The sequence below is a fragment of the Macaca thibetana genome, chromosome 17 (genome assembly GCF_024542745.1).
Source record: "Macaca thibetana thibetana isolate TM-01 chromosome 17, ASM2454274v1, whole genome shotgun sequence".
Classification (NCBI taxonomy): domain Eukaryota; kingdom Metazoa; phylum Chordata; class Mammalia; order Primates; family Cercopithecidae; genus Macaca; species Macaca thibetana.
Genome location: NC_065594.1, coordinates 56556464 through 56700642, shown reverse-complemented (window position 1 = coordinate 56700642; position 144179 = coordinate 56556464).

Here is a 144179-nt window from a genome sequence, read left to right as displayed (position 1 = left end):
TCTGGCCTGGAAGGATTTGCCAAATCTGAAGAGGTGCAGGAGAGAGAAGAATTTCCAGATAAGGAAAAGGCCATAAGAAAATAGGCCAGAGGGGCTAATGAATTCCCATTGGTGGCAAGGGGAAATAGGCTTAATTGTATCTAGCTATGCCTAAGGAAGACATACAAGATGACTTTGGGTAATTATGGTGGTGCCAGATTGCAGAGGACTTTGCAGGTGGGTAGAGGATTAAGGTTTGGCAAGCAAGAGTGAAACAGTAAAGATTTTCAAATAAAGAGTAATATGATAAAAATGAAATTTTAGAGGGTGAGTGCACAATGTATGAGATGTACTATATCAAGGCATTGAAGGCAGGATGGCTTCCTAGGAGACAGTTTTGGAGTTCAGCATAAAATAAAGATTCCCAGACCTCATCCCTGCTGTCAAGTCAGAATCTCTGAGATTAGGACTGGGAGTTTCTAGGCTTGGAAAATTCCTCAGGTAAAACGTACTCAGGATATGCCTAACTGATTACTGATCTGCTATTTGTTGGCTTGAGCAGTTACAAACTAAAAATGTTTATAGAAAAACTTATCCTTTGAGAAACACAGTGAATTCTTTAGTAATTGGAGGAAAAGGAGAGAAGAAAGTAATACATAATCCCAATTCTTAGCTAATTAAAGACTAACAACAACTCTTAGCAATCCAGTTTCCCCCCGTTTTTATGTATTTAATCATTATTTTATTTTGTTATTTCAAATAATACAGTGATTATCTTTGAACCCACCATCTAAAAACTAAAGCTGGCATCCTGACAGTTACCAGGCCTCACCTGTTACAGGGCTTTGTCTCCACCTCACTGTCTGGATGTTTACCCACCAAAGGCAGACATCACTCTGAATCCCATATTCATCATTCTCTTGCTTTTTAAAAAATATAGTTTATTGTATTTATGCGGTTTTTCAACAAAGTCTATGTAGTTTTGGTTTAATTGTGTTTGACTTTATGAAAAGGGTAGCACGCTGTATGTATTGTTTTGGTGCTTACTTCTGAAACTTACTATTACATTGCAAAAACTGTTCCATATTGTTGGATGCTGCTGTACTTCAGGCGACTGAGCTTTTGGAGTGACTGTGGGAATGAGGCACCAGGACCTGCGGTGAGATCACCAATCACCCCAACAAGCAGCTAAGAGGCACTGAATGTTTCCAGCAATGTCACCTTCCCAGTGCAAGAGAAGAGAAGCCACACCATGGGGTGTCTTTTCAGAAAAAGAAGGAGGCCTAGCCAATGGATTTCCTGTCAACCCAAGTAGCTTAGAGGGGGCAATAGCTTTTTCCCTTTCCATACATGCAATCAGCTGTACTTTTTGCCTGCCTATTATTCAGAAAAATGGCCAGGGAAATGGGTGTTAATCATGGTTAATGTGCAAATTGGTGAATTCACCCTGATGCCAAGAACCAACTGTACATTCAGGCTACTTTCCTCAGATGATATATAATACGTATCTATAATATCCTGCCTTTATGCGAACATACTGTTCTATATAGTATAATGGTATATATCATATTGCTACACACCGAGTAGTGTCCTCCAAAAATTCATGTTGAAGCCCTAACCTCAGAAGGAGACTGTATTTAGAGATAGAGTCTTTAAAGAAGTAATTAAGTTAATGTGAGGTTATTGGTGTGGGCTCTAATCTGATGTGACTAGCCTTGAAATAAGAGAAAATTTGGACACAGACACATATGGAGAGAAGCCTATGAGAACATAGCAAGACGGTAGCCATCTACAAGCCAAGGAGAGAGGCCCCAGAAATAAACAACCCTGCTGATACCTTGATCTCATACTTCTAGCCTCCAGAACTGTGAGAAAAGAAATTTCTGTTGTTTACACTACCTGCTCTGTGGTATTTTATTATGGCAGCCCTAACAAGCTAATATATAATTGTTTTTATTATTACTAGTTTTAGCATAACAATCAAACTAACAGTTCCTGTGACTAGACATCCTGGGTTCAAATTCTGGCCTCACTATTTATGAGTTTATAAGATCTTAAATAGTTCTGATTCCTCCAAGATGGGGTAGATGCATTCCTTATAGGTCCTTTACAACTAAAAATTTTGGGCTTAATACAACACACCAGCATTGGAAGTCTTTGAAGAGTGAAAGAAGGCCGAGCTACCCAGGACCTCTGGACCTGAGGAATGGCATGGTGATGAGCTCCTGGGCTCCCTTATTTCCTCCTGTGTATCTTGCACAGGTGCAGCAGAAGCCTTTAAACCAGAGCCACAAACAGGCGCAGACATAAAAAGCTCTGACAAACGCCTGTTTCTAGGGAAAGGACCAGGAAGCATTTTGGCAATACCTACCCTACTCTAGCCAATGCCAACCACCAACGGAAAAATGCCCTTCTACCCACTACCCCCTGCTGGGCAGAAGATTCCATTCTCCTATCCGGTGGTGCTAGCAGGACCAAATGAAACTGGGCTGCACAATTCTCCTGCCAGGTTGGTGTCAGTGGGGTCCAGTGGTGATTTGGGTCTCCATCTTGACCCAGCAGCAATGAGACTTAAGTGCATGCTGGGGCTCATCACTGCTTCTATTTTCTTCTGGTGTCAGTAGGACCCAGTGGGGAGCTGAGCATCCACCCCCCATCCAGTAGCAACAAGGCAGAATTATGTGATGGGAGGCAGGCTAGTTGGTGCCCTGCTTCCCTCCCTTTTCTTACTTGGTGTCAGTGGAGCCCAGTGGGATGGGAGTTGGTGTCCTGCCTCACCAGGAAGGTGTCAGTAGAGCAGAGGAGGGAGCAGAATAGGAACACCCTATCTGCAATGGAACAGTGTGAGTCAGTGTCCCACTCTTGCCAAGGGAGGGTTTTCACGGCCCAGTGGAAACTTGGAAATACACACCCACCCAACCCTTGCACTACACTTCCCAAGGGAACTTCCTGCTAAAAACAGAAGATTCAATAGGGTGTAGGGTTTCATAATAGAATATCTAAAATTCCCAGAATACAATAGAAAGTCATTTGTCATTCTAAAAACCAGGAAGATCGCAACATGCATGAGAAAAGCAAGCAGATGTTGAAGTGATCAGACAAAAATCTTATAGCAGTCATTTTAAAAGTTCCCCAGAAACAAATAAAAAATTCTTTTGAAACAAATAAAAAATTAGGAAATCTCAGCAAAGAAGTAGCAGTCATTAAAAAACCCTATGAAAATTGTAGAATTGAAAAAATTCAGTAACCAAAGTAAAACCTGCCTGGATGGGCTCAGTAGCACGATGAAGATGATAGAGGACTGAACCAGTGAATTTGAGGACAGATCAATAGAATAGACTCACTATGGATAAGAGAGAAAATAGGCTGAAAAACAAAGGCCTTGGAGAAGTTACTTAAATTGTCTGGATTTTATTTCACTCATCTTCAAAATGAGGAACATAATTGTAGCTATGTCAAAAACAAATTTTGTGACAATTAATTGAGATGTATAATAAAGGCTTATCTGATGTAATGACAGGCGCATAGTTCTCAATAAAAGTTAATCTGTGTAATTATTATAATTACCCTGGGTAGATAGCCATGTGATTTCATCTCTGTACAGTTAATTCAATTCAATAAGCATTTATTAATCACCAGCTGTACACCAATGAGAAGTAATATTTAGACTACATAGTCTGGTGGAAATGACATAAGGAGTTAAATTTGTATCCAGAATCTGCTACTTCTCAGCTGCATGATCTTGGACATGATTTTGAGATGCCAGTTTCTCACCCATAAAATGATCAAAGGACCTGTGTAAAAGGGCTGCTTTTTGCAAGGATTAAGGAGCATCTGGTTCATAGCAGAGGGAGAAAATATTCATCATATTCCTTGAATTTTCGTCACAGATTATTTTATTAGTTGTATTCAGGTATAATGCTGTACAAAGAACTGCATATATTTAATGTATACATGTTAATGAGTTTGGACATATGTAAACACTTGTGATCCTATCACTGCAATCAAGGTAATAGACATATCTAACACCTCCCCAATTTTTCTCATCAAAGATTATTTTCCCCAACCTTTCAGATTTTTGGAACACACAGAAAAGTTGCAAGAATAGTATGAGAAACACTCATAAAACTTCCACTTAATCCAAGATGATTTGAACAAATAATTTGAGCATGACATTATAGTAATTTGTGGGAAGTATAAAAGAGGAGATTGGCTTCCTTCCTTTGACAAACTTTTACTCTAAATGAGAAGGTGACAACACCGAATCATAGAACTGTAAAGCTGGAAGGGGCTTTGGAGATGTACAGAGAGCAAATAGCTAGATTATGTGAATCCAAACGATAATTGCTGTTCTTAGGAGTTGAGGGAGAGAGCTATGTGGGGGAAAGGCCGGGTACAGAAAATTTCTTGAAAAAAGTACTTTTAATCAAGGCTTGGAAGAAGTCATCAACCTGGATGAATAGGTTCATCCATTCCTTGGAGAGGTAGAGCCTAGAACTGAGACAGACATGGTCAGAAGCTAATAGGGGATGTTACTGGAGTTCTTTCTGTTTTCTTTGGCAAGCAAGGATAGAGAGAACAGTGAAAGGAAGACAGGAAGACAAGCCCCAGCCTCTAAGGGACCATTTAGGAAATGACTTTGGTGTTGAGCACAGTCTGGCTAGGGGAACGCATAAGAAGCAAGTTGCTGAGCTAATTAACCCATAAATACCTCTGCTCTTTGTCCTCTTCCAGGCCATAGAAATGCCTTACCCCTTTGGTTTATTAGATGTGTTATGCTGTCAGCAACAACTCCTCACCCACACTCACATATACACTCATATTTACTTCCATACATTTTCATACACACATATTCACACATTCACTCATACGCTCTCCTACATGTACACTCACATGCACAATCATACACTTACACATACACTCACATGACATACAAATGTACATAAACACACCCTATACACACAAGCAGTCACACACATACTCATATCCCCCACCATATATACATAAAATCATGTGAACAAGTCTCCTTTGAAATGTCCCAACATATTTATTTTCAAGTGACATACTTACTAATATGTGGACAATTTTCATAAATTAAGCTTAAAATGGTAATATAATTTACTACTTAGTTAAGGATGAATCTCTACCAATAGTAAGGTTATATATCAAATCACCTTCCTCCACATCCCCCAAAACACTTAGGAAATGTTACTAAAAGTGTTAAAACACAGAAACAACAGATTCTCATTTTAAAGTAAAATTGACAGCATCTTCCCAAACTTTCCTGGCACTGTACCATTCCTGTTACTATTACACAACAAAACCAATTTCCAGATCCAAAATAACAAATTAACCTGTTGCTAAACCATCTTCTCATGGCTCTAGCCCCTACCCTACTTATTTTTGTAAATTTCACATTTTTATCTTTTCCAGAATAAATAGCAGTTTTTTTGAGAGTCTCTTTCTTTTTTTTATTATGCTTTTATGTTCTAGGGTGCACAACATGCAGGTTTGTTACATATGTATACATGTGCCATGTTGGTGTGCTGCACCCGTTAACTCGTCCTTTACATTAGGTGTATCTCCTAATGAATAGCAGTTTTTTTTTTTTTTTTTTCAAACTGTCACCTTTTTGTGATTTCTCAAGCTTTAGTTCTGGAGAAAATCTCCTGAGATTTTATAACTTCTCTTAATAGACAACAACAGCAACGTGTTTCTGTTTTCTTTTTAATTCGCTTTGGGTCACCATATACCTTTTAATAATGACATACATTTCAGCTATAAACCTTCTTAAAATAACTAAGTGCAGTTTTGTTTACTGTATCCTTTCTATCATTTTAGCATTTTAGATTTTATTTGATTTTATGAAACAGCCATTTATTTTCAGTAGGTCTTATAGGTTGTTTTTCTTAGAATCTTCTTTTTGTAGTGGTTACATTAATGTCCCAAGCCTTTGGACTTCTAGCGTTGATCTCTGGAACCTCTGTTACTTTTTTTCTTACAATCAATTACTCTAATTTCTTTCCCTTTCACCTCTACTTGTTTTTATAGAAACATCCTTTTTTAAAATTTTGATATTGCCATTAACTTCACTACACATTGCCGCTTTGCTCTGGCTGTGAATAGCCTGCACAGGCAGATAGAGAACTAAAACACATGATAAAGAGTTCAATATAATTTGCACAAGATCCCAAATATACATTTGTCATGCTGGGCACCTAATGGTCATATCTATCACTAAAGCAATAAAGGAGCATATTAAGAAGATATATTGGTGCTGAGTATGATTGCTTAAGAGAACATAAATAAATAAAATTTCTCAAATAGATAAACACCACCTGAGTTTCCATCTTACCGAAGACAATTGGGAGCCATCATGATAACCAGAAATTGCTTCTTCATTGGCTTCTTGGGTTTTAGTTAGGTAAAGGAGGGTCTGTAATTTAGATCAGGGCCATTGGCTCCATAATGGGAAAACAGGGACAATTATGCCAGTTAAACCAGCAATATTCCTCATTTCTGACCTAGGATAATGTTCTACAGAATGAGAAAGTGCTTATGTAACTGGGTACATTTAGCCTTATTTCTTTAAACTGGGTCTGTTAACCCAATTAGACAATTTTAGACTAGGCCAGTAGGAAAACTGGGTAAATGTGTAGTGACCCAGAAGTCAACTTGAGCATACCAGGAGATTAGGGGAGGGCTAGGGTCTGTATTGGTTTGCTTTGGTGCTGCTACTGCCTTCTGTATTCTGCCACCAAGTGACTTGGTGAGGATGCTGCCAATTAGGTGTCCACCTAGACTGGCTCTCTTTTTCCATTGACAGAAACTAGTCCAGCCCAGTTGTGCTTCTAAACTCACTTTTTATTCTTTCTCTTAGTGTTGCTGGTGTTATTGGTGGTTGTGGTAGAAATAACAGTAATAGCCTTTTCTGTGGCTCCTTGAAGTGTTAAAAGATCCTCACATGAATCCCCTTTCTGTTGTGAAATTGCTTGAATTGCCCTTCCCACTTGAACTATGAGAAAATCATCTCTGAAGAGTCAGGTGACTGGTTCAAGAGCCATACTCTTCTTATGCCTGGCAGAAATGTTTCCTGAATATCCATGTTCCCCTGCACATTTAGTAGTGCCCTCGTGGTGAGACGCAGCATTTAAGAGCCAGTGCATGACTGTCTGATTTACTTGCTTTTGATTTTTGCTGCCGCAGTGACCTGGAAGCCACGTCTTGAGATACTGAAGCCACAAGATGCAAGTGGCCTGGATTCCTGATTCACTGCTTGAAGGGAGCTACCCTGGAGAGCTGCTAGGCTTGCAGACAATTTTGCCCAAGAGAGAAATAAACATTTGGCATATTTAGTAACTGAGATATTATTTATTACTTATTACTGCAGCATAGGCTAGCCTATCCACCAGAGTAAAATGATCCTTCCTTTTATCTAGGTATTATAGTGTAAAATATATTTTTGTATATATCAAATTTCATCTCCACAAGAACTCTGAAAGTAAAATACTCTATTTCTACTTTTTCAGTATAATGATAATCAATGCTGCAGTGTTCAGATTGTTTTATGCACTTTTAGGCCTCTATTTTTCATTTATCACGACTAGGATTTTATATGTATTTATATAATTATTTGATCGATGTCTAGAGTCAAAGCTCCATGAGGATACTATAATCCCGAGCTTGAATGAAGCAGATAATGTCCGTTTGTTGAATTCAGGAATAAATGAGTGCTAGTACCAGCGGATGAGTGCATTTTATCCTTACGGACAAGCTACAGAAATTCTACTTTGAATCAGGGGAATTAATTGTGTGGTTTGAATAATCCATGGCATTTGGCAAAAGGAGCTTGATTAATTCATCTTAGTTGTAGGACTATATCTACCACTGGGACAAGATGGGACATGTCCTTGGGCCAGGATATCCACCCTTCTGGCTGTTTTGATATGGGAAATACTGACTTCAGAGTCTTTGTGTTTTCATGTTAAAAATGTTGTATATCGATGAATGGACTTTATGCCCAGTTTATTAATATAAGTTGTAATGGCATGCCAAACTTTGTCACAATTCCTCTGGAGGCAGAGTCAATTTCAATGTATTTTATGCTTCAAGACCATGCAGAAAAATACACGAAAGCTTTGGTGGTTGTGGTGTCATTGCTTGCATGAACATTAGAATCTGAACTTTTGACACCGTAGACATTAATTACAGATATTAGGTGTTAGTACAGGTACTGGTTTAGAGCTGTTTACATGAATACTGGGTGGATGGCACTCTTAATGAAACTCTTCAACATTCATTGCTGTTGTTTACACAAGAAAAATGATTCATCTTTTGTAGGGTGGATGGTAGATTTATGCTGACTTAGTCACATTTTCTTAGGCTGTTCTTCCTAGTAACTTATAGTCATTTCCGAGACAATTGCCTGGGACTAGCCTGGTCTGTGATCATGGAATTGCATGACATTAACTGACAAATGGATAGATTGAAGCCATGGCTCTGACCTTATTAAAATAATGTGCTCATCATTCTAGGTTAAGAACATTGACTTCAGAGAACTCTTGGAACTAAGGAAAGCTAAAGGGATAAAACACAAAATTTAAATTTAGTGTGTGTTTTCTCTGGATTCAACCAGCAACACAAATCTTGCTCAATGGTATAATGGTATAAATCTGGCCACCATGGACTTAAGGATGACCATAATTAGATAACTTAATCATTTGATCTAATGAAGAAAATGCACTAGCACTATGCTTATTTGGACACATCTCTTCTTATCTGTGCCTGGGAACAGGATGTGTGATAACAAGATGTCAAAACAATTGCTGCACTGTGAGCTGAAGGAGGGCAGTCTACTCAAAGCAGACAGAAGGAATGATCAAGGGCACGTGCGAGAGCCATGGGCAGTGAGGAGGCTGTGGCTCCAGACAGACCCTGCGGGCCTGTCGTCTGAGATGAGGCCATTAACTATAGCATGTCTTACCTGTAGGGCGGAATCACAGGGCCCCCAACAGTAAGTGGCCCAATGTCTTTTATGTCAAATACAGGGTAGACGCTGGAAAGGAAAGGCATGTAGGAACAAAAACTGCTTTTTAATCAAACCGTTAAAGTGAACGCAGAACCTGTAGAATAGGATAAAATATTTGCAAACTATGCATCCAACTGGGGACTAACATCCAGAATTTATACGAAACTCAAACAACTCAACAATAACAACAAACAACTCCATTAAAAAATGGGCAAAGAATATGAATAGACATTTCTCAAAAGAAGATGTACAAATGGCCAAGAAGCATCTGAGAAAAATACTCAACATCACTAATCATCAGAGAAATGCAAATAAAAACCACAATGAAATATTATCTTACACCAGTCAGAATGGCTATTATTAAAGAGACGAAAAACAACAGATGTTGGTGAGGATATAGAGAAAAGGGAATGCTTATACACTGTTGGTGGGAATGTAAATTAGTACAAGCCTCTATGGAAAACAATGTGGAGATTTTTCAAAGAACTAAAAACAGAACTACCATTCAATCCAGCAATCCCATTACTGGGCATCTACCCAGATGAAAAGAAATCATTATATCAAAAAGATATCTGCACTTATTTGTTTATCGCAGCACTATTCACAATAGCAAAGATATGGAATCAACCTAAGTTTAGCAACAGATGATTGGATAAAGAAAAATGGTATATAAGTATGTATATATGCATATACACAGTGGAATACTACTCAGCCATAAAAAATAATAAAATTACATCTTCTGCATCATTGTAGATGGATCTGGAGCCCATAATCTTCATTGAAACAACTCAGAAACACAAGGTCGAATACCATATATTCTCACTTATAAGTGGCAGTTAAATAATGTGAGCACATGGACATAGAGTGTGGAATGATAGATACTGGAAACTTGGAATGGTGGGAGGGGGGTAAGGGATAAAAAATACTTAATGAGTATATTGTATCTTGTTTGGGTGAAGGATGCATTAAAAGCCAGTATTTCATCACTGTGCAATATATGCATGTACCAAAATTGCACTTGTACCCCTTAAATTTATTTTTTTTAAACCCTGTTAAGTTGAGGAGAATCACTGTTGGTCAGATACCGATCTGTCAGTTCAGAGGACCAGAGGACATATGGTCCTCATGCTCACAGGAAGCGGCATGTCTTATGCTATCCCATCTAGGAAAACCTCTGTACCTCAGACTATGCAGATACTTCATTATTTATATAGTTTCCTCCATAATTCCTTGACCAATTATCCATTCATTTGAAGTTACAGCATGTGCTACAGCATTGTGAGTTACTGCTATGAATTATTACAGAAACATACATTCAAGTATTTCTGAAATCATAGGTAACAGCACAGGGCTCCTGCCTATATGTTCCAAAGATTTTCTCAGCATACAAAGCAAAGAGTGAGTTAAACATGAATAATTGGAAATTCACATGGCTTGGGAAATAGATTGTGAATGAGAAAGATTAACAGTCCCCTGAAAAAGGGGGAAAGGGTGATGTTTCTATCAAGGGAGGTGAAAATTGTCAGTGGGTTGTACAATGGAATGGGATAACACTGCTTAGGCCATCTATTTTCCTTAAATTGCCATGGCAGGAGTTACATAAGCAAAGGGTGCTTTTTAAAAAAAATTTAATTGCACCATTCTCTTTTGGTCTCCTTCTCTTAAATTTATTTTAAAAGAAGCTTAAGAAGCAGCATGCAAAGCATCCAGAATAATACAAAGTTACCCTCCAATGCTGGTAAATGTAAAAAAAAAAAAAGCTCTTTTTTTTTTTTTTTGTATTTGAACAAAGTACATTTTTATGTATTGTGCACAGTCTTGTTTTGTGGTAGTTTGTGAACATTTCTCATGGTAAGCAGACTTTTACCAGTTTGGCCATTCCTGAAAACAAGGCCCATGACAATTCTTTCAAAAATTTCTCTTAGAAGAGCCTTCCTGTGTTTAGTCTCATGGAAAGAAATGCTGGTTGGAAGAAAAGTCCTTTGAGGAAGAAAAACACGATACAAATAGCAAGTTTTATTAAAGCAACCCAATACTTCATTCCATGAAGTAGAAAACAAGCTTTCTTGGAAACTGGTGGCAGAAAGTGTTTCTAGATTGAGAGGAGAATGGGGATGTAGGAGAGGAGAAAGGTGTTTCCTTATTCCATGCCAGGGCAGTGACCAGGGGATATGCAATAATAGCAAACATTCACATTGCACTTGCTGGTACCTTTCTTAGCACTGCTTTCTGCAGTTTAGCTCAATGAATCCTCCCACTCCCCGTGAGGCAGGTATATTTTTATCCCCTTTTGCAGATGGGAAACTGAGGTACAGAGAGCTCACAGGACTTGTCAGAGATTACACCAGTAGTATGTGGCCTACTGTAAGCCAGCTTTGCTTATAACGGACAAAGCGAAGAACTCAGGTGGTATGATGTATAGACTATTTATAGTCTAAAGAGACCTGTTAATAAAAATTATTCCCTTAATGCTCTCTGAGATTCTTGTCTTAGGGTCCAAAGACTGACCAATGAAAACTTCATTTGAGTAGCATACTGTATTCAAAGACAAGCTACAGTAATGTAATAATCCCATTTTCTTCCCTACAGAAATGAAGAAAAGGCATTTGGAAGGAGGAGTGAAGCAGTAAGTCAATATGCAGGGAGCCTTCTGGGCTGGGGAGGAACAGTGAGGGTGGATGGCCAATGGGAGCAGCCTACCTTCCCACCAGGGTCATGGCAGAGGGAGAAGGGGGCAGAAGCAAACAGAAGAGGCCTGGAGAATGGGTTTTAGAGCCAGACAAACCTCACTTTGAAACCCCCTTATCACTTCTCAGGCTAGTTCCTTCATCTATCGAAGCTTCACTTTTCTCCTCTATTATCTCCTGGGGTGGCTTAAACATTTAATAACATCCTGAGGGTAACATACAGTATGTTACCTCCAGACACGAGGGTACAGACATTAGCACACATTGAGGGACAAAAGAGCCCAAACTCCAGAGCCAGGTTGCCTGGGTACAAGTCCTGGGGACCTCACTCATTAGCTGTGTGTGAGTTAACAGGTGTAAAGTGGTTAGACTAGTCCATGGTACATAATACATGCTATGTAATTGCTAGCTATTTTCATAGTAAGCACTCAAAAAATAGCAACTGGCATTAGTAAAATATATATTAACCTACTTAGGCTTTGTTTTTCTAGCACATCCATGTAATGATACCTGTCAGCCTATAAATAAGCTCTTCTTGTTGGCATAGAACTTTCTTATACTCCGGAGGCTGAGGCAGGATAATCGCTTGAATCCAGGAGGTGGAGGCTGCAGTGAGCTGAGATCGTGCCACTGCATTCCAGCCTAGGTGACAGAGTGAGAACCCATCTCAAAAAAAAACAAAAAGAAACAAAACAAAACAAAACAAAAAACCAACGTGTAATGCAGTGGGTAATAAGGTAAAGTTTTATTCTATTCTTTTAGGCTTTAAGATACAGTTATTGTAGGAGTGAAGAATTCCATCTTTTGGTTTGGATTGACAATCAAAGCAGGAATGTAAATTGTACCTGACCTTGTTCTCCAGATTATCAAGGAATGAGCTCCTGGCTTCCTGTTTAGCTTCCTGAACTCTGTGCTCTGACATGACACTGAAGAACTGGAGCTGCTCCAACATTTTGTTCTGGAGCAAGACGAAATGTAAGAACTCTTGCTGGGTGGCCCAGTGCACTTTCAAATACAGGTCGGTGCAAAAGTATTGTGGTTTCGGATCATGAATTTTAAATCATTATAACTAGGCTCAAACGTATCTTTATTAATCAAAGTAGGAACCACCACAATCAAAACATTTTCTTGCCAACAAGAAATATGTTTGTTTACTCCTGTAGAACAAAAATCCATGCTTTGGGATTCAACAACTCATGGAAAGCATTTTCTGCATCTTGCTGGTTGTGGAAGTGTTTTCCCTGCAAAACGCTGTTGAGATGCTTGAAGTGTTAATAGGTTGGCGAGAGGTCAGGTGAATATGGCGGATGAGGCAAAACTTTGTAGCCCAGTTCACTCAACTTTTGAAGTGTTGGTCGTGTGACATGCAGTTGGGTTGTGTCGTGGAGAATAATTGGGCCCTTTCTGTTGACCAATGTTGGCTGCAGGCATTGCAGTTTTTGGCGCATCTAGTCAGTTTGCTGAGCATACTTCTTGGGTGTAATCGTTTTGCCGGGATTCAGAAAGCTGTAGTGGATCAGACTGGCAGCAGACCACCAAACAGTGACCATGACCTTTTTTTGGTGGAAGTTTGACTTTGGGAAGTGCTTTGGAGCTTCTTCTTGGTCCAACCACTGAGCTGATTGTCACCAATTCTCATATACAATCACTTTTGTCACATGTCACAATCCAATTGAGAAATGGTTCATTGTTGTTGCATAGTGTAAGGTAAGATGATACTCCAAATGTTTTTTTTTTTTTTTTTTTTATTTTTGGTCAGCTCATGAGGCACCGGCTTACTGAGCTGAGATTTTCACCTTTCCAATTTGCTTCAAATGCTGAACAACCATAGAATAGTCGATGTTTAGTTCTTCGGCAGTTTGTGTAGTTGTAAGAGGATCAACTTTGATGATTGCCCTCAATTGGTTGTGAACTTCGATGGCCGGCCACTACACTCCTCATCTTCAAAGCTCTCGTCTCATTTGCAAAATTTCTTGAGCCACCATTGCGTGGTACATTCAGTAGCAGTTCCCGGGCCAAATGCATTGTTGATGTTGTGAGTTGCCTTTGCTACTTTACAACCCATTTTGAACACGAATAAGAAAATTGCTCAAATTTGCTTTTTGTCTAACATCATTTTCATAGTCTAATATAAACATAAAATAAAAAGCAAGTAATAAGTCATTAGCAAAAAAAAAATTAAAGTGAGAAATGCCCATTAAAATGATGTATAACACAACCACATTTCTTTAAGAATGTATTCCAATATCAAATGACAAATTCCCAATAATGCAAAAACGGCAAAAATCTTTATTATTTTCCAGGGACCTGTTTAAATGCTTTTAGTACTTTGGCCTCTGTTTCAATGTTGTGAATGTCATTATACGCAAGGACATTTTGAACAAATATGAAATGCTGGCAGTTATTTTTCCAGTTAGTAGTTGTTTATTTATTGATTCATTCATTCTCCTAAAACATATTTAATGAGCATCTATTATATGCCAGGAATTGTTCCAATCATTGGGGATTCAGCAGTGAATAAAACAGACACAAATCCTTGGTTTCAAGGTGCCTGCATTCTGATGATAGGTGTGAGACAATAATAACCAAGGTAACTAAGGTATGTGACATGTTGGTGACAATGTACTAGGGAAAAAAACAAAAAGGTTGGTAGGGTGAGAGGATGACTAGGAAATCCTCACTAAGAGGGAAATGATGTTCGATTAAGACCTGAAGGAGTGTGGAAATGAACTATGTGGGAAGAGCATCCCAGGCAGAGGGAACAGCAATTATAAAGACTCAGAGGCAAGAGATTGCCTAGCATATGTAGGGCAGAGTGAGGAGGCCACCAATGTAGCTGGAGAGGAGTGAGTTTTGGGGAGAATAATTGGAAATAGAGTCAGAGAATAGGGAAGAGTCAAATGATAGAGGTCCTTGCAGGCCATGAGTAGAAATTTGGCCTTACTCCTGGTGGGATAGGAAGCTATTACACGGTCTCGGGCAGAGGAATAGCACAACCTGATTTTCATTTTGCCAGAATCAGTCTGGGGCTAGATTGAAAACAGAAGTTGTAGGGGGTGAAAAAAGATCAAAGAAGAGTCCCCAGTTAAGGGGCTATCACAGTGGTCTTGGGGAGGGAGGACAGTGACTTGGACCAGGGGGCTGGCAAACATCTTGGATGGAAAATGGTACAGCCACTCTGGAAAGTAGTTTGGCGCCTTCTAAAATCAAGCCAACAAACAAATGAAAACTAAACTAGCCGTACGTTGACCATACAACTCAGCAATTGAACTCCTGGGAACCTATCTTGAAGAAATGAAAACAGGTACACATGAAAATGTGTACAAATTTATGCACAGCAGTTTTATTTATAGTTGACAAAAATGGAAATAACAAAAATGTCCTTCTGATAACATCTGTGGATCTCAATGGTATTATGCAGAGTGAAAAAAAAAGCCAACCTCAAAAGGTCACATACTATACATTTCCATTTATATGACACTATTGTAATGACAAAATTATAGAGATGGAAAACAGATTGGCAGGGGTTTTGGATACAGAAGTAGGTAGGCATGATCATAAAGAGGTAGCATGAGGAAGTCCTTTGTGGCAATGTTTTAGTTTCTGTGTCTTGATTGCAGTTGTGATTACATGAATCCACACATAGGATTAAGTGACACACACACAGTGTCAATTTTCTGGGTTTGATATTGGGTTATAAATATGTGAGATGTAACCGTGGAAGGAATCTGGGTGAAATGTACGCAGGACCTCTCTGTGCTATCTTTGCAGCTTCCTGTGAAAAATATGATTAGCTGACATGGTGGTAGGGCAGAGGTGTCAGGGGAAGCAGGGAAGGAGGGAGGGCCTTGGGTCAGCAGAGTTGTGCCTCATTCTTGGAGTCTTTGTGTTCTTTGGGATTCTTGATAGTATTCTGGCTCCTTTTAAACTCCTGTAGTTGCATGAGGCTTAGTGCCCTTTAATAATAATAGAAGACGCTGATGAAGGCAAAAAATAAATGGAGCCAACAGAATTTGCTGACAGAGCTGATGTGGGGTATAGGAGAAAATGGAGCTAAAGTTGACTCCAAGAGTTTTGGCCTGAGCAACCGAAAGATTTGAATCGCAATTAATCATCAAAAGTGCTAGGTTGGGGGGTATATATTGAGAACTCAGTTTTAGGTATGATACATTTAAGATGCCCAGTTGACATCTTTGGAAGTCATCAGCATGAAAATGGCATTTTTAGCTATAAACCTAGATGACATTACCAAGAAAGTGAGTATAGAGAGAGAAGTGAATTTGGGGCTAAGTTTAGAATGCACCAACATTTAAAGATGTCAGAGATAAAGAGGAACCAGAAAAAACCAGGACACAGTGCCCAGACAAATAGGAGAAAATGTAGATGAGAGAGGTTATAAGAAGATAGTCATGATCTGTCTCAAATACTGCTGAAATGTCAACAAGATGAAGACAGAGATTTGACCGTAGCTTTAGCAGTTTGGCAGGTATGAGAGACGTCCATCGGGTATTGAAGGTCAGAAGGTCAAAGTATAACTGGAGTGGACTCAAGAGACAACGGGAACTTGAAAACACTGCTTATAGTAGCTCCTGGGGAATCTTGCTAGAAAAGGGAAGGTGAAAATATAGAGAAACCTGGAGAAATTTTCTGTTTTTTTTTTCCCCTTTTTTTATGATGAGAAGGAACGAACATCTTTTGTTCTGGTGGAAATGATTAAGTATAGAGGGCAACTTTTATGGTATGGGAGAGAGGAGAGAACAACTGAAGCAATGTCCTTGAGGAGGCAAGAAGGTTTAGGATCTAGTGCACAGGTGAGGTAGAAGCAATAGCTTTTTCCGGGAGAGAAGTAGAGTTTGAAGGTGCAGATGGATGAGGCCATGTGTGCAGAGGGGCTATCTTGTGGGAGTTCTATTTGGGTGGATTCTATCTTTCCAGTGAAATGGTAAGCAAGGTCGTTGCAGCTATGGGTGAGAATGGGTGGGTGAGGCTGGAGGTTTGAAGGGGAAAAATAAACTGTGAAAGCATAGAAGAAGGAATGCACCAGGGGAACAAGTGCACCTTCTTTCAGCTGTAGCACATGTGTTTTATGCAATGAGATGTCTCTACCCTTAGTTTGGTGTATTTATCATTGCAATAAGTGCACTTCCTATTTGGTCAATGACTTGGCAATTCATACAACCCTGTGACCTCAAGTCTCTTTTAACCCCTTGAGAGGTTAATTTTGAAATTTTGGATTTTGGAAGAAAGAAAAATACGAAAGGGGAAGGAATGTCTTATTAGAGGAGGTATGGAAACCAGAACCAGGAGAACAAAAAGTAGAATAGTTGTTTATTTCATCATTTATGGAACCCATGAAAGAGTTTTGGGTCACTGACATGCAAACAATGACAGTTTCAGCTAAATGGAATACTTTGTGTATTTTTACTTGTGTTATATTCATCCAAACAAATATTTGTTGATAAGCTAGCATTATCCAAACAAATATTTGTTGATAATCTAGTATTGAGCCAGGAACTATGGTATATACCAGGAACTGGGGAGCAGATGGCCATTGTTCTCAAAAGCCCTAGGTACTGTGGAAGTAGAAATATAAAAGTGTGGTAAGTGGCAGGATGCAAAGGAAGGGAGATGCCCGAATGTGGCTGGGCAGTCAGTGGGCATGATTCAGAAAGAGACTCAAATAGGGATATTGGAATTGAGATTGACAGAAGGAGTGAGGGATAGCCTGGTGATGTGGGTTGTGAGTAGGAAAAAAGCATTTCATGAGAGGGTGAGGGCAAAGGTGAGAGGATAGAAGGGAAGAGAAGCAAGGAAATAAGGACTCTGAGGGAAAGGCTACAGGGTCGGTGATCAAAAGTCTTGAGATAGGTCCGTGTGGTGGCTCACGTCTGTAATCCCAGCACCTTGGGAGGCCAGAGTGGGTGGATCACTTGAGGTTAGGAGTTTGAGACCAGCCTGACCAACATGGTGAAACACCATCTCTACTAAAAATACAAAAACATAAAGGCATGGTGGCGGATGCCTATAGTTCCAGCTTCTTGGGAGGTTGAGGTGGGAAAATTGCTTGAACCCAGTAGGTGGGGGTTGCAGTGAGCTGAGATTGCACTGCTGCACTCCAGGCTGGGTAACAGAGTGAGATTCCACCTCAAAAAAAAAAAAAGTCCTGATATGGACAGGACCAGAACAGAGGGGAGCCATGGTGAGGAGAAGGGTGAGGAAAGAGAGCGGCTTTGACCCTGGGTACCTGCATTTTATTACTAAAGCTATCTTAGTGCAGCATCTTCTTACAAGGCTGGCTGTGACCTGGGAGAGAAAGAAGCATTGAACAGAAGGAAATAAAGAGGAGAAGGGAAGGGAAGAATATCAGCTTCTTGGTGGATGCAACTGGGATAGCCCCCAATGCACAAGGCCCAGCATTGACCCTACCTTTCCTTGGCTTCTAAATCTGCATAAGAGTTTTACAACTTGTCAGGAAGCCAGGGATGGCTGAAGAGCACTGGACTTGGAGACTTGGGTTCTTGTCTCCAATATAAAGTCATTAGGCAAGTTGTTTATCTCTGGGTCCTGATTTCCTCATCTGTAAAACCAGGTGTTTGATCTGAAGCTCAGATGCATCATTTCTAAAAAATATTCTCTTGTGCTATATGTTAATTGTTAGTGAGCATGAGGATATTATATTTAATTCCCCACTCAACACTCATGTAAGGCCTCTCTTTTCATGCTGCAGACTCTTCTAATTCAGGCCTCTTGTGTAGGGCATTTGTGATCCATCCACATCTGTGCTCTTATTCTGTTGCTTAGTGTTACTGGTTTCCATGAAAGGTGATTTGGAAGTTTCACAGAGAAGATGAACTGTCAATCTTAGAGGAGTGAGGAATATGTGTAATAACAATGATAAGATGATGATGAAGATGCTGATGATGGTGATTCTGATCTCCTATTCATTTTCCATATATCACATTGAATCCACACAACAAGCTTTGGATATAAGCATTTCCATTATCTGTATTTTACAGATAAAGACATTAGGCACAGAGAGGTGAGGTAGCCTTTTCAAAGTCATACAGCATTTGAATATATGTCATCTTAACCAGAACTCTATTTGAGTGTGTGAATAGAGAGAAAGGAGATAGAAAGGTGGAGGTTAGGGAGCACATTGTTTTTGAAATTTAATAGGAAGTTTCCAAATATCTAATGCAGAGCAATCCTATAAACTGACTCTCAGAAAGCATTTTAAGGGTTAATATACATTGCAAGATGACAATTGTGACTGTACCAGAAGCAGAAAGGACATTCCAGGGAATAAGGTTCTTCAGTTTAGTTTACATGGAGAGAGTTTGAAATGTGTACCTGTTTTAAAAATTATTTTTTAAATTTCAACTTTCATTTTAGATACAGGGGTAAGTATGCTGGTTTGTTACATGAGAATATTGCTTGATTCTGAGGTTTGGGGTATGGGTCTTGTTACCTGGCTAGTGAGCATAGTATCTGATACGTAGTTTTTCAACCTGCATCCCCCTCCCTCCCTCTCCCCTTTAATAGTCTGCAGTGTCTATTGTTCCCATGTTTATGTCCACGTGCCCTCAATGTTTAGCTCCCACTTATAAGTGAGAACATGTGATATTTGGTTTTCTGTTTCTGTGTTAATTCATTTAGGACTATTGCCTCAGGCTGCATCCATGTTGCTGCAGAGGACACTATTTCATTCTTTTTTTATGGCTGCATAGTATTCCATGGTGTCTATATACCATTTCCATAGTCTGCATTTTGTAGATGAGGAAATTAGGCACAGGGAGGTGAGGTAACCTTTTCAAAGTCAGACAGCATTTGAATCCATGTAGTCTTAACCGTAGTTCCATTTGAGTGTGTAAGTAGAGGAGGAAAAGGGGATAAAAGGTAAGTAAAAGTTCTCCATCAGTTAAGTTGTAGAGTTTCTTATTAAAAATAAGCATCCTCCATTAATGGGCACCTGGATTGATTCCATGTCTTTGAGACCTGCACCTCTCCCCTCATCTTCCTCCCAGTTCTGAAGAACATCTTCTCTTCGCTTCAGCTTCCTCTAGTCAAGAGGCAACTCACCTTGACCTGCCTTGTTTTGTCATGTGAGTCTACTTACATAAAAATGTTATTTGGGCCAGGTGCAGTGGCTCACGCCTGTAGTCCAAGCATTTTGGGAGGCCAAGGTGGGTGGATTGTCTGAGCTCAGGAGTTTGAGACCAGTTTGGGCAACATGGTGAAACTGTGTCTCTACTAAAATACAAAAAATTAGCTGGGCATGGTGGTGCGTGCCTGTAATCCCAGCTACTGGGGAGGCTGGGACTGGGGAATCTCTTGAACCCGGGAGGCAGAGGTTACAGTGAGCTGAGATTGCACCACTGCACCACTGCACTCCAGCCTAGGTGACAGAGTGAGACCCTATCTCAAAAAAAAAAAAAAAAAAAAAAAAAAAAAAAAAAAAAACCAACGGTATTTGGAAGTAGTTACGATTTTCTGATTCTTTAAATGATTCATGTTGTACAAGGGCAATGTAATAACCTGCATTTGTGTCATACCTGACATTTGGCAAAGAGCTCACATAATATTATGATTAACATTTATTGAATACCTATTGTGTGCTAAGCTATGTCAAGCAGTTTTATATGGGTTATTTCACTTAATCCTCACAACAACCTTTTGAGGTTGATTTCATTGCTATCCCTATTTTACAGATGAGAAGACTGAGACACACACATTAAGTTTTTAAGTTTAAGGTCACCTGACTAGTATAACAGGAATTTGACTCAGACCAAAATGACCAACTATAAAGCAGGAATCAGGTTTCCCATTTGTTACAAGGAAATTTTCTTCACATTTCAAATTTAATATGTGGCAACAATTAAACTTGAAATGTGATAGAAATATGGGGCTATTGCTGTTTTTGGTTTTATCAGGGACTCTGCACTCTACAACTTGAATGATGAAGAATATTTACTTTTTTTTTCTTTGAGACAGCGCCTCGCTCTGTCACCTAGGCTGGAGTGTAGTGATGGGATCTCAGTTCACTGCAACCTCCACCTTCTGGGTACAAGTGATTCTCCTGCCTCAGCCTCCTGAGTATCTGGGACTACAGGTCTGTGCCACCATGCCTGGCTAATTTTTGTATATTTTTTTTAAGTGTAGAGAGGGGTTTCACCATATCGGCCAGGTTGGTCTCGAACTCCTGGCTTGAAGCAATCCCACCTGCCTTGGCCTCCCAAAGTGCTGGGATTACAGGCATGAACCACTGTGCCTGGCCAGAACTTTTACTTTCATCAGAAATCAAAACCTCCTCTATTCAACAAGTAATCTTTAATAATTTTTGGATCTTTTCTCTACCATGCTGTGAACCGTTTCTGTAAATAATGATCCCCTCCTTTGCAAAAGTCCTGCAAAAGAGGTCAATGGGTGAAGGAAAGAAATGACACATTTCAAAAGATCTGCTTTCCTCTTTCAAGTTCTTTTCTGGCCACTTCTTTTTCCTGTTGTGTAATCAAGCAACTCTGGGTCTGATAAGGCAAGTGTGAACCCTCTTGCTATGCATTTTTGGTGGCTGGTCTTTGTGGAGGTGCTGGGGCTGAAATTAGACCGACAACCCACTGGGCAGCATTAAGTTCTGCTTGGCACTTAGTGGACCCTTGATGCTCAGTAAGTGCTAATTACCAATGATGATAACAAGGCATAGAAATTCAGCCTGTTCTTACTGCTCAGCTTCCCTCTCAGGGGAGGGAACAGACCAGCATGAAAGAGAAATGGTGGCCACTTCCCTGTTTAATGCAAAGTTCCTTGAGCACTGTCTGCAGCTCTCGATCACAATTTGAATAATCTATTGTACTAAGAATAGAGGAACTAGTTTCATTTCTACAATGCTACTGGGATCTGCAATAACTCATTTTATGATGTTGTAGTTGCATGCAATTGTCTTGCTAGAAAATGAATAAGGATTTGGAAAATGTAATCCCTTGTGGTGATGCTGTTGTTTGTATTTTCTTTTTAACCTGGCTGAATGACATTCATCTCCCTTAGCCTCCAGAGCTCTTCAGGGAGTCTCTGTGTATAAGGGATGCACTTTAGGGAAGTGAGTGCTTTCTGTGCTTTTCCTCTGGCTGTATTTTTGGTATTTTCTGCCTCCTGACTTAACTTGTGGTTTCAGGGACCCATTTCACATTGCTTCTGAGCCTGGGATGTATCTTCTGATATCTGTATTTTCTTACTGCTATAATTTCTGTTATCAAAAAACAGTAAAGGAAGGCTTTATTTCTGAAGCTAAGAGTAAGCTTAGAGATTAAATAAACACATTTCCCAGTGAGTATAAATGTTGAAGTACTAAAATTGCTAAATCTTTTTTTTTTTTCTTGAGACAGAGTTTCACTCTTTTTGCCCAGGCTGGAGTGCAATGGCACGATCTCTGCTCACCACAACATCCACCTCCCAGGTTCAAACAATTCTCCTGCCTCAGCCTCCTGGGTAGCTGGGATTACAAGCATGCAGCACCACGCTTGGCTAATTTCGTATTTTTAGTAGAGACGGGGTTTCTCCATGTTGGTCAGGTTGGTCTAGAACTCCTGACCTCAGGTGACCCGCCCTCCTTGGCCTCCAAAGTGCTGGGATTACAGGCACAGGCCACCGTGCCTGGCCAAAATTGCCCAACTTTTGAGTAAAATGATACCAATCTAGAGATCTCTGGGTGATCTATGAATGTGTGAGTGTGTCTTGTTTGAATGTTCAAAGCACACAGCCCAAATGTGTGTGATGAGGTAAATTTTGTGACCATATGGTTAGTTTAGTACAACGCTCTCTCTAGGGGCAGTGGTGAGGTGAGGGGCTTCTGTTATGATCTATGCAAGGGTGTAGATGGGCACCCCACTTTTCATGTGTAGATGGAGTGTTGTGCTCTAGAGAGGAGAGACCTGCCCCTGGGATCTGGGGTGACTCAGAAGATCTGGAGCTTTGTGATTTGCCACTGATGTTTGCGTTGGAGCCATGGGAGGTGATTTTTGTACTTATGGAGGATGAATCAGCTCCCAGGCCAGGTTACCTGGAGAACAGGGGATAGTATTTGGAGCATCATAGGGGGTAGTTTAGGCTTCTTAGGACCTATAATGGGGAATTTTATGAGTCAACTTGGCTAGGCTATGGTGCCTAGTTGTTTGCTTAAACATGAATCTAGATGTTCCTATAAAGGTAGTTTTATTTATTTATTTATTTATTTATTTATTTATTTTTAAAAGTTCCATAGTTTTTTGGGGAAACAGATGGTATTTGGTTACATGAGTAAGTTCTTTAGTGGTGAATTTGTGAGATTTGGATGCACCCATTGCCCAAGCAGTATACACTGAACCTGATTTGTAGTCTTTTATTCCTCATCCTCTTCCCACCGTTTTCTCTTGAGTCCCCAAAGTCCATTGTGTTATTTTTATGCCTTTGCATCCTCATAGCTTAGCTCCCACTTATGAGTGACAACATATGATGTTTGGTTTTCCATTCCTGAGTTACTTCACTTAGAATAATAGTCTCCAATTCCATCCAGGTTGCTGTGTATGCCATATTCATTCTATAAAGGTATTTTATAGATGTCATTATCATTTAAATCAGTAGACTTTGAGTAAAGCAGATTACCCTTCACAATATGGATGGGTCTCATTCGACCCACTGAAGGCCTTCAGAGAAAAGACTAAGGTCTCTCCAAAAGAAGGGAATTCTGCCTCTTGACTGTCTTTAGACTCAAGACTGAAACACTGACTCCTGCTAAAATTTCCAGTCTGCCAGCTTACTCTACAAAATTTGGACTTGCCAAACCACATCAGCCAATTCCTTCAAATAAATCTCTAGCTATGTCATACATCCAGTTGGTTTTGTCTTTCTGGAGAGCCATGACTAATACAGAACCCTACTGAATCCTGTGTGGAAACTTCAGCATGGGTTCTTGGGGCCGCTGGAGGAAGCTTCACCTGGAACTGTGGGCAGCTATGGGGATTTGTAGTGCAGCTGCCACTTCCAGGGCAGCCTTAAGTCCCCAGTTCACTCAGGCTATGCCCTGTGGGTTGTGTGTAGGCATCAGTGGATTGTGGTAGCTCATGTCCCTTTGGCTTTTAAGTCTTATAGGTGACAGGTGAGTGGTTTGTACAGATTGAGTATCCATTATCCAAAATACTTGAGACCAGAAGTGTTTTGGATTCTAGATTTGGGAATATTTGCATATAAATAATGAGGTATCTTGAGGATAGGACCCAAGTATAAACATGAAATGTATTTATGTCTCATATACATCTTATATACATAGGCTGAAGGTGTATTTTATATCATATTTTAAATAATATTTTGCATGACACAAAATTTGATTACGTTAAACCATCAGAAAGCAAAGGTGTCACCGTCTCAGCCACCCATGTGGACAGTCTGTTGTTGTCTGGCATCACCATCATTCCTGACTTTAAATTTATATGCTACCAATAAGCAATAATTTTCTTAGCACACATAAGTATTTACCAGTAAAACATATAAGCTACCATTAATATAGGTATATTAATGTGTTTAGGGTAACTAAGCAGCACAGTGCCATCACCAGAATAAGCAACAGCAACAACAAACAATGCAGGCTTTCAGTTTCCACCTGTGGTGCTATGTTTTGATTAAAAGGTTATTGTCCACTGCGTTTTTTTTCAGGTGAGAAGAAATATCAAAAGCAGTTGAGGGACCAAGAAGTGGGTTCTGTAGGGAAAAGGAGACATTCTGTTGGATGGCTTTTAAAAATGTTCCTTCCAGAATTGCCTACTTCATTAATAATGGTTTTTGTCTTAGAATTCTCTGATTTTATAAATTGACATGATTTCTTGTTCTGTTATGGATTCATCATGCCCTTCAATAAGCCCATCACACATTTTCACCATGTTTTCTATAGGCGCTTTTTCTGCAGTGTTAACCATGTCATCTTCTTATCACTGTTTTCACAGTCACGTTGATTGAGAACCATTTTGGCTATCTCAAGTCAAGATAGAACAAGTGGAGTCTCGTTGATATTAAACAAACTTCTTTGATATCTACTTTTATCTTACTGGCAGACTGAAGGTATATTTTTTGCATATGTAAGGAGGTCAGACTTTTTTTTTCTCAATTGACATTCAGCATCCTTCAAAGTTACCACCTTGTTCATCATCACTAAACATAGTTGCAGGCCAGAGGTTTTGCTAGGCATGCACAAACATGTCTTTAATCATTGTGTTTCAGGCATTGGCAACAGCATATACAGCATCTTTCATGATAACTCCTTTTGAAAACCTTCCACATCCATGCCTCTGTGCACTGTGGCTAGCATGCTGTTCTATAAAGTGTTTTTATATTTACTCTTCACTCATCTAAGGATACCCTGATCACATGGCTGAATTAATGAAGTCACACTGGGGAAAAGTACACGGCATAAAAATTATTTTTGATGAAAAGTTCAGGTAGAGGATGAGTAGAACAGTCATCGAGGAATAACAAAAGGTTGTAGCTCTTATCCAGTCCAGCTCTCCTGCAGAGACGATGAGCCACTGGTATAAAATGTCTGTGAAACCAATAAGAAAAGATGTCCCTGGTGATCCATGCTTTTTTGTTAGCAAAACTGTAACAAGAAATTCACTCCTTGCAAACAACAAGGACTCAAGCTTTTGCCAATCACAGCAAGTTTACATTTATGAATGCCTCCTGCATTAGCACATCCCAGCACAGTTATTCTGTCCTTGACATCCTTAATTCCTGTAGGGGTTATGTTATTAGCTGTAGTGAATATATGTCTGGGGCAAGAACACCAAAACACTGAAGTTTTGTTGGCATTATAAACTTGTTCTGGTGTCAGATTTCCATCAGGAATGACCTTGACAGACTCATCAGTGAATTTCTTCTCTGCTTCATGACCAGCAGATGATTTATCATCACAAGTCTTCAAAAATTTAATGCTGTATATTTTCTTAAACTTTTACAACCAGGCTGTTGAATAGTCACAATTTCCTTCAATTTCTAGTTCACCGTCATAGATCTTTGCTTATTTCATGATCAGCATACCATTAAGTGGCATGTATTCATTGCAACATTGACTGATCCACTCTTCCATACACAATCAAGATCTTCATTTTGAGCCTTATGCAATGTTTTTCTATTTTCATTAACTTCTGTACATCACTTTCAGAATAGAACTTCATTGGTTTGTCTTTCTGTTCCTTCAGGTCATATATGGTGGTCATTCTAACACCATGCTCTTACGTAAGATGTTTCACATGTAACAGCATTGTCCAGTTTCTCCAAAAGCTTGGCTTTCTATGCTATAGATAAGCATAAATTTGTCCTCTTTTTCTTTTTACTGTTAACCATAGGGATATTTGTAGGCATTGTTGACATTTCCAATAATATCTTTACACCATAGAGAAAGAAAAACAATAAAACACAGTGAGTAATATATGTAGGTCTTGGCACAATATAGGGCATTGTGGGGAAACTGCCGTTGGTGTGTCCAGCCTGTACAGATACCATTTTATTATCCTTTGTGGGCATGCTTGAGTGGGGGAATCTGGGCACACACAGAAAATATATTGCAGCTAAAAGAGACTAGGAGGATCTTTCTTCCTTGGGGGATACTGAATAAACTATGTTGTGTGCCTGCATTTTGGCTGTGACATCATGTCAACACTTTAAAAGTTTTGAATTTTGGAACATGTTGAATGTTTGATTTTCAGCATAGGCATGTCCAGCCTGTATTTGCATTCAGCCACTAGGCAGTTTTACAGTCCTTCAGTGGACTGAGATTTATTTCACCTACTTTGAGTATATGGCAATGTCTCAGCATCTCCACTTCTTGTATTTTAAAAAAGTAGTGGCTATCTCAGCCAAGGTGGAATGGGAGGCTGTCTGGTAGGTAGCAGGGAAGATGTGGCAGAAACAACAGCATGTGTCAAGATCCAAAGATGGGGGACAGGAAAGGATGGGATGTTGTTGATGGAAACTGTGGGTTATAAGAGGTTATCAATTAAAGGAGCCTGTAAGAAGAGAGATAGAGACTGGAAGTCTCAAAAATGAAGCCAGGAAAGAGACAGACGAGAGTTTCAAATAATGGGGCAGGAATGTGATAGCAGGTGTGGAAGTCTGCAACTTCTTTTTAAACTGCCACATGCATTAGAGGTATCCCGGGTGCAAGGCCACAACAGGTGATTTAAATTTCTATGAACGAGATTGAATCCTTTTCTTTTTCCCCTCAGGGATTGTTTTCCTTTTTGCTTTTTACAGGTTTTGCTTTGGTCAGCTTCATTGTCTTTAAGTTTTGGCAGAAATTTCATCTGGCAATAATCTCCATAAATGTGAATTTAGCCAGATAATTTGGAGGTGCTGGGGTACTGTGTGCATTGTATGCTTTTAAAGCCTTGTCACCGGGGCTGGAAAGTGAACTTCCCATGAACATGTCAGATATACACTGTGGCACTGCAAGATATTTATATCTTGGCTTCAACTCAGTTGAATGCAATTACTACCTTGCTCCAAATAGACATTGCAATATCATTTTAAAGATTAATTAGAATGACTCTTATTTGTCCCTCAGACATTTTTATGACATGTAAATGAGAGACACTCCAGGTCATTCTCATTATAGTTATACTCGAATTTTCAGTTTAGCTTTCTATACAAGAACAAAGTTACATGGATTATATCAAAGCTATCATCAGTGGCATGTAAACCAAGAGATGGGGCATCTGGGGAGTTTGTTTTTTTTTGTGGGGCCAGGAAATATTCTGGAATCGCTGAATTCATCTGTGCAAGTCCATTTGTAAAGATGGTGCCAGGGAGCTGCAAATGCTGAGAGATGTAGAATCTTTACCCCTGTGGGAGTTACCAGGAAGCATCAAGTAACTGGTGATGGAAAGGAGTATAATTAATGTAGTCTCCATTGCTTCAAAAAGGGAGATGCAAACCAGTTATGCACAGGTGACGAGTCTGATCCATCAGTTATGTCACCTGGTTATTTTGTCCCCTTTGCCTGTGATGCATGGTGTGTATTACACTTTCTGGCATCCATATTATAAATTTGACTACACACTGGTCATCCTTGTGCCACTTAACAAGCTAGTGTAACAAGCTACTGGGGCTATCCTGGCAGCTTGGCCAATGGAAATGGACACCTGGTGTTAGCCTGAAGGGGCAGGGACAGAGGCGAGCCCCATTGTAGCTCATAAATCCAGTTTCAGGCTTGATCTAGAGATCAGATTAGGTCACAAGTTAAAGATTGACTCCAGGACTCAGGAGGACCTCTACAAGTTACATTCTCCCAGGTTACTTAGAACCAATTAGAAATTCCATAGGATGTTCCAGACAACCCTGCTCTTCAGGTCATTTCTCTAAAAGTCCTCCATCCCATGATGATTTTGACGCAAAGTTTATAGTGCATCTGAAAATATTGGCTTTAAAGCTGTATCTCCTATGATTGAAATAATGTATTAGGGCAGTGGCTAAGCTGCCTTAACAAAGAGGTCTGAAAATTTAGTGAATTAAAGCTAAGTCACGTAACAGCCTATGGGTAGGCAGATGTATTGTCAGGGTTATCTACAGACCAAGGCCCCATCTCTCTTGTGCTGCCGTCTCCATGTCCCTATTCACATGGTCAAAACTGACTCAATACTCATGGGAAGTGAGGAAGGAGTAGGGAGTATATGGGCAATGGTTAAAGGCATGCCTCAGAGGTTGGCGTATCACTTCTGCTTACATTTCATCATTGCCCAGATATATTAATATGGACACAATTAGCTGAAGGGGTCATTCTCTAGCTGAGCTAAACTTGTAAAGCTTCTATTACTAAGAGGGAGAAGAGGAGAATGGGTGCTGGATGATAATTACTGTCTCTGCCACGATTTAGTTCTGAGTGACAGAAAATCCTAAGTAATTATGGCTTAAATAGGATACAATGGCTTTTTTTTTTTTTCCATGTTGAAGAAGTTAAAAGAAAAGCACTTGAAAATAGTAGTGGGCTTCTTGTAGTTGTTAGGGACCCTGAGTCCTTCTATTATGTTGCTCTATCATACTTAGCACGTGGTTTTCCCCTCGTGGTCCAAGATGGGGGCTGCTTATGCTCCTCCTGTTCCATGTGTCTTCCAGCCAGCAGTTAAAACAAAACTGAAAATGAAGGATGTATCTTGCCATTCTCTTTAGAAACACTCACGTAAGTTGTAAATAAGACTTCCACTTCCATCTTATCAGCAAGAATGTGGTCCATGGCTATACCTAGTTGCAAAGGAATCTAGTCAACTAGCTCAAAATCAGTAATTGCACTGCTAAGAAAGTGGAGGTGAACACTAGGAGCCACAGTCTGCTCTTTTGGTTACTCAGTGATTTCTTCTTTATACCTTTACCTTCTCCTCAGAGCAGTTCATGCCCAAATCCCATCTGTATTAATTCGCCTGGGCTGCCATAACGAAGTACCACAAACTGAGTGGCTTAAACAACAGAAATTTGCCTTACAGTTCTGGAGGCTACACAGTCCAAGATCAAGATGTTGGCAGTGTTGGTGCCTTCTTCCGGCTGTGAGGAAGAATCTGTCCCATGCTGTCCCCTGACTTCTGGTGGTTTGTGGCAGTCTTTCGCCTTCCTTGGCTTGTAGAAACATCCTCTGATCTCTGCCTTCACTTCACATGGTGTTCTCCTTGCATGCTATCTTGTCCAAATTTCCCCTTTTTGGAAGGATGTCTGTCATACTGGATTAGGGGCCCACCCTGTTCCAGTATGACCCCATCTTAACTAATTCCGTCTGCAATGGCCCTATTTCCAAATAAGGTGACATTCTGCGGTCCTTGGGATTAGGACTTAAACATAGCAATTGGGGGGCAGACACGTTTCAACCCATAAGACCATCCAATAACTGCACTGAGCTGCATAACTGGAAAACCTTGTCATCAGTTCCAGATGTGGCTCTGTGTGCCACAGCAGCACAGAAACTGAACTGCATAGGCCTCTTCTCCATACTCATCCAATATACCAAGGCACAGTAAGAAGAGAACAATTATGACAAAAGCTCCATTTTGTAAAAGAGAGTGAAGCCCGGTGGCTCATGCCTGTAATCCGAGCACTTTGGGAGTCTGAGGCGGGTGGATCACAAGGTCAGGAGATCGAAACCATCCTGGCCAACATGATGAAACCCTGTCTCTATTAAAAATACAAAAATTAGCTTGGTGTGGTAGCACATGCTTGTAATCCCAGCTACTTGGGAGGTTGAGGCAGGACAATCACTTGAACCCATGGGGTAGAGGTTGCAGTGAGCCAAGATTGTGCCACTGCACTCCAGCCTGATGGCAGAGCAAGACTCTGTCTAAGAAAAAAAAAAAAAAAAAAAAAAAAAAAAGACAGAGAGAGTGGAGAACAAATGCAGTAATTATTTCACAGCAATTGTCTTATCGTGCTGGGCAAGACTCTCTGCCTTGGCATTAGAGGAAGCGCCATGGTTTTCCCCTTGGAAGTCCTGAATCTAGTCCATGGAGGATATGTTCTCTTGCTCATTGTTTCTTGTGGCCACTGGCTTTGCTCTCTCATTTTTTCTTCCTTGTTCATTTATCCCCACATTGATTCTGAGGTGAGCATCAGAGAATGCCCCACTGAAGGTTGCACAAGCCTCATGGCTGTCATAGGTACCCCCCGATGTAGTTCCAGGACCTGAGCATTGCTTTGAGGACTCATCTGGCACTGTCTTTTGCAGGCTAGGTTTGAGGTTGCTTTAGCAGTACAAAAAGGCTTACAATTGCTTTGCTTCTGATCAGTTCCATGGGTAAGAAACATACAGTGAAATATCTTTTGATAGAGGCCTGACTAGGTGGAAGCAAAGAAGGTACCCAAAGCACAAAGTTGAAGGAGGCATGCACTTTCAGGTGCTGCTCTGCCCTTGCCCAAGCCTGTGAATGAGGGCTTTAGTTTTGTGTGCTGGGCACTTCTTTTTTTGTTGGTGTTTTATTTCTTTTGAGACAGGGTCTCACTTTGTTACTCAGGCTGGTGTCGAAGTCATCCACCCACTTCAGCCTTTCAAAATGCTGGGATTACAGGTGTGAGCCACCACACTGGGGCCCCTGGACCCTTCTTTTGTCTCACCCTTGCCTGGGCCCTGAGAGATTATATTTAACTCTAAAGTCTCTGGCCTTTAATTTACTAATCTCTTGGCTTTGCTTGTGTTATTCCCCTTCTACCAACTTAATAATGGCTTTAACAGTGGATTGATTTAGCAAAATACCACTTTTATTTTTATTTTTGGCTTGCAGGCTCGTAAAATTTGTAGGACAGGACACCATTCTTATCTCCTGCTAAGGCAACTGTGTTGCTGCTGCCACAAAATCCCTCTTCACTTTGGCGTACATATGTTGACTTTTTCAAGCCTGCCAGGATTCAGATTATGAGTCTTTCTGTCAAGTTGTAGGGGAGGCCACAAGCAGAGAGCGCTTCCCTTAGCCAAGTGATGTTTCCTTCGTCTCTGTTTGGAGACTCGTTAGCTCCGACCTTGAGTAATTTTGGAAAAGGTGGCAAGAAGGAGCTAGTAAACATTACATTTTCCTTACACTGCAGCCTCAGTCAGCAGGTCATCTGCCTTTTAAGGTCAGAGGATTTCATTTTGACCAAGGGTTTTACCACTGCAAAATAAATGCTGTCAGCTTTCCCATCCTCAGTGCTTGAATTCTCAATGCCCACTATTTGATTGCATCTACTAAGTCGTTGCAATATTTTTAAATGTTGTCATGAATCTCTCCAATTTCAGGTTCTAAGTCCTGTATCAGATAAGATTACACCAGTCTACATGTCACAGAGAACTTAAATATGTTTAAACACACATGATATTTCTCTCATGTAAAAAGTTCAGAGGGAGGTGGTTTGTGGCTGGTATGAGGTATTTGGGCCCCTTCCTGCTCTCACCTCCACAGTTCCTAAGGTGCAGGCTTTATTTACATGGTCCAAAAGAGTCAGTCCTGCTTTAGCCACCACTGTGATGTTCTAGGCAGTGGGATGAAGGAAGGGTGAAGAAGGATGTGCTCCTTCTCTTAGAAGACTTCTCAGAAGTCTCATACATCAGCTCTGCTTACCTTGATTAGTCATAACCTAATTACCTGAGTGCACTGAGCTGCAAGGAACACTGGGAACATAGTCTTTATTCCCAGAGGCCATGGACCCAGCTAGCCATCTGTTCTCAATGACTAAGGAAGTAGATGCATATTTTAGACAGCTACCACCTTCCACCATGTGTTACTTGATATTATTTAAATTATAAATATACATATTTTACTGTAAGAATTATTTAATGTCTACTGTGTGTCAGGATGGAGTCAGATCCTATAGGGGAGTGGAATATGAGCAGGGCAAGAGGCTATATAAGGTCACAGAAATGAATATGCCATAGGTTGTCAAATACAATGTTAGTTTTCATACCATTAAAAAAGAACACCACTGCCATTTCATTGTAATAAATTTTTTGTTTTAGATATGCTAACAATTTCAGAGCTGTTTAACTGTGAAAAATATGCCTCTTAGAAATAATGTAATTAATGACTTCAAAGTACAGATTCTGGGATCAGATCTTTTTGGTGGCTTTATTTAGAAACCTCAGTGACCCTATACGTAAAATGAGGGTAAGAATAGTTCCTACTTCAGGCTGGGCACAGTGGCTCACACCTGTAATTCCAGTACTTTGGGAGGATGAGGCAGGTGGATCACCTGAGGTCAGGAATTCGAGACCAGCCTGGCCAACATGGGGAAACCCCATCTCTACTAAAAATACAAAAATTAGCTGGATCTGGTGGCACACGCCTGTAATCCCAGCTACTCAGGAGGCTGAGGCAGGAGAATCACTTGAACCCAGGAGGCGGAGGTTGCAGTGAGCCGAGATCATGCCACTGCATTCCAGCCTGGATGACAAGAATGAAACTTTGTCTCCAAAAAAAAAAAAAAAAAAAAAAGGTTCCTGCCTCCAAGGGCTGTGAAAGGATTAAATGAGATGATTCACATGAAGCTTATAGCCCAACGTCAGACATACAGTAAGTGCTCATTAAATGCCGGCTTTTAGTAGCTTTAAGTAAAGAGTCCTGCCTTTAAAATAGTTTACCCTCTAATGGGAAACACCACTAACATAATAGAGGCAACAAAATGGGGAAAGGAGAGGGAAAATTCCCCAGCCTAAGTTCTAAGTGAGAAACTGATGTTTCGGTGTGGGCTGTTTATCAATTACACCAAGATGCATGGTTTGAATTCCAGGATAGCTAACACGTGTAATAAATACTATGCCAATTTAAATGATCTGAGGAAAGTCACCCTGAATAGTAGAAGAAAAATATTAGCCATTCAGACAATTCCAATGCGTGGTGTCTATTTCACACACAGCCACCGCCCCCCACCCCCTGTCTACGGTGGACCCAAGCAAGAAGACTGCGTCCCATGTGGAACTTCAGAGTAAATGGCAAGCCCTGAGCATCGCTGAAGGTTGTTAGAAGTTCCTCTTGACAGGAGACTTATGGAATGTGTTCTGCAAAGTTCTCACATTTTCACCAATGACTAGACAGATAAATTTCCCAGTGGCATTGCTCCTTGGAGGCAAAGATCCCACTCAGACAGATGAACTGTCATCTGTTTTCAAGGAATGTTGACTATTGCAAAAGAGTGGAATCATCTCCCCAGGAGAAACTAATTATAATAGGCTTCTTGATTCTTTGGGAAATCACCCTTTCCCATTGCATTTTCTTCTTTGGTATGTTTGATTTAGAACAGACCACATCTATCTTAAGTATGTTTATTCCCTTTGGTTAAGTGGTGCCTACAATATTTACAGCCTAGAAGAGTAAAATGTAACTATCAGTCTTGAAGAAACTAACCACCTGAAGTTTACCAAGTTGTCTCTTGAAACTTTTTGGCTTAAATTAGCTCATATGTTATATTGTATAGTTTAAATTTGGGAGAAAAAATTGAAAACCTGAGATTTTTAGCCCTCTCTCAAAATAGAATTTTATTGTATTCAAATAGATTTTTAAAGATGAATTTGTCTTGCATAATAATTTATTTCTTATGTTACTTAAGGAGCAACTTTGGGATATGGCAATTTATTAATTATATTTATACAAAATATTTTCATTGGCATCTATAGGACCTGAATATTCCCTACATTCCACTCACTTGTGGAAGTTACCTGGTGATATGGTTTGGCTGTGTCCCCACCCGAATCTCATCTTGAATTGTAGCTCCCATAATTCCCACATGTTGTGGGAGGGAGCTGGTGGGAGATGATTGAATCATGGGGGTGGTTCCCCTTACTGTTCTCATGGTAGTGAATAAGTCTCACGAGATCTGATGGTTTCATAAGGTCTTAATTGTCATTCTCTCTCTTGCCTACTGCCATGTAAGACATGCCTTTCGCCTTCCACCACGATTATGAGGCCTCCCCAGCCATGTGGAACTGTGAGTCCATTAAACCTCTTTTTCATTATAAATTACTCAGTTTCTGGTATGTCTTTATTAGCAGCATGGAGAACAGACTAATACACTTGGGTAAGGTGACTTGCACAGTTGTAGTTCTTGTGACTAATGGATCTGCAGCCCCTTCCTGTGAGGGGCAGGATCTGATTTGTCATGGTGGCTGTGTCACTCAGGGAATCCTCCAGAAGACAGAAGAGGGGAGGGACCCATGTACGCAGTAATAGTCACTGCCTGGGAGGCCACAGTTCCTGTGCTCTGGTTGCTACTGGTGCTCTCATAGATGTCAGCGCTCTTGGTCTCTTTCGACCTGGAGAGCGGCTATTGGTGCTTTGTTTGGCATGCACAACTTGCCCTTGACTTCAAATGACTGGAGTGTTTATCTCTGAGTTGCCATGGGTGGCCTTCTGCCTCCTGATCTATGTGCTCACTTCATTCTTCAGTCAGTGAGAAAACACCTTCTCCTTTTAGAGCCCAGCTCCCTTCCTTGGGCATGCGGCTGTGGGAAGATATCTTATAACATAGACACCAACATATACAGCTGTTTCAGTTATAGTGCCAAGCTTTCCGGTGACAAAGTGGCAAAATTCACATGGCACAGCGGCTTAGGGTCTTAGAGATACAGCTTTGCACATTAAAGAATTTTTTGTACATATTTCTCTCTTCTTTTAGGGTACATGGACAGTGCTGCCTGCAACATATTTGGACCCCAGAATAAGAATATTCACATACAAACGGTTTAAATACTTGAGTATAAATCAAGCGAACATACTGTTATATAAAGTATATCTTATCTTCCTACTTGACAAATTTTCCTTTACTACAACAAAATTTCTATTTTTAAAATTTTAACATTTTTACTTTTCTGAACTGCATTTTGTGTTTTCTATTATAATTGTAGCTTGTTCTCAATGTCAGTGATCTAAGTAATGACAAAATAAGTTTAATTTTATTTGGAGTTTTAAAAAATTGAATACATTTGAATTCTATTTAAAAATATAAATTAAAATAAATGTAAACATTAAAATACAAAATCCTTTCATGTTTTCAAAAGCTTATTTTTCTGATGAAATATTTTTAAAAGAGCTATTGAAATTAAATAAGAAAATTCAAGTTATAATGAATGAATATCAAAGAGTTCAATCAATTATTTAAATGGAGCTGGAATTTTAATTTTAATTTTATGAGTATAAGTTAAATTATTTAAATATATCTATAAAAAATAAAACTGCTACTAAGCCTAGTCATGCATGCTATGTCTGTATCTTCAGGTACAGTTTAAGAGGATAAACTTACATATGTATAACTTAAGACATGAACTAGTGTACTTAGTAATAAAGAATATTCCTCAGCTTCCACATGCAACAGTTGTGAATATTGTGCTAATTTATGAGTGTTTCCAGAGCCCTAATGTGGAACATAAAGAGAAGAAGACAATAGATGCCCAGTAGTTATGGGAAATTATACTTCATTATGCAAGAATTCATTATACTCATAGTACTTGAGAGGATTATGACATGTTATTTGTTTTTCCCTTGCTTGAGCTCTTTTGCTGCTTGTACTCTGAAGCATTATTGATTTCTGAAGTTGGTAATGGCATAGCCCAAAAACCTTCGTGGCATTTGGATACAGTGATATTTTTTTTCAAAATCGCAGTGTATTAGTCTGTTTTCACGCTGCTGAGAAAGACATACCTGAGACTGGGTAATTTGTAAAGGAAAGCAGGTTTAATGGACTCAGAGTTCCATGCGGCTGGGGAGGGCTCACAATCACAGCAGAAGGTGAAAGGCACTTCTCACACGACAGCGGCAAGAGAGAAAATGAGAGCCAAGCAAAACAGGAACCCCCAAAAGCGTCAGATCTTGTGAGACTTATTCACTACCATGAGAACAGTATGGGGAAACTGCCCCCATGATTCAATTATCTCCAGTTATTTCCCTCTCACAACATGTGGGAATTATAGGAGCTATAATTCAAGATGAGATTTGGGTGGGAACACATCCAAACCATATCACAGGGTAATAGATGTGAAGAGTTTTCCTGGGGCCTGAACAGTATTGGTAACAAGAGCAAATATTTAGGATTACGGATTGTGCTAAAATCCCATGAGACAGAGATGCCCAAGTGTTCTTTAAACAACGTCTTTTGCCTTGGTCTAGGGCATGGGGACCGCCAAGAGACCGAGTTATAAGGGGTAAGGTGTCTGTGCATAGCTTTGCACCGTACCTGCTAACATTTTGTCTTTGGATACTCAGATCCTGTGCTACTTCTCTCTCACCATGCCAGATTATCTCCTCATTCACCAAGCTTTTCCCTTAGGGACTTAGCTGTCTCTTCCTGATATCTGGCTTCCTTTGGACTTTTCCAGCAGACATATCTTTAATGTGTCTGAATATCATTGCCGTCATGATTCAAGTTCTTTCCTATTGACCTTTGGCTAGAATCTGTCTGCATGTCTATGAACATCCTGTGAGAGTGATAGACACATTTTGCACTAGGACCCTAAGGACTTCTAGGACTATTGCCTAAATCCACATTCAGATCCAACAAAATTTCCGTTCCAGCCTACAAAAGCACCCTATTACACATAAAGTATTGTCTTTCCAAATGATTTCTTCTCATGAATGGTTTTTTTTTTTTTTTTTTTTTTTTTTTTTTTTTTTTGAGACGGAGTCTCGCTCTGTCACCCAGGCTGGAGTGCAGTGGCACGATCTTGGCTCACTACAAGCTCCGCCTCCCGGGTTCACGCCATTCTCCTGCCTCAGCCTCCCAAGTAGCTGGGACTACAGGCACCCGCCACCACGCCCGGCTAATTTTTTGTATTTTTAGTAGAGACAGGGTTTCACCGTGTTAGCCAGGATGGTCTCCATCTCCTGACCTCGTCATCCACCCGCCTTGGCTTCCCAAAGTGCTGGGATTACAGGCGTGAGCCACCGCGCCCAGCCTCATGAATGGTTTTTAAAATGACAAAATGTTCCAGATATTTAATGCGCTTTAAAGATAAGCATGGTATTGTTAAGAGAGATTAATCACTCTGCTCCTTGGTTCTTCTGTTGATCTTACTTCTTCATAGGAGGTTGTCACCACTCAGGTGACAAATCCAGGTGTAAAAACAGAGACCATTTTCTCTTTGTGGGCAATATTCTGAAGCTTCTAGTCTTTGGCTCCTCTAAGATCACTTTTCCCAGTTTATCTGTAACTATGCAAAGCAGAGCCCACACAGCTAAATTATAATTAAAGTAGAGAATTTAGGGGCGCAGATTACTTATCGCTGAGACCAAGCTTTTAACTTTCTTTTTAGGTGTCTCTCATTAGTTCTGAGCTCTTTAATCCTACTGTTTTTTTCAGTGACTCTCTTGCTTCAGAACGGTAGATCAGCAGTTTTGATGCCAGTGCCACCTTTTCAGTTCTTCCCTTATTGACTTAATTTCATATCCTTCTGTAACCTCCTTCTCTTTCACGTTCTTCATCCTCCATATGGATTGATGTATGATAATTAAGGATAAGTCTTAAATCCTAGTTTCATCACTCACTAGAATGTGACTCTGGGAAAATTACCCAATCTCTCTAAGCTGCAGTTTTTCCACTTATAAAATGGGACTGATAATGCCTATCTTGTGAGATGGTGGGAAGGATTAAACGAGATAATTCAGGTAAATAATTTGGTAGAAATGATATACGCAAGATGATCACTAAATAGTGCCTCTCTGTTTTAACTTCCTCCCTTTTGTCTTTAGGTTGTGTCACACCTTTTCCTGAACTTTGGCTCAACTGAAGAAGGAAACTTTCAGGGGAATTCCAATGGTAAACAACAGAACCAGCAGTTTTACAATAAACTGCAGTGCTCCATTTCAAAACACAAAAATAGAGCATCTCTGCAGTGATGTACTGCCTTAAGGAAGAGCAAGATTTTTTTCACGGATGTTACCAAACTTTAATGAAGTACTTGTTGTCCTCTCCATGTATGGATTTTTGCATGATTTCCATTTTCCAATGAAGTTCAGGTTAAATAATTAGAACATCACTTTATATAAAATGCTGACAAATCTCTACAAAACTCACAAAACAGAAAAATTCAAGGCCAGTCCATCTTTGGCCTATAATCTGGCTCTCATGCTCTTCTGGTTTCTCCTGACCCTCTGTATTAGTCTGTCTTTACTGATAAAGACATACCTGAGACTGGGAAGAAAAGGAGGTTTAATTTGACTCACAGTTCCACATGGCTTGGGAGACCTCAAAATCATGGTGGAGGGTGAAAGGCACTTCTTACATGGTGGCAGCAAGAGAGAATGAAGAAGAAGCAAAAGCAGAAACCCCTGATAAACCCATCAGATTTCACGAGACTTATTCACTATCATGAGACTAGCACAGGAAACAGCAGCCCCCATGATTCAATTACCTTCCCCTGGGTCCCTCCCACAACGTGGGAATTCTGGGAGATACAATTCAATTTGAGATTTGGGTGGGGACACAGCCAAACCATATCATTCTATCCCTGGCCCCTCCAAATCTCATGTCCTCACGTTTCAAAACCAATAACGCCTTCCCAACAGTCCCCAAAAGTCTTAATTCATTTCAGCATTAACCCAAAAGTCCACAGTCCAAAGTCTCATCTGAGACAAGGCAAGTCCCTTCCACCTATGAGCCTGTAAAATCAAAAGCAAGCTAGTTACTCCCTGATACAATGGGGATACAGGTATTGGGTAAATACAGCCATTCCAAATGAGAGAAATTGGCTAAAACAAAGCCCCATGCAAGTCCTAAATCCAGCGAGGCAGTCAAAATTTAAAGCTCCAAAATGATCTCCTTTGACTCCAGGTCTCACATCCAGGTCACGATGATGCAATAGGTGGGCTCCCTTGATCTTGGGCAGCTCCACCCCTGTGGCATTGCAGGGTACAGCCTCCCTCCTGGCTGCTTTCTTGGGCTGTCATTGCGTGTCTGTGGCTTTTCCAGGCACAAGGTGCAAGCTGAAGGTGGATCTACCATTCTGGGATCTGGAGGATGGTGGGCCCCTTCTCACAGCTTCACTAGGTGGTGCCCCAGTAGGGAGTCTGTGTGTGGGCTCTGACCCCACATTTCCCTTCTGTACTGCCCTAGCAGAGGTTCTCCATGAGGGCCCCACCCCTGCAGCAAACTTTTGCCTGGGCATCCAGGTGTTTCCATACATCTTCTGAAATCTAGGCGGAGGTTTCCAAACCTCAATTCTTGACTTCTGTATACCTGCAGACTCAATACCACATGGAAGGTGCAAAGGCTTGGGGCTTCCCTGCTCTGAAGCCACAGCACAAGCTACATGTCGTCTCCTTTCAGTCATGGCTGTAGCGGCTGGCACACAGGGCACCAAGTCCCTAAGCTGCACACAGCATGGGGACGCTGGGCCTGGCCCACAGAACCACATTTTCCTCCTGGGTCTCTGAGCCTGTGATGGGAGGGGCTGCTATGAAGGTCTCTGACATGTCCTGGAGACATTTTCCTCAGGGTCTTGGGGATTAGCATTAGGTTCCTTGCTACTTATGCAAATCTGCAGCTGACTTGAATTTCTCCCTGGAAAATGGGTTTTACTTCATTTAGATTTCATCATCAGGCTGCAAATTTTCTAAACTTTAATGCTCTGTTTCCCTTTTAAAATGGAATGCTTTTAACAGCACCCAAGTCACATTTTGAATGCTTTGCTGCTTAGAAATTTCTTCCACCAGATACCCTAAATCATCTCTCTCAAGTTCAAAGTTCCACAAATCTCTACGTCAGGGGAAAAATGCCACCAGACTGTTTGCTAAAACATAACAGGAGTCATCTTTACTCCATTTCCCAAGAAGTTCATCTCCATCTGAGACCACCTCAGCCTGGACCTTATTGTCCATATCTCTATTAGTCTTTTGGTCAAAGCCATTCAACAAATCTCTAGGAAGTTCCAAACTTTTCCATATTTTCTTGTTTTCTTCTGAACCTTCCAAACTGTTCCAACCTCTGTCTATTCTCCAGTTCTAAAGTTGCTTCCACATTTTCAGGTATCTTTTCAGAAACACCCCACTCTACTGGTACCAATTTACTGTATTAGTTTGTTTTCACACTGCTGATAAAGACATACCGAAAACTGGGAACGAAAAGAGGTTTAATCGGACTTAACATTTCTACATAGCTGGGGAGGCCTCAGAATCACAGCAGGAGGCAAAAGGTACTTCTTACCTGGAGGCAGCAGGAGTAAGATGAGGAAGAAGCAAAAGCAGAAACCCCGGATAAACCCATCAGATCTTGTGAGACTTATTCACTATCAAGAGACTAGCACAGGAAAGACTGGCTCCCATGATTCAATTACCTCCCCCTGGGTCCCTCCCACAACATGTGGGAATTCTGGGAGATACAATTCAATTTGAGATTTGGGTGGGGACACAGCCACACCATATCACCACCCATGCCACTATTTTGAGGCTGAGCAGTAAGAATGGGCTATGTGAGAAAGATATGCTGCTGTCATGAGGTTTCAGGAGTAAAGAGGTCATGCTTTGGTTATTAGGAAACACTACTTCAAGTCCTCCATGTAGTTTGCTACAAAAAAAAAAAAAAAAAGCAATTTGTGCATTAAAGAAAATAGGTCTATCACAGAGAATTTTCAGGGTAGCGAACTGCCCTTAATGATAGATATTATAATGGTGGATACATGTCATTGTACATTTGTTCAAACTCACAGAATGTATATCACCAAGAGAGAACCCTAATGTAAACTAGGGACTTTAGGGGACTATGTTGTGTCAATGTAGGGTCATCAGTTGTACAAATGTACCAATCTGGTGGGGAATGTTGATAATGGAGTCTGTGTATGTCAGGGGACAGGGGATATATATGGGAAATCTCTGTACCTTTCTCTTAATTTTGCTGTGAGCCTAAAATTGCTCTGAAAAAATTAAGTATTAGTATTTAAAAAAAAAGCCTGAGATAAGTGAGAAAAAAATTTAATGTCTATTCATAATATTTCATGTCCTAAAGAGAAGAAAAATGACCTTCTCATAGAATTGAAATAATTGAAACTCTCTTTTAACATGTTAATTGGCTTTCTCTGCTTGCTTCGTTTTAGGTCTACTCTGTAGTCCTGAAAATTCCCAGAGTGTTCCCTCCCTGGTGCTTTTAATCTTGCTGTTCGAGGTTGAATTCCTCTCTTTTTGCCTCTCCAGGAATCCTAATTGTTCAAGGTCTTGCTTCTGGTCCTCCTGAGGCCTCCCTACCTCCTGTGGGTCCCTTCAATGATCTCTAAATTGTTTCAGTTAAATTTAAACTCTGTAGGAACAAGGACCATGTGCTGTACTTAAAAATGCCACATCCCTTACAGAGCCTGGTTATAGTTCTGGGCGTGTAGTAGGTGTAAACTGAATACGTGTTGACTATTTAAAAACTTCCGTTAACTTAATCGGAGAACAAGAAAAATTTGCGAAGTCTTTTACTGCTTTCAAAACATGTCTAGTATGTATGTTTCTTATGTTTTAAAATGCCTCTGCTCATTTTATTCTTGTGCTAATGCAGAGCAACAGCAGAGGGTGAACATCAGGTGTGCTTTTTTACATACGGTAGAGAAGGTGGAGAGATGCCATTGAAATCCATCCGGAAGAGTGAAGAGAGTAGAAACACCAAAGTAGTAAATAAATTCGTAAACATAGGAGAGAGTTTGTTGATAGCCTGAAGGAGCATCCCAAATGCATTAAAAACAACCGCAAATTCTCATGATGTTAAGCTAGGGGAACTCGGGCAAGTAATTGCATTTGATTTGCTTGTTTTTCTCGACTAAATCAAGAAAACAACATGTAAATGGAATGCAATGTAGTGGCCAAAGGAAAAAGGAAAACCCCAAACTCAGAATGCTGTGAGTGTGAAATGACCTTTTAGTTACTTTCTCCTGTTTTTTTCTGCTGCTGTTTGCAATTCAGGAAAGACAGCTTTTTATGTGTCTCTGCTAAACCTGCAGTAGCTATTCTTTCCATTTTTAAAAGTCTCTCAACAGATGCTACCTCCTGAAACACAAAACAGAGCAGAACAAAACAAAACAAAAACAAAGCAGAACAGTACAAACCCGTAGATACTTCTTCCTCCTCATACCAAACTAGGCATACTCTGAAATTGGGGAAGAATAATTCTTTTTTATATTTATCTGTGTTCGATGGCAGGTTTGGGTGTGCATAGGTTATGATTCTTACAGCATTCTCATTTTAGAATATTTATGTTATGTTCCTTTTGCAAATCCACATCAGATAACATAGATGGGGAGGGTTTCTGCTAATTCTCCTGTAAATCATTCCAGTGGCTAAATAACAGAGATTGTTGTTAGATGAGTTATTGAAAATAAAGCACTCATCATTTTCTATTCTTTTGGCAGAAACAGTAGTTGCATGAGGCACTTAGGCATGGTTTGCTCTGTTGCTGATTTAATTCTTCCTCTTTTCCTTCCTTCTCTCCTTGCCTTCCTTCTATTTCTCCTTCTCTTTTCTCAGCTTGCTGTGCAGTGATTCTAAAACACATTGACCTCCCAAGGTCTAGCACTTGCCCACTTCGTATGGGAAGTACCCTAATCTGAGTTTCCTGCTTTCTTAATATCTACTTCCACGGTTGCATGTTGTCTATGGACACATAATCAAAATTTAAAAACAGTTTGGCTCCCATGTTTAGCTACACTCAGTGTGATCTTCCTTAATGTTTGGCCCCTTGTGTCACGTAAATTTTCCTTGCATTTTAATACGCATTTTCCTCCAGTCCTTGTTGAATTCATTTGCATTGCTCTTTAGTTCTTGCTGATAATTCTTTTCAGTAATGGTGTCATATCAAACTGAAAAATCTGGAAAATAGTTTGACATTTATAAGGTATGTTTTGATTTTTCAGGAAAATAGATGTGCTGTTTTGTTTGTTTGTTTTTTGGTCTCATTCTCCTTCTCAATTCTTTGAAAAAAAATAACAGGAAGAAGCAGCTAAATAGTAGCCAATAGGTATTCTAGTATGTAATGAGGAATATTAAATAGTCACTCCTAAAGCCCCTGGCGTTTGCCTATCATGGTGGAGACCAGTGACAAATAATAATATATCTGTAACATTGAATCAATAATGGTAGCCGGAGTGGTGAGCACCCTTGATTTTGAAAGCAGCTTTGAAACTCAAGTGTGCTAACAGTAGAGAAACTAGGAGAGAAGAATCTACAAGATGTGTTAAACTGAGAGTGAGGGAAGGACCCAGGGCAGTTTAGCTTGCAGCAGACGAGACAAAATGAGATGTGAAAGAGGGAGCAGACTCTGTTCACATTGACCCTGAAGGCCTGCTGGGTTTGCTGCCTTCTGGAAATAGTCTAGTAGAGGTTGGATGACTAAATTTCAGGAATGTTACCAACAATGCTTTCCTGCGGTGAGTGTGGGGCAGATGGTGTCCTTGCTCTGTGTGTGAGAAACAGGATTCTGAGCTGCACAGTTAAGAAAGTGCAGGGCATCATCAGGGGCAGAGAATGGAAATCTTGCATTGAGCTTTTCGGGGGGCTTGAAGCTCTGACCCTGTTACATGTGACAGCACCTCCTGCTTCCTGTTTGCTGTGAGTTTGAGGTTGCGGCCTGCAGCAATTGTTAGGGAAGTCTGTAAGCCTGCACCTACGGAGTGGGGCTTTGGGGAGCCTGGGAGGAGCACCACCCAGACTGGGCTCAGCAACTTGGTGTTGAATATTTCTTTTTCTTTTTTTTTTTTTTTTTTTTGAGATGAAGTCTTGCTCCTTCACCCAGGCTCAAGTGCAATGGCACAATCTTGGCTCAATGCAACCTCCGCCTTCCTGGTTCAAGTGATTCTCCTGCCTCAGCCTCCCAAGTAGCTGGGATTACAGATGCCCATCGCAATGCTGGGCTATTTTTGTATTTTTAGTAGAGACAGGATTTCACCATGTTGGCCAGGCTGGTCTCGAACTCCCAACCTCAGGTGATCCACCGGCCTCAGCCTCACAAAGTGTAGGGATTACAAGCGTGAGCCACCAGGCCCAGTTGGGGCTGAATATTTCATTTGGTGAAGCGATGAGGAAATTGATTTATTATTATCCAGGCCTGTATTATTCTTCTACTAGCATTACAAGAGGTTTCCTCTTGTTAATTTTAGAGAAGTGGGAAGAGTGAAGAGTAAAAACATTTGTGTCGGCCATTAAAGAACACACTTATGAAAGCTTACAAATCCTCTTAGTGAGGCCCTGAGCACAATGTGGACTGAATATGAAAACATCAGTTGGGACCTTGTGTCTCATCCAGGGACGCAGCTGCTGTGGAGGTTTTCACTGCATTTTCAGTAAGGCATTATAGAGATAGCCTGTTCCTGTAATGACTTTGGTGTAGCAAGCTAATAGGAAGAAAAGAGATGGCACCATGGTCTTGGGAGAGAGAGAAACCATGTGAGAAATACATGAATGTACAGAGAGGGGAGAAATCATTGTAGGATGGGAATTTGAAACATGTAAATAGGAAAGGAAAAATAAATGTTCTTTGGATGCTAACAAAGCCAAGAACTAGATCTAGCAAATGAGATTGACTTATAGAAACACAAGTTTGTCTTCACTAAATAAGAGGAGAAGCAATGGAAATAATTATATGTCATGTAAAATAGAAATCAGCACCTCTTCTTGCTATGCCTAGTCTTCTCTGTGAAGTGGAGCTTTCCTTTGGTGAAAGATGCATTATCTGGCTTACCCCTGCTCTCCAAGCTCTAGAAGTAGGCTCTTCTGATGTTCCTTCTTTTGACTGAGGAACCAGGTGGATCAATCACTGTAGACTTGATTTTAAAAAACCAGTTAAAGATAGCTTTTTACCTAGAATTTCATGTTGCTAGAAATCAGAAAGCTTAAGAAGTCTGTAAAAAACGACAGGGCTTAATTTGGTTTTCATTTCAACAATATTTTATTTGAAACATAAGAACCTAGAGGTGGTCCTTAAAAACTGGTAGTGACAATAATAAAATATCTGTGAATAATATATTCAGGCTGAGCTAGAGACCAACATAAATCCCAGTTTCTTGGGGAGGTGGGGAGGTGGAAGGATACTCACGTTTATGGAAGTGGAAAGAGAAGTTACACTTGTTGAATGCTAACATTGTGTCAGGCACTGGGCTAAGACTGCAATCTCATTTATTTGTCACAACCCTGAAATTAAGCATTATTATTGTTATGCCAAGTAGGAAACTGTGGTCCCATTATTTAGAAAAAAAAAATATGGACTATAAGTTTCTGAACTTATGTACTGACTATCTGGGCTTGGATTAAACATAAAGTTTCTACAACTTGCCTTTCAAGTCTATAAGATTTCTTTTGAGAATTTGTTACTTCTCTTTTTCATGAGAGTATATTGAAACACTAGACTTCCTAACATTGCCACTACCTGGATACTACTCCTGTTACTAAGATGGTGGAAGGCTGGAGACCTTCAAGCCATAATGCCACCTCATCCTCAAGCTTCACCTGTGGTGCCTGGAGACAACACCTGTTGAAACTTAGTTAAGCCCTGCAGCCAGACAGTGTAACGACTTGCTTGACCTTCCATTGACTCAGGTTAAGCAGCTCTCTCACTTGTAATGAAGAGGGCTTGGAGTAGCAGCGTGGAAGTGATATCTCCCTCCTGGAAGGTCCTTTCTTAGGGTGACCTCCACCCAAAACTGAACTTGTGTCAAGGGTTTGCATATAAGCAGTTTCTTTGGGATGTGATCCCAGGAGGCACTGCAAGACAGTGGCAGAAGAGATAAAAGAAGGGAAAAAACCGCTACAAAGTGTGGTAATGAGCGGGCTATTGCTGGGAGCAATTGGAGCTTCATCCTTCTAGGGACCTTCTGAAAGACTGTGGAACACATTTCAGAACCCTCCTATGGCTCTGCATTTATCCACCATTTCCTACCCTTCATTAATTGAGGGTTCCTTCTGGGGCAATTTCCAGCCTGCCAAGCCTTTCCCACTGTCAGAGATTGCCTACACAGGTGGAGAGAGGTAGAAAGGCATTTAAACAAGAATAGTACCATAGTTACCTTCTGCATGGGTAGAGGGGATATGGCGGGCCGCCAACAGGGTCTTCCCATCCCCCATCTCAGGGAGCTCTGAACCTGCCGACTCACGTGCTTTCTTCCCAGTGCAGGAGAGAACCTTTCTCCTGCCAGCCACATGCTCCTGCTTTAGCTTGTAGAAAAAGGAACAAACGTGTGCCCACACTTCTGCCTTCCAACACTTGTTCCCTATGGGGGCAGGCTTATGAAGGGAACTTCTGGCCTCTTTCTCCTCCTTACTAAGGATGCTCTAAGTGAAAGAAAGTAGGCAATGTGATTGTTGGGAAGCCCACTGGTCCTGGGCAGGCTTGTCTGTGGGATCAGGGTCCTTGTGTTTTGTGGAATGGCCCCTTTCCCCCATCTGTGACATATGTTGGTAAGAGGGCCAGGGCTTTCTTTGCTTCTGTTTTCCTGTGAGGTAAGCATGGACCTGGAAATGGGTCTGCGGAAGATTTCTAGAAGGAAACAGAGCCATTTTTTCTCTTGCTCTTGCCATCGCATCAGTGTCTGATTGTGTGAGGCTGACCCGTGATCCTGTGCCCAGCAGCTAGTCATGGTTCTGAGTTGTTTGTCTAATCTCTTTCTAGGGTAGAACCCAAAGTCTTGATTCAGAGGAGAGGAGACCTCATTAGCCTTCAGACTTCAGTTTAGTTCTCCCACGTGTTTGCAAAAGATTCTACTTTGACTCCACTTGCCAGCCTCTAAGGAGGGTGATGCTAATCTCCATTTAGATTTTCATTCTTTGGGTGTTTGTGCCATTTTTTAGGACATTGTAGGTTTCTTACTTTCCAAAAGAGAGACAGGATATGGGCTCCAAACCCCACCCTGAATCCCTAATCTTTTAGTTATTAAAAATTTGTGACCTGAATTCAAATTTCAGTGCTGCCATTTTTAGTTGTATGAAATTGTCCAATTAAATGTATGGCAGAGGCACCTGACAGCTGTAACTGAAGCATACCATAAGGATGACCTGTGGTTTAAGCAGAGCATTGATTCAGAATTCTGAGCTAAGGAATCTGGGAGTGGGCAATCCAGAGACTGATCTTATCCATGAAGGACAATTGAACCCCTTGCCCATTCTTTGGAATGTAGGTCATACAGGGGATTGGGAGGCCCTTGTTTTAGGTTAAATGGAGGTTGCTATGAGAAAATGCTATATAAATTGTATGGATTTTACAAATGGTAGTGGTTCCCTCATCCAGTCTGCCGCCTCTGTACTATCCCTGTGTGTAAGCGCCCCCAATAAACTCTGTGTGTCATTCCCTGTCTGCAAGTCTCTTCTTTGGCTTCTCAGACACAGTACTATCCCTACTGGAGTCAATAGGTGACTGGCACGACATTAAATAACCACCTAGGGCCTCAATTTTCTCTTTTTAAAAGAAAAAATGATGCCTGTCTTATAGGGTTTTAATGAGGATTACCTGAGACGGTACAAGTATCACATATTACCTTGCACACAGTAGCTGCTCAGTAAAAGGTAGTTGCTATTAGCTAAGGCAACTTCAACTTCAGATTTTAATTTCAGTTACTATCCTCCTTAAACTCAAAAAATATGAAATGTGTTTTTTATTTGCCCTATGGCAGTCAATACCTGGAGAAGTACTTCTTTCATAATACTAACAGTTAACTAAAGTTATGAAAACCAAGGTTGTCATTTGTTTTCCTAGTATCTCTTTAGGGAACTTCCTTCTCCCCCTGCAAGTTTTAGTCTGAAAAGTTTGAGTGGGGATAATCCCAACTCCTTGGCCTCAGAGGTTGGTCCAAGCCCAGGATTTGGTAATCTAATTTTGCCTGTTTTTCCTATGAGACCAGGGAGAGCTATTTGTCTCTTACTTTATCTTTTCCCTTTCCTATATGAATTCGTCATTTTTGAATGGGACCCGTTGTTTATTGACAAATAGGAGTGTTTGTGTATGTCAGGACACAGAGAGATTAAAGTGAAGCAAAAACAAGGCTCCTGGGGTGTAAAATTGAAGGAGGAAGCTCACTTTTAGGGTTTCCCTAGGCTTGCTTGCCTGACCTTACTTCTGTCCCTGGTGTGTCTGTACATGTGTGTGTGTATGTGTGTGTGTGCAGAGGTAGTGCTGGGGTGATGCCAACATGGAGGTGGTAGTAGTGGTGGATGAGCCATAGATATCCATTGGCTCCCTTAGAGTTTCTTGTCTTGAGAACTTTCTCCCTTCATCAAATCTATTCTCCTTTTGCCTGGGGGAACAATATCCCTTTGCTTTTCAGGAAGCAGAGGATAGCATAGGTACCAGCAAAGCCATTGGGATCACAGGCTTGTTGTTCTCTGCTCACCACTGTTTCATTTCCTCCCTCCACTCAGCTCTTCCCCTGGCTTTTTCCCTTAGATAACAGGGAAATCATCCCAAGAAAAGATAAGATGTCCTGCTTTCTCCTACAGCTCCCTCTGCTCTCTTTGGTTTTGTGATGTTGCATTGTGACTGTTCAAGAACATTTTCTGCCTTTCCCATGATCTGTCCTCACACTGAGAATTCAAGGCTTCAGTTCAGAGATTACTGGTTCCCTTGTTGTAGGGGATGTCTTCATTCTGCCTAGGGTCTGAGGAGCTGGCCCCTAGGTAGGCTTCCTGAATCAATCCTCACACAATACCTCCTAGGTTGGCCTTATAGTGTGTGACTTGTGGTTATGACAGTTTCTGTATTTCACTGAAGTGGGAGACATTCTATCTGTATAGTTTTAGATTTTTTTGGTGAGTTTTTATGTGGCAAGCTGAGCAAAAATGCTTTTATACTATATTAAGTGACAGCATATTCCCAGGCACATAGTAGATACACAGTAATTACGTATTAATTGAGGGTAGGGAGATCTGGGGTAGGACTTTAAAGGAGGCAGAGTGCAAAAGCAGATGTGAAGGATTCAGAAGTGGGGCACTGCTGTTACTGGCTGTGACTTCTACTAGGTACAAACTCTTGTCATTTCCCTGACCTCCAAGCTGCAGTCTTTAGGGGCATTGATTAAGAAGGGAGGGAGACTTCTCTTAGTCTTTCATCTTCTCTCTTACAAAAAAGCTCAGTTGTTGTCTAGTTTGCATATTTTTCCCTGCCCAGATCTCATGTTGAATTGTAATCCCCATTGGTGGAGGTGGAACCTGGTGGGAGGTGCTTTGATTGTGGTGATGCAGGTCTCTTGAATGGTTTAGCATCAGCCTCTTGCTGCTGCTGTTGTGATAGAGAGCTCTCTTGAGATGTGGGTCATTTAATGTGTGCAGCACTTTCTTGCCATGTTCTCTCTTTCTTGCTCCTGCTTTTGCCATGTGATTGCTCTGCTCTGCTTTCTCCTTCCGCCATGATTGGAAGCTTCCGGAGGCCTTCCCAGAAGCAGATGCCAGTATGCTTCTTATACAGCCTGCATAACCATGAGCCAATTAAACCTCTTTTTTTAAATAAATAAATAAATAAATTACCTAATCTCAGGTACTTCTTTATAGCAGTGCAAGAATGCATTAATACAGTAGTGGAAAGCCTTTTCCAAGTCTAGGTCTGAAGATCCAGCTATCAATAATGCAAGTAAGTGTAAGTTACTCTTGCATTGCCATTTCCAGACAGAGATGAGCTGTGGTGATTCGCCACACAGGAGAGTCACCTCATTGCTGCCATCTGATTTGATGTCTCCTTGGAGCCAGGGTGATGCTTGTCTGGGTCTTTCCCAGGCTCCTCTTTGGACTAGCTGGCCTCTTTACTTGATCTAAACAATTTCTGATTTTAGCAAAATAGGCTACAGTGTAATTTAATATGTATTTTTTAATCAGAAGAATGCAGCAAGTTAATATAATTTCTAAAGACAATAATATTTAGAAAAAAATGTCTTTTTCTAAAAGTGGATTATTTTATTTCTGTTGGTCTCATGTTAGAGTCTAAAAGATAATCTTTCAAGGTTGTTTAGAATTGACTGATGGGCGTTTTCAAGACTGACCATAGCATCTCCTTTTCTAAGCCTGGTGAAAAAAAGTTAAACAGGAGTAAGTTTTTCTTGCTTTGAAATCACTATTGGGAGAAATGTGGATTTTTACACAACTGTTTGAGGTAAGTCCTTCCAAGTTTTCTAGTGTAAAACTACTATTTCTAGAAAAATCAGGAAAGGAGAGTTATTATAAATGATTTCTAGTAATATTGTTGGTTATCCTAGAGCCAGGCCTTTTTTATTTTCTTCAACAACTTGTTTGACTTACTGAGTCTAAAAATTCATTTTTCTGTTAAAGACCTTTGTCTCACTTATAAAATATATGATAATGTTCATATGATCTCAGTAAATCTGTCACGTCAATAAATAATTTTGTTTCAGGTTTGGATATTCTAGAATCAGCTGCCCTCAAGTCTTCACGTAGACTTACAACATTTTAAGAGTCAGCGCATTATTGAAATTATTATGTTGCTTTATTTGACATTTTCCATTTCTTCTCTTATTAAATACATTTACTGGCCGGGCGCGGTGGCTCACACCTGTAATCCCAGCACTTTGGGAGGCCGAGACGGGTGGATCACGAGGTCAGGAGATCGAGACCATCCTGGCTAACACAGTGAAACCCCGTCTCTACTAAAAGTACAAAAAATTAGCCGGGCGTGGTGGCGGGCACCTGTGGTCCCAGCTACTCAGGAGACTGAAGCAGGAGAATGGTGTGAACCCGGGAGGCGGAGCTTGCAGTGAGCCGAGATCACGCCACTGCACTCCAGCCTGGGCGACAGAGTGAGACTCTGTCTCAAAAATAAAAATAAAAATAAAATAAATAAATACATACATATATACATTTACTTTCATGGTATATTATACTATGTAACTTCTTAGTTCTAAATAGCTACAGCAACAACATCTTTTAGATTCACTACTTCTTCCTTCTTAAACTATTTGTTTTTTTTTTCCTGCTTTTAGCAACTTAGACATAAAATTTAAACATATACCTTGGTGACTAAGAAACCATTTCTTGTGTGTATGAGTGGTTCCTTTCCACTGTTCCACATCCTTTTCTTTCATTCTCATCCTTTACTTCAGCCTACACTCTTCCTCTGAATGAACACTAATTTATTTTGGAGTTGTCATTAATTACTTTGCAACCAATTGCATCACCAAATGGCTACATAATTTGATATAACAATAGTCCAACACTCTGATATAATCTAGATAATACTGTGAAATTGAGAATATAGGTCAATATGTTGGAAAAAATTGAAGAATGAGTACTAGAAAAAAATTAAATTTCACATGCTCTAATCACCTCATTTTTTATTTTCTTTTGTCAAATTGCCTCTTTCTCATCCCCTTCTCCACATATTGCTTCAATCATGGTATTTTTTTTTTAATGGTTCCTCTTCCTTTCATCAGGTTCCATCTTCATTCTTCTCAAGATGGATTACAAAAGGAGCTGATTTAAAATTCACTGTCTGGTCATGAATAAACACGATAAAGAGAGATGTTAATGTAAAATTATATTATAAAATGTTTGTTTAAAAAACTCATCATCTTGCTCCCTTGGGGCTTTCTCTACTAAATTCACTTTAGCGAATAATGACATTCATAAAAAATCTACCCAAGGGCCTTCACGAAACAAAAAGAGCCAAAATGCAGCATTTCATGGCATGAAAATAGCTCAGAAGTTAAGAGGTAAGATCACTGCCTTTTGTTGAATTTGGTTGTTTGGTTTTCCAGTACTTCCCTCGCATTCTTTGTGAGTACATACATACACATAAGCACGCAAATGCACACAACACACATACAGATTAGAATTGGGTTTATTTTAATTTCCTGATTGTTTTTGTTCATCTAAGTGCTGTTTAAAATAAGGGAGGTTAATGGCAGTTCCCTCCCCTCTCATTCTGTCCTCTTCTCCAGTCTTCATTTCCCATGTGATAGGAACTTGTTGTTCTTCCCAGATAGTTCAGTTGCAATTGGGAGTTGCGATTTGAGTTGGTAGGTTCTCTCTGGGGCGCTGAGTAAAAGACAACTGTTTGCTATAATGGCCTACACAGCTGCAAGAAAATCACTGTTTATTGCATTTATAAAAAATAAAACTTGCTGCTTTCCTCTTAGGTTCCTTTGAACCTTCTCGAGAAAATGATTCTGAAGGGCAGAATAGCAGACCACTTAAGGGCTGGGGTCTGGAGTTGGATTTGGGTTTAAATCCTGACTCTACTATTTACTAGGTGGTATTGAGTAAGTTACTTAACCTTTCTAAGACTCAGTTTCCTCATACATCAAATAGGTATTTATGAAGACAAAATAAACTCATGTATGAAACAACCCTTATCACAGAAAATGTGAAATATAATTCTTAGTATTGTTGTCTTAATAATGCTAATTTGTATTTGTAAACCAATTTATTATTTTTAAGTAATTTTAAAATTTATTTTTACTTTATTCCTAGTAGATTTCCACCTTTGAAGGAGTCTTACAAAACCATTGCCTTTATCTACATTTAGCAGGTATTTTTTAAACATTATGATTGGAACAACATAGAATTGGGCTGTTTGGGCATTAATAAAAAAATACTAGAAGCATCCATTCATTCTCTTTGTGTGCTAAATGTCTGGCCCAAGATAAGCATGAAGGCTGTGGAATTCAGTAAGGAAGGAAGACTTATTGGAGAGAGGAGTACATATTTAGAATTCTATGAAATAGGCAATATTCTTCCTCATTGCACAAAATAGGTCAGGAGTCTGAAGACTTCCATTTTAGTCTCATCTCTGCATTAACTAGGTGTCTTAGCAATTAACCTTTTGGAATCTAGGCCTCTTCATTGATCAGATTAATTTTCCAAAAGAACAGCTTCAATCATGTTGTTCTATGACTTGATTGTTCTAAGCCTCTCCATTGCTCACTGAATTAAAGTCTAACCTCTGTGCGTGGCATTCAAAGTGCTGTAATAGTCAGGGTTTTCCAGAGAGACAGAACCTATATATATATATGAGAAGGGATTTACTAGGGGAATTGGCTCACATGGTTATGAAGGCTGAGAAGTACCACCAGAGGCCCTCTGCAAGCTGGAGAACTAGGGAGGTGGATAGTGTGGCTCAGCCCAAATTCAAAACCTCATAACCAGGGATGCTGATGGTAAAATTCTCAGTTTGAAGCTGAAGGCTTGAGTACCCAGGGTCACCTGTGTGAATCCTGGAGTCCGAAAGCCAGAGAACCTGGAGTTCTGATGCCCAAGGGTAGGAGAAGAACATCCTGGATCTGGAGGGCAGAGAAGAAATTTGCCCCTCCTCCACTTTTTTTGTTCTACCTGGACCCCTAACTAATCAGATGGTGCCCACCTACATTGAGGGGGGATCTTCCTCGCTCAGTTCACAGACTCACATGCCAATCTCCTTCAGAAACACCCTCACAGACACACTCAGAAGCAATGCTTTGCCAGCTAACTAGGTATCCCTTAATTGGGTTAAGTTGATTCCTAAACTTGACCATTGCAGGTGCTCAGCCTCCTTTTCCAACCTCCTCTGCCATTCTCCTACTATGTGTACCCCGCTCTCCATCAGAGTGCTGTCCTTGTTCCCTGAGCACTTCTGATGCTCCTCTTTCTCAGCCTCGCCCAGATGCCTTTCTCCATCTCTGCCATGCTCTCCTGCAGTGAACCCACTCTGCTGCCAAAGGTAGAGGTCTTCGCTCTATCTCATATTCCCTCAGCATCCCTTATCAATCACTTGCCACCCATCAATCAATCATTTGCCACACATCAGTCAATCATTTGCCACCCAGACCTATTCATTTTCTCTCACTGAAATATTTTAATACATTTCCTTCATTCCCTCTGTATTGTTTACCTTAGGTTAGACCTCTTTCATATCTTGCCTCTATTATTACAGTAGCTTCCTATGATGGTTAATTTTATGTGTCAGCTTGATTAGGCCATGGGATGCCCAGGTATGTGGTTAAACATTATTTTTGGGTGTGTATGTGAGGGTATTTCCAGAAGACGTTAGCATTTGAATTGGTGGGTTGAATAAAACAGATGTCCCTCTGCAGTGTAGGTGGGCATCATTTAATCCATTGAGATCTAAATAGGACACAAAAGGGAGAAGGTTGAATACTCCCTCTCTGCCTGACTGCTTGAGGTAGGACATAGCTCTTCTGTGCTTGGACTGGAGTTTACCTACTGGCTTTCCTGGGCCTCCAACTTGAAGATCATGGGACTTCAAACTTCCTAATGCTGTTTGCCTTGCTTGCCCCCTTTCAATCTGTCCCTTCATCCTTCTGGCAAGGTGATTTTTCTTCTTTTTTGTTTTTTTGAGACGGAGTCTAGCTCTGTCACCCAGACTGGAGTGCAGTGGCACAATCTCAGCTCGCTGCAACCTCTGCCTCCCAGGTTCTAGTGATTCTCTTGCCTCAGCCTCTCCAGCAGCTGGGACTACAGGCACACACCACCAAAACTGGCTAATTTTTGTATTTTTGGTAGAGATGGAGTTTCGCCATGTTAGACAGGCTGGTCTTGAACTCCTGAACTCAAGTGATCTGCCCACCTTGGCTTCCCAAAGTACTGAAATCACAGGTGTCAGCCACCGTGTCTGGCCAGGGTAATTTTTCTAAAATGCAGTTACAATCATGTCACTCTCTTGCATACAACAATCCTTTGATGCTTTCCCATCAGTTTATACATAACAATCAAAATCTTTTCATAGTCCACCTTGTATTGTAGTTATATGTGCTTTTGTTTTGTCTTTCCTCTGCTATTAAAAGCCACTGGACAGCAGGGACTAAGTGTTACTCAGCTTTGTATTCCCAAAGTACCTAGTAGAGTAGCTTGCATATAGTAGGTGTTCCTTAAATGCCTATTACATGATTGTATCAAATGGAATTAATATTATCTCCTTTACCTTTCTAAAGGTAAATGCAATGATTAAATATGAAGAAGAGCATTGACAAGATGAAATGGACTCATCCTCAGCAATGTTATTTCACAAAGAAAACCTGAGTGATTCACATATTCATATGTCCATCTGAAAATATCATTCTCTCAACAAGCTACTCAATGAAAACTCATCTTCATATAGCTAATGCCGGAGAGCTAATAAACTGTTGTAAATTTCAAAAAATAGGGTCATAGGTTCCTATACAGAGTCTAAAGAAGGTGGAGATGTGATGTAGTCTAGAGTTACCAATAGGGCAGCATGACTTGATGGGGCTTAAGACTTCTACACACAGCCAGCAAGCATTTAATGAGCATCCTTGAGGGGCTTAATGTTGCATACTATTACTCAAGGACTTTTTCTTATTTGCCAAGATTACTTGGTAAATCTATAAAGCCAAGTGGCCTATGGCCAGAGTTCAAATACTTTCTAGTCAATTCTTCCCCTCCTCTCACAGTTGCAAGGCATGAAAAAGAGGAAATGAGATGAGATGGGATGGCTTTCGTCCTGGCCTACTTCAAGCACTGTTTCACCATAAAAATGGAACTCTCCACTGCTCCTCTTAAACAGATAAAATATTTTCTTCTTGGAATTCAATGACTCATCCCACTTGGACATAACTACATTCTTTCTAGGGCGGAAATCTTGAATTCAAGTGCAGCTGGCCAAGTTGAAGAAAGAACTTCAAGGCAGTTCTGGGAAAGAACTTAAAGCCTTAGCCTTGATTATGAGAAAAGTTTTGCTCTTTGCAAAGGATTAGGAGCATAACTGTGCTAGTGAATAACACTCTCGGACTTAGCCAAAGAGTGCTTGGGTGGGATTTTGATTGCCATTATGTTTTTTGTTTTTTAAAAGCTAAGCATCTAAGTCTTCAAATTCTTGGATAAATTTAATTTTAATATTTAATTTTGGGCAATCAAAGCACAAAGAAGTAGAAACTGGAGTGAAAATGGGGTGGGTTAATAGATACTTAAAATAATAAAAGTGTCATTTTGCTAACTTCTTTTGTAGCTAAAATTACAATTTTCAATGCTATATGTAATTGAAGATAGCCATCATCTGTGAGTGCTTATTATATGCCAGGAACTAAGCTAAGCACTTAACCTGCAAAATTTCATTCAATCCTTGCATAGACCCTATGTGATAGATGGACTACAATTGCCACACTGAATCAACATTTGCCTGATAGACCAATGGGCATTTATTTAACACTATTTAGGGATTAACGTGAAGCGGTGGCAAAAAAGGAAAGGTATAGCATTTAGAGGAATACATTATTTCACAGAATCTTAGTGAGGGAAGGGATGTTGAAGGACTAAGGCTGAGGCCAACTCTGTTGGGCAAGTAATCATCTCTTCTAGCTTTTATAAATTATGAAAATATATTTTGATTTCAGCTTTTCTGATCTGTTTCTATTGTCTCTTAAGTCCTTTAGAATCACTTCATACTATGCTGTCATCCAGGTGAAAGGGAACTCAGAAAGAATGTAATTAGCCTCATTTTCTAGCCAAAAACCTTGTGCAGTGGACCTAGAGGCTCTCAAACACCTGCTAAGGTTTTAGGGCCCATAAGCTGCATTTCAGTAGGTAACCAAGGCATTCTTTTGTGTATACGTTGCCAAAATCCCTTAAGAGCACCTATAGATCTTGACAATTTTCAGTACAAATCCTTTTCAAGTGAAAAATAAACAAGTATTTAATACTTAAAAATCTTTCTTTCTGTTTCAGATAGAATTCCAGGTGTCTGCTTCTTCCCTCCCTCCAACAAAAACAAAACAAGGGACTTGCATCCATTTACAGTCTATGAAGTTTAATCTTCATGCTATCTTACAGGAGGAGTTCTTCTTGCTGTGTTTCTGATATTGGCAAGCTGTTCCATTTTCTGCATACTCTCTGGTGTCCCTTAATGCTATACCATAGTCATTGCAACTCTGAATTCAAGCCTATATTAGTTATTTTTAAATTGCTGTTGCTTACTAATTTTAGGTTCATTTTCAGTCCTACCCTTTTCCTACCAATCTACCATGCTGCCGCCATTGCCTTTACAAAACACACCGCAAGTCTTATCTGTATTAAACCTCCTTAAAACTGGTGATAAGCCCTCACTCTTCCTCAAGGCCTACAGGATAAAATACCAACTCCTCAGGGCTGGGGTTTCGAGCAGAACTTAATTACTCACTTTTCTTCTTTTGCACATTGTGGATCAATTGTGAATTGGACACACAAGTCAGATGGGAATGAAAATGCAGTGCCCGATTCACTGCTGAGAATGCAGCACTGGGGCTAGGGCCAGAGGCAGGCTAAAACGAGGCCATGGTAATCTTTCCCCTGAGTTTACCTAAGTTCAGGAAGAGCTGCCGGGGAGCAGTATCACATTTTCTTTTGGTGCAGGTTTGGGGGTCTGGAGATTGCTTTAGAGGTTGAACAATCTCTAACAAGCCTGTCTGCAGGGTTTGACGAGTCTCTAGAAATAACCTTTAGAATCTCAGAGGGAGGCCAGACTATTCGATATTCGGGAATTCAACAGGCTAGTCAATTAGACTGGGGATCTACCATGGCATGTTCTTTAAATCCAAGCTGGTTTTGGAGTTTCTGTCTCTGAATAATGTCTTTACCTTATTGCCTCTTGGTCGCTGCACTTAGAACCATGGGCTGGCATAATGAGAGGGGCTGTCTCTTTAAAATGAGCCTGTCTTTTAAGGTGAGGAGTACATAGCCAGAAGTTTTTGGTAAGGGCCTAGGAAATTAGGATTCCCCCAGTGCTCCTGCTGTTCCTGCAGGAAAATGATCTCCTTTCAAAACAGAAAACCCATACTTTGTGTCTTCTCAAGGATTGCTGGAGGGAGAAATGATCTCTTTGGTGAGGCTACGTAGGCCCTTCCCTTTCTGCTGTAGAGGGACAGCTTGGTCTGAAGCTTCTAGCATAATAAAGGCTGCAAAATACGGTCAGCCCATTTTCACTTTGTCAAAAGATATCTGCAGACACACGGAAATGAATTAGTTGAGTCCCAGGAACAACAAGGAAAAACCTTCCCTGCTGCTTTGCTACCACTTAACAGGCACCACTAACATCCCAGTGTTGACTGCCCAGGGTCTCACCTGTTGTCAGGCTTTCTTTTCATTTTAATGCCTGTTAATTCCAGCACCCCACTTCCAGATACCCATCTCTGCATTTGGCAGGATTGTTTTGGGTGCAAATGAGAGAAACTCAGCTCAAGCTAGATTATGGCTGGAAATACGAAAGTCTAAGGGGTATCTCTGGCATCAGGCTTGGCTGCATCTAGGGGTTTAAACTACATTATGAAGACTTTCTCTATCCATATCTTGGCTCTTCCCTCTGGTGGTCTGTAGCTTCAGAAAGTCTCTATTTTTATAACTCTTTCTGGTACCAGAGAAAGAAAGACCCTTCTTTTCCCAGAAATCTTATGTCAAAAATGATGAAGAAGGTCTGATTGGCACTCAATTTGGGGCTAATCTCCCTGATCACTTGCAGTAGCCAGAGGGATGAGTTACTCTGAACAGCCAGGTCTGAGACATATGTCATATGCTTATCTACCTCTGGAGCCTAGAGGCAAAGGTGGAAGGAGGTTGGGCTTTTCTGAAGGAAGAGAGTGGAGCAGACAAGAAACATATGTTCGCTATACAGACTCTGTCACACCGTACTGTAATTGTGTGTTTATGTGTCTGATTTAGTTTCCACATCAGACTCAGAGCTGCTACATGGTGAAGATCACAATTTGTCACACTCAGAAAGTCAGATGGACATGGCTAAGTCTGGATTTCGTTCCCTTCATAAAGGAAAAAAAGAGAATTTCCCAAGCACTGCAGCCATGTGGCCATGTGGCATCTCCCGTAACCACCAGAGCCAGCTGGGTCAACACCCTTTTGGTCACACTGAGAAAGGATGCTGGCACAGCCCCTAGCCTTCAGCATTGCTGTTGTCTTGGAGGTCTGCAGAGAGGTGGCCCTGGCCAAGCCATCTGCTGAGCTTTTCAGTGCCCCACATGCTGCCAAATTTTCCCAGGCCGCAGGGGTTTCTGAATAGAGGATGGAGGATTCTCCATGACTCAGTGGTGCACACACTCAAGGGCACTGCTACCCAAATGGCCTATACTGCAAGTTCCTTTTTATCATGTTCTTTAAAAAATAAATGTCTTATGCTGAATTAATTTTAGCTTCACAGAAAAGTTACAAAGAGAGTACAGATTTTCCGTACACCCTTCACCCAGCTCCTCCTTATGTTAACATCTTATATAACCCCGGTGAATTTGTCAAAACAAATGAATTAATATTACTATTAACTAAACTGTAGGCTTCATTCAGATTTCTGTGGTTTTCTCACGAATCATTCTTTTTAATCTTCCAGAATACCACATTGTCTTTAACCAAGTTCATTTGGTTTACTCACAGAACTAATTCTCTGACCATCAAGATGCTGGTGTGGAAGGCTGATTGCCCTAAAGGTCTGCATCGATCATCCCTCTTTGTAAACATGCTGCTTGTAATGCAAAATATTAGCGCTTCCTATAAAAAGGTGGAGTCTATTTCCCCTCTGTGGAATGTGGGCTGGCCTGTAATTTGCTTTGGCCAATAAAATACAGCAGATAAGATATGGCCATTTTGAGCCTGGGCCCCAAGAGCCCTCATTCATTCTCTCAGATTCCAGCCTCCTTCACAAGAAAAGGCGGAGCTAGCCTGCTGGATTGAGTACCTGAATCAGACAGGAAATATCCCAACTGAATATTGAGGTTGTACTAGACCCACCAGACCCCAGCTGAACTTCTAGCTAACTGCTGATTCATGAATGAATCCAGCCAAGATCAGTTAAGTCCTGGAGCATCGGGATCAACCAGGTGTACTGTCAACTTGTGAGCAAAATAAATGTTTATTAATATAAGCCACTGATATTTTGTGGTTGTATTTATGTAGCAGTATCGTGGCAATAGATAACTGATATGGCTGGGTCAGGATGGATTCTGGTATCAGCCATCCGGTAGCTCAGGTTGCACCATCACCAACAAGTTCAGTTATATTTGTCGAATTTTTCAGATTGGGGGACTTCTTGGGACTGGTCTCAGAGTTTTGTAACCAGCTTTAGTGAAAATTTCTTATAGGAGCCACATTTTTTTTTCACCTTAGTAGATTCGAATAGAAAACTCATGCATGGAAAACAATTTCTCCCATAACACTAGGGGGTTTCGGATGTTTTTCGAACCCTTGGTATGGTTGGTTGACTTGTGTACATTGAGTGCCATGATGGGTCATCACACTATGTCTCAAGTTTCTTTCTCTCTAATTTCAAAGACAAGAAATCTACACATATTTGCTCTAGGACTTTGCTGCTGTGGATATTTCCCAAATAAGCTGTCTGTATTGGCAGAGCTTTCTGCTGACTACAGTGGGTACAAGTCTGGAATTTAAATTTCATGTCTTTAGCCATCTTAGAGAAAAAAATGTTATTTTTTTGTTTTCTTTTTTCCACCAGAGAAGCCAAAGTCATTTGAACAAGTATTCTCAAAACGGTGGGATGCTGCTTTGCGGGGCAAAATCAGTTTCAAGGGGGTATTCTGTAGTACAATGCTCATTAATCAACTTTGTTTTCTCAGTCTTGGAGCTAAATTCTAGTTTCCCTGGAGAAGGCTCTGGTTCTGTCATTAGAAGATCTCCAGCTTTTCCTCTGCCTTTTTAATCTCTTGGATATCTCCTGATTCCTACTGGGATAGTGGCAAGTTTCCCCAGGATTACAAAGATGCAGGCACTAGTCTCAAGTTTTTGCTATTCTCCCTTCAGGGAATACTTTACTCCTATTATAATTCCCTTGCAGGGGGAGTTTCCATACTTGTGGATGGGAAAGTAAGAGAGAGGGCAGCAATGTACTTCTGAGCTCAGATCAGTAGGAATTGCAAAGATCGCTATTATTTAGTTTTGCCACCCAGTCGTTAGCGTCTTACCCCTTAGTGGCTTGCAAGAGTGTGACACCTGCTTTGCAAACTCTGCAAGTCTGTGCTGTGGCTGTTCTTGTTAGATCCTCACTGATGCTGCTACTTCAGACTTAAGGGTTATTTTAAAATCACTTACTTGAGTGCCCCTTTCAACAACTGGAAGAAACTAAGGAGCTAGGGTTATCCCTCAGCCCTGCCATTCTGTGTGCTCAGGCAGCCTTGCCTATGCCTGAATGCATTACTCATTTTTTTTTTAATATTTGCATTTTGTTTAAAAAATTTAAAACATACAATTACTGTGAAAATTTAAGCATAACAGAAGCATATCAAATATGTAAAAAAATTACTGCCCAGAATTCTGTATAGTTGAATGTTTATTCCTGAAACATTCTTTCTTTAAAAATGTACATATAATAATCACAAAAATACATGGATATAGATTCAAAAGTTAAACAATTCAACAAGACTTATAAATGAAAAGTGGGTTTCTTTGCTCCACTCCTCTCTACTCCTGAGTTCTAGTTCTCAAAGACAATTTCTTCATCTGTTTGTGTGCTTTCTTCTCTGATTTTCAAGTTTTAAGGTAGTTTCTTCAACTATCTGTTGATCTGTTTAATTAAAAGTGAGGCAATCTGAAGATGACAGAAGGTCTGTGTGAATGGATGGAGGAGAGCCACATAGAGAAATGAAGTGGGGTACTGACATTTTCTCGGGTCCCCACAAAAGACCTTATGCATTGGTCTTTTCTTCTGAGGCACTTCGGTTTGTTCAGGTAAGACTCTTTCAATCTCCTTCCAGGGCCCTGGGTAGAAAGGAAGATAATATACTTGGTCAATGCCATTCTGGGGGCAGAGCCACAAAAGGGGCTAGGAGTCCATTAAGTATGGAGACTTTCAGTGTTGTACCTTTCTCCTTCTCTTCCCCTCCCCTTCTAAGCGGCCCTCCTCTATGCCTCGTGTCAGCATCTAGAGTGGGCTTTTCAACCCAAGTTTTACAAGAGATTGAAACCCTACAGAAAATTAATTGAATATCTATTTTCTTTCTTCAGTTCACTCAACAATGGTACATAGTTGGTACTGTTTTAGAAGCCTACAAGAGAAACTGATGTATTGTATTCAATGAATGCTTTAGGGTGTTAGGGACAAATTTTCTCCTGAACACTCATTGAGAAGGGCTGACCTGAAGTCTTTTTGATTGAGTTTGTTTGTTTTTTGCTTTCTTGTTTTTTTCTCCCCAAAGAATAAATGTCTCATCTCTTGCTGGGGCAGGGAAGGGTAGTTGTCTGGATGCATGAGATGGGGAAGAGGATGTGGAGGTGTAACTCCCTCTTATAGGATTTTAGACACTCCTGTTTGCAGTTCCCTGTCCAACTTTTGGAGGTAGCAGGTACCTCCGGTGGCTGAGTGTTTCTGGGTTTCATGGAAACAAGAGACTTGCTTTATATTTGCCTTCTCATCCCCACACTTGGTGTTCAGCTTTTTCAGTTCCTTCCTACTTTTCAGTAAGGAAAAGTGTATTGATGTCTCTTTGCACTATGGAAACTGTGTTGACGCCTCTTTGCACTATTGTGTGCTCTTACATTCTCTCGGACCTTATGGGTTTATATCTTGATTTTATTCTTCTTATCTCATTTTTGTGGGTTTTGTAAAAAAGTAACATCCATGTTCTGTGTGCTGTGAAGTCTTCAGTTTTTAGGCTTTTTAGGGTTTTTCTGAATATAATTTTTTGCTCTATATCAATAATTATATTCTTTGGGAATCTTGTCTGGCTTTTTAAAAATTGCATCATAAATTGCTTTAATAAGAAAAGGGGTTTGAGCTAGAGAGTTTAGAACTTCGAAGCAATTTTTTTTTCTTCCCATAGGGATTTCAGTAACTCTTAAAAGAACAGCAACAAAACCTAAATGTCACTGGGCATATTAGCATTTGATTATATACAGCATTTCTTCAAGAGGATGGATTTTCTTTTCTTACAATTGCCAATACTTTGATTAACACAGAGCTCATATTCATACCATTCTCATCATCCATTTTTCCTCATTATCATAAAAACAAAGCAGGAAGTCACACAAACAAAGCAGCTCTGGTGCTATATTTTCTCTGTGTGAACTTAACTTTGGCTGTGATGTCAAGGATTTGGTGTGATAGTCATATCATATGTAAACCCTCACACACAAATGTATATTTAAAACATATAAACTGGATCATAATGCACCTACTGTTTTGCAACATGTCATTTTTCTTTACATATTGTGAGTCTCTTCCAGGTCAGTACATAAAGAGCTAACTCATTCTTTTTTTTCCTGAAACATTTGATTGTTTCTATTTTTTTTCTTTCCATTCAAGGCAATATTGTAATAAACATGCATTGATACACTATTGCTCATTTGTTTACATATTTCAGAAGGATTTCCTTCCCCTAGAAGTAGAGTTCTGAATCAGAGTCTGCACCCTGCACACTTTGATAGTTAAGGCCAATTGCCTTTCCAAAAGCTTCTGTCAATTTATGTTTTCCCACCAATTAAGTGTCAGGATACTCACTTTTTCATTCCCTCTCCAAACTGTATGTATGTCCTTTTCGTCTTTGCCTCTCTGATAAGCAAGACAGTATCATGTTATTTCACATGCCTTTTTCTTTTTCTTTTTTTTTTTTTTTGTGAGCGAGGTCATTGTTCTTTGCTGTACTTCTAGTCTCCACACACAGATACTTTCCTCCCATGCCTGATAAATGGTTGAAGAGTGACTAGCTCAGTCCTAAGGTTTTCAACAAATCCAGAGGCTTGTTCATTAAAGGGTGGTTGTCCTGATAACATGAATAACCTAGGTAGCTTATATTTTCTCCCTCCTGGTTCTGTAACTCTTGTTGCATTTGAGAAATATGCCAGGTCAGGACTCAACTGCTCCTTCCCTGGTGCTGCTTTCCCTTTGCTCTCCAAGAAGTTTGAACTCTCAATAATAATTGTCTGCAGCTATAGGCAGAATAACCTCTTTAGTTGCTTTTTTTTTTTTTTTTTTGATACGGTGTCTTGCTCTGTCACCCAGGCTGGACTGCAGTGGTGCGATTTCCGCTCATTGCAAGCTCCACCTTCCGGGCTCATGCCATTCTCTTGCCTCAGCCTCCCAAGTAGCTGGGACTACAGGTACTCACCACTGCGCCCGGCTAATTTTTTGTATTTTGACGGAGTTTCACCGTGTTGGCCAGGATGGTCTCGATCTCCCAACCTCGTGATCCACCCACCTCGACCTCCCAAAGTGCTGGGATTACAGGTGTGAGCCACTGCACTCGGCCAGTTGCCTTTCTTGGTGCTTTTGTCTAATTTTTGAGAGTTTTAAAAATTTACTTTACTCCTATTATAACTCACTTGCAGGGAGAGTTTCAATATCTTGTGGATGGGAAATAAGAGAGAAAGGGCAGCAATGTATTTGAGAAATTCATGGTTCCCTATGGTAGTCATGAGAGATATACAAACTGGCTGAAGTTGCCTGCAGCTTCAGAGTAGAGCAGGGAAGTGAATTGGACCCCTACTATGAATCTCTGAGTATTCTTTTTTTTTTAATTTTTGGATGCTACATTTATTTTTTTCTCTTTGAATTTTTTTTTTAAATTGTACTTTAAGTTCTGCAGTACATATGCAGAACATGCAGATTTGCTACATAGGTATACACGTGCCATGGTGGTTTGCTGCACCCATCAGCCTGTCACGTACATTAGGTATTTCTCCTAATGCTATCCCTCCCCTAGACCCCCAACCCCAGACAAGCCCTGGTATGTGATGTTCCTCTCACTGTGTCCATGTGTTCTAATTGTTCAACTCCTACTTTGCGGCACTGTTCGCAATAGCAAAGACTTGGAACCAACCGAAAATGCCCATCAGTGGTAGATTGGATAAAGAAAATGTGGCACATATACACCGTGGAACGCTATACAGCCATAAAAAAAAAAGGGTGAGTTCATGTCCTTTGCAGGATCATCCATGAAGCTGAAAAGCATCACTCTCAGCAAACTGACACGAGAACAGAAAACTAAACACTGTAGAATCTCTGCCTATTCTTTAGGCTTCGCCTTTTTCTCCAGCTACTGCTACAGTGTCCAGTTCCATACAGTTTCACCTTTAACCAAATTTGGGAGGTGAATATTGATTGTACCTTACTTTGAACCTCGTGCCTCTGGTTTGGGGGCTTCTCTGAGGCAGCATCATGGTCTACCACAGGACCCCAGTCAGCACTCATGCACATGGCTCCTGGATTCATGGAGGAGTTAACACCCTGGGGGCAACCTTGATCAATAGGGGATGGATGCTGCCAGATAATGTTGCCTCCCTCTTTTCCCCTAGGTGGATGGTGCAGTGATGCATTTCATATGATTCCTCAGCATGTTCTGCAGGAATGAATTGCCTATAGCAGTGGCCAATGCATGTATGGTGAGCTGAATAATGATACCTCAAAGGTAGCCATGTCCTACTCTCAGAAATCTGTACATGTGTATCTTATGTGGCAACAGGGCCTTTTCAGATGTGATTAATTTAAGGATTTTGAGATCAGTAGAGTATCTGGGATATGCAACTGGCCCAGCGTTTTCACAAGGGCCCACGTAAGATGGAAGCAGTAGAGTTAGAGGCAGTAGAAGATGTGATGACAGAAGCAAGGTGCTGGAGGAACATGAGAAAGGTGTCACAGGCCAGGGAACACTGGCAACCTTGAAAATCTGAAAAAAGCAAGGGAATGGATTCTACTTTCAGAGCTTCTAGAAGAAACCAGCCCTAGAGACACCTTGATTTTAGCCCATACGATCCATTTTAGTTCTCTGACCTTCAGAAGCATGAGATAATAAATTTGTGTTGTGGTAAGCCACTAAATTTGTAGAAATATGATGCAGCAGTAAAAGGAAATGAATAGAGCATCCATGTTCCATTCCCATCCCTTGTTTCCCTCCTTGGGATCACATTGTCAAAGTAAGTGCTTATATAATAGGCTTTGTCTTAGAGTCTGCTTTGGGGGGAACCCAGGCTAAAATAGGAAGTAATTGAACTGCAACTGGCAATTTCTAGGATATAGTTTGGATATTTGTTCCCCTCACCTCCAAATCTCATGTAGAATAGTAGTCTTCAGCCTGAAGTTAGGGCCTGATGGGAGGTGATTGGATCATGGGGGTGGATTCCTTATGGCTTCCCTCATGGTGTTGTCTTCAGGGTAGTGAGTGGTTCTCACGAGATCTGTTCATTTAAAAGTGTGTGGTACCTCCCCCGCCTCTCTCTGTCTCTCCCTCCCTCCCCCTCCTCCTCTTCCCTCTCTATTTCTATCTTTCTCTCTATCTCTCTCTCTCGCTCCTGATCTGGCCATATGATGTGCCTGCTCCTGTTTCACTTTCCACCATGACTGTAAGCTTCTTGAGGCCTCTCCAGAAGATGATGCCAGAGCCTGCAGAACCGTGAGCCGATTAAACCTCTTTTCTCTATAAATTACCCAATCTCAGGCATTTCTTTATAGCAATGTAAGAGCGGCCTAATATATTCTGGGTTGTGTTTTTCCTGAGGAACAGATCTAGGACATGGAAGTTGATTCATCTTAGGTTCCATCCCAGATGACCATTGTCAGGAAAAGGAGATGTCAGCTGAAAGATGCTTGTGTTCTCAGTGACCAGGGATGGAGGGACAAGCCATCAGTGGCAGGCCAGAGTACTCTCCCTGTCAGAGAATTGAAGGTGAGGTCCCCAGTGATGGGGAGGCCATGTGCATGTGTGTTGGAGGTAGATCAGTCAGGCCCTAACTACAAAAACAGAGACAACTTCAAGTGTTTACAGTAGAGGAAGTTTACTGTAGAGAGTTGTTTATACTGGTGACATAGGAGCTGAGAACCAAACAAAGGATGCAGAGGTAATCCAGAGGTTGGCAAAGCAGGAAACCACTGCAACCTTATGTTGGAGGGAGAAAGCAAGGGATGGTATTATGGGAGCCTGTGGGTTGGGGCCACTGGATAAAAAGCTGGAATCAGAGTGGGACTTTTCAGTAGGAGGTCATCTAAAGTAGTGGCGACATATAAGTTTTATCTCCCCATTTTGAAGAGTTTTGCAAATAAATTTTTGAAAGAAGAACACAATTAGTTGAATCCTTTTAATCCCATAGGTACATAGAAACTTTGTGACTAGTCCCATTGGAGTGCCTCTCAATTGACTAGAGGTAATGAGAAGGACCCCACTCTCCTTTCTTTATATCTGCTAGTGGGTTGGAGCCAATGGTCACATGATGTTTTAATTAAATCCACTGTAGGAACAGAAATGTGAGAGCTCTTGGCATTTGGCATTTATCATTTTGGGGTTTCAGCACCAATTAAGACTGAAACGTTCATTCTGTTTTAACAGTCTCTAATACTTATACTTGGGATGATTACATGAATAGAAAAAAAAAAAAGGGGTTTAAGAGTATTAGGTTATAAAGGTATAAGGAAAGCTCTACCTAGGCATGTTTACCTTTTGTGATTGTTGAAATTCATATTTCTTATACAGGCACACATGTCTGGAATTCTGAAGAATCCTTGTATAAGGCACATCTACTCTACAAACTAATATAATCCTAGATAAGAATTGGAACAAGTGAGTCTGAAACCAGAGTTTTGACCCTTTGTGAAAACCGGTGTGCACCAAAGAAGTAGATTTTCAAAAATCTCTGTTAATTTTGGAAGAGAGACTGTCATAAGAGCATGGTTGAAAGTGTCACGGTCAGACAGAGACCCATTACAGAAAGAGATGGACATGGAAAGACTGCAACTTCAAAATATCAAGCCACTGAAAGCATTGAATCTCTTCTTAAATATGGAATTCCATATCATCGGGGATGAGAAGAATGGAGATCTGGGGCATAAAGGGAGTGTTTTTGCTTTGAAGGGGGGGATTATACCCCGTAATTAGGCAAGGAAAAGATCTTAAAGCTAGGAGTTGGGACATTAAAATGGGCTTGGGAGATCTGTGGAGATCCACACAGGGACCAAAAAGTAGAAAAACCTTTGACTTTTTCTGCCTGAGGCAAAAAACATAGGTGACCACACCTTAGAGACCCAGTGACTCTTGGGAGGAAGAGGGAATGGTAGGAGGTTGGGTTGGTGTTTCACCTAAGACTTCTCTCCGCCTTTAGGTAAAGACTTGTCCACCGCCTGAAGCCATTTCAACATTTGGGGCTGAACAAGTTGGGTAGGATACTAGCAAGTGAGGTCAGTATGTTGGGTAAAAGGAGAGCATCCTGAAAAAACAAATGGTGATTCTCTATTAGGAAAACATGAGTACTCCACTAGGATTTAGGTCCAACCTACATGCTCTTGGGAGCCTAGTATTCTGAAGAAACAAATTTCAGATGTTAACTTTGTTCCTATGTTCTGGGAAGGGAAGTTGTATGGGGTGCACTAAGATGTTAGCAAATGTCATTTATAGGGATGCAAAGCTTTATGGGGGGATAAGTGAAGCAGGGCAACACACACAAACACACACACCAGGAAAGAAAACAGATGAAGAGCCTTGGCAGACTAGACTGGGGTGGTCAGCGTTGCAAGGTGGTGCTGGAGGAGTATGCATGGATCATGATATGCGAGGTCAGTGGGCCACGTGATGAGAACAGACTTGAAGGGACCGCATAGAGAAAAGCAGTGGAGCCCTGAGACGCTGTCTGGCTTCTGCCATGTGAACACGATTGAGGGCATGGTAGTCCAGTTGATGTCTGCCCATCCCTACCTAAGTGACCTGTGCCAGCAGCTTGTGCAGAGGAGCAATGGCAGCTGTTTTCCTAGTGGATGTCTGGTGAGGAGCTTCATCAATAGCTGATGTAATGGACTATGAGAATGCCTGTTCAGCTCTGTCTGAAACCCCTAGTATAAATCTCTCCCTTTTAAGGATCCAGACACTTACCAGTCCAACTCTCCAACCTCATCTACAGAATACAAACAAAAATGGACATTTAAGTCTTTGATACCCAGGGGGATGGGGAACATAGGTGAGCAAATCCCCATATCGTTACTTGGGTGACTGAAGGGAAACAACTTGAGATTCTTCCCCAGAGATAGGACATGTGGAAGCATGGACATGTGTACCACTGTTAGATGAGCAACATCTGATGTCATTTCCCTATCCTATAACTCACATTGCCATTTTAGTGAAACCCAATTAATATTCTACCTAACTTTGCTTTCCCCCAAATATGAGTGTCACCAAAATTTTTATCATTTGCATTTCTCTTTGACACTGTAGTCCACATTACCTTCATGATCTAAGTATCAGCAAATGTTATCTAGAGTTCATAGGTGTTGCTAAAACTCTACACTTTCCTCTCCTATAGTCAGGCTTGAGGTGGGATTGGTAAGTTCTCTCTAAAAGACCAGGTAGCCTGCTTCTTGACAGGGCTTGTCCTGATTGGAATGATTCAGAAGTATAGGCAGAAAGTCAAAGGTTTTGTAATTATTAGCAATTTATAAATATTTAACACAAGACCACATCAGATATAGGTTTACTTTGCTCTTTTAAAAGTGCTTTCAACTGCAAGTCTAGAAATACATTCAGCCCAACTCTGGAAAATTTACATTGAAGACATTAGAGCAGATAGCTTGGCAGTTGCTTAATGTACGTCCTGTCTTGGGCTGGGAAGGGAGAAAACCCAGGCTTCCCGGTATGATACAATATAGAAAGGCAAGTGGAAATCTTTTCTGAGTGATTCCACAGGGGATTCACTTTCTCTGTGCATGTTCGAGTGTCCTGTGGTAACCTCTTAGGCTGGTGATGAAAACATTAGGGAAATGCTGAGTTTGGAAAATGCCAGAGGTTCTCCATATCCATTTGTTTTGCTGTTTAAGTAGAATAAACAATTTGGATGCTATTAGACGTAACTGGCTTGCCAATTTCAATTTGTCAGAATTAATCTGTTTTGAGTTATATGAACACACACAAATATAAACTTGTCAGAAATATTTTTAACTAGTTTAAAATTAATTAACCAATTTTAACTAATATTTTAAGCTTAAAGTCCCCCAAGAGTTAATGTAAACCTTCAAATTAGGTCTTAAGCAGAGTGTAAAGAAAAATCTCAGTGAAGTCTCAAACCAGAAGATATAATTTTTTAAATCTCCAAACTCTCCTGGATTTACAAGCATTTGAAAAAAGGAATGACCTTTTGGGAGTTACCACCTGAGACACGACTATTCTCATATTTCATCTCCCTTGTGTTTTAGACATGGTAGAGCACATTTGGTAAAGTATAAAAGGAACTAAATGTTTTAAATTTTTGCATGAAAATTTTTTGAGGGAGTAGGGGGTATTTGTACTTTTAAGACTGCTTTCAGATTTCTGTCAAATGTAGCTTCACGACTATGGAAAGAAATGAACAAGACTGGAAAATGAGAAGTGAAACCCTATTAGTGATGAACTACTCTCTATCCCCATGTTAGGGCACATTGGCTGCTAGCAACAGAGATCCACTCTTTCCAACTTGAGCATATGAGGACTTTGTTGGAGGCATTCTGGAGAGTGAACAGATTCCGAAGAATTGCTGAATCACTGTGCTGCTGGAAGGAGAGCTCCAGGGAACTGTCAGGAATTCACTGACAATCATGTCCTCTTCAGACTCTGCCCCTGGAAACACTCAGCCCTAATGGCGTCCATCTGTTCTTCATCCCGCTATAGATAGATGCGGTCTCCCGGGAAAGAAAGTCCAATTGGTTTAGCCTGGGTCACATGCCCTCCCTTCAGGCACCTTGAGACAGACAGGAGCAGAGGGATGGGAAGAGGTACGGTCCTCTGAAGGAAAAGCTGGGGCTGTTACTGAGAGAAGAGGGGAAGGGAGTACTGTGGCAAAGTAGAACCATCAAATGGAATTTTATTTCCTGCTGCTCCTTGAACCATATCACACCAAGTCAACACGAATGCAGTAGAAGGACCATATTAAGATTAACAATCTACTTCTTAGACATGTTTTTAGGGTCCTTTTTCTGATGTTTTTGTATGGATTCTCAGTGAAAAATTCTGGAAGAAAAGGCACTGAGCTGATAAAAAGGGATAGATTAGGAAAGTTCAATGGTCAAAGCAGACTGTCAAACACATTTCTCATTGTTAGTAGAATTTTTTTTTTTAAAGTCCAATTTACATTCAGACAGAGCTGAACAGGCATTCCTATAGCCCATTACATCAGCTACTGATGAAGCTCCTCACCAGACATCCACTAGGAAAACAGCTGCCATTGCTCCTCTATTCTATTTTCTCCCATAATTATAATAATAATGTGCTGTATAATTCATGCAGATTCTTGGTAAATCTTAATAAGAGTAACTGGAAACCAGTGCAATCAGTGTTCTAAATATACTCACCTTGACATTGGGAATTACCATGCATTTAAATGTAATGACATAAACTGTTCCTATCTGATTATAGTAACATAATGAGATGGTTTCCATATCGGATATGCATTTAATTAAAAGAATGTGTCAATGATGAGCATATAGGAAATGATTTAGATAATTAATGATAAACATTGACTTTATAAATAACTTTATTTTTAATATTCCCATCCCTTCTCCCCTCTATCCAGAGTTCTGAGGTTCTCTTATGTGAAGAAAGTCTTGCCCAACATTTGTATTTCTCTTTTTTTTTTTTGAGACAGAGTCTCACTCTGTCGCCAGGCTGTAGTACAGCAGTGCGATCTCCGCTCACTGCAGCCTCTGCATCCTGGGTTCAAGCAGTTCTCCTGCCTCAGCCTCCCAAGTAGCTGGGACTATAGGAGCACACCAACAGGCCCAGCTAGTTGTTGTATTTTTAGTAGGGACAGGGTTTCACCATGTTAGCTAGGATGGTCTCTATCTCTTGACCTCATGATCCACCCACCTTGGCCTCCCAAAGTGCTGGGATTACAGGCGTGAGTCACTGTGCCTGGTTGCATTTGTATTTCTTTTAGGAAAAGTTTCAACAATTTGCCTGATAAATAGGCAGATGATCATTTACTTTGACGCCAGTGAAGCTTTGATTTCAGTATCCCTCACTTCTGTGGGCCTCTTCCAAGTCCCTGTAGCTAACTATATTTTTGTGGAATTTTTCTTAAAGAAAATTCTCAAATTGTGTTAGCTTTAGGCCCTATAAACCTGGATCTGTACTGCTGTAGATTTTGTAGATGTAACCAACCCAGCGTCGGCTATCCTCCCTGCCACACCCCGATTGTTCAGCCTGCATCAACCCAGATTTGGAACCTTGTACGTTCAGTGGTTTTGTTAAGAAATCCAATAAACAGCTAGGTTTTTGCAACGTCATTTTTTCCCTTTTAAAATATTTTGTGAATATATGGTGGAGAATGGGTTAGGAATCATGTAGACATGCGAGACCTACCTTATAAAACATAGAACATTTAGAAAAAATGTCATGTTAGACACCTATGTCCACTGAACTTCTTTCTTAGCCTCACTTCTACCCAGATTCTCACCCTTCTTCTTTTGGTCTCTTGCTCTCCTTTCTCTGGATCCTCCTCCTGTCTTTTCCCCGAGGTCTCCACGCTCCTTTGCTTTCTATTACACAGTGTGATATGACTCCTATCCTTGGCTTGCTTGCTTGCTTGCTTGTCCACAGTAGGACCTGGGGACATTTAACTGGCCTCTGATCCTTCAAAAATGCTTTAATAAAAAATTTTTAATGAGTTTGTTCTCCAATCATTGAGGTGCCTTAAATGTCACTAACATGACTCTTCAAAGTATTTTGTTTTCTAAAAATGTGCAGTGCTTCAATTCACAATTGCAAGGATATAGAATCAACCTAAGTGCCTATCAACCAACAAGTGGATAAATAAAATGTGATATATGTGTATATATATAACAGAATACTACTCAGCCATAAAAAGGAATGAAATAATGTCTTTTGTAGCAACCTGAATGGAGCTGGAGGTCATTATTCTAAGTGAAAGAACTCAGGAATAGGAAAGCAAATATCATATGTTCTTACTTACAAGTGGGAGCTAAGCTATGAGGATACAAAGGCATAAGAATGATATAATGGACTTTGGGGACTCAGGGTGGGAGGACAGGCTGGGAGGGGGATGAGGGATAAAAGACTACATATTGGGGCTAGGTGTGGTGGCTCACGCCTGTAATCCCAGCACTTTGGGAGGCCGAGGCAGGTGGATCATGAGGTCAGGAGATCGAGACCAGCCTGACCAATACGGTGAAACCCTGTCTCTACTAAAAATATAAAATTAGCCAGTCATGGTGGTGCACGCCTGTAGTCCCAGCTACTTGGGAGGCTGAGGCAGGAGAATTGTTTGAACCTGGGAGGCAGAGGTTGCAGTGAGCTGAGACCACACCACTGCACTCCAGCCTGGGAGACAGAGCAAGACTCTGTCTCAAAAAAAGAAAAAAAAAAGACTATAGTGTATACTGCTTGGGTGACGAGTGCACTAAAATCTCAGAAATCACCATTAAAGAACTTAGCCATGTAACCAAAAAACACCTGTACACCAAAAACTATTGAGATAAAAATAAATGTTAATAAAAAATATAAATAAAAGTGTGCAATTCTTGCACCAAGGATAATTTTAGAAATTGAAATATTCTCAACCTCCACATTTTTACAAGCATGATTTCATGTTTGAACTGTATGTAATTTAAAAACATTTGGGATTGCATAATTTTCTGCCAGGTTACTGTCATGTGTCATCGTCTAGACTAGGAGTAGTAGCACATAGTAGAGGTTCAATATATGAATGTTGAACGCTTATTGATGAAATTACTATTTATATAAGAGGTGGCATATTGGTATCCATATTTAACATGACTTGATATAAGAAGCTGCAGGAAACACACACACTGACTGGGCCTTTCCCCAGAGGGCTCACAGAGTCTCTATAGATTGGAAGAACAAAGAAATGGAAAGAAAATAAAACCAAACCAAATTAATGTATCTATTTACAATTTAAATGATTCATAATGAGGACATTTTGAACTAATTTCAACTATTAACATTTGTGTGCCTTCATAATATAAACAATGCTTTACAGGCTTTGAATTTTCACAAAAAGAAATATTCTTTTTTTTTCAGGTTCATTTTCTTTATTATTATTATTATTATTATTATTTTATTTTTATTTTTTTTTTGAGACGGAGTCTTGCTCTGTGGCCCAGGCTGGAGTGCAGTGGCCGGATCTCAGCTCACTGCAAGCTCCGCCTCCCGGGTTTACGCCATTCTCCTGCCTCAGCCTCCCGAGTAGCTGGGACTACAGGCGCCCGCCACCTCGCCCGGCTAGCTTTTTTGTATTTTTTTTTAGTAGAGACGGGGTTTCACCATATTAGCCAGGATGGTCTCGAACTCCTGACCTCGTGATCCGCCCGTCTCGGCCTCCCAAAGTACTGGGATTACAGGCTTGAGCCACCGCGCCCGGCCCATTTTCTTTATTATTAAAAAAAAAACCTCAGAAATCAATAATGGACACTTCAAGACCATGATAGATAATGTGCAAAAATCATTACCAGAAAATCATAAAAGATAACATTCTTTTTCTGTGAAAAATAATTTCACTTTTCAGACACCATTTAAAAACATATTGCACCCAAGAAAATACAGCAGTGAATATGTAAAATGACAAAGAATGGATTTTATGATATAGAAAAGAGCTAACAAGGCTTTTTGTTCCTTTCAAATATTCTGAATCCTACTGAATATTATCATACAGGGAAAAGCAATTTTCAAAATAGCAACTGAAGAAATAAAGTATTTTTAGGGCTCTGAAATGGTTTCTACTTCCTAGGACTCCTTGCTTGTACCAAATTGTAATTTATATTTCCCTTTGATTAGTGCCAATTCTTTTCTCAAAAAGGAGACATATTTTCTGATTCAACCCAAGTGTCCCCTTGCTGCCATCTGTTATTGTTGTCTCATCCTTGGAGCTGACTTGTACCAATTTTTTGATTCAGATAGTAAGAAAGCAGTAGTCAGGGGAAAAGTTTCTGGCTGATGTGCCAGCATATCCTATCAGGTATTTCCTAGGTTTCGTCACAGTGCCACTTGACTAGGATGAAGAGGATAACAGCCACGGAGGTGTTATCATCATGCTGCTGGAAGGCTGAGAGTCCCTCACTGGGTAGGTTGAAGGGATGTGTAAATGAACCAACTTGGTATTTTAGTGGAGCTCTTACTATCAACCATTTCCTCACATAAGCTTTAAAAACGATAGTTACATCAACTCTTACAGCCCAATATCTTTACTTCTAAGAGAAAACAATCACACCAGAATTTTCCACGATAAGTCATAACTTGGGAACACTTGGTTCAGCGTATCTTATAAGGAATAAAATTTAATAGAATAAAATAGAGATTAAATTTTAACATTTTAAAACATGTTTTTATTTTGCTTGTTCCCATGACACTATGTCCTATAACCCCATCTCCTGTTCCCTCTCAATCAGTTTAATTATCACACATTTTCTTAGCACCAGACATAAACTGAAAAATCTAAACCTAAAATATTTTTATGGGCAGATTGACAGGAACTGCATTTCATATTAGGAGACATTGTTAGTTTGGGACAATATGTTCTTTTAAAAAGTACAAATGGCTAAGGACTTCTGTCAAAATTCATTTTTGAAAATTAGAAAGTAAATAAGGCAAACATAAGAAAAATTTCCCTTTAGCATTTTTTTCTCTGTTATTACAATATATATTTTTAAATGACAGCAGCCTCCATTTATCGCTTCACCTATTGATGTAACCATAGTGGTATCATTGATTTCCAATTTTCAGGCAATCTTTTTCTTGCTGTTGGAAGCCCAAGTCTATTCATTTATTATTGTGTGTACTCAGGGGAGGGAGATGAGCCCATTGATCTAGTGGTGCACCAGCTGGTAAATATTTAATGTTTATTCCCATCATTAAAATTATTTTAGGTTGGGATATTGACAGTTATTCACATGCACAGATTGGTATAGCCTGCAATATATAACATACTCTTCTGTCGGTTATAGTTCATTGCAGCTTTGCAGATTGGCTTACTTGCTGTGTAGTAGTTTTGCAGCGTTATTTTCCAGATGGTTGTCCTATTGTTTAGATTTGAATTTCAGTTAAGCTTGATGTCTTCTGGTGGAAGGATTATGTAAAAGACACTTCATCCCTACACTTGAACACTGTTACAACTTTAGCATCCTCGAATGTACTTAAGAATCATCAGCCGGGCGCGGTGGCTCACGCCTGTAATCCCAGCACTTTGGGAGGCCGAGGCGGGCGGATCACGAGGTCAGGAGATCGCAGACCATCCTGGCTAACACGGTGAAATCCCATTTCTACTAAAAATACAAAAAAATTCGCCGGGTGTGGTGGTGAGCGCCTGTAGTCCCAGCTACTCGGAGGCTGAGGCAGGAGAATGGCGTGAACCTGGGAGGCGGAGCTTGCAGTGAGCCGAGATGGCGCCACTGCACTCCAGCCTGGGCGACAGAGCGAGACTCCGTTTCAAAAAAAAAAAGAAGAATCATCAACCTTTATAATGATCCTAACACCTATGTTTTCTCATGTTATTTCTTACTAGAGATCCTTGGCTGCACCAAGAGAAATTCTGCTTTCAGATTTTCATCATGCAATGAGTACTTTGCTTCTTGCCATGCTAGTTATTTACATTTAAACCTTCACTTGTATTTTGGGATCCTTCGTGGTCTGCCCAGCCTCAGTCTTGGAAGCCATTGTCATCTTCCCAGGTGTCATATACCTGCTGGTCCTTGCAGGGGATCATGAAGGCCCAGACATATCTGAGACAGTTCTTCTAGAAACCCATTTCCTGCTGGGTTGGCTCTGATCAGCTCAAATTTTGACATCAAGGTCAAAGGGTTTTTGATCCTTGCATTGATTCTTGCCTTTTTTTCTTGGATTTGACACTTGGCTTCTATCTTTTGGGCCTTTGAGCTTCCTTTTTTCCCCAAAGGTTTTTGGTCTGGCTGTCCCCCTGGCTCTGAGTAGTCAGAGCTTCTTCTGTTTCTCATCCAGGCCTAACGTATCCAGTCCTGATCCTAGCCAAGTACTTGATCATCAACCCAGTTGAGTCAGACCAGCAGCACCTTCAAGAGGAAAAATTTCCAAATTGTTTGATCTTTTCTGTCTCCTATATAACAAAACAGGTATAAGACTCCTGCTTTCTGGTTAGGGGCTTCAGAGGTTCTGTGCTATTATAGCAGTATTTCTAGTTCCATTTTAAAAATTGTAAATTAACTACAGCTTGTTCATTAAAAATTACACATTCACTGGCTTCTCTACAGAATTAGCTCTATAATTTCTCTCATCTTTGGGGAAGCTTGTGAGAGTCTGAGATAAGTAGGATCTCTAAACAAACTTTTGACTAGTCATACTTGTGAAGTAAACAGGAAATTGGAAAATGATGAAATATTCTACCTATTATATGTTTAATTCAGGAAGTGCTTTTTTTTTTTTTTTTTTTTTTTTTTTTTTTTTTTTGGAGATGGAGTTTCGCTCTTGTTGCCCAGGCTAGACAATGGCATGATCTCAGCTCACCACAAGCTCCACTTCCCAGGTTCAAGCAGTTCTCCTGCCTCAGCCTCTCGAGTAGCTGGGATTACAGGAATGCACTACCACACCTGGCTAATTTTGTATTTTTAGTAGAGATGGGGTTTCTCTATGTTGGTCAGGCTTGTCTCGAACTCCTGGCCTCAGGTGATCTGCCCACCTCGGCCTCCTAAAGTGCTGGGATTACAGGTGTGAGCCACCACACCCAGCCTCATCAAGTGCATTTTTAAAAGGGAAGTTTCTTTCTGCATAGTTCTAATAAGGGATTAATCAAATATGCTAAAAGATAATGTTTTGTTAAACAAAAATTATGGGTGTTGAAGGAGGCAGGCTGCCTGGGTTCCACAACTGGCTGTGTGTGATTTTGGATGAATCATTCAATCTTTTGGTCTTTGGTTTCCTCATCTCTGAATGATAATGTTTTGAGGATAAAATAAAATAACCTATGAAGTATTTAGCATGGGGGCCTTCTTCACATTAAGAGGTAAATAAATGTTATGATATGTATATTAGTTGACTGCTTTCATTTAAAAGTAACAAATTCTGATTCAGACTGGCTCAAACACTAAGGATATTTTTTTCTCATGTAACAGGCAGATCAATGGTAGGGCATTGGTTACCTCCCTTAAGGGGTGGTTCAGTCCACAGCTCCATGATGTTATAGAGATCCAGGTTCTTTCCATCTGCAATCTCCAATTTTTAGTGTCAGCTTCATGCATAGGTAGTAACATGACCATAGCAGATTCTACATATGAAAAAACCCAGAAGAATAAGGGATGCTATTTGTGGACTGAATGTTTGTGTCACCCCAGAATTCATGTTAAAACCCTATTCCCCAATGTGATAGCATTGGGAGTTGGGCCTCTGGGAGGTTAGTAGGATTAGATGAAGTCATAACGGTGGAGCCCTCATAAATGGGATTAGTGCCCTTATAAGAGTTGCAAGAGAGTTTATTTCCCTTCTCTGCTCTCCACCATGTGAGGATAAAATGAGAAGTTAGCAGTCTGGAACCCGGAAGAGAACCCTTCCTCAGAAACTGACCAGGCTGACACCCTAAAACTTGGACTTCCAGCCTCCAGAATTGTAGGAAATATACTTCTGTTGTTTATAAGCCACCTGGTTTAGGATATTTTGTTATAGCAGCCTAAACTGACTAAGATATTATTCCATTTTGCAGCTTTCTCTTAAACACAGGGAGTGGGAACCCTCATGAAAACATCTTTGTACTTTTCTTTGACCATTACCGAATCAATCACTAACAAAGGAAGTGAATCCCCTCAGGCTCATCAGGTACATTTTCTGAATTTGAAAATGGAGTTTTTTTTTGGGGGGGGGTGGGGGACGGTGGAGTGGATATTCCAAAATTATGCAAACAACTCTGATGGCATAAGAACATCTTCAGGGCCCGGTGTTACAAGTAATTGAGTTCTCTGCACCTTTGGAGTTCTCTACACCTATTGACATCACTGAGGAAAAAGCACCAGGAAATAGGTTTTCTTTGCTAGCCATTAGGATGATTTTAAAGATCCTAATTTTTATAGAATAAAGAAGTTAAATTCAGAAATTTTGGTAATTCTCACGTTTATAATAGGATAGTAAAATACCGATTATTCAGTATCAATTTTTAAATGAAATCATTACAACAACTTAATTTGCTTGGGCATTTCATATTCTTGTGGTTTGAGCCTTAATGCACCCGTGGATGAAGGTAGGGCAAACATAAATGTGTTTATTTCACAGATGTAACCAGAGATAGAGTGATTGCACTTAAAGTCACTCTTCTGACTAACCCTAACCCCAGGCCTTTTCATTTTACCATGCACCATGTGGCTATTGTTTCCCTTGATGTTCTGTCTCTTCAACTAGGGGATACGCTCTTTAAGGCAAGGGATGTATCTTCTATGTATTCTGGTGTCTAGTATGTTCGATTTGGGAAATGTTCGTTGATTACAAATGAGTTGCTGAACTAAAACAAGATTAAAATTCTTGAGTTTGAATCTTTCCTTGACAATGATACACTTCTAGGTGAAACAATTAATCTCCTGCCTGTGTCAGTCTTAGAGGGCATTTATTTATACACAAGGAAACTCGTTATCTTACGAAGCTAAAAAAAGGCAGTTTGGGTCTTAATTTCCTCTTCTTGGCTTTTCATGGCTACTTCATAGAATTTTTCACAGATTAGACTATATTTTAAGACACAAAGCCACTCGCGCACCAGAAAACCTGAGGATTATGAAGTAAGCCAAAGACAGATGTAAACAAAGCCAAAATCAAACCCAACCAAAAAAAAAAAAAAAAAACAAAAAACACAAAACACCGAAACCATTCTCTGGAAGCAAACAGAATTATCAGCTTCTAAATAGGGCTTTTTCCAGGAGAGAAGAGCACAATCAATTAGAAATTGATCGAACTAATATATGCAGTTCAGGATAAGATAACAGCACTAGCATCAGCAAAATCCACCATGATTAATTAGTCTAAGATATATGATATGGTTTGGCTCTGTGTCCTCAGGTGGGCCAAATCTCATCTCGAATTGTAATCTCCACGTGTCAGGGGAGGGAGGTGATTGAATCCTGGGGGCGGACTTCCCCCTTGCTGTTCTCGTGATAGTAAGTCTTCACGAGATCTGATGGTTTAAAAGTGTGTAGCACTTTACGCCTGTCTCTCCTGCCACTATGAGAGGACATTCCTTGTTTCCCCTTTGCCTTTTGCCATGACTGCAAGTTTCCTGAGACCGCCCCCCAGGTCCTGCTTCCTGTAAGCCTGTGGAACTGTGAGTCAAACCTCTTTTCTTCATAAATTACTCAGTCTTAGGTAGTTATTTATAGCAGTATGAAAATGGACTAATAGAACATATGAGGCCACTTTCTGGCATAAATAAATAATTTTTATTAAGTTATGTTATTATAAACTAAGAAGAACTTTCTAAATGAATTAAATAGTACTGAGTTTTCTGATAGCCTCTCTTTTTGATTGCTGCTCTGTCGATTCCATTGGAAACGCCTGTATGGGTCATTTCTATCCTTGGGCTTAGTTGGGAGGATTCCTCCCTGAAAGGGCCAGGGTGATGAGTGCAAGGCTAGAATCTATAAACCCAGATGGAGAAATATGTGGCATTATCCCAGCGGTTATCTGCTTGAAGTCATTTAAAAAACAGGCTAATTAAAAATTTTTTTTTTCTATTTTCACCTGATGAACTCTGGAACATTCCAGAATCACTTTGTATTTTACCAGTGCTTTCATAACAAAATTAATAGGATAATCTGAATGGACTCTTACTGCAAAGGCTTTTAGAGGCAACAAAGATCTTTATTTTGTGGTGTGTGGTTTGCGCAAATCCACAGGAAGAAAAATACATAAAAATGCATATTAGCATTCAGTCAGAATATGACGATGCCCGGTAATGTGTGAATAAACAAAATAATTTTAAAAATTCTAATTATTAAAGATGGTCATCAAATACAGTATATTTATTTTATGAATGCTATTTGTAAGCAAACTTTGTGATTTCTTTCATCTTTGATGAATGAGAGATTTCAGTTATGTAAAATACTGTTTTTGATGTCGCACCTATGGCTCTGGTTGTCATTTAAAAATAAGCATTTTTTAAAACCAACAGGACTTGGTAGCTCACGCCTGGTAGCTCACTTGGTAGCTCACGCCTGTGGGATGGTAGCTGGACTTGGTAGCTCACGCCTGTAATCCCAGCACTTTGGGAGGCTGAGGTGGGCGGATCACTTGAGGTCAGGAGTTCGAGAACAGCTTGGCCAACATGTTGAAACCCCGTCTCTACTAAAAAAAAAAAAAAAAAAAAAAAAAAAATTAGCCAGGCATGGTGGTGCTTGCCTGGAATCCCAGCTACTCAGGAGGCTGAGGCACCAGAATCACTTGAACCTGGGAGGCAGAGCTTGCAGTGAGCTGAGATGGCACCACTGCACTCCAGCCTAGGTGACAGAGACCGTGTCTCAACTAAACAAACAACAACAAACAGGCTATTTCAGTATTATGGTAAATGTTGCACTTTTCAACAGATGCACCCTCAGTTCATGGATTATCTAGTTCTTTTATGTTCTCTCCTTTTAAAAACTGGCCTGCATTTTAGTCACCTCATCAGAGAAGTTAAAAAAGAATGATACTACTTTCTTTCCTTTGATACTCTACTAAAAAAAAAAAAAAAAGAAAAAATTAGCCAGGCATGGTGGTGCATGCCTGTAATTCCAGCTACTCAGGAGGCTGAGGTGAGAGGATCCCGTGAGCCCAGGTGTTTCCGGTTGCAGTGAGCTATGATCATGCTACCACACTCCAGCCTGGGCAGTGAGCGAGATCCTGCCTCTTAAAAAAGTGAACTAACTGTGATGGCTAAATGGAATTATCTTGTTTGAAATATCTTTCAGACACTCATCTTGGCCTTGTCTTCTCATTTATTAAAGCCACTTCCAACCCTGAGATTCACTGAGTTTTAATGATGTGCTGAATTGTTTGTAAGCCTCTTAGCTGTTTTGGTTTAGTAAAGCATGGCAGCTCCATTTTAATTGACAGCGGCTGTATTCCAGTTAACTGCCAATGACCCTGACAAGTTACTTTTCGGCCAGTATATTTCCATAAGATATTTCTACATGCTAGGTGAAACCAGATTTGAAATTAGAGTTCAGGTAAAGAGAAAAGGCTTTTGAAAGTCCTGATATAACTGCGGATTCCTTGTTGGAAACACATTTAGCTGTAGTTTTAGCAATACTTTCTATTAACCTTATTGCTAAATTACTAAAATACTACTTAGGAAAAAGGATTAGTTCATTAAATCTGACAAGTTCCATCGATTTTAGATGGTGGGTACCTCTGTAGGCACTAGAGCGTCACTCAGTTATGTAGATCCTCAGTACTTATTGCCCTGAACTATGACAGCTAAGGGAAATTGCCGAAAGAAGCATTGGGTTCTTGTATAAGGCAGTGCGTGAAGGAATATTGTTTGCTTGTAATCGTTTGAATATGTCCAAGTTGTAATCTGGGGAACGGACTAAATGACTTCATGAATTTCTTCTAGACCAAAGAGTCGATGACATTTCCCCACAATTAAGTCTAATTGACCTTAAATTTCAATATTGTGTTCAGACCCCATATGCTCCATTGCTTATTTTCATACGTAACCTAGATGCAAAACAAATCCTTTCATGCTCCTGATAGCTAAATATTGTTTTATAAGACCCTTGTTAAATCCATGTCTTATGATTTCTGTTAATTTTAAGAAGCTTTCACTCATAGTCTATTTTTCTGCATCTCTTTTATCTTTCAACCAGAGTTCAAAATTTTCTGCTTTTTTCAGAGTAGGTCTCAAATGCCTGTCCTCCCCTAAACTTGCATACCTAAACTCATACAAGTACCAAGAGAACAAAGGAGGCTTCATCTCCTTATATCAGTTGGGGCCATTGCTAGCAAAAAAGAAAAAATAGAGATGATATGGGGAGAATGGAAGGTCACTGGTCTACAGTGTTTTTCCCTGCATATTTTTTAATCAAAATTTATTTAAGTGATAACAGCTGGTCAAATGTTTTTTCTAGTCGAATTCAAAGAGGATTACCTCCTAGGGTGCCCAGTCACTTTGGCAAGACAGCAATTGATTAAGCATATGTCACATTTGATTCCATTAGCTCTCCTTTCCCAAATATCAGCTGCAAAATAATCTTTCTAGTTCCTTTTCTAACCTCTCTCCCTTTCCAATCATCTTAAAAACTTTTATTCCATGTCCTAACAACCTGTCTGAAACTATTTTAAAGTAGCCGGCCCCTGTCTGTTAGCACTCATCTCTGGGCATAATCTCTAACTTCTCCACTTAGATTAGGATACGGCCTGGCAAAATGGGGCAAAAGTAAAATTCCAACACAGTTGTGTCCAGTTGATGCTGACAAGCTCTGCTATTACAGCCTGGTCTCTGTTAGGAATACAGACGCAGTTTTACCTAAAAGGTAGCACATTGAGATAAGTTGGAAAGGTATCCAGAATAAAGACATTCCCATTGTAATATTTTTCTTTGTATTTATAATCAAATCCTCATTAAGCCTATAGGACCACCTGGTACCATTACATTGAATACTGAATTCAGTACCGATAATGCATCCAGCTGGGAATACTTAAGAAAACTCAATTGAATACTTTCTGATGTTTTTAATAAAAATAGATTTTAATAAATGAAAAACTGCAAGATGTAGGTTTCATTGGATGCTGGTCTAAATTAGAATAAACCACAGTTGAATATTATCACTGGAGAAATGCTTTGAATGTCTTTTGATTGTTAGCCACAGCTGAGTGTAGCAATTTTTTTCTGAACATATTTGAGAGTTTGCAAAACTGCTTACAATAGACACTTAAACAATTATATGTTTGAATTTAGTTAGTAGGACTCTGAAGTAATTATATATTTAAATCTACAGAATGCGGCTCTGGTATTAAGTTGTAAGCTTCAGCAGTGTGGCAAATCTATACATTTCTCTCTCTACCTATTAAGCTTGCAGTTAACTGCATGATACACTTCTTTTTCCTTGGAAGATATCTGTTTTCATTGTATCCTGAAATTTGTTTCATCTTTCATATTTTTTCATTTAATTCAAGGATTAACTTTATTATCTCCTCTTCTCCCCGCCCCCTCCACCACCAACCAACAGCTACAACGTTTTCATGATGTTCTAAATCTTGCAGCACGGAATAGAATATAAATGGAATTCCAAACAAGCAGATGCATAATAATCCATCACCTTTTTCTAGGGCGGACAGATGTCAAAGGAAGTTTATGCTTTGCTTTCAGGGTTTTTACATTCACATATTATTTTCACTGAGGCATTTAAAATACTTTATTAAGTTTTAGTGTTTTCTGAGGATCTTATTTTACATAAACTGATATGTTGAGTAAGCAAAATATCTTTCTGTAGTTCTGCTATTGGGCTATTCCAAAGAAATATGTTCGTTTCTCAGGAAGGCTACACAAGTGTGCTTGATTTGTAGTTCCAGGGCCAGCAGGAGACTACTCAACATCAGTTTCAAATAATAAGACCAATGCCCTTATTCTACAGAAGAGCAGATACATCTAGAAGAAAAGTGAGATAGCTAAGTTAACAGTGGAGCTTGATATACCTTCAAGTATAACCTTGTTGCTTCTCATGTAGTTTTCCCACATTTATTGAGCACTGACTGCATGCAAAGACTGTGTAGATGACATTTTTATATGGTATACATTTCTTCTTAATCTTTATGACTTTGCAAACTTCATATACCCGTATCGTCTCTATATAATACATATAACTATGAAAAGCACATTAATAGTTACTGTTTACATACATTTTAAGAAATATTGGACCTAAGCAAACCAAACAAATAATACTAATTCACCTAAAAGAAGGACACTAACATAATAAGTAATAGGATTTGTTATCCCAGAAGTAATGATTCAGATAATTTGACGTAATTTTCATATATATTTTCAAGTAAGTTACAATGTAAAAATCAAGAGATCATAGGCTCTGATATCAGAAAGGCCCAGGTTCAAATCCCATCTCTATCATCTATTGGTTGTGACTCTTGGCCATGTTACTTGGACCTGGGGAAAATCAACATACAAATAGAAATGTGTATGATTTAGCAAGTACTCTGAGACATGGCCAGGATGCTCTAAGAACATGGAGAAAGGGCCCCTAGCAAGGCTGGAAAGTGTTGGAGAAGCCATACCTGACCCTCTACAATTGAAAAGCTAACATTCAGATCTGTGGGATGATCTGAAAGATGCAGGAAAGGTCTCTTGTTCAAAAAGTATCCTTCCATTATCAACCCTTTCTCTCAGTAACATAAAGCTAGGATAGACTTGCTATTGTTATAACTTCTGTAGAATCAGGCTTTCTCCATAAAATACAAACATGTCCAAAGAGTGGGCTAGTATATTCAGAACATATATCCCTGCTCTCTCTTCTCTCCTCTTACATGACAGGAGGGGCAGGGATTTGGGGAAATGAACAAGGATAAAGGGTTGCGTATATAATGGAACATTATCCAGCCTCAAAAAAGAAGGGAATCCTGCGCTTTGTGACAATACGGGTGAACTGTGAGGAATATTATGTTACACTAATCACGAAGGGCAAATACTGCAGGATTCAAGAGTTATTGAAAATAACCAAACACAGAGACACGGAGTAGGTGGTTGCCAGGGGTTGGGAGAAGGGGAAATGGGAAGTTGCTGTTAAGGGGCTTAAAGTGTCAGTTATGCAAGACGATCTAGAGACCTGTTATACAGCATTGTGCCTATAGTTAGCAATACAGATTATACACTGAAAATTTTGTTGAGATCTCATGTTAAGTGTTCTTATCATGATAATAAGGGTTGTGAGGAAGAGGCTGGGAGGGATTTGGTGGGCACTTCTCTGCAGCAGGAAGGGAGCGGGCAGTGGGTGTGGGTGAATGCTAAGGAAGAATTCCACTGAGCCCATTATTTTTCTTAGGCCCAGATGAGTTCCTGAATTATTTAAACAACAGTGTAGACACATTTTGGTACTGTGACCATTTAAAACACTGACAGTTGGAACCTGACAGTGTCGAGGAAGGGTTTTTCTTCATCTGCGGCTTCAGCTTATACATTTTATGTAAACAACCATGAGAGGGGAGTGAGCCTATCTACGAATGTGGCAGGTGCGGTAAAATAACTACTACAAAGGAATTACCTTTCATATGAATAGTTTTATGTATTTGTCAAAGCCTGAAGCCATGGTTGCCTGAGAGCTAGAATATGAAGAGAATCTTTGGGAAAGGTATCTAACCAATCCCAAAGCTGCAGTTTTCAATCCTGTGTCTCTTGTTACAGTGGCCTGCTGACTGTCCTAGGAAATGGTAGGATTTCCCTTAGATCTCCTAAGTGCACCACTGGGCAATTTGGACCACAACGTTTGGTTCAAATATCCTCTGAGGCTTCCATTTTAACCCTTGGAAAACCAAATAACTTAAGGTTTACTTCATTTCTGGTTCCCAGCTTATGTGCTTTTAATAAGGTAAATTTCCACCATATCTTGTCAACACAAAAAGTCAGTGACATAAGCAAGGCATGCTTTTGGAGTAGTTTTTAGTATATTTATTTTCAAATATAGGTATGTACATTAAATATGACCCAGAGCAACATAATATCTTCATGTGCTTTGTATGTCAAATATTATCAGACGTTTGAAGACAAATGAGTAATAATTAAAGATGAATTTAAGTTGTTTTATACAGAATAAGTGAGATTTTTTTCTTTTCTTTTTTTTTTTTTTTTTTTTTTTTTTTGAGATGGTGTCTTGCTCTGTTGCCCAGGCTGGAGTGCAGTGGCGCGATCTTGGCTCACTGCAAGCTCCATCTCTCGGGTTCACGCCATTCTCCTGCCTCAGCCTCCTGAGTAGCTGGGACTACAGGTGCCCGCCATCGTGTCCAGCTAATTTTTTTTTTTTTTTTTTTAGTAGAGACAGGGTTTCACTGTGGTCTCTATCTCCTGACCTCGTGATCTGCCTGCCTCAGCCTCCCAAAGTGCTGGGATTACGGGTGTGAGCCACCGTGACCGGCCAGTGAGAATTCTTAAATGGCTAAATAGGGAAACAGATTGACAGTTATTAAAATACGAAGAGTATTTTAACTCAATGCCTTTAGAAAGAATACTATATGCAGTTAGACATATGTTTATAGAAATGCATTACAATAGAGAGTAGATATAATTCTAAACTTTGTGAATTTTTTAGTGAGTTAACACTAAAAATGAAAACAAAATAACCTTTAAAAACTTTAATTTTTATTTGTTTTTATTTAAGGCTTAAGCATTTCAAAAAATCCTTTTAAAGAATTATTCGAATTTGTGAGGAACAATTCAAAGCAGAATGTCAATTCAAGATTTAAAAGGAGAAAAAATCTTTATGTACAACAGCAATGAAAATCATCACTGATCCGGATATAATGAAAGCTATAAAGAATGCAAGCAAGAAGTGATTAGATGTTGTTAGGCAGAGTAGCTATGATGACAACCAAACATTCACAAGAAAATTGATAAGCTGCAAATTTAGGAATTCCAGAAGTGATGCTGAAGTTTGCATTTGACTGGCCTTCTGAAGGCCAAGGCTGAAGCTAATTAGCAGATTTTGGAAAATTCTGTGGCTGAATTTGAGCTACTGTACATCTCCACATTTGGAGGGAATAAGGACTGCCTTAGACAGTAGCATATCATTAGAATGAATAATGGTAAGTCATATGATAAGTGTGTGCCTGCCATTCAGAGTGAGTGTGAACAGTGCTAACACAGGAACCCATCAAAGCCACTTATAGGACAGAACATTACTACACCCAGGTACACAGAGGCAACGACTCAACATACTTTGGGACAAAAGGTCTTGGTTTTCTTTGATGCCACAAAGTAATTACCTAGGTAAACATCAGGGTCTTAGTTTCCGCAGTGTGATTTACCATACTCCAAACGTAAATGTTTTCTTAACATTATTTCCCTTACCTGTTCTAATAGACTGAAGTCATCAAAATCTAGCCAGATCTCCAAGTCATCTTTGGCAGGAAGAAAGGAAAGAATGGAAGATAGTATTGTCTCAAGAAGATGAAAGATCCTATGAAAACCTCTTTGAGGTTGAAAGAGATAGGGTTTCCAACCCACATTTACCTTCTTTCATTAATTTCTTCCATTTGGCTAAAGAGAAAATGATCTAAAATAGCAATGTGTGAAAAACTAGATACGTTGCAAACACATATTAGACACCACTGGGATTGCCTCTGTGTTGGAGATCCTTGTTTCTATGATCTTATTGAATCATTAGTGTAAGCTGGCCAGTAAATTCTGCAGTCAGAAATTCTCTACTGTTGGATGAAAGAAGCAGGAAATGTGAGCTGGGTGGTAGTAATTGGGGTTTGCAGAATATTTTCTATACTACTACTGACAATGGAGATGGGATAGATGAACCACACTATAGATGAGTATTTTAAAAATATTTTTCATTTTTTTGAGATAACCAAATAAAAATTATAGTCAAGATACGCAGAATGATATTTTGAAATACATACACATTGTGAAATGAATGATGACTGCATTCAAGCGAATTAATGTATTTATCACTCACATTGTTATCTTTTTGTGATAAGAATACATAAGATCTGCCTGGCAAGGTGGCTCACACCTGTAATCTCTGCACTTTGGGAAGCCGAAATGGGCAGATCACCTGAGGTCAGGAGTTCTAGACAAGCCTGGCCAACATGGCAAAACCCCATCTCTACTTAAAAAAAATAGCTGGGCATGGTGGCGCATGCCGGTAATCCCAGCTACTTGGGAGGCTGAGGCAGGAGAATCCCTTTGAACCCAGGAGGCAGAGGTTGCAGTGAGCCAAGATCATGCCACTGCACTCCAGCCTGGGTGACAGAGCAAGACTCCATTTAAAAAAAAAAGATATACTTTCAGCAAACTTCAAGTGTACGTTAGTAAGTATAGTAATAAAGCTGTACATTAGGTCTCCAGAACTTACTCATTTTGTGACTATGTATTTATACCCTTTAACCAACATCTCCTCATTCTTTACTCCCCTCACCCCTAGGACCCTTCTATTCTGTTTCTATGAGTTTAATTTTTAAAGAGTCTACATCCAAGCAAATTCGTGCAGTATTTGTCTTGCAGTGTCTGACTTGTTTCACTTAATGTCTTCTGGATTCATTCATATTGTCACAAATGGCAGGGTTTCCTTTTTCAAGGCTGAAATAATCACTATATATAATTTTAGATTGAGGCTGGTGCAATAAGCTCTGCATATGGCTAAAGCCCTTTAGTTATATCTTCTTACAGGCATGTATATCAGGACAGTTAGCACCACTTGTGTCTTTATCAAGGTAGGGCAAAGTTATTAGTGTGAGCCATATCATTCCCTAGATATAATCAACTCCAGGTCTACTGCCATGGCTTCTGTCAGATCTTAGTTGAAGATGTTGGGGACCATGAATTTTCAAATGCCGTGTTAGCTCTTTAAGTGCTTGACAGAACTTTAGGAGGAGCAGTAACTTTGGTGGCTGGCCCGGGTTGGAGCTGGGAAGCCTATGATGGCAGATCTTTTCTTCAGGCCACAATTGATGGAGCTGAGCCTGAGCCAAAAGGCTGCATCTAGGATGGAAAACAATGAATAGCAAGACTGTCCAGTAGCGTTTTCATCCAAAGTCAATATTCAGAGACAGGAATCCAAGTATGAAGCCACAAATACTTATTGCATCCCCATGTGCTAGGTATACTAGGCACTGGGAATATATGCCTAGTATATTCCCAAAAATATACAAAAATCACTCTGTCATGGAGGGTACAGTAGGCCTGAAGGGGTCTCTGAGCGGGACTTGTAATCTCAGCTGCTTTGCATGGTACATTTGAGGCCCTGGGCACAGCACCTTGGGATTACAAGGTCTGATCAATGACTATGCCACATTTTCTCTTGCTCCTAGAAGTGTGAATCTATTTTTCCCTCTGTTTTGAATACTTTTACCCATTCCCTTCCGCCATCATGGATACCAATTTCCTGGATAACTCCTACTTATTTATTCTGTCATATCGCACTTCTCCTGGGAAGTTGTTCCCAATTCCCAGGCCTAGGTAATGTGTCTATTCCAAGTGCTTCCAATACTTACCATCGTTAACATACAAAACACATTGAATTATAATTTCCTGCTTACTTTCTGTATTACCTATAAACCTGTAGCTCATTAAGGGGAGGGATTCTGTAATGTTACCAATATTTCTCCAGACCCTAGTGCAGTGACTGGAACATGGACTCTAAAATATTTGTAGAATATGGGAGTAGTTGACAATATATGGGAGAAGCAACCATTGATCAACCAACTGGGACAGAGAAATGTACTGTACCAAATTATTCTGAGTTAACCAGGTGAAGTCTGTTTACCTATCTGTCTCTTTTTATAGCCAAACTTGGAAGCCACAAAGTTTATTTGTAAGAAACATAAAGGATTGTTTCAGATGTATCTGGTAATCTGGCAAATTGTATTTTGTAAATATGGCTTCACCAATATATATCCCATCCCATATGCTTGTCAAAGAATATGACATTGACAGTGTTGTCTCCACATTAAAACTGAATACACATTTGGAACTGCCTTGACCAATAGGACGTAGTAGAAGTGATGCTGTGTGACTTTCAAGTCCAGGTTGTAATTAGGCAGTATGGATTCCTCTTTCTTCTCTTAGCTTGCTTACTTTTAGAACACAGCCACCAGGCTGTGTGGAAGCCCAGACCACGTGGTGAGGCCATGTGTATGTGTTCTGGCCCATAGCCCCAGCTCAGACCTCAGCTGACAGCTGGACTCAAATGATTTCAACAAGCCTTCAGTGAGCAGCCTTTGGATGATTCTAGGCACAAGATTTTAAGCCTTCCAGCTGAGGTCCAGACATAATGAAGTACGGACAAGCTGCTCTGTGGTCCCAGTATGAATTCCTGACTCACTGATATCATGGAGATATAACAAATGACTATTGTTTTCAGCCACTACATTTTGGGGTGATTTTTATGCAGCAATAGCTAATAATACAATCAGGAAAGTAATTTTCCCAGCTTTCATATTCGTGATGCTGGCTTTCTCACTGCAGTTAGAACATACTTCTTCATAAACAAGTCAATACTTGTTATAAACAAAACAAATTTGTATAAAAGAAGGGAATACTGTAGAAATGGTAATTTAAAAAAAGAAGTGACTGAAAAATTAATGTAAATTAAAACTATAAAGATTAATAATAAAAGTTTAAAAATTTAAAAAACTAGACTATAATAGAATTATAAAAGTTAGGACTAATATAAGTAAAATGAATTAAAATTGTTAAAATGGGAAATCCACTTCCTGTTTCAGCATGTCCTTCCTTCATTCCGTCCTTTTCTTTCCTTTTTTCTTTCCTTCCTTCTGATAAATAACCAATTTGCAAAAAATTCTGTCCTTATAAAAAAAAAATACATGAAAATACGCTCAATTTTACTTGCAATTAAATACTCAAAATTCTAATTATGTATAAGTACATATATGCACACACATATAATTAGTATATTTTATACTGAAGCCCACGATTTATTCAGATCCCCTTTGCTTTTACCTAATATCCTATTTCTGTTCTAGGAGTTCACAGGATTCCACATTACATTTAATTGTCATGTCTCCTTATGCGTCTCATACTATGGCACATTCTCAGACTTTCCTTGTTTTTGATGACCTTGACAGTTTTGAGGAGTACTGTTCAGGTAATTTTAGAAAGTCGCACAATTGAGATTTGGTTGATGTTTTTCTTATGATTAAATGAAGGTTATGAGTTTTGGGGAAGAATACCGAAGCGGCAAAGTGCCGTTCTCATCACATCACATTGATGGTAACGTGGCTTATTTCTGCTGATGCTAGGCTTGATAAGCACTAACAACACATCACGTTGGATGTCACAGATTATTGAAAGATTTCTCCACTCTCAAGTTATTTTCCCCCCTTTCCACGTTACTCTTTGCAATGAAGTCACTGTGAGCCCACACTTATGGGACGTTATACTCTACCTCCTTGAGAGCTATATATCTGTATCAATTTGAGCCTTTTTAAAATTAAAAAGTCTAAGGATTTATTTAGTTGTATATATTTATTATGTACAGCGTGATATGCTCCCATTTATTTAATCATTTATTTGTGAGTTCTTTCTTTCCTCTTCAATTGAGCATTTCATATGATCCCATTTTATCTGTTTTTTAGTGTGTCAATTATACTTTAAAAAAAAGTTAGTGGCTGTCCTTGAGTTTACAGTATACATCTTAAACTAACGTACATCTATTTTCAAATAAGCCTATAGCACATCACAGGTAGTGCAAGTAATTTATGATGGACTATTTCCAATTCTACCCTATGATCCCTTGTGACAGTATTGTTATCATTCATTTCATTCAATACATCATGACTGTATTTTTAATAGTCAACCATTTTTTGGGTTAATTAAGTACAGTTTAAAAAATTATTCTAACTCTGTATGAGTCAAGATTCAACCAGAAAAAAACAACAGTAGAAGATACAGAACTTTTTTGTAAGGAATTGGCTTATTCAAAAAAAGCTGGCTAGACAATCCCCAAATCTGTAGGACAAGCTGTTGGAAAGGGCAGGCTGGAACTTTGGCTGCTAAACCTGAAGCTGCAACTGCTGTCCACAGGTAGAATTTCTGTTTTAGGAAAAGCTTGACTCTACTCTTAAGAATTTTTAACTGATTGGATTAAGCCCATTTGAATTATCTAGTGTAACCTCCCTTACTTAAAGTCAACTGATTATAAACTTTGATCACTTTTGCAAAACACCTTCACAGCAGTACCTTATTTTTTATTTTTCCATAAGTTCTTGGGGTACAGGGATATTTGGTTACATGAGTACGTTCTTTAGTGGCAATTTGTGAGATCCTGGTGCACCCATCACCCAAGCAGTATACACTGCACCATATATGTTATCTTTTATCCCCTGCCCCCCTCTCACTTTACCCCCCAAATTCCCAAAGTCCAATGTATCATTCTTATGCCTTTGTGTCCTCATCGCTTAGCTCCCACATTTCAGTGAGAACATGCGATGTTTGGTTTTCCATCCTGAGTTACTTCACTTAGAATAATAGTTTCCAGTCTCATCCAGGTCATTGCAAATGCTGTTAATTCATTCCTTTTTACGGCTGACCAGTATTCCATCATATATATCTCACAGTTTCTTTATCCACTTGTTGATTGATGGCCATTTACCTTAAGATCAGCATTTGATTAAATAACTGAACTGCAGCTAGCTAAGTGGATGCATAAAACTGACCATCATGCCTCCATTAATTTCTTCTCTGATACTTTCTTAATGTGGATCCACGCTTCTCACCAATGTTATTTTCCTTCTGCCTAAAGTTTTAAAAACACTTCTTAAAGGGAACTTCTCTTGGCGATGCTTTCCATGCTTTTTTTGTTTGTGTTTTTTTTTTTTTTTTTTGGCAACACTCTTATTTCTCTTTCAATTCTAATAATTTTATTTTGATGTACATACAATTCTACATTGGTGGGAGTTTGTGCTTATCTCACTTTTTTTTTTTCTTATATGGTTTCTAGCAAGACGTATACTGTAACTCCTATTTTTGTCTGTCTAAAGGTAAGGTGTCCCCACATGCCCCACACCAGTCTGGCTTCTTGAAAGATTTTCTTTGTCCTTGATTTTCTGCAGTTTAAATATGACATGCCCAGGGATGGGTTTTGTTTGTATATATTTTACTTGGTGTTTTCAGAACTTCCTAAATCTGTGGTGTGATGTCTGTCATTAATTTTGGAAAGTTCTTGGCCATTTTTATTTCTGTTAAAAGATAAACTTAGGCACATTACAATTTCAAAGAGTTTATTTGCACATTCAGCAATTCATGAGTTGGGCAGTGCAAGGCACAAGTACTTCAGGGCTCCACTGAGGGGCCTCAAGGGGAAACTTTTGTTTCCAGAAGAAAGATTAAAAAAGAATTTGATTGGTTTTAAAACTGGAAGTCCTTAGAGGTTAGTTGGTGATTTCTGATTGGTAAAGTCTCTAGTTAAAAGTCAGTTGGAGGTTTGTGACTGGTTAAGCATCAATTTTGTTTGACAGTTTTGTTTCTATGTTAGGAAAGTTTCTATTGATCTATCTTCAAGTCCACTGATTCTTTCTTTATTTTTTTTTTGAGATGGAGTCTCGCTCTGTCGCCCAGGCTGGAGTGCAGTGGCCAGATCTTGGCTCACTGCAAGCTCCGCCTCCCGGGTTCACGCCATTCTCCTGCCTCAGCCTCCCGAGTAGCTGGGACTACAGGCGCCCGCCACCTCGCCCGGCTAATTTTTTTGTATTTTTAGTAGAGACGGGGTTTCACCATGTTAGCCAGGATGGTCTCGATCTCCTGACCTCGTGATCCTCCCGTCTCGGCCTCCCAAAGTGCTGGGATTACAGACTTGAGCCACCGGCGCCCGGCCACTGATTCTTTCTTTAGCTGTGTCCAGTCTACTGAACTTATCAGTGGCATTATTTGTTAGTGTTTTTGATTTGTTAGCATTTCCATTTGATTCAATTTCTCTGCTTACCTAATCTTTCTATTCTTGCTTGTCATTTACTTTTTCTATGGAGCCCTTAATAAACTAGTCATACTTAGTTCTTTAATTTTCTGCCTAATATTTTAATTTATTTTTCATTTTACTTTTTTTTTTATTATTTTTTGAGACGAAGTCTCACTCTGTCGCCCAGACTGGAGTGCAGTGGCACAATCTCGGCTCACTGCAAGCTCCGCCCCTCCAGGTTGAAGCAATTCTCTGCCTCAGCCTCCAGAGTAGCTGGGATTACAGGTGCGTGCGTGCCACAATGCCCGTCTAATTTTTTTTGTATTTTTAGTAGAGACGGAGTTTCACCATCTTGGCCAGGCTGGTTGTGAACTCCTGACCTCGTGATCCACCCGCCTCGGCCTCCCAAAGTGCTGGGACTACAGGCACCTGCCACCACGCCCGGCTAATTTTTTGTATTTTCGGTAGAGACGGGGTTTCACTGTGTTAGCCAGGATGGTCTCCATCTCCTGACCTTGTGATCCGCTGGCCTCGGCCTCCCAAAGTGCTGGGTTTACAGGCGTGAGCCACCACGTCCGGCCACTGCCTAATATTTTAAAACTCTTTGTTTTATCTGAGTCAGCTGACTGTTTGGCACAATGTAGCCACTCAAGTCTTAGTGAAAAGAGTAAATGAATGAATACCAAAATAAATAAGCATTACAGAAAGCTCAATTGAGGTTCAAAGGTATAAACGTTTTAAAAACACATTAAATATGTTTAGTAAAACAAGTTAAAAAATGGATGGTAACATACTGTGATACGTTGAATAACGCCTCTCAAGATATTCAGATCCTTATCTCTTAAAACTGAATGTTATCTCATGTAAAAACGAGACTTTTCAGATGTGATTTGGTTAAGGACTTTGAGAAGGGGGAGTTATCCTGGATTATCTTGGAGGACCTTGCATGTAATCACAAGTGTTCTTACAGAAGGGAAGCAGTACAAAGAAGGCCATGTGACCACTGGAGTAGGATTCTATGCTGCTGGTTTTAAAGATAAAAGATGGGGCCAGGATGCAAGAAATGCTCTAGAAGCTGGAAAAGGCAAGTAAATTAATCTTCCTCTATCGTACAGTACTGCCAACACTTGGTTTGGTCTAGTGAAAACATTTCTGACTTGTGATCTCCAGAAGCATGATGGAATAAATATCTGTTTAGGCTACCAAATTTATGTTAATTTATGACAGAGGTCATAGGGAACTAATACACACTGTGAAGTCCTTAACAGATATGTGAGTTGGCCCTGGCTTTCTATAGACTTGAAGACCCCTGCTGGAATGGAAGCTGTCTTGGTGGTAGAACTCCACATAAAGGGAGAGGATGGGATAGAATCCCATCGGTGCCATCTCTTCTCAGTCATTGCCTTGCTAACAACTTTAACTCCATGCCAGAACATCTGTTTTAAGTGGAGTTTACCTGCCAACTAATGAGAGATTACTAGGCAAAAAATAATGATTCATGTCTCTCAGGCTGTGTAACTTCAAAGTCTCCAAGTTTGAGCCTCTTGGCAAGCCACAGCACTGAATACTCAGCAAACGTTTAGAATGAAATGAAAATTGTCTTAGATAAATTGGCCAAAAAAATCCTGAATATGAACAAAAATAGAAAAGTATACCTTTGAAAGTATAAAAAAGGTAAAAGAGGCGAAAAACATGCCAGCATATATAGAATGCTACTAATTCGTTCAACTTTTTTTTTTAGAAATAAGAAAGTAAAACAGATGTGTCTCCAAGTTGACTTGACATTTTTGAAGTAGTTTCTCGAAATAGAAAAAATCTAAAAGAATAGAAAAAATCTAAAGTTAAACTGATAGAGCATAAATAAAACAACAAATTTTGAGGATAAAAGAATATCAAGTAAATATACCATTAAAGACATTAATAAGGAGTCCATATAAGTAATTCTTATATTTCAAAGACTGTAAATGTCTATAGTATGTATCACTCTACTAAGTGCAACCTATGAAAGACCCCTATTTTATTTCAGTGAGTCACTAAAACACCTTCATCAAAAATACACTGTTGGGCCACTAAATTCCTTTTTTAATATCTACCCTAGCAATCTCAAGTCTGCTCCAGTGACTTACAATGTACAAATCATTACACGCCATCCTTTCAAGTCAGTAAACATTCGTTATCTACTATGTAGTGGGCACTACTGAAGTTTCTGTCTCCAAAGAGTTCCATGAATTTGAGGATTTGTGGACAGTATCTGATGTATCATCATTACTTATTAATTTTCACATTCTTATTACCTTAAAGCAAATGGGTCAAATTGAAAAGATGATTCTGTTTTCAAAGGATGCCCCTAAGCAGGTTACTGAAAACATTTCACCACAATTTGGTATATATATATATATATATATATATATATATATATATTTTTTTTTTTTTTTGGTTTATGCACATATTTCTTAACAGTCAGTATTAGGAGCAATTTTCATTCTCAAGTTTCCTATTTTGTACTGAATAAAAATTTAAGGATAACTTAATCATTATATGAACATAATGAGTCTACATACCTTCCCTTTTATGTTTTAGCTTTAAAAATTATTTATTAAATTTTATTTTAAAGTTATATAAATTTTGTTTTTAGAGACAGGGTCTTGCTCTGTTACCCAGGCTGGAGCGCAGTAGCACTCCAGTGAGCACAGCTCACTGTAACCTCAAACTCCTGGGTTCAAGCAGTCTTCTTGCCTCAGCCTCCTTAGTAGTTGGGCACGGGCTCAGGCCACCATGCCTGGCTGATTTTTTGTTTTATTTATTTATTTATTTTGTAGTGATAGGGTCTCACTATGTTGTCAAGACTGGTTTCAAACTTCTGGCCTCAAGCAATCCTCTAGCTTCAGCTTCCCAAAATGCTGAGATGACAGACGTGAGCAACTGTGCTGGTCTTATTATAGCTTTTATCTGATACACATCCCTTATGTCAATTCATGCTGTTCTCTTTTTCTACTTATTAATTTAACTTTTACCACACTAGTTGGTTTTTGCTAAAAATCACAAAGCTGGACCAAGATAGGGAATTTGTGTCACGTAAAAATGAGAGTGTAATGGGGGATGGTGTGGCCTCATTATGTGAATTAATTGCAATGGCATCTGACTTTTTTTAAACTAGTTCATAGCAAGAAAGATTATAATTCAGAGTGTGTCATAATTGCTGAAGTGAAATTACATGTAATAAACTTCCTTGGCCCACTGTCCCTTAAGAATTTCAGTCCTAGCAGCCAGATCATCTATGTTCCTGTGGAACTGGTAGGGACACAGCAGAGGCCCTGGGCATTTGGCAAGCTCAGGTAGAGGCTCGTGGTCAGGCCAGCTGTGCTGCTTGGTCTTCTCTAACCTTGGCCTAGTTAATTGGGCTTTCATCTTTTAGTTTCAAGAAGTGAGCCTTGGTCTTACCTGTCCATATTATTTTACATCTGGGGATCCTGCTAGGATCCCAATTCCTTCATGACTAAAGTTTCCCTGTATTCTTGATAATCTTCTCAGGTTTGGACTCCACTTCTGTCTGCAAAGTCCAGGTATCAGGACCAGATGGACTTTAGTTCTTTGTTATCTGACTTTACTGCTTAGTTTATTATATTTTCTTTATCCCCACCTGGTACCAGAGCCACCCAAAGTCTACCAGGAAATATTCTCTGTCTAAGAACTGACTCTTGGCTGTTCATATCACTCACTGTTTGAGCAACTCTTGACTTTTCTCTATAGATTGTGGTTAAGGACCCTTCCTCGTTACCTACTATACCTATCCCATTGCCAAGCCTCAAGGACAACATCAACTGCTTTTTCTATATCCATAAGTAAATGACAGAGGAAACCTTGAAAAATATTTTTCTTTAAATTTGGTATATTACTTTATAAAAGAAATGTATACTTGTATCAAACACATTATGTAGTAAAAAGTGAATGGCCCACCTTCTGTATCCTCTCATATTACCCCTTAAAGAAAGTTAACTGTGTACCAGGAGTAGTTAGTTGTCAACCTCACTGCCATGTTAGAATCGGCAGAATTTAAAAATAAGGATAACTAGGTCGGGTGCAGTGACTCACGCCTATAATCCCAGAACTTTGGGAGGCCGAGGCGGGTGGATCACTTGAGGTCAGGAGTTTGAGAGCAGCCTGACCAACATGGTGAAACCTTGCCTCTACTGAAAATACAAAAAAATAAGCTGAGCATGGTGGCGTGCACCTGTAGTCCCTGCTACTCTGGAGGCTGAGGCAGGAGAATTGCTTGAACCAGGAGGTGGAGGTTGCAATGAGCAGAGATCACGCCACTGCACTCCAGCCTGAGTGACAGAGTGAGACTCGGTCTCAAAAAGTAATAATTAGTCTCTGCTTGGTGGTGTTTAACAACCAGTCGTGTGAGGGTAGGGGAAAGAGGAAGGGTCTAGCTTGTAGCAATTGTTGGTTACTCATAACTGCTCCCATTATGAACAATTTCAAGCAACCAACATGAAATTGTGAAGTTAACTGGCTGATTGAATTTCTGAAAATCTTACAATTGCTTCTTCGGAACCTGGATGAGCTAGCTTTTGTAGACAACTGCCTCCAGCCCCATCTCATCCCATCCCATCCCATCCCACTGTAAATGAATCAGAATCTCTGGGCATCAGTTCAAGGTAAATCTTTCTCATGTAGAGCTCTTGTAAGGCCATATTAGGAACCTGGGTTTGTAACTTGTCTCTGTCACTTAATATCTGTAACTTTGGGAAGCTTATTACACCTTAATTTTCTCCAAGGATAACATGGTGATCTTAATTGTCCCTATTTCACAGGGTCATTACAAGATTAAATGAGTTGATGTAAGGCCTGGCATGTTAGCTATTACTAGTTTGTCAGAGCTCAGTTTCTTCCTTATAACTGGGCTGCTTAAAGAAGACTACTTAAACTTGAATAGTAATTCTTGGTTATTGAGTTATTCAAAGCAGCTTAAGGATCTGTGTTGCAAAAAATTTAAGATGAGCCTAGATTAAGAATTGAGACTGAGGTCAAATAAGAATTCCAGTTAAAATGAGAACTAAAATTCACAGGACATTGAATTTCTTTCCTTGCTCCAGGCTTAGATGAAAAGGTTAGGGAACATTTGTTCAGCTTGAAACGTTTCCTATGGACTTACCCCAATATTGTGAACCTAGTTAAAAAATGCATACTGCTTTGGCTGTGCACATCACACAAAGGGGCACATTCCTTTAAACAAACTCACCTCCACAGAGTAATAACAGGCTTGGGCTTTGAATACTGAAAGCATAAACCACTGCCTTGAAATGAATTTCTAAAAAAGAGCTCAAGGGTTCGGATCCACTTCTCATATCATTAAAATACCTGCTCTCTTAAGGAAACCTTGTCCACTTTAACTCATAGAAATTTAGAGCTTGAAGGCACCTTAGAGATCATTCCTTATTCACTTAACGGGAAACAAACTGTTGCTAGGTAGGTCTGGGGTTTAATAAGAAAGTTCTGAACAAGCCTCTGGCATTTCCTCAAATGTTTATAGGTTCTCAATTTTTTCCTTTTCAACTGAGCCTTCTAATGGATTTTTCAACTTTTGTGGAAAGTCCTGTTAACCACACTTTGCGAGGTCACTCTAAACAAAGGGAGAGCTATTAAACAAGAAGATAAAGGAACCATAATAGGAGTTATTTCTAAGTAATAGCATTGGATCAGTTTAGAAATAAGTCCCTTTGCAGCAACAAACATGTGGGATTCAACTCCAAACCAAGTTGTGGTCAGTGTTAAGCGATAATGAAAGGTCTAACTTTTACAGATAATCCACATTCCCACAGCTCTTTGCTTCTGGAAAACTGTTTACAGTGGAAGAAGTAAGATACAATTACCATGGAGGCTGCCCCATAGAGTAGCAATTATGTTCCCAGCTTTGGGCATTTTCCTCTGTGGTTCAGAAATCTGGAATTCATCTTTTAAAAACATGTTTTGAAATTTGACAGATGACATGAGATGTCAAGAAGGAAAGAGAAAGGAGCCCATATTTTTTTGAAGTTCTTTTTTCACACAAGACACAGTAAGTAGTGGTTTCCATATGTTTTCCCATGGAGCTTCATGACAACTGTAAAGTTGGGTGTCATAATGTGGTTGAGTCTTAGGATGAACGTTTACTGAAATAGTTTTGTGCATCTCTGACTCCAAACCTCTCGGTCAATCTTAGACACACGCTGCTTATGGAAGTCAAAGACTAATGCAGTATTGTTATAAGGCATTGACCTGTTTAGGTGTCTTTGTGTATTCTTCTAAAGCTCCACTGAGAGTAGAAACACTGTTATTCATCTTTACATCTATGACCAAGGATTGCCCCCTGGTGCATAGAGGAAAACTCTTGCTCTGCAATAATGGGAAAGATTTCAACATTAACATATGATTATATAATTATACACCCTATCAGACATTCCATGATTAGATTTTCACATGCCTTTTAATAGGAAATTAAGTAGGACTTAACATACTACTTCATTTTGGCACTTAGTAGTTTTCTTCTCCCACTGAAAACGGTCCAGTAGTCCCAGAAAGAGTTGTTTTTGGATAAACATAGAAATTGACCTTTCTGCTGTTAAAACTTGAAACTTGCGTTTGTTTTATCTGAGTTCCTTCCTCAGGAAAGAACCTTCAGGCCTCTCAAAGTATCAAAGAACTGAAACTCACCAGATCAGGGTACCAGATGCCTCCTTGTTCCTCATTAGTTCCTGCTTTCTTACACGTTGCTACATTTCTTTCCTGCTGCATAAACCCCTAGTTTGAGTCAGAGAGATGGATTTCAGGCTGAGCTTCCATCTCACCTGTAGTATCTGAATAAAGTCTTCTTGCTCGGCAATACTCACTATCTAAACGATTGGTTTTCTGTGCAGCGAGCAGCAGGATTTACACTGAACTCGCCAGTTTTTTTGGCAACACACACAATCCTGGAAGTGGGAGAAGAGTTTGTGTGAGGAGGCATGTTGAAGTAGTTTGTGTTTGGGGGTTCTCGAGTATACATGGAGGTTTAGGTTTATTACAATGGAAATAATTCAATGAGTGTCAAATGCCAATGCCTTAGGAATCAAATGTGCTAATGAAGATTGATATCTGTCATTTAAGTACCACATATCATTTTCTTTATGAAAAAACTCACTGAATCTCAAATAATTTACAATGAACTTTTAGACCAACACTAGTCCATATGTTATCTGAACTGTATAGGACTCATATTTAACTTCAAGTATTTTCAGTTAAATATGCTGAAATGTTTCAAGAAGTTAAAAGTTTTCTGAGAAAGTCCTGACTAATTTTATTTTTTCTTCACTAATATTCAGCAGGTGATGTTTTCACGGTACAAGTTTACATAAGAAATCTTATCTATCGTGTTGAACAATTAGTCAGGTTTCAGTTGGGAAGCATACTGCAAGATAACAGTCTGAATGGTGTCTGAAAACATTGCATCTTGTGTGAGAAGCAGGTCTGGTGAACTTGCCCTTATATATACCTAATCTTAAATACATGCTCAAAAAACAGAAAGTTCCTGCCCAAAGATGTTTCAGTTTTTAAAAAGGCATGAGGTAAGCAGTCAAGGGCCTAAAACAAGAAAGACTCAGTTTCTTCCACAGCAAGAACCTAGGTTGTGTGTTTCACAGGTCAGGCTGAAATAGGAAGTCTGTAGAAGGCAGGTCCCACCTCAGAGTTTCAGCTGGGGAGATTTTAGACCCACAGAGAAGCTAGAAAATATACACAGGGAAGGTTCCCACTGACACCCCTTTGAAGCTGCAGGGATTTCTTTACAGCATGTGAAGCTGGAAAACCTCTTTCTGTGAAGTGCCAACATAGAATATTGGGACTTACTGAACTCAGATGGAACCAGAACACTTACCTTTTTCTTCCCACTCAGTTCTCCCAGACAGAACCCTTGGCGTTCTAAGTATGGGTTGAAGGGGCTAAATGTAGCCTCTGGATGATGAGAAAACTATAGATTTCCTTTTGGATGACCAAGATGTGGGAAGGAGCTATTGGAGTTATTCAAAACAAAAACAAAACTCCAACAAAAACCCCAAATCAGTAGAAAAGAAATCAACCAGCTGACCTTGAAAACCCGTGTGAAAATCTGCCTAGTCAGACTTTGTGATTCTATTTAAAATCTTGTTTCTGCCCTGTCTTAATAGGCTTAGACTCTTTTTACTATCTTTTATTTCTGTTTTTTGACAGATTTCATATTCCTAAGCTTTTGCTGTCATTTTATTTGTGTTAATATCTGTTATTGTTTGGGGGTGAACAGCAGGAGTTGCTTTTGGGCTCCCTGAACATGTAGTGATTGATTCTGGTTCTAGATTCTAAAGTGAATTCCAGCAACCATGTGGATGTTTAGAGATGAGAGTGAGAAATTAGTCTAAGAATGGGAGGAACTGGCTGGTGGGAACAGTCACGGGGAAGAGGTCTTGGGACAGGCAAAGAAGTTGGAGATTAGGTATATATACCTCAAGGCACGCCTAAGTGATGATAGATTTCCTAGCCTATGGAAAAGTTAAAAGTAGCTACCATGGCCTTCAGGTTCACGGAAGAAGAAAAAAGAAATAACAAAGCCCAAGCAGAGCAGAGTAGGCAAACCTGATTAAATTAACCCCTTGGTTTCAATGCTAACCTACTTCTACCCCCACCCCCTAATACCATGATGTTTCAGTGCCTGCAACATGTGGGCATTGAAATATTTGTTGAAATAAAATGCTGCATTTGTGTGAGTGTATTGTTGAAATTGAGCTATAACCTTTGAAAGGAAAACCAAGACCTTGGATAAAGACAGGAAGAGAATATGATGTGACTTCTCCCATTTCTTCTAAACATAACGTGATTTTACTTATCTTCCTTTATAAACATGGAGCCTTTTCTCAGATTGTAATTGGATATTCTTTTATTTAAGGTATGATTGGAAATGTAAGCTCTGAAGATGGAAATGTAGTTGGGGAAAGGTTCACAAGGGGTACAAAGGAAGTCCCCAAAGTATTTATACAGCAGTTTATCAGACATGGATGCTAAGTGTTTAGAAACAGGTGGTACCTGCAGCTGACTAAAATGTGTAGTCAATAAATTAAAAACCAGGTGGGGGTGGTACAGAAAGTGGTTTTACAGGTGTCAGAAAAGCAAAAGGCATGCCAGATTTAATGGCACTTGATTTTATTCTAGTTGGGTAATCTCAAGATTTCCTTATTGGTGAAAACATTTAGGCAACCTATATACTGCAATAGTAATATTAAACATTTCTCAATAATTATCTAACAGAGTTGATAAGATCACTGCAGTTATTTCTGTAGCTGTTGTGATAAGAACATTGATTTTTTTCACTATCATAATTTTAGAATATAATAGTTACTTCCTTTTCCCAGGAAAATAAAATACTATTTAAAAATTCAAACCTAAGAACTGTATTGATGAAAGGTATTTATGTGCATTAAAAATTAATTTCAGAGTTTTTTTAAATAGCAAATCTCCTTTGTGTATTTAAAGTGGCATTTCTATTGTACAAATATTCAGAAAGATCTTAATTTGTCCAGAAATGCTACAAATATTTGCTTGTAGCTTTTTCAAAGGATTTATATTACAGAGGTAGAATTATAGAGAGGAATGACAACTTAGTAGCTATGAGATCTTAAACGTATTTAACTGCTCTGACCTAATTTGTAAAAGGAGGAAGCTGAGATACACATTTCTAACATAGTTTCCAGTTAATCTACCCTATAGGTCTATAATTCCACTACATATGAGACAGTTTTCCTAAATAACAAAATTCTCATTGTATTATTGTGCAAGCATATTTCTATTTACTAGAAAATTAGCCAAAGAGCAGAAGCTTATTTACCTGATTGCAACCCATTCTCCCCTTTCTCTGTTTGCTGTCTCTGTAGCAGTCATACTGTTGTGCAATGAGGAGAACTAGCAGAGCTATTTCAGAATTCTTCCAGGTTTTCTCTTGCTCCAACAGCACAGTTGCAAGTAACAGTCGTTTTAAATGCTTCCTCCCACTCCATTCTCCAATTCAGACACCTTCATTTCTCCTAAAAGGAAAAGAACCAGTCAGCTTAACCAAAAAAACCCTACTCCCTAACAAATTATGAGAACCAACATATGTAGCAAAATATTTTGTAATCATTTAACCAATCTAACAAAAGAATTAAAGTGTATGCATGACCACAGCATGCTGTGCTCTTTATTTTCCCACTTATGGTGCCCACGAGTATGGGTGTTCATTCTTATTATTGACTGTTCTTACTAGCTATGCAATATGTTTACTTCTCTAGTTTTCAGAGGAGGAAATTTTTTTAGCACAATTTTAGTCCAACACGTACTCCTCTACAATTCATGTGGTTTGTCAAAAAAGTTAAGATTGCTGGAAAAAAGAATGAATGCCAACACGAAAACATGGTTTTCAGTGTCTGGAGTACTGGCCCTCCTCTTTGTCCATCTGGCAAAGCCACGTTTTCTTCAGCACTCTGCTCCGAAGGTTTAGTCCCAGGTGGCTGGTTACTTTTTAGTGTTTTAAAATGTACTTTTGCACACCTACCTCTAGGGATTCAGTATATATTACATTCAAAGATTATCTCACCCCACTTTAATTTTTTGATTTTCATCTCTGTCTCCTACACTTGTCTGAATTTGTAGGGGGATTCAGTACCATGAGTGGGTGAATAAGTGAATTCTTTCCCATGAATGCAAGGGAAGGAAATAACTATGAGAAGGAATTTGCAGAGATTTTTTTTTTTCCCCCAAGAATGAATGAGGACATGGTACTAACAAGAGAGACAGAGAAGGAATAGAAAGAGTACAAAAGGAAATCCAGGAAAGAAGATAGATAGAAAAGTTAGAGAAAGGGTTTATATTAGAATGTATGTCAAGTTAATAGGGTCAAATACCCATTTTCAGATGAGATCAGGTGTGTTAAGGGCCATAGATGAAAAGTGTATTTTCAATCAATAAGTATTCTATAAAAAGTAGTTTAGTACAATAATTAAGAAATACATGTTCATTGTAATTGATAAAACAATGCAAAGAGATGTATTTAAAAGATATTTTTTCCTCGTTCCTCTATTCCCAGTTGTTCCAAACTAATATTAAATGTATGCTGGATGTTAAAACTTCTATGACTTTCTCAGCGCTTATGCAAGCAAACATATATACATATAGAGGTATTGTTTGCTCTTTTACAAAAATTTAATTCTATACCCATTCATGGGCAGATTAGCAATACATCATGGACATCCTGCAGAAGACTAGTGATCTAAGGCTTTTCCTTTCCTTCCTTTTCCCTTTATTTTTCTCATCCCTTTCTTTTCTTTTCCTTTGTTCAAGGTTTACATCTGTAGAATAGATACTCCACAATCTATTTCTGTATCAATGATAATCATTTGTTTCTACAGGCTTTTTCTCTTTTTGTCTCTGCAAAAATGTTGCAATAGTCATCCCATTATACATAGGTGCTTTTGTATCTATGGGGTGGATTCTCCAAAGTGAAATTGCCTGGCCAAAAGGTATGTATATTCTGAATGTTAACAATGACCAGATCTCTTAATGTTAGCTTATTATGAGAAGCTTAGGCAACTTGTAGCTCCAGAAATAAAATTGGAGCGCCCATTTTCCTGCATCTTCATCAGTTCCAAATGTCATAAATCTTTTTGGTTTTGCTGATGTGGGTGAAAAATGCTACTTTATTTTTATGTCTCTGTACTAATGAGGCTAAGCATCTTTTCATTTATTGACCAACTGAATTTTATCTTCTGTAAAAAACCATTTCTTCCATTTTTCTTTCATTGTTTCATTTTTTTTTCCCTAATTGGAGGCATTCTTTTTGCTTACTATGTGTAGTGAACTTTTGTCATATGCAAATGTTTTCATAGTTAATCATTTTTATTTTGACTTTGTTTATAGTGAATTTGCCATACAGCGTTTTAATTTTATTATGTCAAAATATGTCTCTTAAAATTTATGGCTTGAGACAATTCTTTTTCGCATAGGAAGTTTTCCTCTGCCCCAAGATTGTGAAAACATCTTAATTTTCTAATTTTTATAAACCTATAAAATATTTTTGCATTTAAATTTTATCCATCTGGGATTCATTTTGGCATATGGCACGAGGTAGATGATCTAGCTTGTTTTCTTCTACACAGATAGTCAAGTATGTCAGGATCATTTATTAATAAACCAATTATTTCCCACTGAATCAAAATGCCATTTTTGTGGATTTATTTCTGAATTCTATTTTGTTCCATAAATCTACTTGTCTGTTTTTGTGTTGGTGCCAGAGTGTTTTGATTAAAGTGACTTTGTAGTAAATTTAAGTATCTCATAAGGTATATAATCCCCTTACCACTTTTCTTTGTTCATAATTTTCTATCATATACACTTTTTATTTTTATGTTTTTAACAAGAGAAAAGAATACAAGTTTATTTAGTGAAAGTTTTGCAAGACATGGGAGCTTTCATAAAGCAAAGAAGACCCAAAGAAATGATGTTTGGTTAATTTTTTAAAATATTACTATTTCCCTTTTTTTAAAATGTCAGTTTTTAATTTCAAAGGACACATGTGCAGGATTGCTACGTGGATGTATTGTGTGATACTGAGGGTACAAATGAGCCCGTCAGCCAGGTACTTAGCATAGTACTCAATAGGTAGTTTTCAAGCCCTTGCCTCCCTCCCCTGTAGCCCCCCTCTAGTAGATCACATGATCTGTTCCCATCTTTATGTCCATGTGTACTCACTTATAAGTGAGAACATGCAGTATTTGGTTTTCTGTTTCTTTATCAATTTGTTTAGGATAATGGTCTCCAGCTGCATCCAAGAAAGGATAATTTCATTCTATTTTTATGGTTGAATAGTATTCCATAGATAGAAAATTTTTAAATCTCATCAACTTTAATACAATTTTATTCATTTTTCTTAAAAACAACAGAATCATCATTGAAATTGTATTAAATTAAGAAAGTAATATTGGTTGAATTGAATTTTTGACAAAGCTACTATTTTTGTTTGTTTTCCCGAGATGGAGTCTTGCTCTGTCACCCGTGCTAGAGTGCGGTAGTGCAATCTCAGCTCACTATAACATTTGTCTCCTTAGTTTAAGCAGTTCTCCTGCCTCAGCCTCTGGAGTGGCTGGGATTACAGGTGTGTACCACCACACCCACTTATTTTTTGTATTTTTAGTAGAGATGGGGTTTCACCATGTTGGCCAGGCTGGTCTCCAACTCCTGACCTCGTGATCCACCTGTCTCGGCCTCCCAAAGTGCTAGGATTACAGGCATGAGCCACTGTGCCCGGCCGCTTCTACTTGTTATAAGCACTGTTTGGACATTTGTGCATTCATTAGAATATTTTTGTTTTCTTAAATGACTTTCTAATATTAATTCCCCTCAATTTTTAAATTGTTTTAATTTTTATTATAGTTTTAATTTTTATTATGAAGGACATTATACATATAAATCATTTTTAATTTTTGTCATTCTGGTGGGTTAATAGTGATATTGATTTATGATCTTAGCTTGCATTTCCTTGCTTACTATTGGGGCTGGGCAGTTTTCATAACTTTTTTGGCCAGGTTATCTTTTATTGGTGAAATGATTGTTCAAGTCTATTGTATTGTCTTTTCAATATTGATTTGTAGTACCTCTGTAGTCTGTGTATGAGTCTTTTGCTGGTTATAAGTGTTGCAGATACTGTCTCCAATTCTGTAACTTGCTTCTTGTTCTTTTTTTTTCAATATAGGTATTTCAATAGAGAGTCTTGATTTCATTATAATCTAGCTTATGATTCTCTTAATTTTGTTTTGTTTCTTTGTTTTTGTTTTGAGACAGAGTTTTGCTCTGTCGCCCAGGCTGGAGCGCAGTGGCACGATCTCTGCTCCCTGAAACCTCTGCCTCCTGGTTAAGTGATTCTCCTGTCCCAGCCTCCAAGTAGCTGGGACTACAGGCATGTGCCACCACACCCAGCTAATTTTTGTATTTTTTAGTAGAGACAGGGTTTCACCATGTTGGCCAGGCTGGTCTTGAACTCCTGACCTCAAGTGATTCACCCGCCTCGGCCTCCCAAGGTGCTGGGATTACAGGTGTGAGCCACTGTGCCCGGCCTCGTTCTCTTTTGTTATCAGCAGAACTTTTTATGTTCTGTTGAATCTACTTCAAGGTCCTGAAGAATTATGCAAACGTTCTCATCTAGGAACTTTGGTGTTTCTCATTGAAATCTTCAATCCACCTAAAATTTTTAAAATATTATGTAGGGACCTAGTTTCTTTTTTGTTGTTTTTCTAATTATCTATCTAGTTGACCTAGAATCACTTACTGAAGGCCTCTCCTTTCCCCCGTGTTCTGGACTTGTTACTTGGTTGTATTGGTCTACTTGTCTAAACTTCAGGCAATGACATACCATTTTAGTTTTTTTACCTGTGTATCTAGCTAAGTATTAATAACTCCACTTTGTTCTTCTTTTTGGTCTTTTGCATTTTATATGGTGTTTAGATTTCCAATTTCTACTGGGGGAAAACCCCCCACACAAAAAAACCAAACTGTAGAAGCTTCCCTTTCTTTGCTGAGGGAACATTTGGAAGAAAACTTGGTTCTCCCTTTCAGTCTTTTCTCAAAATAGAGGACACAATGTCCTTTAAAAATATGACTCAGGGCCGGGCATGGTGGCTCCTGCCTGTAATCCTAGCACTTTGGGAGACTGAGGCGGGTGGATTGCCTGAGCTCAGGAGTTTGAGACCAGCCTGGGCAACACGGTGAAACCCCGTCTCTATTAAAATACAAAAAATTGGCCTGGCATGGCAGCGTGCGCCTATAGTCCCAGCTAGTCGGGAGGCTGAGGCAGGAGAATTACTTGAACCTGAGAGGCGGAGGTTTTGCGGTGAGCGGAAATTGCACCATTACACTCCAGCCTGGGCGACAGAGTAAGACTCTGTATCAAAAAAAATAAAAACAAAAACCCTCAGATCATGTGGTATACTTGTCTTTATACCTTCTTTGATATTTACCATTCACTTTCCCTCTCCATTTCCTTACTTTTATTGGCTTGGTAAAATTTTTCTTTTCTTTTTATTTCATTGTCAGTTTGAAGGTTCTATTATACTTTTACATTTTCAAAAAATGTATAAACCCATGTAACCACTATCACAATATAGTGAACATTTCCATCACCCCAAAAACCTCTTCATGTTTCTTTGCATTTGAGCTCCTGATTCCTGGGCCTTAGGCAACCACTAATTTGTTATCTGTCACTATAAATTAGTTTTGTACACTATAAAGTTTTATATAAATCCTTTGGCATATGGTCTTTTGGTTCTAGTTTATTTTGCTTAGCGTAATTATTTTGATATGAGGTTATCTTGTTACATGTATCAATAGTTCTTTCTCTTTAATTGTGGAGTGGTATCCCATTGTAAGTATACACCACAAATGGTTTATTCTTTAATCTTGACGAACATTAGAATTTCTCCATCTTTTGGCTATTATGAATAAAGCTTCATGAACATTTATGTCAACCCTTTTTTTTTTTTTTTTTTTTTTTTTTTTTGAGAGGGAGTCTCACTCTGTTTCCCAGGCTGGAGTACAGTGGCGCGATCTCGGGTCACTGCAAGCTCCGCCTCCCGGGTTTAGCCATTCTCCTGCCTCAGCCTCCCGAGTAGCTGGGACCACAGGCGCCCGATATCACGCCCGGCTAATTTTTTGTATTTTTAGTAGAGACGGGGTTTCACCATGTTAGCCAGGATGGTCTCAACCACCTAACCTCGTGATTCACCCGCCTTGGCCTCCCAAAGTGCTGGGATTGCAGGCGTGAGCCACCGCGCCCAGCCCACATACTTGTAAACAACCAGATATTGTGAGAATTCTATCTTGAGACAGCACTGGGGGATGGTGCTAAACCATTGGAAACTACCCCCAGGTTTCCCTCACCTCCCACCAGGCCCCGCCTCCAACCAGAGATTTGGACAGGGACACAAATTCAAAGTATATCAGTGGATGTTCCATTTGGAATTGATTTTTGTATACAATGTGAAGTAAACATCAAAATTCATTTTAATCCCACACCGATATGAGTACTCTTTGTTGAAAAAATGATTTTTTCCCCAATTACATGACCTTGGTCCTTTGTGAACAAACAAACAAAAAAACAACCAATGAAACAAACCCAAACTGAGCACATATATGTGGGATTCTCTGTTGTGTTCCATTTATTTATATGTCTACATACAACTTCCACGCTGTCTTGACAACTGTAGCTTTACATAGTAAGTCTTGAAATTAGGTTTTGTGGGTTGTTACTATGAGATTAAAGTACATACAGAAAGAGCATGGTAATGTTGGAATCATTTTGTTGGCCCCCTCAGGAATATATGTGGTTCACCTCACAATCAATTCAGTCATGGACATTGTTACTGGTCACTGAGAGACTGAAATGTGTGGGTGGGCTAGTTCTGCTGGTGGCATTTAGTGCCTGGATACAGATAGTCATACATTCAATTTCTTTTATTGCAGCCATTATCCCACTGGATTTTTGAATTTGGGAACAAAAATTCATATCTAAAAATGTTGTTTCTCAGTATCAAAAGGGATTAGATAGGATTTCTGTTGTGGTAAATGCATTGACTTTGTAGCTATATTCTTCAACCCATCCAGAAAGATGGTGATACTAGGCAACATTTTGCCTACAAGCCTTATATAGATTTAAGTGTTCTCAACAATGACAGACCTTACTGCAAACTGCCTTGCACACATTATTTTTTCTGATTTGAAAAAAGAGGATTGCTAAAATTAGATTTTGAAGACTAAATTATTTCTGTTTGTAGAACACCTAGTTATCAAAATCATTTTTGATGTGTGGACTCTTGCTCACGTTTTCTCAAATAAGTATGGTTGCCAATTTATACTGACTTCTGGTTCCCCTCTGTGTTGTGGCATTTATGGTTGGTTCCTTTCCAGATCTAAGAACCAGACAAAATGAGGCACTTATATGTAACTCTCATACATTGTAAGTAATTGGAGGAAAGAATTACCATACATTATTTGTTTACTAATTTCTGCCTATCTTCATTAGCCTGGCTTCTTAATTTTCATTAAATTCATCCTGATTTCATTAGGACTCTGTCTATTTGCTTACTGAGATGCCTTATAATTTATATGAAGATGGTTTTCTATAATCTGTTATTTGTTAGAATGGTCTGTCTCCTTTAAATTAATTGCCATCTCACTGTTAATGAGCACCATCTGTGGAGTCAGGAGGTCTGGGTTTTTGACCCTGTTCTGCTTCTAACTAACCGTGTAACCTTGTAAAAAACACTTCCTCTTTCTGGGATCCAGTTTCCTCATTTGTTTGATGAGGAGCTTGGTCTTGATGATCCTTGAGATCCTTCATAGCTTCAATATCTCAGGATTATAAATGAATTAAAGTTCTTCATTGGAAATGAATTTCAGTCTCAATGAACTCCTGAAATGGATTACATGTGGCTGTTTGGTTTTTATACCAAATTTGTTCTGATTGGGTATATCATACAAATTATGTCAAATAGGTTAAAGATTCCAAGGTCAGTACAAGTATAACAGCCAGCTTCATAGATGGCAAATGATGCCTATGTTGTGTCAGTAAAGGAAGAAGAAATTCCTGCACTTGTATTAAAACACTGCCATTATATTTATTGCCTACCTAGAGTAAAACAAACTATTTTGTCACATTACTGTTTCCCAGATGAGAATGTTTTGCAATGTACTTTCTGAAATTGAGGAAATTATTTTTCTGGTTTTTGACAAGTCTTTCAATAGTCTTCTGTTGATTCAAGAAATCATTGCCTTAGAGCCAATAACCCTCATATCCACTAGAAATCTTCATCTTACATTTTAGAACTCCTTTGGAGTAAGTTTTATGTAGGTGGAGTAACTGAATCGTCACGCATGCTGCCAGTTTCGCAAGCAAAATTGTCCATGATAGAGAAAAAAGTGTTTATAGCCTCCCAGTGTCTTCCCTTTACATAAGACGCTTTCAAATAAAACGTTTCCATGAGCCTCCTGGGAGTCTGGATCCTTTTTATAGAATGTCACAACTGAGAATAATTGAAACCACACCTTCTTTGGTGAGGCAAGCACCCATTTTCAATTTGCTAGCATGAACCCTTGGTTCCCTTTCTGTGTGACTTTCACTTTAAACATCCTATATTTAAAAAGGAAAGAAAAGAAAAACTCATTCCTCTACAGGTACAGTCCCATTTCTCTCCTCTCCTTGGGAACAAAATTTTTTGAAAATAATTTTTTTCACATTTTGTATTCTCTCCCCAACTCACTCTATTTGGACTTTTGTCCCCTCAATGAAACTGAGGTGATTACTCTCAAAATCATTAACTGACCTCTGGGTTGCCAACACAGTGTTCTTGACTGCTCAGCATCATTCAACCTTGGAGTATTCCTGGGCCTATTCTTTTTTTTTTTTTTTCGTCTATGTATTCTCTCCTGGTAATTTCATCCAGTTTTGTGTTTTTGAGTACAACACACATGCCAATGACTCTCAAGTCTGGATTTTGAGTCCTGATAGTTCCCCAGAGTTCCAGACTTACATATCCAATACTTACTGGAAATTTCTACATAGATGTCTAATTGGCAATTTCAACTTAACAAAGCCAAAATAGAAATTTTATTCCTGCACCTCCGAACTCCCATGATTAGTCTTTCTCATTCTAGTAAATGACATCACTCTCCTTCTAGTTTCTCAAGTTAAAAATCTAGGAGTTATTCCTAAGCTTGTGCTTTTTCTTGTTACATCTTGTTCCTCAATGAGTTCTGTTGATTATACTTCAAATATACTGACTGCCAGGTGCAGTGGCTCATATCTGTAATCCCAGCACTTTGGGAGGCTGAGGTGGGCAGATCACTTGAGGTCAGGAGTTTGAGACTGGCCTGGCCAACATGGTGAAACCCTGTCTCTACTAAAAATATAAAAATTAACCAGGTGTGATAGTGCACACTTGTACTCCCAGCTACTTGGAAGGCTGCAGCAAGAGGATTGCTTGAGTTTGGGAGGCGGAGGTTTCAGTGCATTCTAGCCTGGGTGACAGAGCAAGACTCTGTCTCCAAACAAAACAAAAAACAAAAAACCAAATATACTACTACATTTGTCTTCATTTCCTTCTCTATGCTCCTAGTCCAACTTTCCATGATTTTCATTTGACCTACTGCAATAGCCTCCTTGTCTCCTTTTATTTTTGTCCTCTGACTTGGTCAACTGTCTTTGGTTATCTGATTTTCTGCTCAACACTGAACCAGGAACTAAATTTCCCAAACTCTTGCCCTTCTAGATAGATTCAGCCAAAAAAGGGCATTGGAGGAAGACTGCTTCCTGTGATGTCTTATATACCAGTTGCATTTTTTTTCCGTGGCTCCAGCACCTGCTACCATTCCCACCTTCTGTGACCTAAGTCTATTAGAAAGCCCTTGCCAAGATAATGCCAAGTGGATGACTCCAGCTTCTTGACCCTGCTCACATATTACATCCTTCCTCTTAGAAGTATTAGTTGCTATTGTGAGTCTCAGGTTGCTTCATTATACCCTGTGAACTCTTAAATCTTCGATTATGTATCTGATTCCTAGTATTAATTCTCCTTTGTTTAAAAGATGCAAAGTTATATCTATAGTTTTTAAATTTAACTTTTACTTAAAGTTCAAGGGTACATGTACAGATTTGTTACACAGGTAAACTTATGTCATGGAGATTTGGCATACAGATTATTTCGCCACCCAGGTACTAAGCATAGTACCCCATAGGTCTTTTTTCTGAACTTCTCCCTCTTCGCACTCTCCACCCTCAAATAGGCACCAGTGTCTGTTTTTTCCGTCTTTGTGTCCATGAGTTCTCATCATTTAGCTCCCCCTTATAAGTAAGAACATGTAGTATTTGTTTTTCTGTTCCTGCATTAGTTTGCTTACAACAATGGCCTCTAGCTCCGTCCGTGTTGCCACAAAGGACATGATCATATTGTTTTTATGGCTGCATAGTATTCCATGGTGTATAAATACACATTTTATTTTTGAGACAGAGTCTAGTTCTGTTGCCCAGGCTGGAATGCAGTGGCGTGATCTCAGCTCACTGCAACCTTTGCCTCCCAGGTTCACGCAATTCTTCTGCCTCAGCCTCCTGCATACCTGGAACTACCCTCATCCCCCACCACACCTGCCTAACTTTTATATTTTTGGTAGAGATGGGGTTTCACCATGTTGGCCAGGCTGGTCTCAAACGCCTGACCTCAAGCGATCTGCCCGCCTCAGCCTCCCAAAGTGCTGGGATTACAGGTATGAGCTACTGCACCTGGCCATGGACACATTTTCTTTATCCACGCTACCATTGAAGAGTATTTAGATTGATTCCATGTCTTTGCTATTGTGAATAGTGCTGCAGTGAACATATGTGTACATGTATCTTTATGGTAGAACAATTTATATTCATTTGGGCATATGACCAATAATGGGATTGCTGGGCCAAATGGTAGTTAGGATTTTAGTTCTTTGAGGAATTGCCACACTGCTTTCCACAATGGCTTAACTAATTTACACTCCTGCCAGCAATGTATAAGTGTTTCCTTGTCCCTGACCTCACTGTCTGTTATTTTTTGACTTTTCAGTAATAGCCATTGTGACTGGTGTGAGATGGTATGTCATCATGGTTTTGACTTGCATTTCTCTGATGATTAGTGATGAGCATTTTTTTCATATGCTTGTTGGCTGCATGTATGTCTTTTTAAGAAGTTTCTGTTCATGTCTTTTGCCCACTTTTTAATGGGGTTGCTTGTTTTGGCTTGTGAATTTATGTTCCTTATAGATTCTGGATATTAGACCTTTCTCAGATGAATAATTTGCAAGTATTTTCTCCCGTTCCATAGATTACCTATTTACTCTGTTGATAGTTTCTTTTGTGGTGCAGAAGCTCTTTCGTTTAATTAGATCCCATTTGTCAATTTTTTCTTTAGTTGCAACTGCTTTTGCCATCTTCATCATGAAATGTTTGCCAGTTCCTATGTCCAGAATGGTATTTACTAGGTTATCTTCCAGAGTTTTTATAGGTTTAGGTTTTACATATAAGTCTGTAATCCATCTTGAGTGGCTTTTTGTATAAGAGTGGTGTAAGGAAGAGATCCAGTTTCAATCTTCTGCATATGGCTGGCAATTTTTTTTTTTAAGTTCTGGGATACATGTGCAGAATGTGCAGATTTGTTACATAGTTGTACATGTGCAATGGTGGTTTGCTGCACCTACTGACCCGTCCTCTAGGTTCCCTCCCCTCGCACCCTACCCTGCAACAGGCCCTGGTGTGTGTTGTTCCCTTCTCTGTGTTTATATGTTCTGATTGTTTAACTCCCACTTATGAGTGAGAACATGTGGTGATTTGTTTTTTGTTCCTGTATTAGTTTTCTGAGGATGATGACTTTCAGCTTCATCCATGTCCTTGCAAAGGACATGATCTCATTCCTTTTTATGGCTGCTAGCCATTCATCCCAGAAATCAACCACACAATCAGACATAAAGCAATTCTCAGCAAATTAAAAAAAAAAAAAATGGCTGGCAGGGTGACTCACACCTGTAATCCCAGCACTTTGGGAGGCTGAGGCAGGCAGATCACCTCAGGTCGGGAGTTTGAGACCAGCCTGACCAACATGGAGAAACCCCATCTCTACTAAAATAAATACATAAAAATAAATACAAAATTAGCTGGGCATGGTGTCACATAGCTGTAATCCCAGCTACTCAAGAGGCTGAGGCAGCAGAATCCCTTGAACCTGGGAGGCAGAGGTTGCAGTGAGCCAAGATGGTGCCAGTGCACTCCAGCCAGGGCAACAAGAGTGAAATTTCGTCTCAAAAACAAAAACAAAAACAAAATATTCTCAGACCACAGCACAATAAAAATAGAAATCAATACTAAGAAAATCACTCAACATCATCCAAGGACATGAAAATTAACCTGCTCTTAAATGACTTTTGGGTAAATAATGAAATTAAGGAATAAATCAGGAAGTCACTTTGAAACTATTGAGAACAAAGATACAACATACCAGAGTCTCTGGGATACAGCTAAGGCAGTATTAGGAGGGAAATTTATAGCACTAAAAGCTCACATCAAAAGTTAGATCTCAAATTAACAACGTAACATCACACCTAGGAGAACTAGAGAAGCAAGTGCAATCCATCCCCAAAGCTAGCAGAAGAGAAGAAATTTCTATATCATTACTTGATCTTGATTGATATATCCCTACACAATATATTTTCCACATAGCAGCCAAAGAAATATATTTAAGAAAAAAGTTACTTGGATCCTGTTAGCTCCACCTCCCCTTTCCTTTCCTAAACTTAGTTAAATATTTTTACAAAGCTCTTATCTCAATGAGAATAAAATCTAAGCTGCTTATATTGGTTTACAAAGCCCCACATGATCTAGTTCCATTTTGTCACTCTTGCTTCATTTACACCATGTTCCCTTTTACCAATTTGTAAATCATATGGGAAGTAGATTATACTCCAGCTGTGCTAGCCTTTGCTTTTTCTTGAAACAAACTAAGCTTGTTCTAGTGTCAGGACTTTTAAACAAATTCTTCCCTTTACCTGGAATACTCTTCTCTCTGATCTACTGGAGCTCTTCTTATTCAGATCTGTTTTTTTTGAGAGAGTCTCGTTCTGTTCCCTAGACTGGAGCACAGTGGCGTGATCTTGGCTCATTGTAACCTCCACCTCCCAGACTCAAGCGATTCTCCTGCCTCAGGTGCCCACGTAGTGGGGATTACAGGCAAGCGCTACCATGACTGGCTAATTTTTGTATTTTTAGTAGAGATGGGATTTCACCATGTTTGCCCCGGTCTCAAATTCCTGGCCTCAGGTGTTCTGCCTGCCTCGGCCTCCCAGACTGCTCGGATTTCAGACATGATCCACCGTGCCCCGCCTAGATCTCAATTTTTAATATCAACTCTCCTATAAAACCTTTCATTACTCCCATTCTAAAGTGATTACTCTTTATCCTCACACAATAATCTGTATTCTTTTCCTATCATTTGTTAATACAACATCGTTTAAATTCCTTTCTGTCAATTTTATGATGTTTTCAAGGTTTTTTTGTTGTTGTTGTGGTTGTCTGTATCCCCTGGGAAGAGATCTTGGTATTCTTGTTTTAGTTCCTAGAATAATGTTTAGTACACAGAAACTATTAATATGTATTTGAGTGAATGCAAATCAGAGCTCTAGTTAGGTAAGAGTTGGATGAATAAGAACCAAAATTTCTCTAATTCCTAAATTAAGTAGTAAATAATCGCTTAGTGTTTTTAGAAGATAAACTAAATGTTGGCTGGGCATGGTGGCTCACACCTGTAATGCTAGCACTTTGGGAGGCCAAGGAGGGGGGGATCGTGAGGTCAAGAGATTGAGACCATCCTGGCCAACGTGGTGAAATTCTGTCTATACTAAATATACTAAAAATACAAAAATTAGCTGGGTGTGGTGGCACACGCCTGTAGTCCCAGCTACCTAGGAGGCTGAGGCAGGAGAATCGCTTGAACCTGGGAGGTAGAGGTTGTAGTGAGCCGAGATTGTGCCACTGCACTTCAGCCTGGTGACAGAGTGAGACTCTGTCTCAGAAAAGGTAAACTAAAAGTCAAAATATTGAAGTACTAAGTACAATGTATAAGAATATTTTAGCCTAATATGAAATGAGATAAAATACTAGGGTCAAATTTACATCTGTTTGCATGCTGAGCCATGAGCATACTCTTAGGCTCTTCATACCTGAGTGGAAAGGAGGTTAAACAGAGTGACTGCCACTTTCATACGAGAATTCTACTTCTGGTAATGGCCGATAAAATAATTCAGTCCAACCCTACCACTGAGAATAGTTACAAAACTTGGAAAGAAAAGGAAAACATCTGCTTGAAATCATCGGTAAGCTCGCAGGGCAGTAAAGAATTACGGGGTCAAGATTTAGAATAAGAAGACATCCAGACGGGGAAGCTCAGCACTAGGATCAGTTTCCCAGCCAAGGATATCTGTTGATTCCAAGGGAGGCAGTAGAGAGCCTGAGAAACATAGCAGAACTTTTGATAGCTCTGTGGGACCGAAGGGACAAAACTGTCATCAAAGTAAGGGTGAATAAGAAGTAGTCTGAAAATGTATTTATATGTAGGATCTATAAAGAGCTACAAATCAGTAACGACAGTGAAATAGAAAGCAAAATACTTAAACAGTTATATCACCAAAGAGGATGTTCAAAATGAGTAATATTACCCAACCACCAGAAAGGGTAAAATCAAGGAGAATGAGAATGCCAAGTGTTGGTGAGGACATGGAGGGAATGGAACTCCCATATGGTTGGTGGATCTGTAAATTGATATAACTTTGGGACAAAGCTTACCATTATCTTTCAAAATTGAAGTCAGGCAACTCCAAAAGGTAGATATGCATGTGCCTGTATATGAAGAGATAGGCACAAAAATATTTATACCAGTATTATGTGTTACTTCAAATATTTCTTCTGCTTCTTTCACTGAGGATTCCAGTTATGTGTATGTTAAAACTTTTTATATTGTTTCATAGTCCTTGGATATTCTCTTGTTGTTTTTTCATTATATTGATACATCTGAAAGCTGATTCTTTTCACTGGCCATATCCAGTGACTCATGAGTCCATTGAACGCATCCTTCATTTCTGTTAGTGTTTTTGACATGTAGCATTTCCTTTGGATTCTTTACTAGTTTTCATCCCTCTGATTATATTACCTTTTTGTTATTTCATATTGTCTACTTTTTTCTATCAAAGCCCTTAAATAGCTATTTTAAATTCTCTATGTGATAATTTTAACATCCATGTCGTATCTCTGGTTCCGGTAATTGCTTTGTTTCTACAGATTTTTTTTTCTTACCATTTTTTGTGCCTTGTAATTTTATTTATTTTTGAGACGGCGTCTTGCTCTGTCACCAGGCTGGAGTGCAGTGGCACGATCTCAGCTCACGGCAAGCTCTGCCTCCTAGGTTACTGCCATTTTCCTGCCTTAGCCTCCCAAGTAGCTGGGACTACAGACGCCCGCCGCCACACCCAGCAATTTTTTTTTTTTTTTTTTTCAGTAGAGATGGGGTTTCACTGTGTTAGTCAGGATGGTTTCTGTCTTCTGAACTCGTGATCTGCCCGCCTCAGCCTCCCAAAGTGCTGGGATTACAGGCGTGAGCCACCGCACCCGGCTGTAATTTTTTATTGAATGTTGGACATTTATATCAGGTATAGAAATTGAGGTAAATAGGCATTTAGTGTGAGATTTGTGTTAATCTTTGTAGAAGTTGGGCTATGTTTAGTTTTTGTTTTTGTCTCCTTTCTTGACTTCAGGCTTTCCTAATTACTCCTGCTCAAAAAGGGTCAGTTTCTTGCAGATTCTTCAACTGTAATCCACTGTTACACTAGTGCCCTGTTGGTGTGGTGGTAAAATGTGGGGGTGGGGAAACATTGTACCATCTTCCAATTAAATCCCAGATTTGTAGTGGGCCTGTGTCTCGGGACTGTGGACTTCATAAGTATTTCTACAGTGATAGGGCCTTTCTACCTCTTTACCCTCTATTCCTTTCTCTGGATGCAGCATTTACAATCTACTTCATTGAGGCTGTGATCCCTGTTGAGTACACCCCTGACAAGTCAGGTGAGACAGGAGGAGGAAGGCTGCACAGGGAAGAGTGTGTAGAAATGCCTTTTCTCCAGCTGGGAGAAGGCTCTGGCAATGTTCTTTCCCCTGGACAGAAGGCTTTTGCTGTGGAAAGGTCTCTGGGTGTACTTCTCAGTGATTACTCTTTCCCTCCTCCCTACCAGAACCAAAAGGGGACCATTCGGAAATCTTCACCGTGAGAACCTAGCGAGATTCCTGGAGGAAACTGTGGGAGGCCTAAATATTTCTTACTCCCAGGTTCATCCACACTCAGTCTCCACCAATTTGGCAAAATTGCCATTTGGTTGCACTTACCAATGTGGATTCTATTCTAAGTAAGCAAATCTCAATTGTGCTTTTTTGGGTGCTCTTGTCTCTCCAAATCTTGGGCTGGTATTTTGCTCTGGAACCTCTGTGTTCTGCTGGGTCTAAGAAAAGTTGTTGAGTTTTGGTGTGTCCAGCTTTTTTCTTTTCTTTTTCTTTTTTTGAGACCGGGTCTCTGTCATCTAGGCTAAAGTGCAGTGGTACCATCACAACTCACTGTGGCCTTGACCTCCGGGGCTCAAGCAGTCCTTCCACCTCAGCCTTCCAAGTAGCTAGGACCACAGGCATGTGCCACCACACCCAGCTAATTTTTTGTATTTTTTGCAGAGACGGAGTTTTGCCATGTTGCCCAGGTTGGTCTCAAACTCCTGAATTCAAGCAATCCTCCCTCCTTGGCTTCCCAAAGTGTTGGGATTACAGGCGTGAGCCACCATGCCAGGCCTCCGCTTTTGCTTGTGTAAAGATGAAAGTGACAGCTTTCAAGCTCTTTACCCATTGAAGCTGAAAGCACACCTCCATATAGTATTTGTAATAGCCTGAACTTAATGAATCTAAATGTGCTTCACAATAGAGGCAATAAATAGAATGGAATAATATACAGCAATAAAAATAAGCACATAAAGGATTGATCTCACAATAATAATATTAAACTGCAAAAACAAAAGAAGAAAAAAATCACAAAAGGAAAACTATGGAAGAATATTAGAAGCGTGGATATAAGTTACCTTTCTGGAGGAAGAGGGAGGTAGCTATTGTGGAAGACCATGAATATTTCGTTTCTTAATGTTGGTAGTGATTATGTAGGTTTTCACTTTGTGATATTTCCTGGAGCACAATTTTCTGTTAGTGTTATATTCATGAGAAAAAATTGTTTGCAAGAAGTGACTGCCATACTTTGGGTCATATACATTTTCTAAAATAGAGATCACTAGGAAGATAATCTTTTCTACCATATAAAGTTTTGGTTAAACACTGAACTTTCTCATTGAATACTTGGTATTTACACATAAAATCAAAGCCTACACCTTAGAAAATCAGTAGTGCTTCCATTAACAGGACACTATACATATTCTGAGTCCCTGGGAGAACCAGCTCAGATTCCCTGGTCATGCACTAGAATGGAGTAGTGGTGTTTGACAAGCTTGTCCTGCCTGATGACCCACAGAAGTGACTGGTTCCTTCCCAATTAGCCCATTGAGAAAGGCTTTTTGGTCAGAGGCAGATCCCTGGGCCCTGAACCCACAGAATTTATGATCATGAGTGAATGTTGTGGTTCTCATAGAGAACGATGCATTGTTCAATGTAGGGAAAATGTTTAGCAGAGATTCATGCAGAAGGAGAGGGCGGTGTTGTTCAGTGCTAGAAAAGTTGTAGAAGGAAGAACAATCCATATTTAGATAGAAAATGAAAAGATTGGAGATCAAAAGGGACCTCAGAAGTCTTGTCTCAGAAAAAGTCCGCCCTGTTTACTATAGGAGCTTACATGGCTGCAGGGAAACCTCAAATCCTTTTTGGAGAGGTAGGGTGGAGTTACAGTGAGGTATGGGGACGTGCAAGACAATGCTCAGACCTCAGGATTTTGGTTCAAAATAAGGAAGGTAACGAAGAACAAATTGCTTTGATTAAAACATTATATTTGGCAAATGAATCAGCTGTGTAAGTGGTAGGCCATTTAAGGAGAAATAGTTTCCTAATGTATTAGCCATAGACGAGTTACTTATGTGTAATCCAGAGTCATCATTAGGTTTCATTCACAAAGCTATTTTGGACACCTTGGAGCTATCTAAAGTCCTCCTGGTACTTGAACTACATAGTTCTTTCTGACTTGTGGTGATGGAACCCCTGAAGAATTTGGGAGCCTTTTCCGAGTCTATACTTGGATTTGCTGGGAGTGAGTAATAGCAACAGTTTAACCAAACAGAAGTCCTTAAGAAAAAAATACCCTAAGGCAAGGAAGAACCACTGGGTCTTATTCCTGTCTCAAGAGCAAAGAGAAGTGTGGTCTGAGGAGGGAATGTCAAGGGGACTTAGAACAAAGGGTCTTTGAACAAGTTCTTTAAAGAGGAATAGCATCAGCATCATAGGCAGAACGTCTTGGAATGTCCTTCAAGATCACACCCCCCCAATGCCTGGAATCTGTGGATGTGATGAGAAACCACTTCTTTGATGTGTTGTGTTATATGGTATACCAGTTTTCTAGGGCTGCTGTAACAAAGCACCACAAACTAGATGGCTTCAAACAACAGAAATTTATTGCTTTATAGTTCTAGAGGCAAGATATCTGAAATCAAAGTGTTGGCAGGGCCATGCTCCCTCTGAGAATCTGGGTAGAATCCTTCCTTGCCTCTTCCTAGCTTCTGATGATGGCAGGCGGTACCTGGAATTCCCTGGCTTGCAGTCACAGCCGTCCAATCTCTGCCTCTGTCTTTACATGGGGTTCTTGCTGGGTATCTTCACATCTTCCCTCTCTGTGTGTCTGTGTCCAAATTTCCACTTTTTATACGGACATCTGTTATTTTGGATTAGAGCCCACCCTTATGACATCATTTTCAATTTGGTTCCTTCTTAAAGACCCGATTACCAAATGAAGTCACATTGAGAAGTGCTGGGAGTTAGAACTTGAACAAATATTTTTTTGGGGGATACAATTCAGCCCATAGCATATGACACAGTTGACTTTAAAAAGGGAGATTATCCAGGTGGGCCTAATATAATCACATGAACCTTTAAGGACAAACTTCTCTGGCTGGTAGCAAAAGAGGAAGTCAGATTGGACGTGTGAATGGGATTGGAGGTGTGTGCTGTTGTTGGCTTGAAGATGGAGAGGCCGTGAGCCAAGGAATGTGGGCAGCCTCTAGGAGATGAGGGTGGACTTTGGTTGACAGCCAGCAAGGAAAGGGACCTCAGACCCACAGCTGCAAGGAAATGAGGTCTGCAAACAACGTGAATGATTTTGAGTGTGAATTCTTCTTCTGAGCCTTCAGATAAGAGTCCAGCCCAAACAACAATGTGATTTCTACCTCTGCAGAAAACTCAGTTGAGTCCATGTGGGCTTTTGACTCTTGACATAATAAGTGTTGTTTTAAGACACTAAGTTTGTGGCAATTTTAAATATAGCAGTAGGAAATGACTATGGAAATGCATAGAGTAAGTAGCCTCTTCTCCAGAGTTGATACTAAGGATTCAGAACCCTATAAGAGCTGCTGACACAATCAGATTTGGGGACAGACTGTGACTAACAGTAGAAACAGATTCTGACAGTTGCTGAGAGCTAAGAAACAATTCAAGAATTTTCTGTGCTGTTAATGGGCACCTGAAGCCACCTTTGAGCCTAGCTAAAGGCTGCTTCCCGGTGGTGCCAGAATAAACATATGGACAGGAGCTGTCAGTGAAGCAATGGATATTGGCTGTAGAAACCTTTTTAACTGGAAACTTCTAGCCTCTTACATTATTATTCCTAGAAATAGGGGATTGCCACAGATTAAATATAACTCCTGACAACCAAGCTGCAGTTTAGGGCAAAATTGAGGAGTCAGTGGGGGAATTTGAGTGTCTGTTAGGAATGAGAGAAGAAGCTCTGTCACAGGAACTAGGCCCACACAGTAAGGCTGAAACATAAGCCTGTAGTTTGGGGGAATAGAGATCCTTAAGGGCTTACTTGGGACAAGCTGGATAATATCCAGGTTGCAGCCTGAGTAAGGGTGAGGCTAAAACTCCTACATATGGCAGAGCTCATTCATCAACTATGGGGTAGGGTTGAGACCAGCAGCTTGGAAATATCCAATATTCACCCTTGGGCGGGGGCTTGAACATGTGGGAGCTGACCTGAGGTGGTTAGAGGCCCAGAAATCCTGAATAAAATCATATATTACTGCAGAATTTTAAAATCACACCTAATAGTCATATTCTCAGATTTATAGGGAAAGATATGGGTCTGGAAAAAGAATACATATGTGCTTATTTCCTTAAATCTTTCATCTCATTTCTAAATCAGTATTTTCCCAGAATTTTGTGTATTTCTGTCACTTAGTAAAATATAGAATGAGTAACTGCTTAAATAAAAAGTGAAGGTTATATACTGTATTGTGAAATAGAATGTGGCTTTTTATTTATACTCCGTTTAAAATTACGTACCAGTAACTCATGCAGTAAACATGTGAGGGAAATAACCTGCTAAGAACTGCTTCGTCTCAGCTTCTATAATTCTTTCCCTTTGACTGGAGTCATCGGCACCCTCAGTACAGTGATCCAGGGCTCAGCACCTGGGCACAGCCTGACCAAGTTGGGTTTAAGGGCAGCTGGGTCAGTATCAAGTCACTGTTGCTGCTCAGCTGGCCCTGTTCTTGGTCGCCCAGAATCTGTACCTAGACTCTGCACCAGCCCACCTCACTACACAAGTTTAGGTCCTGTGTCCTCCCCATCCAGCTGCAATCATTCAACCCAGCCTGTGTTCTTCCTGGGACTCTGGCCAGGCTGTGGTGACTGATCTTTACTCTGAATCTCTCTAGTCCTCAGTATCTGTAGTTATTCAACACCTAGCATGAGTTGACTTCTCTCTCTCTCTCTCTCTCTCTCTCTCTCTCTGTGTGTGTGTGTGTGTGTGTATCTAAACCCATTGACATTTTAGAGCTATGAGAGATCTAAGCAAGCGTATGTAACCTAATCTCCTCATTTTCAGAATATAAAATAAGAGACGAACTATTTGGCTAAAATCATATCAAGGAAGAGCCAGGACTAGAATTGTATCAAACCAATCTCCTGGCCTTCTACTATTCTTGTTGCACAGTGATGCCGTAGTGATTTTGCAAGTGTCAGTTCCCCAAGGGTCAAGAACCTATCTTTGTTTCCTTTCAGGATACCTGTCTCTATCGTAGATAGTCCATGTTGATATCGTTGATGAGAAAGCTCACAGATGGGCATCTTAACCATTAAAGGTCATAATGGTTATGACTACCCTTCTTTACAACAGTGAAGATTGATATCAGTTACACAAATTACTGTTACCTTTACTGACTTGGTATACTGTCCATGCTTCAGCTTTTCTGCAAGTAAAATGGGAACCAATCCTATAGTAAAATCCCATAGAAGTAGTGAGTTTGACAGAAGAATAGCACTAGCCAAAATATATTGTTTAAACATAGCAGAGATACCTAAAATATTACACATTGTTCAATTTTATCTTCAATTTCATTGAGAAGAAAGGCATACTTGAAAGACTAATATAAGTACTAGAGATTTGCAAATGGGTGGAATTTTTTATTAGACTGACTCTGAGGCATTTTGACCATACGTTTACTGAAGAATATCGTACAAAACAATGTGCATGTCAAATGTTTCCTTAACATGTCAGTAATGTAAAACATACACTGTTACTTGCTATAGTCTGGTAATGAGAATTAATAATTTAAGTAAAACTATATTTAATTGTCATATTTCAAATTGCTGGTGTTCGTTGATTAGAAAAGTTATTTTGTGGGTACAGTTGTTCAAGATAAAAAGTAATCATTGACATGCATATTTACTTAAAGGCATTTGTGTTACCTGGGCCTGAACTGAATTTTCTGGTAAGTCATTAGTGACTGTTCTGCATGAAGGAACAGAATTTCGATCAAGTCTTATTTTCCCTTTTACCTTTTAAAGATGACTACTATTGTAACACAGGCTACTATAGGAAACACATTAAGGAGTTGTTTAACATACTTTACCGAATTTGGCAAACTACATTCAGATGTTAACATACTTATTTGTGATATTTCTGCTGATTCGTCAGTTGGGTCATAGAAGAAAAGACTGAAAGAAAATTGCAGTAAGCAGTAATCAAAATGTAAAAAGCATGGGACCAGGTATGGTGGCTCATGCCTGTAATCCCAGCACGTCGGAAGGCCGAGGCAGGTGGATCATGAGGTCAGGAGTTCGAGACCAGCCTGGCTAATATGATGAAACCAAATTTCTACTAAAAATGTAAAAATTAGCTGGGTATGGTGGCGGATGCTTGTAATCCCAGCTACTTGGGAGGCTGAAGCAGGAGAATCACTTGAACCCAGGAGGCGGAGGTGGCAGAGAGCCGAGATTGCACCATTGCATTCCAGCCTGGGCAACAGAGCAAGACTCTGTCTTAAAATTCTGGTGTTTGATAGGAGTAGAATATAATCTGTGGAATGTCCTACAAGGTCCTAGTTGTGTCTAATGTAGAGTTTGGAGTCACAGGCTTGAGGAGCATGGAGGAGATTCTGGCACAGATTTCTCAGCAATTCAGACAATGAGTGAGCAGTCATTGGAAGTAGTGATGGCCACTCCCCAGCTCAGCCCCCAACAAGAAAATCTCATCCACTGGCGAGTTTAGCAGAGATGCCGGGCAGGAGGTTTTCTCTGTACTGATGTTCAATCTATTCTAAACCAATGCAATTTTAAATTTTTTCTGGAATTAGCATAATCACTGTATCATTTTTTATGGTATGTTAACTTGTACATAAGAAAGCACAGGCCGGGCGCGGTGGCTCAAGCCTGTAATCCCAGCACTTTGGGAGGCCGAGGCGGGTGGATCACGAGGTCAGGAGATCGAGACCATCCTGGCTAACATGGTGAAACCCCGTCTCTACTAAAAATACAAAAAACTAGCCGGGCGTGGTGGCGGGCGCCTGTAGTCCCAGCTACTCGGAGGCTGAGGCAGGAGAATGGCGTGAACCTGGGAGGCGGAGCTTGCAGTGAGCCGAGATCGCGCCACTGCACTCCAGCCTGGGTGACACAGCGTGAGACTCCGTCTCAAAAAAAAAAAAAAAAAAAGAAAGCACAAAAATAAGACAACACACTTAAATGTGATGGTATTTGATTTGAAAATATCTGGCGGGTACGTAGGAAATGAGTAAAGTTGTTGTGGGGGACTAGAGAATAAGATATAAGGAGACATGGGAGTAATATTTCTTGATACACTTTTTATAGAGTTTGGTTTTTAAAGATTTAAAAATTACATGATTGTAAATAAATTACTCTCAGAAAACAACTCTTATTTAAAAATAGGCATTGTTAAAAATAAGCACATGACTTCCTCGGGGAAAAACAATTGAAATGTGCAGTTCTCAGCAGTTGACTTTCAATACCCTCTTTTCTTCCTTCTTCGCCACTCAAAGCTGGGGCAGAAAATATGGACAAAGACTCTGAGATCTGACAGAGCCCCCTCTCTTAACAGTTAGGTCATTTAAAGTCAACTTCTGAGTAGAATTAAACATCCTGCAGGGAGCATCAGCAGTCTCTTAGAAAGTATATGTCCTTTCAGATCTGTGGCCAGTAAACATAGCCAGAGTCAGGTTGCTTCCCAGACCAGACTATGTAGGCAGAATCTTCTCTTAACCTTGGCCAGGGAGGGTATGAAGCAGCTTTTCCTTGAAGCCATGCAGGGCTTGCTATTATGTGCAGCATGATGCCAGGAAAACAAAACCTGAAGCATAAACATGTTTTGAAAATAGACTGTGATCGTACATAATGAACCATAAAAGAACATGGATTTCATTTTAAGGAGAACAAACATTTTTAAGTTTTCTTTTTTTAGGTTGCCCATGTGAGAAATTTCTTGTTTAATTTATAAATTTGGTAGAGCAATAAAATGACATAACATACCAAATTATAAAGTAAACTCTCCTGTTCGAGATGAAAAGAAAAGTCTGTGGACTGAAAGTGACCCATTTAAACGATGTTGTTGCTTGAACTAGTTCCTGGAAATCTTCCAAGGCTCCTTTTGGGCCCTCTCTTGGCAAAAATATTGCTGGGATTTTTCTCTCAAGTTGTCTTCCTACCATAGAAAGCCCTTCTTCTCATCCTTAATTCCTTTCCAATAAGGTGAATGTTTACTTCTGCTTTTCATGGTTGACCTCCCTTTTTTCCACTCTCATTGCATTTATGGACAGTTTCCCACTGCTTCATACTTTGCTGATATCTAATCATTCCATGTTTGTGAGTTTTGCTTCCCAAGTTAAGTCTGTATTCTTACAAACAGGGGCTTGACTCTTAAAGTTTTTGTTTTCCTTACACTAGAGGTTCTCAAACAGCAGATTCATCTACTCAACTTAAATTCTTAAAATTTGACACAAATTTTTAGAAGTCCAAAAACGTACTTTAAAAAGAAAGCCATGGAGACACTAAGATTGTTTGATGGGATGGCAGGTGGAGCATGACATAGATAAATTGGCAAGCCACAACTTTGCAGTACCTAGCACACCTAACTGTGCACAAACTGGAATGAGATGTTCAGTTGGTAACTTGTTTGTCATAGTCCTGGTTGTTTTACTTTCCAAATATAATTTATTAATTCTCTTGAAAAAAAAAAACTTCTGTTAACTTAGTTTCTTCCTTCAAAATGAAAAAAGAAGAAACAAAAATTTCCAAGTAAATCTTACTTGAAAGACTTTGTGGAGGAGGCCAATATAGTCTACGATGCTAAATAGAATAATTGATAACAGATGGCCAGCTAAGCGCTACCAGCTGTACTCATAAAGACAAAGAGAACTTTCATGGTCAAGGTTAGGGTCTTGAGCATACTTTTGATGTGAATGGAAGCTTTGTGAGGCTATGAAATAAGAATACAGTGGAATACTACACCAACAGAATGATCCCAAATGCTGAGAAAACTGAAAACTATGCTCATTTTTTTGATTTAAAAAAGTACCTTATATTCCTTATAATAAATCCTTCCTTTATTTTCTACTTCTTATTTATAGATGAAAGAATTTACACAATTAGGGAGAAGAACCACTTTCTTTACTAATTATAAGATGATTGATGGCCAGAGTTAAAGCAAAATTATCTGGGGAAGCATAATTTGTTCTTAAAGTACTGACATATGGTGTATAGATTAGTTATTCTTGTAATGTTTCTTTGGAAAGAGTAAATTACTTTATAAGTTTATTTTGATGCAATATTTACTTCTGAAAGCCATGTTAGGGATGATGAAGTTAAAGATTAAAATTGATAGATACTCTATTTACCAAATTATATAATCAGAGTTGGAAGAAATTTTTAAAAAGTACTTTAAGGACATTTAAAAAATGTACCTGATGGTACCTAGTGTACCATCAGAAAGATGTTTACTCCATGTTTTCAGGTAGTCAGAGTAGAAATATCTATAAAGGCTTTGAAGTTTTCCAGTATTTGACAAGAGCTGTGGTTTCAGTGTTACTAGTATTTATGCTGCAACTATCCTGAATTTGATATTTCTTCGTCCCACCCTTAGTATTGATGTGGGAGAAAGTCAAAAGGAAAAATGGCTGTGCTTATCTTCCTACTAAAGATAGTGTTCTTTCTCCTTCAGTTTATTATATATATATATATAACCACAATATACATTGTGGTTCCTTGAAATGTCATAATATTAAATAATAGCAAATAGTCACAAAGAGCTTGTGTCAGGTGGTGGTATCAGTACTTTAAATATGCTAACTCATAGGATCCTCACACCAACTCTCTGAAATAGGCACTATCATAATCTCCATTTTACAGATGAGGCACTAAGGCAGAGAGAGAGTAAAGAACTGGCCCAGGTTGGCACAGCTAGCAAGGATGTGGCAGGATGCAAACCCAGGGAGTCCCGCTCCATAGTTAACTATGTTGCCTCCTACTCAAGGTTTCCTCTATCTCTAAATTCCCCTGTGTAGTCATTTTTCTTTTTCCAGTTCTTCTGTTGCTTAGGGTCTTGGTATTGCTTCAAACTGTTGATTCTTTTTGGATACTCCACTGGCTTCTGTGACTGGGAAGTCTCCTGGTTCTCCTGTTTCTCTGTTTTCTTGAGTGGATTTTATTATGCTGCTTACATTTTTGTGCCCTATTTTTGTATATTAAACCTCTGTCCTCATTCTTATTTTTTTTCTACTCTCATTCCTTTGGAAATCTCTTCATCAATCACAGCTTTATTTTTATTTTTTATTATTATTTTTGAGATGGAGTCTTGCTCTGTCACCCAGGCTGGAGTGCAGTGGCATGATCTTGGCTCACTGCAGGCTCTGCCTCTCGGGTTCACGCCATTCTCCTGCCTCAGCCTCCCGAGTAGCTGGGACTACAGGCACCTGCCACCATGCCCGGCTAATTTTTTTTGTATTTTTAGTAGAGACGGGGTTTCACCATATTAGCCAGGATGGTGTCGATCTCCTGACCTCGTGATCCGCCCACCTCAGCCTCCCAATCACAGCTTTATTTTCATGGTTCTCATGTATCAGTCACCATTTCCAACCTCTGCCTGGGCTACTTGCTGCATGTGTCTTTTCTGAAATGTTTCATAGATACTTTAAAGACCACAGGGCCCCGAACCAATTGTCCCCACCATGTCTTGCTGTCTCCCAGATCTGCTCTCACCCTGTCTGTATTTCACTTCACTTAATGGTACCCCCTTCCTTCCACCCACTTGGAATAGGCACTATTGAATCTCTCCTCAAAGTTCTGTTCCCCCATGACTTCCTGGAGACAGTCCTAAGGAATTCTAGAGAGCAATACCAGTTTTAGAAAGGGGTAGGGATGTGCATGTTCTTGGCATGTTACTAGAATGGTGAGTAACCTGGAGAGATAAAGCAAGGAAAGAAGGGATTGGAAGAGGTTGATTAAAGTTTGTATTTGGTGTTATTTGGTGACATTTGAAGGGAAGTGTTGGTTCTGAGAGGCCAACATGTATCGTTGGCTCTTCATCAATAGGCTTCTTATCTTTAAGGCCACCTAACCTTGGTAAATATGTTGAAGTGAGACAGGATGTTCAGTTTTCATCCTCACAGCTCCAAGACCTCAGCATTATCAGTACTTCTAGACACATCACGATCTCAGAGATGAACTGACACCAGTCACAACACCATCGGTCAGTCATGGAAACTAGAAGCAGAAATTAAGGCTGGGGGAGGAGGGCATTCCTTTCTGGTGATTATGCCCCCTATTCAGGACACTACCCCAAGAATAGAATCACTTGGGAAGCCAGTCCAGTCATCAGAGTACCTTGTGAGCCTGAAGAGAGAGGAAGGAGAAGAAGGTAGCCCGGAAGTGAGGAGGGTGATTTCCTGCAACTCCCTTCCCTACAAGAGCTGATGAGTTGCTACTTCTTTTGGAACAGTCTGGTGAACAGCACCAACCTCTCCTGCACCATGTCAAACACACCTGCCAGAGGCTCCTTTTGACTTCTGGTCCATACCTTCATCCTGGTCATCTCCTTTCAGGCACACACGCTTAGGTAGGTTAATATTATTGGTAAGCTAGAGACGAGACAGTTTTTTAGGATACGGGAAGTACTCCATTTCCTCTTATTGTAAGACCAAGTCTTTCCTCAATTTAGGGAGGTGGGATTTAGGCAAATAAATGAAGTCTTATTGAGTCAGAATAGGCAAGAACTTTATCTTGAACAGAGAATCTATACTCTTCGATTAGGTCCATGAACTGACCTTAGCAGAGGCCTCTAGCTGAGGGTACAGCGCAGATTTTGCAGGTGTCAGATGTAACAGTGCAGTCTAGGGAGAGCCATAAGTATCTGGGGAGTTGAATAAGCGGGGAAAGAAATAGGAGGATAAACCGTATAAGCTAGACGGGAAGGGAGAGATTTTCTTTTCCTCCTACTTGGCTGAGACAAAGGAAAAAGGAATGACCCAGGGGAACAGTCCTGTGAAATCCTCTTTAGACACTTAGGTACTGGGCAAGATTTGAAAGTTTCCTGGGCTTTTCTACTTCAAGATGGTTGCTTTTTATTTTGGTTGAACTGGAGTAAGAAAATGTGTTTTCTGAAAATGCTCAACCTATCAGTTCTTTGCCTGTTACTTCATTTTATTTTTTAAGGACGCTGACTTGTTAGAAAATTGAACAAGTCTCCTCACCTCACCGAACAGACAAAAAATGTAGATATCATAGGTTGGTGCCCTCTCGGTGGTTTTTGCTGCCCTTGAATGCTTTAGGGGCTTACGTCACGAAGGTGGAAGACAGGTCATACCTCTGTGATGGAAAATATTTTGATGTGTTATTTCTTTTTGCTTTATTTTCTCTTTGTTTTGGTTTCTTCACTATGGTTATTTTACACATAGTCTGTTTTCTAAATTAAGACTTGGCAATTTGTCAAGGAAAAGAAACCATAAACTGCTAAAGAAAAGGGAGAGGGGAGGAAATAGAACTAGTAAAACATAGAAATCTGAACATATGGTGACCATATTTTCTGTGAGAAAAATCAGTACACATGGTCTGGGAACTGTCTATCTGGGACAATAACACCAAATATTTCACATAAGTAGTGTCCCTGACAACTTGGCACGTGCAGTTTCTAGTCCCATACAGACTTTAGAATAAGGAATCTCTGTGGACACCTCCCATTGCCAGCTGCAGAGGGCATAACTGCATCCCTGGAAAGGATTCAGCTCCTCAGCTTTGCTCACAAGGGAATATTAGCAGAGAAGGTGCACATGTCCCCATTCTTGTGAAAGCATCAGCCGACTTTGAATATCAAAATCTACCAATATTCAGATGTTTGAATGGACTGGAGTTTCTAACGTAAACTCTTCAGGAGAGCACCCACAGGGTCACAAAGAGCTCAAAACTGCATATCCGATTTCATACCAACCTTACTATGCATTAAAAAGTTAATTAAAATCAGGCTTGATTCTTACTTGAATCACTTTTATTTGAAAGAGATTAACACAGAGCTATATACTTAAAAATAGGTAAATAGGGAGGAGAGGGGATTTTTAGGACTGTGAAACTACCGTTTGATGCTATAATGGTGGATACATTTGTCCAGACCCATAGATTGTACAACACCAAGAATGAACCCTAATGAAACTGTGGACTTCGGGTGATGATGATGTGTCAATGTAGGTTCATCAGTTGTAACAAATGTAGCACCCTGGTGGGGATGTTGATAATGGGGGAAGCTATACATGTGTGGGGACAGCAGAGACGTGGGAAATCTCTGTACTTTCAATTTGGCTATGAGCCTAAAACTGCTCTAAAAAATGAAAGTCTTTATTACAAATAAAAGTATATGTTTTTCTACAGAGTTCTTCACTACTATATGTTCTTAGCTCCTTTCATGCTTGTATGTGTTTGTGTACCTTTTATATTCCAGTGGTTGGGAACATTTTTGTGACAATAAAAATTTCCAAAAGAATTGTCCTGTAGAAGTGTTCTTCCTCTATTTTAATTTGCATGACAACTTCAACTTTTACCCTGTCAGTATTGGAAAAGACTAGAGTGATACTGAATGATTAAGCATTGTGTTTTAGATTGTCTGTCTCTATATGAATGCCACATGCTCGTATTTGACATGATTACAAGCTATTCAATACATAAAAACATAGAACACTATGAAGACGGGAGGCTTAGGTTTCGTGAATATGAAGAAGAACTTTTTTTGGTGTGTCTTCTTTTAAACTTTCATCTGGAGTTTATTTCTGAAACAATATTTTGGCTTTGATGTTTTAATAGGCCTGGAAGTCATTTTGGAAGTGCCAGTTTCCTCATCCATTTTCCTGAATCCATCAGAACACTAATGAAAATTAAAAGGCAACATTGGTCTCTTGGGATGAAAAAGGCCCCTTTTGTTCATTGATTCCTGTCTTTCATTCTTCAGTCCCTCTCTATAGGGAAGCTAACACCCTATCTCTGCCAGTTCAAGTTATTAGAAGGCAAAAAGAAACATTAGTGGTAATAAGACTTACAAATGGTTCCAAGCTGAAGCCAGAAATTATAAATGACATATTGGTCTCCAGGGTGAGGAATTCATTTTACTTTTAACTGAAGCCCCAAAGAACTAAAATAATAGGAAGAGAAAAATGTAATTCCCATACAATAAGCTGCCCTTGTGCTTAAATAAGAAATTCTACATGCTCCCTTCACCTCCACCCCACTACGCATGTCTCCAGATTTCTGCATCATGGAAATTCCTGCTGAAATCTGGGCTTCCAACCTCCAATACAACCACAAGCTGTACTTCCTGCCGGAAAGTAAATTGGTAGGTTGCAGTGTTCCGTCTCCATTTATTACCAAGTAAATGGATTTGGTGAGTCCTGTTTTGTTAAGTAGCAATGTCTGGCCATGTCTCAAGAGAACACTGTTTACTACATTCTAACAGCTGTGCTTAAAAGTAAACAACGGTTTCTTCCTAATAAAGAGCTTCCAAAATGCTTTTCCCAGGTGTCAGTACATATTGTACTCACTTTAGACATTCTCCATAAAAGTGCTAGGACACAGAATCTCTTGCTTTTGTTTCTCCTTTGCTGCCCTTTGTGTTGCAGTCTCATGAAGTTCCTGATGTAAAAATGGGCCTTCTCATCGACTCACGGTGGACTTACACATACAAAGAACTTTGAGAATCTTGGATAAATGTCATAAAGTCCAAACTAGTAATGTGGCTAAAGAGCTGAATGCACCTGTGTAGGACCATGCTGAAGAGGGTTCTAGAGTCAGGCTGCCTTTGTGTGCATCTTGGCTTTGTCAGTAACATTACCTGTGCATCTTGGGGAAAGTTATTTAACTTCTCTTTTTCAAATTCCTCAACTGTAACTGGGAGCATGAGTGGTACTTACCTAATAAGAATAGCAAAAGTACCATGTGAGATATGCACGTAAGATTTTTAGAATAGTTTTTTTGTCAGTGTTAGTTTAAAAATGCCCATCTTCCCTCTTGCTGCTACCTCTCCTTCCCTTTTTCTCTTCCTTACCCATGTTTTCTGGGTCTTTATACTCCTGACTGTGCAGATCCAATGTATTCATGATGACAATGCTGTATTCTCTGGACCTACCCTTTTTCTTGCACACAATTGAAAACCTTGTCATGTGGGTCCTCCATGTAGGACACAATGAAGTCATTTATATTAAGATGTTTAATGACTGAAAACGTCTATGCATGTTATTTTAACAGAACACAAGGTCTTAATTCAAAAGGAGTGAGCTCCAAGACAGTATATAGCCCCACTGGTGGTTAGCACCAGCATATTTTTGACATCCTTCAAGTCATCAATAGAAGAGTGTGATCAATGTTACCTGATTAAAGGGCTACTAATTGGTTTCCTTGCCCATTTAAAACTTACCATCGTCATCTAAATAAGAACCTTTATTTGCACACCTTCTTTGGCATTTTACAGAGATTATCTCAATCCTAAAAACATCTGCAAGGTAGGTGCTACTATTGACCTTTTACAGATAAAAGAACTAAAGCCCAGAGAAACGATTTTCTGAAAGGCATGTGAGAGGTAAGAATTTGAGATTTGAGCCTGGGTTGTGATCCAGGTGAGTCTGTCTCTGAAAGCAGTACTGTAATCACTGTACATGGCCATATAGAAATAGGATCAGCCACCTGGTTTGTGTCATTCCTTCTCCTGGTGTCAGCCAGGGGACAGCAGGCTCAATGGCTGCCACTTCCTGTGATTATCTCAGTTCCTAGCACAGTACCTTAACATAGCAGGGTCCCGCTACATGTTTGTGGGAGTAGTAAGTGGATGTGTGAATCCCTATCTCAACTTTGTACCTTCCTCAAAGAATGCATTGTGACCAGTGACTGTTGGCTGAATTTACCTGTTGAAATGGCTTTAGAAGTATTAGAGATGTAAACTACCACCTCCACTCTGCACAAATCATCTTAGCACATTAAGTCAAAAAGAAAAACAGATAATCTGAATTACATCATATGCACCTTACTCAGAGCTGCCTGCTGTTGAAAACAGTATCTAACATTTATATTACTAATTTGGTCAACAAAACTAGTTTTTTTTTTTTTTTTTTAACTCTAGGATTTAAATGATCTCACTTAGGCGGTCCCCACTGTTAAAATTAACTGACCTCTATGAGATCCTTAACTTTTTTCTTTTTTCTACTACCTACCTAACAACAGATGCTCCAGCCTACCTATTTCAGTACTACTGTCTTCTGAGTGTGGTCTTACTTGCATTAATTTCATCATGGTGTGGGGAAATGTATTTCTCCTTGCACAGTAAGGCTGTTGCAAGTTGAATAGTGAAACCTTGTATCTGCTTGCTGTGCTGAAAATGAGTCTCATGGTGTCCTATATTTTACTGTCCTATGAACCAAATTACTGAGGAATAATGAAAGTAACAATAACTAGAAGCGTAGACCCAATATCACTACAAATGCCTGCTCCAAAGATTAGCTATTTTTAAATAAAGGGATGTCATGTGGTGCATAAGTAAATTCTTTTTGATACCTTGGGCTTTCTATTTTTTAAGTCAAAAACATGGTATTGATGATAATAAAATACAGTACATAGCTGAGATTTTCAAAGGGGAGTGCTGCTGTGTCTCTCTTGAGTGAGTGACTTCTAACTTCAAAATAACAAAAATAACCACTAACCAAAACTCAAGGGCACAGAATGAAGATTTTATACCCTAGCATAATTATAAAAAATAAAGCTCATATCTGGGATTCAAACGAATTGCAAAAGCAAAACAAAACCAATGTTATCTATTAGAATTCAGAAATAGTTTTGTCACTCTGAGTTAAAATTGCACAAGAAGCAACTGATATGTGCAATTGCTTGGGGATATGCAGAAACACCCAACCAAATTAAAAAATTGTTAATTACATTGTTATGAATTTGTATGATATTTTGTTTCTTAGGTTTGTTTTCTTTCAGGAACTTGGTTGTGTTCCCAATGAAATAGTTCTAAAGCCTTTTGAGCAAGTTAACCTGGTGTGTATACATAAACATATAAAACATATTAAAATTGCTCCAAAAAAGGTGATTAGAGTCAAATAGATCTACAAACAGCCAGTAAAGGTTGACACACTAAAACTGTATTTTCTTTTTTCTGAGATACTTAGAGAGAAAAATTTGCCATAACTTACGTTTTACCCAAGAATAAAGAAAAAAATGCTTACTTTCCTTGTCTTTGCCTTTGTGCATTGCTGATTGTGCTGATACACAAATTACTTTCCATATATTTTCTGTTAAAATAAGAATCTGCAAGATGTTCCAAAATGAATGGGCAGGGTCTTAATATCTATAAATAGGGCTGGTACCAATTCAGAGAAACTTCAGTTTTCAAGCTGCAAGTGTTACATGGGAGGAAGTGGGTCCACACTGTAGGCTGGGGATTGATGGTGCCTGAGGTTTTATAAGCACTCTGAACAGTGACTCTGCTGACCTAGGCATCTCTGAGGTGAGGACACACCATCCAGGGGCAATGGATCTGTCACCAATGTGACCACTTAGGCCATCTGGATGCTGAGTTTTGTCCATTTTAATACAACATAGCCAAAAGGAAACGACAATGTAAAGAATATGATATCAACAGAATAAAACCTAGGTTGAGCCTAGGTAGTATAATCTCCAAAGAGAAGGATTCAGCATCATGTGCCCTAACTTTTCTTGGTAATATTACAGCCCTCTCACTTCCATTTCTATTACCATGATGCATATAGTCTTGGTTTTCTCATAGTACAGCAGAGGTATTCTAAACATTTCAAAAACAATTTTAATGCTAAAGGTAAACAAGCATCTATAAAATAGAGATGTTATAGACAGAAAACTACAATCTGTATGTACAGTATTAGCATTTTCTTGTAATAGTAACATGATTTTCACTCCTAAAAGAGCACATCTTAGATAGGTTTCTTATTTCCTAGCTTTCCAATTGCATCTCACTTCTTGTTTCTAGAAAATGCCTTTATTCACAAGGTTAAGAAAGATGTTTTCACTCTGTTCTTCTCCTGAGGTCATCCAATTCTTTCTAACTTTAATCTGAGGATAAAAATTCTTCTGGGCCTTTGCCCAGTGTTTTAACTGGCTAAAACACAGAGGAAATAGAATCTCTTAGTGGAAGCAAGGAAGGCACCAGGATTAGTTGATCCAGTAACTCAAAGATGTCAAAAAGGATTTAGTTTTTTTCCCATCTCTTTGTCTGCCATTCACATTGTAAACTTCGTACTAAAGCCGGATCCCTGAAAATAATAAAAACGCTGCCAGTAACAAATGAAGTTGCTGGCTTTCTCAACCATTCTGGCAGAAGAGAAAGCATTTCTTTCTGTGACTCTTACTACAGAGAAGCCTCTGGAATTGTTCCCTGATGTCTCATTGACCTGATTGGAATCACATGCTTACTCCTGAACTGATGTCTATTTCCTGGGAAATGCCATGAGCTGTTGGTCTATGCCTGGTTTCTTGATGCTTATGTGGGTAAAGAAATTTTCATGATTGGCATGGACTACTTAGTTTCTCTCCGGGAATGGAGTCAATCCCCTTTCATGATGAACAATGAAAAGTGGTAGAATCAATATTGGATGGTCAATCAAATGTGTATCTTCCCATAAAAATTTAATTTCCCACAAAGCCCAATTGAAAGGCTCTATCTTTTCAAATGACAACTGTCTGGAATTTCTTCACAAGGGGCCCAGTAGGCATTATAAATAATGATGAAGATGGTATGGAAACATCTTCAGTCTTAGGCCTATCTTGGAACTCTGAGATCCTCTATTGTATCTGCAGGAGAATGAAAACGCTCTCATTTTTACACACACATTTACCTGTGGGATAGATCTCAAGCTATATATGTGTTTAGCTTCAGTTAATTACAGATATGGGGAGTGGTTCTGTTGTACCCCTTACCCCTTTATCAGGTCTCTTGCTTCCCATGTTCATACAGCTCTGGAGTTTAGGAGTTCTTTGGGACAAAGGGATTTTTATATAGAAGTGAGTTTGACAGAGATAAAGCAAAGGCATGGGGCTTCAATGGATGTCACTTATTTTGGCTGTCAATAACTAGTGATCAGTGCTAGCTGCTGTCAAAGGTAGATCCTCACTGAACACCGGTGGGGGGAAGACAGTTGGTGTAGCTGGGTTTTTTTTTTTTTTTTTTGGTTCAGACATCACTCACATGAGTAGAGACTGAGTAGTTTATAAGCTCTAACTCTGTATCCATTGTGCTCCTGGGTGTTAGCAATGGCCTGGACTGCTGGGTGAATGGCTTCAATCTATACAGTTTCTTCACAGTGGGACCTCTTGTCCCAAGCTCCACCAGTTATCATATGTTTATTTTTGAATCCTCAGCACAGCCCAGTGAATCCCTTTTAGGCTTTTGCTCATCAGTTGTTCCTCCAAATCAATTGATTATTCCTTGAGGTGTTTTTTTCTTACCTTAAGAAAAGACTCCTAACTTTCGGTTATACGTGTGTATTGACGAAGCAACTTATTTAACCTGTTTCAGAAAATCTAGCGATTTTCTGTGCCTTTAGTTTCAAGTTAGTCTCACTATTCCTCTTTGAAAATTACATGCTCTCAGAACCCTGAAGACGGAAATATTTTTTATAAGATGAAATAGTAAATCAACATGGTACCATGGGTCATTTATTTTACATTATGGCTTTGAGCCAACTAGGTAGTAGATTAGATGACTCTTGGAGAATCTTTTTTAACTTTGCTGAGGTAAACATCTTATATAAACTTGCTTTGAGTTTTAGAGGATTTTTGGAAATCAAAAACATTCTATGCCTAATTTAAAGAATAGTCTAATTTTATTTGACATATCCTAGTTTCTAAGACATTATTGATGCACTTTTAATTAACAATATTTTATATATGCAATATACCAATAATTACTAGTGTTTCAAGGCTTCTAGAGATTATAGAGTATTTTCTTTTTTTATCTCAATTATCTTCAGCCTGTGATGGCAGGTGTTATTATGTCTGTTTTATAGAAAGTTTAAACAAGAAACTGAAGGTCATGGAAGGTGGTAGAGCTGTTGCTTGGACAAAGATAATCCAAATTCTAAACCCACACTCTTTCTAGGACCAAGCTACTGGTATTTACCACTGGGAAAGGCCCCATATTAAAAACTACGATTTCCCTTAGCCTCTACGAACACTTTCTCTTATTGCCTTGGAAAGAATCTACAGAAACTAAGAAAACATTTAGATAAATTTGAATAAAGTGAAAATAAAGATATTGCCATCTCAATACTAAGGGAGAATCCTAAATGGGATTTTGCTTTTTGGAAAAGATTCCCACTGTTACAAAATATACAACCTGTTGACTCAGGAAGTTATCTATCTCATTTTTGTTAAACAACAACATTACTTTTTAAAAAAAATTTAGGCTAATTAATTTCTAAGAGAATTCAAATGTTAATCTTTTCCAAAAACATGACAGTGGAGACTGAAACATGCCCAGAAATCATGTTTTACCAGCTATCTGGGCATCCCTGAATGTAATCATGTTGATACATAAAATCAGCCATCACAGATGTGTTATATTATTGTTTCCAATTACTTATTTCTTCCCCTGTAGGATATCAAGTATCATCACCCTTGCCATGATTCCAAGTAGATGTTTCTTATTTGTCCTATAGTCAGGATGGACTATGTGACATTCTTTGGCCAGTAGAATGGGGTAGGTGTGATGTATGCCCTTCCAATCAGCAACTTAAATGTTCTTTGTGGTTTGATTCAGCCTTTTGCTCTTGCTGTCTGCTAGGAGAACAGGATATGTAGATGGAGCTACCCATTAAACCAACGTCCCAAGAATGAGAAGACACATGGAGCAGACCCAGGCAGAGTCTCAGCAGACCTGCAGACCCGCAGACCCTTAGGTAAAAAATAAATGCTTGTTGAGTAAGCCTCTGGAGTTTTCAGGGCTACAAAATTAAAAAAAATTATTACTATACAAAATTTGACTAACTATCTGATTTCTCAGCTGGACTGCCCTACAGGGTCAGAAACTGGGAAGGGCTTGAAATGCAAGAGGCACTTGTGGAAGACTGTTGACCAAAAGACCAAAGATGACAATGGGACTGATGAACATTTCACATATAGGAATTCTTGGGGCCTCAGGGGCTTCCAACCTGAACCTCAAGGGCAAGTCCATATCAAAGGGACAATGATTAGGTTAGATCCAGTCTGAATATATACTTTGAAATGGCAGAGATTATTTTTGGTTTTGAATGCATGAGTAGCCAGGTTCTCACAAAGGCAGGTACAAATATGATCCACACATTAGTGGGCTTTGGTCTATAAATCAAATGGCTTAAGTTAACTCAGATACTGAGAACAAGTTAACAAGATTCTGTTAAGATACTTGATAACTCAAGCTAAGATACTTGATAATTTAAGTATCTAATACTTGTTAACTCTATCATCTCAGATACTTAAGTCAGATCAAGATAACCCAGATACTTGAACAGATCATTAATCTCTCTCCTCATCTTCATTTTTATTACCCATAAATTGGAGGGGCAAAAAGCTGGATAAAAGTTGGATTACCCATTCTCAAAAGTCTCCTTTTTTGGTGCAATTATTCCCTGATTATCTTTACATTTTTTTTTTCTTTAGCTTTTTGCATTCCTACATAGTTTAGATGTACCCGTAGAAAGAACCAAGTCATTACACAGAAGGCTCCTGCACAAAAACACCATTTCAACTAAAGAACCTTAGGTTGCACAGTAAACAGAACCATCAACAGCTCAAGCGTGTTTATTTGGTCTTTGCCAAGACAGGAGTGCATCTGGACCATTAAGCATCTTGGCTGTAAGCTGCCTTCTCAGCTTTCTCCTTTGCCATTTGGTCCCTGCATGCAACTCTCAACCCTCAACTCTATTGCTGCTTTGCCCTAGCCCTGGCAAGGTCAAATAGTGACCTGCCCTTCACTGCTGCTTGCAACTACTTCCACTCAGAAAGGAAGCTAAAAAGACTGTGTGTTTGACTTCTTTGTGTTACTGGTGAACAGGGCAGTTGGTCCCTCAGTGTCCAGAGGCCTCCAGTTGTACATGGAGACTCAGAGAACCATGGAGCTGGAATCAAGCTTACCCAGTTCAATCAATTTAGAGATGAGATTTAGCCCAGCATGGTGGCCAGCATTTTGAGAGGCTGAGGCAGGCGGATTGCTTGAGCTCAGGAATTTGAGACTAGCCTTTGAGACAATCAATAGAAAAATTAGCCAGGCATGGTGGTACATGCCTATAGTCCCAGCTACTTGAGAGGCTGACGTGGGAGGATGGCTTGAGCCTGGAAGGGTGGAGGTTGCAGTGAGCTGAGATTATGCCAGTGCACTCCAACCTGGGTGACAAAGTCAGATCCTGTCTCAAAAATAAATACAAAAAACAACCCCTGCCACCCCAGAGATTTAGACTTACTCAACCCAGTCCCAAAGCTGACTAGTGGTGTTAAGTGAAGCTTGAGGAATCTGAAGAAAAATAGACTATATAATAAGACGCAAGAGTGATCCCTAAATTGTATTAGATTAGAAGCAAAATGTTGGATAGTTTGGCTCCAGTTTCCTCAATTCTTACCCTTATCTGTCCTTAAACATGTAATTTTGGTCAGATCATTAGCCAGCAATTCATATTTAAAAGGACCGCATATAATTAGCTTTTAGCCACAATTAAAACAGACAGAAAAAAACAAAAACAAAAAAGCTGCTGGTTTTATGAGGATCACAGGGAAACTTACAAATCATGAACCCCTAAACTAGCTACTGTTGTTATAAATTATGTATTATAATTCTTGCTTTTATAGTCTTTAAAATATACAGACAAAAGACTCTAAAGGGACAAAGTAATTAAGATTGTCAGTCATGACAGAAAAAAGTTTAAATCAATGTCCTATATGTGTTGTCTTTCATATTACATTATCCTTAGTTCTTATTCTCCCTGTTGCAGACACAGGAAATGAGTTAAAAGACACAGTGACAGTGGGATAAAAGGAGCCAAAAGCCTAGTCTTTTTTCAACATGTTATGCGTTTTCATGTATTGCCTCATTTAAATTTTTTTTGTTGTTGATTTTTTTTCTTTTTTTTTTTTTTTTTTTTGAGACGGAGTCTAACTCTCTCACCCAGGCTGGAGTGCAGTGGCCCGATCTCAGCTCACTGCAAGCTCCGCCTCCCGGGTTCACGCCATTCTCCTGTCTCAGCCTCCCAAGTAGCTGGGACTACAGGTGCCCACCACCACGCTTGACTTATTTTTTGTACTTTTAGTAGAGATGGGGTTTCACCGTGTTAGCCAGGATGGTCTGATCTCCTGACCTTGTGATCCTCCAACCTCGGCCTCTCAAAGTGCTGAGATTACAGGTGAGAGCCACGGTGCCCAGCCGCCTCATTCATATTTCTAATAAACCCCTCTAAAGAAAAAAGTAAGGAAACTGAGGCTCAGAGAGAATAAGTTTCCCAAGATCACACACAACTTGAACTTAAATGTAGATCTTTTTAACTCCAAAACCTGCCCTCAGGATAGGCTGGTTTATTTTCTTTTTTTTTTTCGTTTTTAAGTTCTGGGATACATGTGCAGAACATGCAGGTTTGTTACATAGGTATACACATGCCTTGTTGGTTTGCTGCACCTATCAACCCATCATCTAGGTTTTAAGCCCTGTATGCATTAACTATTTGTCCTGATGCTCTCCCTTGCTTGCTCCCGCCACCCCCGGCCCCGGCGGACAGGCTCCGGTGTGTGTTTTTACCCTCCCTGTCTGCATATGTTCTCATTGTTCAGCTCCCACTTATGAGTGAGAACATATGGTGTTTGGTTTTCTGTTCCTGCGTTTTCTGAGGAGGATGGCTTTGTTTTATCATCCATGGCCCTGCAAACGACATGATCTCATTCCTTTTTATGGCTGCATAGTATTTCATGATATATATGTACCACATTTTTTTTATCTGATTTATCATTG